Source organism: Hyperoodon ampullatus (genome assembly GCF_949752795.1).
Source record: "Hyperoodon ampullatus genome assembly, chromosome: 10".
NCBI classification, from domain to species: Eukaryota; Metazoa; Chordata; class Mammalia; order Artiodactyla; family Ziphiidae; genus Hyperoodon; species Hyperoodon ampullatus.
In genome coordinates, this window is record NC_136923.1 from 77,091,391 (window position 1) to 77,235,569 (window position 144,179).

The 144,179-nt window shown below is 39.7% G+C and overlaps 3 protein-coding genes across 7 annotated transcripts in view; 2 read left to right on the top strand and 1 right to left on the bottom strand.

Annotated features, from left to right (window-relative positions):
* Window positions 1-28,368: 28,368 nt before the first annotated feature.
* On the bottom strand, window positions 28,369-92,671 carry CYP39A1 (cytochrome P450 family 39 subfamily A member 1; the record flags this gene model as incomplete). Of its 3 annotated transcripts, none has more annotated exons than XM_079712543.1 (12): window positions 28,369-28,440; window positions 32,051-32,138; window positions 46,079-46,167; window positions 47,014-47,109; window positions 54,550-54,683; window positions 70,466-70,556; window positions 75,786-75,893; window positions 80,713-80,806; window positions 82,043-82,192; window positions 83,698-83,872; window positions 87,134-87,269; window positions 92,489-92,671. In XM_079712543.1, the coding sequence occupies 12 exons, from the start codon at window positions 92,663-92,665 to the stop codon at window positions 28,369-28,371; spliced, it is 1,410 nt and encodes a 469-aa protein (XP_079568669.1). The 3 variants fall into 3 exon arrangements, with proteins under 3 accessions (XP_079568669.1, XP_079568668.1, XP_079568667.1); XM_079712542.1 differs by having other exon boundaries at window positions 83,698-83,812; window positions 92,489-92,665; XM_079712541.1 differs by having other exon boundaries at window positions 75,786-75,896; window positions 92,489-92,665.
* Window positions 92,672-93,301: 630 nt separating this feature from the next.
* On the top strand, window positions 93,302-119,379 carry SLC25A27 (solute carrier family 25 member 27; the record flags this gene model as incomplete). 3 transcript variants are annotated; one of them, XM_079712271.1, is made up of 9 exons in its annotated part: window positions 93,302-93,407; window positions 96,130-96,321; window positions 98,095-98,179; window positions 101,663-101,785; window positions 104,015-104,127; window positions 108,085-108,169; window positions 112,547-112,639; window positions 113,518-113,620; window positions 119,293-119,379. In XM_079712271.1, the coding sequence occupies 9 exons, from the start codon at window positions 93,302-93,304 to the stop codon at window positions 119,377-119,379; spliced, it is 987 nt and encodes a 328-aa protein (XP_079568397.1). The 3 variants fall into 3 exon arrangements, with proteins under 3 accessions (XP_079568397.1, XP_079568398.1, XP_079568399.1); XM_079712272.1 differs by lacking the exon at window positions 119,293-119,379 and adding an exon at window positions 119,026-119,097; XM_079712273.1 differs by lacking the exon at window positions 119,293-119,379 and adding an exon at window positions 115,526-115,555.
* A 14,763-nt stretch (window positions 119,380-134,142) lies between these two features.
* TDRD6 (tudor domain containing 6) overlaps window positions 134,143-144,179 on the top strand; it is a gene marked incomplete at both ends in the record, with an annotated part of 12,324 nt that continues 2,287 nt past the window's right edge. Inside the window, 3 exons of the mRNA XM_079712120.1 lie at window positions 134,143-140,212; window positions 141,858-141,982; window positions 143,259-143,348. Of these exons, the coding sequence (XP_079568246.1) occupies window positions 134,143-140,212; window positions 141,858-141,982; window positions 143,259-143,348 (6,285 nt within the window). The remainder of the gene's footprint in view (window positions 140,213-141,857; window positions 141,983-143,258; window positions 143,349-144,179) is intronic.

A 144,179-nucleotide genomic window follows, 5' to 3' on the forward strand; every position in this document is an offset into this window, starting at 1 on the left:
CAGGCTCAGCGGCCATGGCTCACGGGCCCAGCCGCTCCGCGGCATGTGGGATCTTCCCAGACCGGGGCACGAACCCGTGTCCCCTGCATCGGCAGGCGGACTCTCAACCACTACGTCACCAGGGAAGCCCAAGTCTCAGCTATCTTATTAGTGAAACTGAGATCAAACTTGTTAGGATCGTTTGATGTCTAAGTCTCTGTCCTGTCTCTTATTGTAAAAGCACCCTCAATTTGTGGGGGAGAATCGCTCTTTCCAGAATGAACTTCGAGCATGTAACTGAGAGTGTATCCATGATCTGGCCAACAAGAGCATCAAATCCCCCTGGCAGCAATGATTGGATCTGGGATGACCACATGACCCATTCAGGGCCAATGAGATACTGTCTAAGATTTGGGCAGAGGGTTTCTTTCCCCCGCTAGACTGGGAGCTGTAAAGATGTAAGAATGGAGCTGCTGGAGGTCACAATGTAGAGAGAACCTGCCTGAGAGTAGCTAATGAAGAAAGAGTGCAGGACCAAGAAATTAAGAGACACAGGATGCCAAAGAGCTTGTTTGGACCCCTGGATACAGCCATGCCTGCACTCCACAAATTTTGGGCTTTTCACTGAGTAAACCAATGAATTACCTCTTTATTCTTAAAGCAGTTGGAATTGAATATTGTGGCAATTGCCACAAAGGGTCCTAACTGATATAACCATACATATTTTGTAGATTTGTAGTGAGGATTAGAAAGAGGATATATAAAATATCCACTTCAATACTTACAGAGTTCATCATCATTCTTTCGAATGCACAGAGACCTTATCTTCTATAAGAAACAACTCTATGTTAGACATTTTGAGTAAAAAAATAGATCTTAGAAATTATCTGGATTTGTAGGGCAAGGTTTGAATAGTGTTCCCTAAGGTAGCAAGAAAAATCATTATCTCCTGGGTGGGCTCGATTTGGAGGCTCAGATCTGAAATTGTGACCTGTCACCAGACCAAGATTAATATACTCATTGGAAGAATAGGCCCAAGGACTCTTCAGTTTCTAAACTGTCTGGGCAAGAGTGCTGAGGAGAGCACAGTATCTGCAGCAGCACCTCAGTGGTGTCATTGACAGTCGTGGACAACTTGAGAAAGGTGCCGCCAATGCTTCAAAACTTGCTTAAATCTCTCCTCTTTTCCAATTCACCAGATCATCATTCCATCCAACTTCTTCTCTCTCCTGCTCTCCTAGTTCACTTCCGAGGAGCTTCGATTACAGTATTGTTGCAGCCTATTTTTTTTAACATCTTTATTGGAGTATAATTGCTTTACAATGGTGTGTTAGTTTCTGCTTTATAACAAAGTGAATCAGTTATACATATACATATATCCCCATATCTCTTCCCTCTTGCGACTCCCTCCCTCCCACCCTCCCTACCCTGCTCCTCTAGGTGGTCACAAACCACCGAGCTGATATCCCTGTGCTATGCGGCTGCTTCCCACTAGCTATCTATTTTACATTTGGTAGTGTATATATGTCCATGCCACTCTCTCACTTCGTCCCAGCTTACCCTTCCCCCTCCCCGTGTCCTCAAGTCCATTCTCTAATAGGCCTGTCTTATGTTCCCAATAGGAATGGGAGCCTGAGGAGGGCAGGGCAGCACAGTGTTCTTCTTCATATCATTTTTTTTGTTCATTCACTCTTTCATTCAACCATTCATTCAAAACACATTTATTTAGAACCCATCACCTCCCAAGCACTACAATAGACAATGGAGCTACAAAGGGAAAAAGAATCAGAGGTCCTGAGTCCATTACCCAGTGGAGACAGCCAAGGTAAGGGAGTAAACTAAGAGTTTCGGTTGCATGACAGGGGCTTTGCCTCCAGAAACCATTTTGAGAATGGGATCAATTTGAATTGGAGCTCAGGTTCTGTTTCTAAAAGACTAAACTTCTGGTTTTATCCAGATACTCCTGTGGTGGTGTTCCCAAGGCAGCCAGACACTTGAGACCAGAGGAAAGACTCTCATTATCAAAGCGGATTCTGGAGCCACATGTGGAGGCAGGACATTTGGAAGCCAAGAGTCAGAAAGGGATTGATCTCTGAGGTCAAGTGTTCAGAAGAGAAGGGAAAGAAAACAATCATCCAGGGTCAAGGGCACGGATTGTGGCATCATTAAAATATGGGAGAGAGGGACTTATGTCTTGGAAATTGTCTTCACCCAAAATATGCAGTTTTCTGGGCATCCCTGGTGGTGCAGTGGTTAAGAATCCACCTGCCAATGCAGGGGGCACGGGTTCGAGCCCTGGTCCGGGAAGATCCTATATGCTGCAGAGCAACTAAGCCCGCGCGCCACAACTACTGAGCCTGCGCTCTAGAGCCCGCGCACCACAACTACTGAAGTCCACGTGCCACAACTGCTGAAGCCCGCTCGCCTAGAGCCTGTGCCCCGCAAGAGACGCCACCTCAACGAGAAGCCCGCGCACCGCAACGAAGAGTAGACCCCGCTCGCGGCAACTAGAGAAAGCCGGCAGTGCAGCAACGAAGACCCAAGGCAGCCAAAAATAAATAAATAAATATGCAGTTTTTACATGGCCAAAATATAAATTCATTCAATTTACAGATCAGAATTTAAGTAGCTGATTTCATCAACTTCTGACATTTTTATCATATTTTTGATTTATTTTTCAGTTGGAAATGAGAGTGTTGGATCTCTTGCACTTTACCTGCTCCCAGCCTCCCACCTCAGCTGAAAATTCCCCTTCGTCTGTACCCCGGGGTACAGAAAATGAGGGGAATTTCCACAGCTTCAGATTTCTGGGCAGTGGCTCGTGGGGACACTGCTGAGAAAAGTCTCAAGCATTTGGCACGAATATTAACCTGGGCTTCCCCTGCGTAGCTGAGCAGTCTACCCACAGTCCTTCATGTGTTCCAGCAAAGTGTGTCAGGCCCAGTAAGTTTATGCACTGACAATCGCTGACATCTGTCCTCTTCTTTGGCCATTTAGAGTGTTCTTTATTCTATTTTCCATGTGATTTCACTAAGTTTTTGGGCAGAGGGCATGGGGGGGAAGCATGCAACGGGCCTGTGCAAGCTCTTTTCCTCACGTCTCTCTCTGACATGCAGAGCTAGTCCAGGACCTCCCTACCTGCTGACTTCTCTTTCCATACGGGGATGTCCACAGCAAGCATGGAGGTCTGAGCCTTGGAAGATCATAAAAACAATAATAATAATTGATATTGATGATCATGGCGCTAACCCTTATTGAACACGTAGTCTGTGTTATGCCAGACCTTGTTCTGAGCACTTTCCATGTGGTCTTCTCTAGAGCTCTATGAGGGGGGGTACAATCAGGGGGAAACTGAGGCACCCAGAGGTCCATGACTTGTCTGGAGAATTGGTGAGGTGGCAGGATCAGACCCCATCCACTCTGTTAGCTCCCCAGCTGCCGCCCCCTCCTCCCCACCTGTCGTACGTCATCTGCACCTTGGTCTCCTCCCCCAGCAAACACCCCTTCAGAGCACTGCCTCCATGGGTGGGTGGCCATCCTCTCTCCCACCCAGAAAGGACATGCTTACACTGGGGCTGGCCTTAGACTCCCAAAGAGCTGGAAGAATGCACTTGCTTTTGTCAGATCATGGCTAAATTTGTAAAAGTGTTCGAAGCCCTAGTTCAAAATCTCCTTGTTCTTGGAATAAAGTCTAACTATTTCTTTTTCTATAAATAGCCATGAAACCAAAAATGAGGGAAAATAATTTAATACTTTATTTTATAAAGTTAAGTAATCAAATTCCTCCTAAGAGGAGACCATGGCTAGATTTCTAAATGTCCTCAATGCTATTTTTAGCACTTTAAAAGCTCTGTGCACAATCTCTTGTCATTTCCTAATTTTACTGTCTGAATATTTACAGTAGAAAATTACATTCTCTGGTGTTCATTCTCCTTATTGACTCATATGAAAGACATTTGATACTTGAAACTGCCAAATCTGCCCTGATTGGTTTATTTGTTTTTCAAATAAGACTAGAACATCTTAAAATGTTCATCTACATACTTAATTGCATAAAACAATGTTCACCATACTGTAAGTACAAAAAGCAAGTTTACAAAGTTCTCTTTAGTATGATACCCTTTTTTTGTAAAAAGAGTTAAAATATGTATAAATACGTACATACAAAGATACAGAGAGAAGCAAATCTTTTAAAAATGTATTCAGAATATTAACAGTGATTACATCTGAGAGCTTTATATCTGAGCACTGAGAGTGTGGAAGGTTTTTAATTCCTTATGTTTCCTTATAGCTACTTTGTAAAGTTTCTGTATTAAACTTTTACAATGAGAAAAAATACCCATACTATTCCTCTTAATAAGAACTAACATTTGAGTTCCAGGCACTATTCTAGGTGCTTTACATGTATTAACTATTCTAGGTGCTTTATATGTATTAATTTTTAAGTCTCACATCAACTTTTTGAAGTGAACCTTACTTGTGAGGAAACTGAGGCAGAGAGTGGCTCCATAGGGCCAAGCAGCTGGTTTTCAGACCTGTGCTCTGAACCACTTCAGTGTCTGGACTTACTGAAGCACTAAGTCTTCTACTGAACAGGGACTACTTTCTTGGCCCTACCTTAGGAATATGGCAACCCCTGTGCTCTCTGTTTCAGTTTTTCATTTAAAGTCCTTTGACCTGGAGCCAGCCTTGACCCAATGCTGGTCAGGCAGTCCACTCCGATCTCTTGAATACTTAGCTTGCGATACCTCTGAGAAGCTGAACACCCAGATTCAAAAAGACAACTAATATCACAGAGCAGCAGATATCAAGTTTCAAATGTGAGTGCTTCAGGGGTCAGAGGAGGGGGAGAGAGTTCAAAGAAAATAAAGGTCACCACAGCCTTACCTTTCAAAGATATCCACTGCCGATAGTTTTAGTATGTTTATTTTCAATTCTCTCTCTTAACCAGCCTTAACTTAATGTTGTTCAGGTAGTCCACTCATATATTTCAAATATTTAGCTTACAATTTCCTTGAAAAGGCAGAATTCATTAATCTCTCTCTAACACTCTCTCTCTTCTATCTATCTATCATCTATCTATCTATCTATCTATCTATCTATCTATCTATCTATCTTCTTTCTTTCCATCTGTGCATTATCTGTTTCATATCTATCTACCTACCAAACACATTTCTTTTTAATTTTGTTTGGAAATAATTTCAAACTTACAGAAAAGTCATAAGAACATGACACTCTCATAATGAAATCCTATATGTTAGGTTTTGTAATCTACTTATTTCATTTAATAATCTACAGACCTTTTTTCATATTCATGATTCTTGCTTTTTTTATGACTTAATCTGAATGTTAATGGCATGATGGCTTTTTATTATTTGGTTCTTAGGCTAATTTATTTTTCCAACCCCTTTCTCTTGGATATTTAGTTGCTTCTGATTTTTTTCTTTTTTTTGCTACTACAAACAATATTATAAAGAACTCTTTTGAGGATATTTCTTTTTATACTTCCATGATTTTGTTAAAATAATTCCCGGAAATTAAATTCTAGGATCTTGGATCATGAAGTAGAAACCATGAGCTGATAATGGTGGAGAATCGGTGGGGGGGATCCTCACCCTGGCACCCCAGAGTCACTGTGACTGCATATTCCTGGACTACTCTTATGGGAGAGACAAATGTATTTGTATACTACTTAAGAATTGTTTTGTAAAGTTAAAAATGATGCGTGGCCAAATCTCATTGTAACTAATATAGACATCTACCTGACCACCCCCCTCCAAATTCCCTTCTCTCTTAAAATTAGTCTGAGTGTGTTAATGTCACTTGCAACAAAAAAGTCCTCACTGAGTTAGATATATGCTGTATAATGTAGTATATAATTATGCACACTTATCTGTATGTGCACATGTAACATGTATCCATTCATTCACACTGTTCAGAATATAAGAGCATTTACACATATATGCAAATATGTGTGTGTGTGCATGTAAAATTTGACTTGGGGAAAGAAGTAAGAATATTCAAAGGAAGATATTTATTTCCAGTCTTGGGAGCAGGCTATGGGGTATTATAACCAAAGATATGTATAACAAAGTATATACTTTTGAGAATGCTGGAAAGATTTCGTAAGGGTTAGAATTTATAATCGTTTTAGAATCTGGGTCACAGTTTAGTTTTGGCCTTTAATGAAGGTCAAAGGAGCAGGTCCACTAGCCCATTCTGATGGTGGTTGTCATTTGTTGGGGCAATTTGTACCCATGTTCTTCACATTAAATCTCTTTCTCTTTAAAACAACCTTACAGGGTTGGTGTTTTCACTACATTCTCAGGAGTGGAAACCTCTCAGAGAGGTTAAAGAACTTTTCTAAGGTCTAACAACTAAGAAGGACAGACAAGAATAGGATTTCACTCTCTTCCCTAAGCACTCATTAATCAACAAACATTTCCTGAGTTCACATCTTCTTTGACTTACGATGGGGTTACATCCTGAGAAACCCATCCTTAGTTGAAAACATCATAAGTAGAAAATGCATTTAATACACCTAACCTACACAACATCATAGCTTAGACTAGACCACCTTAAACATGCCCAGAACAGTACAGTTGGGCAAAATCATCTAACACAAAACATATTTTATAATAAAGTTGAATATCTCAGGTAATTTATGGAATACTGTACTGAAAATGAAAAACAGAATGGTTGTCTGGGCACAGAATGGTTGTAAGTGTATCAGTTGTTTACCCTCGTGATCGCTTGGCTGACGGGCAGCTGTCACTACCCAGCATCGCAAGAGAGGATTGTACCACATATCGCTAGCCTGGGGAAAGATCACAATTCAAAATCTGAAGTACAGGGCTTCCCTGGTGGCGCAGTGGTTGAGAGTCCACCTGCCAATGCAGGGGACATGGGTTCAATCCCTGGTCTGGGAGGATCCCACATGCCACGGAGCAACTAGGCCCATACACCACAACTACTGAGCCGGCGCTCTAGAGCCTGCGAGCCACAACTATTGAGCCTGCATGTCACAACTACTGAAGCCCACAGTCCTAGAGCCCGTGCTCCACAACAAGAGAAGCCACCACAGTGAGAAGCCTGTGCACCGCAACGAAGAGTAGCCCCTGCTCACTGCAAGTATAGAAAGCCCACGTGCAGCAACGAAGACCCAACACAGCCAAAAATAAATTAATTAAAATAAATAAATTAAAAAAAAACAATTCGAAGTACAATTTCTATTGAATGCGTATTGCTTTGGCACCATCGTAAATTTGGAAAGTCATAAGCCAAACCATCGTAAGTCAGTCTGTACCTAATCTGTAATATGTGCCCGTTGTTGTGAAAAATACAAATGAAAGCTAAAACACAGCCTCTATCAACAAGGAGGCAGTAGGCTTAATGGAAATACAAAGTAAAGAACAGAAAATGTGGCCGTGCTATACCCACGAGGCTTACTCTCAGAGCCAGTGAGTTCCCGGTGGAGGCGAGAGGTGCAGGATGAATCACCAGGAGGGCTTCCCTGAGGAAGGTAGTTCTGAAAGGAAGAATAGGGTTGGAACAAGAGGGGATGGATATTCCAGGGGAAGCCTTATTGGTATAAAGATATGGAGGTGGGAACAAGATCAGTATGGGTGTGGGACAGTGAAGAAACACACGACAGAATCAAATGAGCAGGTCCACCAATACAAGGAAGTCAGGTAGGGCTGCAGGGTAAGGTCAGGTTTGCAGGGCTCTGAGAATCCAGCAGAGCCACATGGGTTTGAGGCAAAGAGCATAAGGTATCCAAAGATGTCTCCTTCATGTATAGTCAGGCAACCAAGGCATTATCATTTCATACTCTAAATAAAATGGACATTCCATGTTGACTCAGGTTGATGATAAACAAAAAAAGAAATTGACTGGCTTAGAGGTTTTAAAACATTCCAGAACTTGTTTATACGGGGAAGGATTTTTCAAAGGTCAGACTTCCACTGCTGTAATCACCTTTATATATCTATGTTCAGTATTACTCTAGTTCCATAAACAAGCTTAAAATAGAAGTTGCTAATACCATCTGATTTTAAAAGGGGAAGAGCTTCACATTTCTGCATATCTACGGCCAAATACATTTTTTTCAAGCAAGGTCAGTAGTTTTGAAGAAACTTTGCATTTTATGGAATGGGTTTAAGCAATTCACCAGGAATAGCTTCAATTTCTTTTTTTGTGTAGCATCAAGAATGAGGCTTAAGAGTACATGTAGTTGCATGAAAACTTGCTTACAAACATTAATGAAAAAATAGCATACCATTAAAAGAGGAAATTCCCACTTTTAGATTAAAACTATGTACATAATGCATAGGAAGTATATATAGAATATATAGCTATGGTTTTGTCTAGGGACAGAATTGCAGATGGTTTTAATTTTCCTTTTTGTTATCTGTAGTTTTTCATTTTCCACAATAAGTATTCCTTGTGAAATTTTTCTTCAAGTTACTGTCCAAGGACATAAAAACTTGGGTACACATGAGATGTTAACAAATGGTTATATTTGGGACAGGATCATAAAGGGACTTTATAGTTTTGGGAGAGGGATGGGAAAACTAATATCAACATTTTTCATTTAAAAAAGAACATTATAGTAACATTATAGCCTAACTGCTCTTATATATAAATGGTTGTGATGACCTTAGGTAAGTCACCTAAACTTCTGAGCCTTATTCTCCTGTATGTGAAATGAAGAGCTGGATCATCTTAAGTGTCCTTGAAAAAAATTACCATGACTGGCACCTTCTTCAACAACCTTGGGACATGATGAACTCACTGCTGCCATCTTTCCATCCTAATGCTAAAAGAATGTTCTGATCCTGACCTACATGCCCAGAAAAAAGCCACATTACCTAAGAGAGTTAACCTTAGTGAAGCAAGGGCAGCCAATAGAATCTTTTGTAATCTGGATGTTCCTTAGGCCCTAGGATAAACTCTACTATTGAAATTGCTAGTGAAAGATCAAGTTAATTACTGGATTTTCTAATTTCAGAGAGCATTGTACATTCTTGTGTGAATTCCCTTTCCCTTTTGTTTCAGGAAAGTTCCTCACCCTTGGATGTTTGCCAGTGGGCTGTGCTTTGTCCTTGGAGCCACAGTGTGGCAAGGTTAAGTTCATAAGATGAGAAGATAACAGGAAAACAGTGCCCCTACGCATCACCTTCCCATATATTTTTTCTTCATGACTTTCCTCAATTGTTGTTGTATCAGCCATTTCCATCCTAATTCTTCCTATTCCCCAAGGTTCTGCATTCATTTCTCCCATGAAGCATTGACCAAGTTATTTTGCCCACAAGACCCACTCCCATGTAGGAGCTTCTATGTGCCTATTTCCAATACCACACAAAGTAACACATGCTATATTTTTGTCTGAGTTTTCATCCACTTCTTTACACAAGCCTTTTCACTCTACCTTGATTAGAAAGACCTCAGTAATAGAGACAAAGTCCTTAAGGGTTCTTACTATTCCAGTAATTCCTGACATATTCTTCAGGTCACAGAAGGTGGTAAGACATACTTTTTGATTGATGAAAAAGTCACCAATAAACGATTTATTTTTGAATATTATTTGGAACCTAATATGGTACCTGCAACAGGTATAGAAAAAGACCAACACTTAGAACTACAGGTTCAACCTCATGATTTTTGTGATTCAGGAAAGGGGGTTCTATTCCACCATCACAATCAGTACCTAACTTCTCTCCTGATAATCCAGTAGGAGCCCTGTGGAGCCTGGGACAACTTGGGCTTCTAGGTAAAGATTTAATAGAAAGCAAACTGGTAAAGAAGTAGCATAACAGTAAGATACCTGAATGCCTTGAAAAATCAGGAAAGAGAGAAAAGGTTATGAATTTGGGGCCATGATGGAATCAGAAAACTGGAAGACATATTAGAAATAATCTATGAAATTATCATTTTACAGAAGAGGAAAGTAAAACTCAGAGAGTAAATTGCCTAAGGTAGTAAAGTAGTAGAATCAATACTGGACCCCAAGTCTCTGGCCTCTGACATTCAGGATTCTTTCTACTCTGATCATGATTTATTTTTCCTATAGTATTCTGATGCAACAGGATGTACTCAATAATTGTACCCATTTTCTATCAGGAGGCAATGCATCCTAGAAGAAGGAAGGATATACAGTGGAATGTTTCTACTCCCCTACTTCCCATGATATGCTGTTCCCTTTCTTCATGCCAGTAGTATGATTCCATTTTTTATATTACACAGCTCTGAAATCAACATTAAGATTAAAATTAAACAATCAAATCTAAAGAGCATACCACTAGTCCAGCTTTGGGTTAATATTAGGTATGACACAAGAGGAAATTTCTGAGAACTGAAAACATTGATATAAGGTGTGCTCTGTACTAGTGGGCTTTTAAAAAGTCCTTCATGGATGTTCCTTAAGCCCGAAAAATATGTTTCGCTAAGCTGTCTTCTAAAATGGTGTTCATAATCAGTTATTATCAAAGTTAAATTGTTGTTGCATTTGGTTGTGTGTGGCCCACTGGAAATAGTGCAGTCATGTAAGACTGAGGGTAACTGACTCTTCTCCAGGATGCTGTGGGGGGAAAACCAGTTGGAGACTATAGTCCATGGTTATTATTATACAGCTGACATAGTGAATTCAACAATGGCTTGTTGAGATTTTCTCCATTTTTAGAACATTTTAGGGAGCTAAGGAGAGAGTATTTCATTAGCCAGGGACTCCTGTAAGCTTGGTTTGGGTGTGTTGACCAAAAAAATGCATAAACTAAAAGTTGAGAATTATATTTTATTCAATGGACAAACTGAGGACTTAAGCCTGGGATACAGCCTCTCAGATAGCTCTGGGGGACTGCTCCGAAGAGGCGAGAGAGGAACCAGGATGTATAGGAGTTTTTGCAACAAAGACCAAGTAGTCAGAACATCAAAAGATTGCTGTTGATTAAAGAAAACCAGACAACTCAAGTCAAGGAATTGACTTTTCTATATATGGGAAGATGCAAGAGTCTGGGCTCACTGAAATCATTCCTTTGATATGCACCTCAGCTATCTGGGGCCAGTATCCTGTGTTTTCTCAACCTGAGTCTCTGGATGCACCACGGGGGAGGTTGCAGCTGCTGACTGCTTGATGGCAGGTATCCCGTTTCTATCCTGCGCTCCCTCAGGGCTCATCATCAGGGAGGCTGTAATGTGATGGCTCGATGGCTGCAACATCCTTTGTTTACTGATACGGGAGGCAACATTTTTTCATTGATAAGTGAAATACGATGGAAAGTGTCTAGGTAAGCTCTGGCTCAGAATGTGGCCTGTCATACATGATACTTGCTGAATAGCTCATTTCACACCCACAAAATCGAACACTAATTTTACTTCTTCACTAACTGAGTCAATAAATCAGCACTCTGTGAGTCTTCATTGTGGAAACCAACACAAACATTCTGTTTTCCCCATTGAATCTCCAGGGGGAGTTGAAAAGACTTTTAGGGGGAGAATACATCATTCTCAAGCAAATATTTCAGAAAGAAGCTAGCATGACATGGTCCTCCAGGCCCTTTACATCAGCTTGGCTCCTCCTCCAAACAGCGGGATATAGCGATTACTATCCCTATTTTCAGATGAGAAAAGTGAAGCTTTGAGAGTTTGAGTAAGTTGCCTAAAATCATCTCTAGTAAGCGATGGAGTGATGAAAATGGGTGCGGTGTCCACATGTAAAACATGAAGTTTCTGGCATATTCTACTGCTTGCCTTATAACTGAACCAGACCAAACCAAAGGCAGATCTGCTGGAATGTGGTTAACTCTCATGAAACAAAAAAAGAGGGAACCCCAACAGATCCCCCTTTCACATCAGAACTTAAAAAAAAAACCTCCAGTAGCTGAAAAACTAAACATAAGTAACTCCCTAATCACAGTTCAATAGGTTTTGTCAAAGTGGGTAATGTATGTAAGTATGATATCTAGAGTTTATTAAGTTTCTGTTAAGTCTGTGTAAATATCTCATTTTAGAATTGCAAGACTTATGGGCAAAGGATTATCTTCCTCCTTTTCCCTTTGTGCCAAAGCTTCATCTTTATAACAGTATTTCCCAAACTGTACTTTAATGTAAATAAGTGTACAGAAAGAGGGAAAAAATAAATTTAAACTAAAATTTAAATACAAGTTGAGAAAAAAACATCAGGATACATTTAACACATGTTAGTTACTCTGCTTTCCGATGTCTCTGAGACTTTAATATACCACCATTCATGAGCTGGTTCACAAACATATTTGACCACAGGACCTCTTTCTTGGAAGGTGCATCAATGACTGTCTTATGTCTGCTAGGACCTACTTTAGAAAACATTGCTCAATACAACAATTTCAAAGTTAGTTTCCTGGAGAGCCCAAAGCCTGAGGATTTCCAGGTTTTGCAAGATCTAGGAAGAAAGCTGCATCTGTGACTATAAACCTTGTTGACTAATAACTAAAGAAAATGCTTCCAGAATGAACTAAATAGAGCTCTATGAATTTAAGTCAAATAATGTAAAACAGTGATTGTTGAAGAAATATTCAACAACAAATCTAGATTGTCCCATCACTGGTTCTTCCTTATCACTCAGGACTTTTCCGATCATCTGATTGAAAGTTCTTTTTGCCTCCTTCACATTTACTGAGTCAATTTCTATCACACAGTTCTGTTTAATTTTTCTCATAGTACTTAATCATTATCTGAAATCATCTTGTTGGTTGGTCCAAACTTATAATCTGAGATTCGTGAAAGTTGGGTCTTGTTTATACATCCAGCAACCACTTCAGTGCCAAATATATATAGAATAAATGAAAGTTGTTTCATTCTTTCATGTATTTATTCATTCAACAAATATTTACTGCATACATATCACGTGCCCCAAACTATTCTGGTTCTGGATGTAAAAGTATGTAAAACAGACATCAGTTCACTCCTTGAATTGTTTGGACATTAAATTTTTATTTTTTTTACTGTACGCGGGGCCTCTCACTGTTGTGGCCTCTCCCGTTGCGGAGCACAGGCTCCGGACGCGAAGGCTCAGCGGCCATGGCTCACGGGTCCAGCCGCTCCGCGGCATGTGGGATCTTCCTGGACCGGGGTACGAACCCATGTCCCCTGCATTGGCAGGTGGACTCTCAATCACTGCGCCACCAGAGAAGCCCTGGACATTAAATTTTTCTGGAAATTGAATAAGACATTGCATTTCCTTTGGGGATGGAATATTTTAAACCATTGTAATTATTGGGTTAGCTAAAATATTTGGGTTTTTTCCATAACATCTTACAGAAGCCCAAACGAACTTTTTGGCCACCTCAATATTATTAAAAATGCAAATTATCAGTAACTAACTTACCTACTTCAGTAAACATGAATTTCCATGACTGTTTTTGTTCCAGTTTGTTGTTCCTTGTTTAAGGTAGAAGGGCCAAAACATTTACGTTTGTCAACTCATTTAATTCTGACAACCACCTTCTGGAATGGAGACTATTACCTCTATTTAACACATGAGGAAACTGAGGTTATAGAAATAGTTTACCCAAGACACTTAATTGATAAATAAGTAGTATCTGAGTATAAGCTCAGAAATCTGAAATCAAAGCCCATATCCTTTTCTACCACACCCACTGCCTTCTTGTTATATCAGTATAGCCCAACTGTTATTAATAGAGGAAAAAGCCAAAAGCACCCAAAATGACTAAGTCAATGGGACCCTTGTGTCCCATTTCATAATCACATAAATTCTCTCTGATTCCTTTGTACCTGTGCTCCCTTTCTGACATCTGGGTGTTGCATCTTTTTTCCTCCCAAAGACCCTGTCCGGGCCATCATTAGGTGCCTCACCACCTCAGAGTCAGTGTCTTCGGTATTTCTGACACTTACTCTCTTCCTGATGAATAAGACCAAGTGGTGTATTTCATCACATGGATACTGCAAAAGGAAGATAAAACCAGCTAAAGGAAATCAGAGGAAAGAAGAAGATAAGGAGAAAAAAAAAAAGGCAAGTTCACAGTGAACCAAATTTAGAAATGATTTGGAGTTGCACTGTTCAAGTAAAAAATTTGTCTTGTTTTCCAGCTGTCCAAGTTCTGCCAGTAATTTGATATGTGACCTTATCGGGTCTCTTTGCCCTTCTACGTGTCAGGTTGATGACGCTATGGGGTGTCAAGCCAGTCCTGGACTGCTGACCTCAGGCATCCTTAATGTGAGATCAAGAGCCTTTGTGTGTTTACATCGCTGTTCTGGAATTTTTCCATTATATGCAGCCAAACTGAAACCTAATTGAGACAATTGGTGTACAGTTTTAGTATTAAAAAAGTACATTTTGAAAGAACCTCTTGAGACTTGATTGAACACTCAAAGAATTGGAAAAGGTGTGATGTCAACAGTGATGAGGACAAGAATAATAAGAAAGAAGAAGAAAGAGGAAGAGGAAGAAAGAAGAGGAGGCAAGGAGAAGAGTGAGGATGAGGAAAGAAAAGGAGGAGAAGTAGAAAAGAAGAAGAAAAAGAAGAAGAAGGAAGAAGAAGAAGGAGAAGGAGAAGGAGGAGGAGAAGGAGGAAGAGGAGGAGGAGGAGAAGGAGGAGGGGGGAGGAGGGGGTTAGAAGAAGGAGGAGGAAGAGGGGTAAAAAGGAAGAAAGAAAGAAAGGAGGGGTGGAGGAAGGAAGGAAGAAACAACAACAGGAACAGCAACAGCAAAACCACAAACAACAAAACAGAAGGAAGAAGATTCAAATACAGATGGAAACTCTTCCACTGACATTCAGATAATATTTGCCAAACTCTGAGTAACTTTGGGGGTCCCCTTATTCACTAAATACAACTTTCTCCAACAATTTTGTTATTAGATTCTCCTGTCATTCCCACCAAACCCCAGAAAACCAAGGTTCAAAGTTCCTATTGTGTATTACAGACCAGTAACGCTTATCTTTTAAGTTAACTTGATCAATCACAAAACTCATTCATTAACTACATTTTATCCATTACACCTTACTAATCCTAGTATTCTGCCAAGGTTTATACTTTCCTCACTGAAGCCAAAATCTTCCTGAGATTTGTGTCTGGCTTCAATATTTCTCTCAAGCTTCAAACCAAAATCCCCTCCCTCTGGCTCTTTGACACTCCAGTGTGGAGTTGGTCCTCTCACTAGTCTACAGGTCCAATCCTGGCTACGGCAGATTAGTTAGAAGGAGCTCGTGGCAGGATAATGGCCGTTCCCTAAGAGGGGACTGCAGTGCTCACCACACTGATACTCAGCTGGGGTCTGTGATTTGCTCTGATCAATAAAATGGGAGAAAAATAAAACTTGACAAATAGAAAGGCTCTGTTCACACCAACCCCCAGTTAGAAAAAGATCCTCTGGCAGTGGGAAGAAAAGAGGAAGGGGAAATAAAAGAGAGGTCAGAGGGGAAAGGGGAAATGGTGGCAGGATGATCTCAAGGGGGCTGAAAGAGGAGAGAGATCAGCATTTGAAGAAGCCCAGCCTCTACTCCATCAACACCTTGCATTAGCCTCAGCCAGGGACCAAAGAGGAGCCAGCCTGGTGCCCTGGCTGTACATCTCCTATACTCAGGGGCCGCACTAGCTGTCCTTATGGCTGGCATAGGATGAAGACGTCCCTTAGCAGCACTCAGCACGATCACTGTTTATCAGTTAGCAGGTGAGATCTCATTTGAGCTCTGAGTCTTTTTTTCAGCCAAGTTTGACTTGCCTTGTGTGGAGAATCCCCTGCCCTGTTCTCTACCACCAGCATGTCTATGCTCACAGCACTCTTGAGCCCCAGGGGGCTCATCAAGCTCGCAGGATGGAGTTAACTGGTAAGGGAAAGTTTCAGACTTGGGACTTGGGTGGGCTCAACACACCCAGCCTGAGATTTTCCCTAAACTGGTGCCATGATCATACATACCTTTGTTAACCTTGAACTTACTTCATTGCTCAGTCTTTTGGTTTGGCAGCTGTCTTTGGGCTCGTGTGCCTACAAGTGTCTCTCCTGCAGTAACTGATCCTTGGCTTTGTTTGGAGGTTCCACTGACTGGAATGAGTATATGCAGTCATTTCTTTTCCTTCCATGCCCGTGGTCAGCCCAGTCCTGACTCTATCAGCCTTCTTTGCCTGCCAGGTGTTTCCCTTCTGCAAATGAGCTCTTTTTTTTCTAGAATAAGAATTGGAGAGGAGTTAATGAACCTCTGACCACTTAACAATCTCAACTTTGCACTTGTACTCTCTTCTTTACTAGATCAGAATCTCCTAGTAAAGAAGAAAAAAAATAGAAAAAAAATTGTTCTGGGGGTTCACAGGCAAAGCCTTTGGTTTTTCCAAATCAGAGGGAAATAATTCTAGTGCCCCTACTCCAACCTATCCTGTTTTCAGCTTTTGAAGCTAGTGCTTGTGTTATTATTAATTTGGACTAAGTGGATGCTTAGCAACAATCAAAAATACTGAATTAAATATAAAACTACTTTCTGAAGTAGGAGCTCGGAATTACAAAAACAAGCTCATTGGGACCCATATAAACAAGTTCTGGAAGACCCATATAAAAAGAACCTAAACATTTGAAAAATATATAGAGATATCTTGCCATCCCATTTGTTGATGGATGAAATACAGAAAATCAAATCAAATTAAATTTTAATCTGCTTTAAATTAATTTTGTTTCATTTCATTTTATGGTATTTGCACTCCAAACTCAGAAAACTTTGTTTAGTTTTCTTCATCTCATGGTAACAGAATAATTTTCAAGTGATGTTGAAGCTTACTTAGATCTGATTCAAAGGACACCACAGCATTTAAATTATATTACACAATTCTTATGTAAACATAAAGTGTTGGTTATCTGGCAGAACTAACAATTCCAACATTTTAGTGGTTTAACGTTGTAAAAGTTTATTATGTACAGTCTTTTTTTTAACATTTTTATTGGAGTATAATTGCCTTACAATGGTGTGTTAGTTTCTGCTTTATAACAAAGTGAATCAGTTATAGATATACATATGTCCCTATATCTCTTCCCTCTTGCATCTCCCTCCCTCCCAACCTCCCTATCCCACCCCTCTAGGTGGTCACAAAGCACCAAGCTGATCTCCCTGTGCTATGCGGCTGCTTCCCACTAGCTATCTACCTTACGTTTGGTAGTGTATATATGTCCATGCCACTCTCTCACTCTGTCACAGCTTACCCTTCCCCCTCCCCACATCCTCAAGTCCATGCTCTAGTAGGTCTGTGTCTTTATTCCCATCTTACCCCTAGGTTCTTCATGACCTTTTTATTTTTTTTTCTTTTCTTAGATTCCATATATATGTGTTAGCATACGGTATTTGCTTTTCTCTTTCTGACTTACTTCACTCTGTATGACAGACTCTAGGTCCATCCACCTCACTACAAATAACTCAATTTCATTTCTTTTTATGGTTGAGTAATATTATGTACTGTCTTTACATTTCAATGCACATTGGGCTTGGAGGAGGTCACCCTTCTCTGCACAGTCATTCAGTGACCCAGACATCTTCCATCCATGGCTCCACCATCCCTGAGGGACTCAGAGCCATTCACTGACACCCAGATGGAGGAAGAGAACAAAGTGGTGCATAGATGGTTTTTGATAGGCCTAGAAGTGATGTATCAATTTTGTCCACATTTCATTGGCCAGGACTTAGTCACATGGCCACACCCAGATGCAAGGAAGGCTGGGAAATGCAATGCTGCTCTGTTCCCAGGAGGAAAGGAACACAGTTTGGGGAAAAGTTTCTGAAGGTGTCAGTGGAGATTGGAAATGGCTCAGCAAAGGAAAACCAGAGATAACAGAAAGAGGCACTTGTATGAAGGGAAAAGACACAAAGCAAGGGCTCTGCAGTTTGTACTTTTGCCTTTCCAGCATGAAAGAAGATGTGGATCACAACATTTAAAAAGGCTGAGGGCAGCTTCAGATGATAGAACTTCCTTTGCGTTCTAGAAGACGTGGATCTGATGCCCATCACTGAGGGGTGACACGACTCTTCGGCCACTCTTGGATTTTGATAGCAGCAGTTATTTCAGCATCCACTGAGGTCAGTGATGGTCTATTATTTTCTATCATTTTCTGCTTTTAAATGTATTCATTTAATCTCATAATAAGGATGCATGCCCTATATTTCAGAAAGTCCCAGTAAGATGTGTTGTATCTGTGTGTGTATATGTGTGTATGTGTTGGTGGAGGTAATGGATGACTGTTTTTTTTAATTTTAAAAATATATTTTATTTAACCCAGTGTACCCAAAATATTATCATTTCAGCATGTAATCAGTATAAAAATTATCAATGAGATATTTTACATTCTTTTCTTAATTTAAAATAATTTATTTAAATCAATAATGGTAAGAATAGTATTGAATGCCTTTTCAATATCCATTGAGATGGTTCGTTTTTCCTCATATTTGATCTATCAAAGTGATGTTTTATTTCATTAGCTTGCCTAATATTAATCCATTCTTTTCTTCCTAGATAAAAATCTTCTCAATTATGGCAATGGATGACTGTTGAAAAGGGAAGCAGACAGTGAGCTGAAATATACTGGTAGGAAAAATATTTAATAGAAACTAGTTGCCTGGGAGAATAAGGTTGAATGTGCTTCCCCCCCACCCCCCAGCTACACTCTCAAGCCTTATACATGCTAGTCATTGCTGACTGGTAGCTGTTTTGTTGGAAATGTATCCAGATTTTGCAGCATTTACGGCACTTGCCATCTATCACACATTGAGTCGGGAGATTGATCCTGTGGGTCCATGGAATGTTGATGGAGTTCGGTAGATATTTTCAGCATGAAATCACAGAAGCATCTTGATAACAGGGCTAACAAGCTAGACAATGTGAATGCTTTTTATTACTGTTTAATTCTCCTTCCTCTGATTATGTTATTCCTCCCAGTGATGGCAGTGATAGGAAGTGTGAAAAGATTTAGGGAAAACAGAGTTTTCAAGTAAGAACTAAAAAGGCATGAAATCATCCTCTTGGTACACAACACGGCTTCATGAGATTTAAAAGGTCTCAGATATGTTTGGGCTTATAAAGAACTGGAGGAGATGACTGTCTACTTGATGTTTAGATAGAGGTGGGGGGATTTGAAAGCCTTCAACATAATATCTGAAAACTCTGCGTGACTCACTCCTTTGAGGAAAAGCACTGACAGTTGACTATGGAAGAGGAAGCTGAGACAGTTAATAGCACAGGTCCTGGAGCCAAAAATCCTGGGGTGAATCCTGGCTCCCCACCTCCTCCCTGTGTGACTTAGGAAATTACTCAACCCTTCTATGCCTCAGTTTCCTCTTTTGAAAAATGAAGATACTGTTAGTACGTACGTCATAGGATTATAATAGATACATCATATTAGAAGGGCTCTTGGGAGGGAGACAGTCTAACTCCTAATAAGGACATTCTTGAGGGCAGGGTGTGACTCTCCCTCTTTTTTTTTTGCCCAGTGCCTGGCACTCTCTTGGTTCATTTTTGGTGATGAATAAATGAGTGAACCTATGAATGAATGAATGGATGCATATCCTCAAAAGTAGTTTCTGGCTTTCCATGAAGTCATCTTGAATGACATATTAGGATATAGGAAAAGCTCAGCAAAATCTCAACATGTAGAGTCTTTCAAATTGGATTGTGGTTTGGGGGCTCATCTAGAAACATTTTTATGAAGTTTAGTCCATTTATGTTTCAGACCCTGACCTATGGAGGATAATGTCTTACTTTTTTCTTTTGGACCTGTTTCTCCTTTTGGACAGATGACAAATGAACACTACATGGGAAAAGAATGCTGGAAATGCAACTCAGAGGCTAGACCAGCTTTTTTTGTCTTGTATGTTGGGTTTTGGTCTTTACCTCCCCACAAAGAGCATTTTCGTGGAAAAGAAGGTTCCAGGATCTGCTGTGGCCTCTTCCACAAGAGAAAGAAGGGGAGATAGAAACCTTGAAAATTTAAGTTAGAAAAGAACTGAAGTTGTTCACAGCAAGCTGGCTGAGGAGAGTATGAAGTATGTGGGGCTCAGATATGAGCCTTGTTTGCCTGAAACTGTAAGGAAGGGTCAGGACAACCGTGATAGGAAAAGCAGAGGGCGGTGCTTACAGCTACTGGAGAAAAGCACAATTGAGTTTCCCCAGGATGACAGCTAGACATTTCCTAGGTCTAACAGTGCTGAGAGCTACAGTGAAAATTGAAGCATAGGGGTGGGGAAGTTGATCCAGACATGTCTTTATCATGGTTGAATCTCGTAACTGTATGATACTTGATAGGCAACAGAGTTCACAAAGTGAATCGTCCTAAACACTAGGGTAAGGCAGCTATTATCATTATCCCTGTTTTATAGGCTAGGAAACTGTGGCCAAGAGAGGTCAAGTAGTAAGAGAGCTCATAAACGCATGAGCCAGAACTGGGATGGAGAGGTTTGAGCCTAGAGTCAGGATTCTTCCCACTGCTCCAAGCTACTTTGCGCTTCATCCATTTTATGACAAAAGATTCAGAAAGGCCTATAGCTGGGGCTTATTTACTCCACAGTCTGCCTTTAATAGGCACCTACTAATGCAATGTTTATTGCACAACCGTGTGTGCAGAGCAATCAGAGGACGTGAGGTATGTGGAGGGTCTTGTGGCTTCTCTAGTCTAGGCCAGCCTTCTCTTGCTGCAGAGGAGAACAAAAAGCCTGGAAGGCATGACTCAGCTGTACAACTTGGACTCAGTTTAGAGCTTTTTCTTCTAAGCCCCACTATCCAGTCCAGGAAGGCCCTCCCTTCTTTATCCTGGGGTCTCTCAATGAGACAGTGGATGATCTCTGTCTAGTGTTGCAAAGAAAAACAATGCCTTGCAAGCTCTTTTTCTTAAGTGAAAACTCTGCTTCCATTTCTTTTGATGGGTAAGTGAACTGAAAAACAAAATGCTCTTGCCTATTTTCACCAGTGTAAGCAACTATACAGCAAGCATCCCTGGTGTCTTAGCCAACATCCTCAATAAAGTATTGTAAACAATTTCAGGATGCTTATTTTATGAATTAGTTTGCCACATTTCTTGGAACTGAGGACCAAAATCAATATTTCCTTACTGAGTGTCATTCTTATTTGTTCTCCTTGACAGAAGAAAGGTAAAGCATGGAAAGTGCTTACACCATGCCAAATGCAAAGACTCAATTAATGTATGTTTATTTTTTATTATTATTAGCATTAACTTATTATTATCTGTAACTCATGGTATCATTATATCAAGGTATATATAAACCTCCAGAATGCTCTAATATAGCAATTTAACTATTCTGTTTGTTCTTTTCTTTGCTGTACCAGAAAAATGGAATGTAACTCTTTCTCATCACTTCCTGGAAATTTTTTAAGTTTAAGCCATTTCTGTCCTTAAAATTTAGCTAGGTTGTGAGTTTTATGAGCCATCAAGGCCAATTCTTTAAGAACAAGTAGAATTGAGTTTCGGGGACACCACAGTGAAGCTTGGTCTCTAGGCTGGCGAGGGGTGAGATGGCTGAGCCCTGGAGACTGGAGTCTGATGGAGATCTGAGACCCAGGGAGTCCAGGCAGAAGGAAACACAGGCTCCAAAGTCCTAGCCATGCTGAGCGAGGCACAGAAAACACAGGAAGTTACGGAATTTCAGTGAACAACAGCATTGCTGACGAGGGGCACTTGCCCATTTTTCTAAACACCAGATATCACCCCTAATTCTACTCTGAAGCTTGGGAGGATAGAGGGCCTCAGAATTAATTATTCGTAGAGAATTTACAGCTGGCCCAAAAGAACAGGGCCTCAGAATCAAGAATTGTGATGCTTTACAGAGTATTTAAAAAGTTGCATGTTTGGCCTTGAGTTCTAAGAGTTTAACTTATCATACTGATTATTTTTCACAACAGCCTTTTTCCTTTTTTTTGGCTGCACCACACATCTTGCGGAATCTTAGTTCCCTGACCAGGGATTGAACCCAGGCACTCAGCAGTGAAAGCGTGGAGTCCTAACCACTGGACCACCAAGGAATTCCCCGTAATAGCCTTCCATTGCATGTGAAAATCCAGCTTTCCCACACATAGTCTTCTGAATTAAGAGTATGGTATGATGTTTAACTTGTAAAGAAACTGAAGCTCAAAGATCTGAACTGATTTGCTCATTATTAAATGAAACTGAAGGACAAAGCTAGAATTTGAACTTGTATCTTCCCACAGTACAACCATTATTCTTTCTATTATACAATAGTTTCCTACCTATCTCTTACTTCAGAGAGCTTCGGACATCAACTGGATTTTTTCCAGTATTGAATTGCTATTTTCTTTACTTTTAAAAGTGGAAGAAAATAATCTCTGTTAAACTAGTTAGTTCTGCTATGGTTAGACTCATGTGTTAATGAACAGATAAGGAATATTACATTAGGTGTGATGGAAAATATTTAATGCAACCCATGAATCAAATTAATTAAATACACAATGGCTGGTTAACAGATTGAAGGGGAAAGAATAAATCCCTGGTTGCTTTTAGACAAACATTTCATATTGAGGTGATTAAATGAAGGGAGAGAGCAATTTAAAATAATATTCCTGATTACCATTCAATCGAACAACATATTCTAATAGAACTAAATATTTTTCCTGTGCTTATACTTTTGCATAAGAAATTATTAGTGATCTAATAAGACTTTTTTTATAAAACAGAAAGAAAATTTATGTCTTGATGATAGAGTTGGTTAAAGTCACCCAATCAATAATATTATGTGACTTGGTTTGTACTTACCATGGCTCGACGTTGTATTAGAGTACTCATTCAAGCCATAGCAACCTTAAAGAGTGGGCCTTATTTGCTTCACTGTAGTCCCGAGGCTTAAGGAGAGGAGTAACTTGCAAAAAGCCTCACAATCAGAAAATAGTGGAGTTGGATTTTGAATTTGGGGTTTTTTTGTTTTTTTTTTTTTTGCGGTACACGGGCCTCTTACTGTTGTGGCCTCTCCCGTTGTGCAGCACAGGCTCCGGACGCGCAGGCTCAGCGGCCGTGGCTCACGGACCCAGCCGCTCTGCGGCATGTGGGATCTTCCCGGACCGGGGCACGAACCCGTGTCCCCTGCATCGGCAGGCGGACTCTCAACCACTGCGCCACCAGGGAAGCCCTGGAGTTGGATTTTGAATGCAAGTTATTGGATATCAAATTTTCTGTACTGAACCTCTACGCTCTATTCCCTATAATTACCTCATACACAGTAGGTGCTCAACATAAACTGGTTGTTATTAACGTTTCTTACATGAGTTAATAACCTATGTGACTCACTTAGAATTATTTTGTGTGGGAACCCTTTTCTATTTAATAAGCCAATTGATTGCTCAGAAAATAAAGGACAGCAGCCAAAATATAATTTTGACTGCAATGTTACGACCATAAAAAAATGTTACTGCATAGCATATCCGTGAAGTCAGTTTAGTAAAATCCACTGCCACTCTTGAGCTGGAATGCAGCACGCTGGAACTGTGTATTCCTCTGAAAGATATGAGATTAAAGAAGACTAAAGGCAAAAAAAAAAAAAAAGAACAGGAACTAGAGAATTCCATTTCTGAGATTGTTCGGATAGGCTAATTTATGCTGTGGTAGCAAACGTCAGTGTCTCTTGCTCATGCTGTACAGCCGTGCAGACAATGGGAAGGGCTCTTTCCTCCTCTCTGACACTCAGGGTCCTAGGCTGATGGAGGCTCTGCCTTCTTGTTGCTGCATGTCTCCTCCATCACAACATCAGGGAAGAGGGAAGTAAAGACAATATATATCCTGATGTCTTTCTTCAGCTTGGAATCGCCACTCATCATTCTACTTATATCCCATTGGCCCAAATTGGTCACATGACCCTGTGAAACTGTCAAGGCACTGCGAAATTTGGGGAAGCACCTAACACTCAAGGTTTATCTAGTTCAGTGTTTTTCAAAATGTGCTTCTTTGACCCCTAGGGCTCTGAGGAGGTGTGTAATGCATCCTGCAAACAATGAAGTATACTCAACTAAATGCTGAGTTGGATTTATCAGCTTTAATCTGCTTTTGTCCCGGAGATCTATAAACTAATGTGTTGTAGGAAGAAAAGTTTTGCTGCCAAAAGAAGTTGGAAATTTACTCATTTGTTCCATTTTTTTCTGTCTTCAAAGAATCATTCATTTAAACCATCTCACCCAGAGGGTTGTCTTCGCTAGTCATGGAACATCGAACAAGTGCACATACCATGACATTTCTCCCGCTTGGATTTCAGCTTCTTAAGCAGCAAAGCCAGGATGTTAGGCTGATCTCCCTCCTTCTGTATTATGATTCTAACATGTTCCCCTCCAGCAACGACAGCAATAAAAATCAAAGGGGAGTTTACAGGCATCTGAAGTAAACATCACTCCCCTTCCCTTAAGTGCTTTTCAAAATAATTGTTTAACATCTCTTACATGAGTTAATAACCTTCCCCAAAGGTTATTTCTTCTGCAAATTCCAAGTCACCTGAAGACAAAGCTTGAACTAAGACTGTTCAGATTTCATCTAGTTCCTGTCTCTGCCAGAAGAGAAAAATCCATATATATTCCTTACTCTATGGCCTACTGGGTCTCTAATGACCAGGGCTATTTTTGTGAAGGAACAAGGTAAAACACTGCTCAAAAAAAAAAAAAAAAAAAAAAGCTAATTGCTGTGAATAGACAGTGCATGCTAGAATATAGCATTAGAATTTATAACATTTGTTCAACATTTACATTTATATGCCCTCACTAAAAAGATGCATTTTTATCAGATATTTTTCTTCAAAGAGTGAATGGCCCCCTGTCACATCTGCTAGGTCTCATCCTAGGCTGGTCTATTGCATAATTCTCACAAGGAGGGGTGGTATTTGGGGGCTTCCAGAGAAGGAAGCTGAGGAGGAAGGAAACTGGCGTACAACAGGAGTCCTTTTCCTCTTCCATTTGTAATGTAGGTTATACAACAAATTAGCCACTTTTTCCCTAAGACTTAAGAGAGAACCCAGAGTGTAGATTATGATGACAACAAAGTCAATGGTGCTGTCTCTTGTGGGTAACAATTTTCTCTTTAAGAAGGATGTAGCACTATTTAGTGTTATGAGGACGTGTGTTGGGGCCAGGCTCCCTGGGTTCAAATCCTGCCTCTGCCACTTCCTAGCTGGGTGACCTGAAGTATGTCACCCAGTCTCTCCAAGCTCGATCTCTGTCATTTGTAAAACAGGGATCATAATAATAGAAACCACCGTGACACTGGATTATTGTGAGAATAAAAGTGGGTGAGTGAAATGGGCTTAGCAAAGTGCCTGACTCACAGTAATTGCTCAAGTGATAAAAGCTCACATTATTGGTTTCTGGAATGTAATAGGCATCTTATCAGGAAAATAAATAGCTTATAGAAGTTGTACCCTTGTCAGTAACCACCCATAGCCATTAATTAAAATACCAAAAAATAAGATTTAAAAACTAACAACAAAACTCTAATAAGTTCATTTTAATTACCCAAACCCAACATGAATGGAGAAATATGGAGACATTTATTCTAAAAACATTTTGAAAACAAAAGTGCTGATGAAAGTCATGTGTCATGGTCCACTCCTGTGTGGATGCTTACAGAGACAATCCCAGGCTCCTGGCTGCTTCATCAAGAGATGGGGGACCCCAAGAGCCGGATTCATCTGCATTTCCAAGTGCTGTTCAGGGTCCTCCTTTAGAGCAAAATATATAGCTAGACCTCTACTAGTCTACTTAGAAAGTTAAGCAACGGTGGAGGATTACTTCCTGCTATGGTCTGATTGTTTGTGCCTTCCCCAAGTTCACGTGTTGAATCCTCCCAAAGTTGATGGTTTAGGAGGCGGGGCCTTTTGGAGTCGATTAGGTCATGAGGGTGGAGCCCTCATGAATGGGATGGTTATTCTTATGAGACCCCTCACCCCTTCCACCGCGTGAGGACATAGAGAAATTACTGACTATACCAGGAAGAGGGTCTTAGTAGAACTCAACCATACTGGCACCTTGGTCTTGAGCTTCCCCACCTTCAGAACTGTGAGATATAAATTTCTGTGGTTTATAAGCCACCCAGTCTATGGTATTTTGTTACAGTAGCCTGAATAGATTAAGACACTTCCTTTTTTTTCCAAATTAAAATCTTGAAAGGACGTGCCTTTTAATGAGCACGAAACTCTAACTAGATGCTTACACTTAAGTTTCAGCAGTGACTTCCTAATTTAAGTTTTAATGGCCCCTCCTTCCCCATTTCCTGCTTTAATTACAAGTTTCCAAGGGCACCACCATTTAGTTCTGCAATTCTGTCAGTAAATACGTGAGCTCTTCCTTGTTTCAGGCTACCAAGTAAAAATGAAGTTATAATTTGTGCCCCTGCCTGTTGGGGGACAAGAGAAAAAAGAGGGTTACTATTAATAATTACACATGCCGTGATGGCTGCCTGCACAAGGATGTTCTGCATATAGGTGATCTCACATTTGTATGAAAACATGATCAAAACTACACTGAGAATTCCATGCACGTCACCTAACCAGCACTCCAGCCACCCCTCACGTGCCCACACTTGAACGTGGTCCCCCCACCCCTCATTGCTTGTCCTCTGAAATAGGGGCTAGGACATCTACCTTGATAACATAACTCAATTATGGTGTATTCTTTCCGATCCCTTATTTCTGCTGCCTGGGAGCACGTCTCAGGTAAACTATCTGCACTGCACACAAGTCTGTCTCAGACTCTGCTTTCTGGAAAACTCAAGTTAAAACATATAAATGTATACCAATGTATGTATTTTTACATATATATATGAATATACATTATATTCATATACATAATATAGAATCCCAGGCTAAGGAAATAAAAATAGGGACCTCCAAGTATATTCATCTCACCATGTATCATTTCAAAGGTCAGTAGACCTCCTGCATCTGCACTGTGTTTTTAAAGTGCATGAACTTGTCAGCTAAGGTTCATCCTTACCAAGCAATAATAAGGAAATAAACACTGCCCTGAGGGTGTGCAAATTCAGCTCAAGTGTCTATTACTTGCAAATACAGTGTATGGCTGTGGGCCTCAGCTGCTTGGGGGAGGACAAGCCTTCCCTGGGAACATACCTGCCATATTTAGAAGAACCCGCCAGGTAGTTGTCTGCCGTTCTCAGATCTCCTGTGGATTCTAAACTGCTTTCTTTAGCCCCTTCAGTCTCCAGACCTCCGAGCCTGCTAAGCTACGCTGTAAACTGCTAGCTAAGCTTCAAAATCACTATATTAGTCCCGGAGAGTTAATGCATTCCAAAGTACTTAATTTTCTCCTAGGGAGTCATCTGCTCGTTGGTAGGAAATAGTTGACTAAGCAATCGTTATCAACCCCACCAGATAATTCTCACACAGGGGAGCAAATAATCCAGAGGACAACATGCACTCCAAAACTTACTTATTGTGAAATCAAGGAGGTAGGCGGCATTTCATTGACTGTTAGAGGACAAATCATGACATCACCGATCATGCTGTTATTAGTATCATATATTTTCCCTGAACATGATAGGATTTCTTTTCCGGATTTCATAGTAAGCATTTCAGGCAAAAGTCTTAAGTAATAGATTGAAATGTTGTTATTTGCCTTGACACATCACTTCATTTGAGTTTCTATAAATTAGGAAAAATATTATCTCAAACTACAATTACAAACACCTTGAGTCAAAGGAGTGCTTTTATCTTAACTAAAATACACATCAGTACACCAATCGACATACATGTATTGAATATGTCCTATAGAGAAGGTGCTGTCCTAGGCATAGTTGAGTGTAGAAATGAGTGTCAGACATGATCCCTGACTTCATAGGTGTTAGAAAGCTATCATATTATTCATACTTTTAGTGTTAGACATGTTTAATAAAGAATTATATTAATAGCGGTTTAAGAATTTCAATTGCTAGAGCTAAGAATCATATTAAGAAAAATAGCAATTTTCCAGAAATCATTATTTAATACTTTTTAGAGTCTAAGACTTTTAGCCTTTTGCAAAATAGAAGTTTAAGTATGTTGTCTTCACAGTAAATTTAATATAGTAAAATTTTCATTCAAGTGACATTATTTCTATTTAAAGTTTTGATACAGTAATGCATGAAACCAAATTCCAACTTCTTAAGAAATGCCTCTTTTTGGATCATGGAAACATTTTCTATAAACCCTGTATTGGGGTCTCTATATCAATAGATATAGAGTGATGTCAGATTCTTGGTCTACTCTTGAGACACCAAACACACATCCCATCTGGACATTGTCTTGAACTAAATCCTTAAACAAAATTAAGTGATACGTTTTAGTCAAACTCAGGTCTAGGTGCTGCCAGGCTAGAGGATGGGGGGCAGTCACTCCTCCAGAAGGCCCTGGCCCTCCTTAGGCCCAGCAGACGTCATTTTCTTTGTTTAAATTGAATTCGGCATTGTCCTTCCGGCTGCTGGACACCCACCAAATGGAGAGAACTCTAAAAGCAGAAATGCAGAATATATAGAAGTTAAGGGACATAAGCCAACAGTTTGGACCTAAGGTTTATTCAATGTGATTGTTCCTGAAACGTACAGAGCTTAGGTTTGAAAGACTGGAAGGTTTTGCTTGATGAGTTCTCCATGGTAAGCATCAATTTTAGCCCTCCGTTCAAGGGACAGCAAAGGAGGCAATTCCCTTATTCTAACAGCAGCCTCTTCACAGTTTCACATACCCCAGGGCTATGGGCCTGCCACCCACCTTTCACTTTATAGCTGGATAAAGAGGGTGTCCTTTAATAAAAGCTCTTTCTACATTCCTGGCCCCCAGTCTGTGACACTTCATGTATAATCGCTGGGTGAGACCTCTATGCCACATGTTATAGATGTTCATAAGACAACATGGTGGGCTTCCCTGGTGGCGCAGTGGTTGAGAGTCCGCCTGCCGATGCAGGGGACACTGGTTCGTGCCCGGGTCCGGGAAGATCCCACATGCCGCGGAGCGGTTGGGCCCGTGAGCCATAGCCGCTGAGCCTGCGCGTCCGGAGCCTGTGCTCCGCAACGGGAGAGGCCACGGCAGTGAGAGGCCCGCGTACCGAAAACAAAACAAAACAGAAAAAACATGGTGTTGGCGGTGCGAACCACTATTACAGGGGACCTAAGATCACAATTTTCCATAAGGATCTTTTGTGGTTCCAGATGTTCTGATACGTTATGTTATGTCTTAGTTATGAACAAGGGGTGAACGTGTGGGGGGGTGAGGGGAGGTCGGTTCCTTGCAAAGAATATAGGGTTGACCAAAAAGTTTACTCGGGTTTTTCCGTAGGAAAAACCCGAACGATCTATTTGGCCAATCCAATACAAAGAGGTTGTTGAAGCTTAGGAGCTTGAATAAGAAAAGGAACCTGTTCTGTCAGCCCTGAGGGTTGGGGGAAGAGTGACGAAGGAGGAGGGCAATCCAATTTAGATCATCTGTTTATTTGTCATCAGTTTGAAAGAAAGGGCTCCTCCCCAAGGGGATTCTTAGGACAGTTGACAGAATGAGTTGCAGAACTTCCACGGACTCTCTGAAATTGCAGTCACAATTTTGTGTGTATGAAGAGGTGTGTACTTTTCTAGAAAGGGGATCCATAGGTTTTGTGAGATTTTCTAAGAATCCATGCCCCTACCCCCAAAGGTAAAGCAGAGCAAAACCAATCAACCAAATAAAACCCCACTGTGTTGGCAAAAAATGTGCTTGCTTTTGGGAGAGAAGTGAAGTGGGTCTTCTTATGAATGCTCAGAATGGAATAGTAGTCCCCATTGCCAGCAACTGGACATGGCTGACCAATCACGGATCCTGGAAAGTTTTGTAATGTTTCCTAATTGTTTGGTTCTTATTGGGAGAGAACTAAGATTAAATTGCTTTCTTCACACCGTTTGAGGTAAAATAAAACACTGTTACAAAAGTAAAATCACGGGGATGCTAGCCTTTGAGTTTTGCTCTTCTGGCAAGTATATTCCTTTGGGGGAGCTGGTTTCCAAGTCCTGTGATTTCCCTGCACTTGACAACAGAGTGTCTGGAACATGCCCTGGCAACCCATCCCCCTCCTACAAGAGCTTGGTAATTGGAAGGTCATTTCCTGTATTTTTTGATCACCTGCTTTCACAACTTGGTAACATAAGTAAGTCCAATAATTAAATAATTTTAATTGACCTTTCTAAAATAGAAACTGTGAAATGAAATGCCCTTTGAGATGAGAATTCTCTCAGACTTGTATTTTTTACAAACTGAGGTAACATTTCTTTGAAAAATGTTCTTAGTGGGGTCAAAACAGAAATAGGATGTATGTTTTTTAAAAAAAGTATAGGGGCTTCCCTGGTGGTGCAGTGGTTCAGAATCTGCCTGCCAATGCAGGGGACACGGGTTCGAGCCCTGGTCCGGGAAGATCCCACATGCCGTGGAGCAACTAGGCCCGTGAGCCACAACTACTGAGCCTGCGCATCTGGAGCCTGTGCTCCGCAACAAGAGAGGCAGCGATAGTGAGAGGCCCGCGCACCGCGATGAAGAGTGGCCCCCACTTGCCACAACTAGAGAAAGCCCTCGCACAGAAACGAAGACCCAACACAGCCAAAAATAAAAATAAAAATAAATAAATAAATAAATAAAGCCCTAAAGAAGAAATACATGGTGAATATCTTCAAAAATATTTTTTAAAATTAAAAAAATTAAAATTAAAATTTAAAAAAGTATAATAAATACAACTAATAGAATTCCTAGCTGGGAAAAATCCTGCCTAAGGATTTGGTCAAAATGACTGATCTCCAGAGTTAGGTGTCACATGGTTTTGACAAATGACATCCTTCTAATGTGAAAAGGCATTCCTGTGTCTTCTTGCTGGTGGGAAAATGGTTAGATGCTGAGTCAGTCGTGAGCAAAATTGTGACATCTATCTCGGAGGATCAGAAACTAGTATTTGGTGCCTGTAAATCCTGGCTTCAGTCTTCATTTTGCCAACAAAACTGTACTCAGCGGAAAACCTTTGTGAAGGGTGTTTTGATTTCCCCTTCATCGTCAGATTTTGAGAGCTCTTTATCACTGTTGCTTGTACTCAAAATAGAAGTGCAAAAGAAATCAAGGCAAAGTGCTGAAATGTGCATATTTGTGAGTAATATAATATTTTCTGTGTCATTTATACACTTACAGAATTTCTACTGAAATGTCACCCAAGAGTTTTATGTATCCCTCCATATATTAGCCCTTAATAATCAAGAGTAAATCATAGCACAAAGTGCTATGTGAATAGCCCTGAGATTGCAATGATTAATTTCTCAGCTTCACCCTCAGTTTAAATAACACCTTTTTATCCAGAGTTTTCAAAGGGACTTCCAAACATTTGGAATTAAATGGAACTTTCCCTTGTTTCCTAGCACAGTGGTCCTCAAAGTGAGGCATCAACAGCACCCAGAACTTGTCAGAAATAGAAATTCTCAAGCCCCTCCCCAGATATACTCATCAAGAACTCTAGGGCTAGGGCCCAGGATTCCATGTTCTAACAAGCACCCCGTCCCAGGTAATTCTGATGCTCACACCAGTTTGAGGGCCATTGGTCTAAGATAACAGAACTATAGCAACACAGAGGAGTTAAATGATTGAGATATCCAATGGTCAGAGGTCAGAAAAGGTCATGGCCTTTTCATTTATGTTCACTGTTTCTACTGTGGGTTCATTTCCTTTGTGCCATTGCTTTCCAAATGGACTAAGGGTTCTGACTTGCCTCCAAAACTCATGGTTCACTTTTGGACCCAGAGACATGCCTTTCTAGGGAAACAAGCCCAACATCAAGGCCATGTCTATTTTTCCCTGGGAAAAGGGTTAAAATTGGTAAATTCATTGAGGAGTTCCTAACACTAAGTGGTGGAAATGCTACTATTAGGTCCTGGTCTTGTGATAATGGGGCACATAGAATTGACCTGGAATTAAGGGAGTATCTTCTCAGTCTGCAGAGATCATCTGTTAAGATGAGTCTAAGTGAGGAAGTCAGTCAGCTCATCCCCAGTAATGAAAACCAAAGAGTTAGAGTTTATATCAGATTTGAAAGTCATGCTATTCAAAATTCTGAAAACACTTACCTGTCTTGGCAATGGGTCTAGAAGACTACAGTCATAATAATACAATATTAAAATAATAAATATTTGAATCTCCAACAGAGCCAGCCACCTGAAAGAAAAAGAAAATAAAATTGGTGCTTGGTTGTAAAAGATGCATAAATATCTACCAATAAAGAATATCTATAAATTACACATATTTCACAGCAAATGTGCTCTTCTTTGCAATATAAACTTGTATTATTAAAAGGATAGAGTAAAGAAGGGTAGTTGGGATGATCACATTGCTTTAAAATGTATGTAAAATGCTTAGCCAGTGGAAGCACTTAATGAATGAGATCCCAGGTCTCTCTCCTAAGTTTTATATCTGTCCTGTCTAATATGGTAACTGGTAGCTACATGTGGCTGTTATTTAAATAAATTTAAATTTATCAAAATAAAAAATTTCAGTTCCTCAGTTTCACTAACCACATTTTAAGCACTCAATGGCCATAAGTGGTTACCGGCCACCATACTGAACAGTACATATTTAGAACTTTTCTATGATCACAGGAAGCTCCATTGGACAGTCCTGTCTGATCTAGACCCTTATTGCCCACTGGAAGTTACTGCCTAAATGTCTGTAGGCACCTAAAATTCCCCATAACTACCAAATTTTTTCCTTTTGTAATCCTGCACTCAGTCTCCAAGTTTTTTGATCATACACCTCTCATAATAAAATGTTTGAGCATACTCTACAATATATTGATAATCATTTATTTACAGATTGTATAGCATACAACCATATTAGTTTATTGTTGACTTTGTAGACACATATACATAGAAATTTAAAAACTGAGAAAAGTGTAAATGGAATTCTGCTACATCTCCTGGCATCCCAGTGGGTTGTTCTGAGCTCTCCTTAGGGAAGGCAAACCATTTTAGGGGGAGTGGCCCCTAATAAGTATGATTAGTCCAACATCAGAAAACTGTTCATCATCACAGACCCAATCCTCTCCATTCCCCTTCCTGTCCACTTAGGCACCGAGGTGTTTTATCTTCCAAATGTTTCCCCAGTCCCTCTCCTTATCCCCTATCTCCAGTCCCTCCACTGCTCCCCAGTGTAGGTCTTCATCATCTATTTATGTCCTGGATTCCTGAATCACCTGGGCTTCCAGATTGGTTGCTTTATTTCCGGTGTCACTTCTCTCCACTCTATCCTTCACTCTCCCACTAGAGTAAACTCTCTAAAACAGAAATCTATCACTGTTTCCTCATTTTACACACATGCATATATACACACACATACCACCTGTCAATGCTTCTCATTTCCTTCCAAATGCCACAGGGAACACCGCCAGCCCTTGAAGATCTGCTCTCTCCCTATTTCTCCAGACTCCTCTCCCCCATAGCTCCTCCTTGAAACCCGTGCTCTTGCCACACTGCATACTTGAGTTCCCTGAATGCCGATGTTCTCTGTTGCAAGCCCTTCCCCTGCCTGAGGCTCAGTTTCCACTGGAGGCATTCCCTGGTCTCTTGCTTCTGGGCTGAGGTGTCCTTCCTCTCCATTCCATGGTTCCCAGTGCACATTTCAGCCTTTGTATCTATTGCACTGAGCTGTGATGGCTTATTGGCCATCCCTCTCCTGGGGTTATATTGTTGGGCCTTAACACAGTGCAGAGGGCTCTGCTGGTGCCTACTAATGTTGGCTGAATAGATGAATAGATGATGGAAGGTGATGCCTCCATAAAGCAGATTCAATTTCCTTAACCTTTCCATCCTTTTCTATGTTTCTGTGGCACTTTTAACATCCCTCAACTAACATACTTATCCTACAAGCCCACTCTATTACAGTTAATTGTTTTCATGTCTTTCTCCCCTTATAGACTACCATCTTCACAAAAGCAGGAACCATGTCTTATTTATCATTGAATCCTCAGTGTTTGCTGATTGCATGAATGAATGAATGAATATGAATGATCTGCTATTCATATCAGATAATTAGATTTATTTCCGGCTGGTATTCTTGAAACATCTTGCCTATATTTTATTTCAAATGAAATCTGGACCACTCCAGGTGTTGTTAGGACCTACTTGGATACCAGATCAATTCTTCACGAATATTTGTGATGCAAATTTAATCCTACCTACTTAGAAATGCTAAAGATAATTCATTCCAGCTGAGTGTCAATGTCTATGAAATACAACATCCCAATCTTTATTGATTCAGATCAAAGTTAGCAGCGATTCTAATAAAAAGCAATTTTGCTAATTTGCAGGTTCAGAATCTCTCACAACTAAGTTTCTGTCAAACTTCTAACAAATTAGGATGTCCACTTCTGGCCATGATGGTTGTCCTTGGGACTTGATCTTTCCAAAGCAGCCCGTGATGGGCACACCATGTCCAATTTCCTTAAGATATATCCAAATGTTTATTCTTCAGATTCTCTACAGAATGACTGACTATCACCTTAACCTTATGGGCACATTAAAGACTTCATTTTGTTCTGTGAGACAAGCCATTAGACAATTTTAAACAAATCTGACTTAAGTTTTAAAAGGATCATTTGGCTGCTACATTGAGAATAAACTATAATGTGCTGCTAGAAGACTGATTAGGAAGCCATTATAATCTTCCAGGCAATGGAAAGTGGTGACTTGGACCAGGATGATGGAAGAGTCATGGTTAGCATCTGTATATAGTTTGTAGGATGGTTGATGGTTTGCATGACAAATGTGGAGAACATAAAGAGTCAAGGACGACTCCAAGTTTTTGGCCTGAGGAAACGCAAGGATATAGCAGTGGGGAAGGCCAAAGGAAGAGCACTTGTGGAGCTCACTTTTGGACCTGTTCAGTGCAGCCTGCTATAGACCAGTGCCTTGGAGACATCCAGTGGAGATGTTGAGTGGAGGTTGGGGATGAGCCTGGTGGTTGGGTGGGGATTCAGTCAGGGCTGGAGGTACAAGAGATATAAATACAGAGTCATCACTATTCAGACAATTATTTAAAGCCAAGGGATAGGATGAAGTCACCTAGGGAACAAGTTTAATAGAAAAAAATAAGAAATCTGAGGAGAGAGCCCTGGGGCAGTCCAAAATTTGGAGGTTAGAAATGTGAGGAAGATGACCAAAGGAGCCTGAGAAGAAGTAGCCAAAGGGGTAGGACAATGAAAAGAGAGTGATTATCTCCAAAGCCCTGTGAAGAAAGCGTTTCATGGAGGCCGCGAATTCCGTATCTAACGGGAAAGGTGGCAACGAGTACCCACGTGTAGAATGATACATTAACATTCCCGCTTGCATAAAACAGCCAACCCTTCTCAGGCCTTAGCACCCTTCCTAGAAGTAAATTAGATGAGCTCACTAAACTGATATTTTGTGTTTGGTAGAATAAGCAGTGACTTCCCGACATTCAGTGGTTACCTGGCAGCACTAGAAAAATGCTTGCTAATTTTGCATGTGGAAATTATAAAACAGTTTTTGGATAAAGGTTCTCCTTTATCCAAACAAATCCTGTTTTCTTAGAACTCTGTTTTCAGCCCTTCTCTAACTTTAGCTTGCCATGACGGGAGCGCTTCTCTGAACTCAGCCCCCTGGGGAAAGGGTGCCTGGCATCCTTCCTCTCCAGTCCCTGGAGGAGAGGCACTGCGGCAATAAGTACAAGGGTCCATTTGGCAGGGTAGGTGGGGCCGTTCCAGGGAAGAAGTCCCTCCAGTCAGAGGGTAACCAAGGCACAGACTTGGAAGGGGCCCTGGAATGCCTAGGGGCCTGCAAGTGGTCTACTCCCTGTAGAAGGTGAGGCGATGAGAAATGGAGTGGACCGAGCAGGAAGAAACGAGGAACTGGCTCACCCAGGGGCTTGAATGTGTCATGTGACAGTGTTGAGACTTTGACCCTGAAAATACAACAGACCTTGTGAATAAATTGTACTGAAAAATTATACTTATATGTGAAAATGAAGGTTCTTTAAACATTATTATACATAAGAGGCCCTCAATGAATATTTCCTCTATCACGCAAATAAGTCATGTAAACAAGAAATAGTTCCTAAGCTATTTAAGAGCACAAGTTGAACTATTTTAGAAACATTATGCATGTTTTGATTAGAAATAGAGCTAATGTTTATCAGTTCACTAAAATAGTTTTCCACTAGAACCTGTAAGCATTTCCTTAACTAACTTTAGTCCCTGTGATGTTCTTAAAAATCATAAAACTGAATTTCCTTTAAGGTAAAACTATAGTTCAGGCTTTTGACCAACTAATACTGTGTGCATTGTGAGGCTTTAGTATTTTTCTTCTTTTTTTTTTGAGGGTTAAGTTAGTTCAGTTAGTAAATTAGTATTAGTTATTGAAATTGTATAAAAATTAATATTACATTTACTATCATTTCTAAACATTTTGATATTCTGGTTAAAAAAAAGTAAGATGAGTTAATAATACAGATAATAAAGTAATATGTGCTAAAACTCTTATTTTCTCCAAATCCAAATATTTGGATATTCTAGCAGAATTACCTAAATTATCCACTAAATAAAGTTAATTTTTTTGCAATGGCAAAAAATAAATTGTGCTTTCAAGTCTTCACCATGTTACTGAATTTTGTTCGATGTCTAAAACATCAGGGACTAACACATACATACCTGTGACATTAAAAGCTCCATTACTCCAAAGAAAATGAGCCTCATAAATCCGTATTTTTACAAAAGCTCCTCAGAAGCAAGCTGAGCTATGTTCATGCTAGGAATGTTTTCTTAGTACTTCTAATGTCAAAACAGTGAAAATAATGAGGCATATTATTTATAATATGTATTTTTTACACTTACAAGAACATTACACATCTACAAATAAAGCTCATTAAAATATAAACATGTTGAAAATTCCTTAAATACTGAGTACTTGTGTGTTTTCCCCCTTTGTAAATAAATGTTCAAGCTACACAGAACACAAGGTCCTACAAAACCTGGACTCTACCCTCACATTGCTAGTAATGCACATGGAGAGATGAGAAAGGTAACAATGTAAGATAAATGTGGAAACAGAAGGGCTATGGAGATTTGGGGTCTGGAGCAAGCACTGTAATCCAGAGTTGACCAACTCTATGTGGAGGTGACACCTGAGCTAGACCTGGATGGAAGGACAGGCTTCAATAAGTAGACATGTTGAGTGGGGGCATTCCAGACCCAGTATAGAGTGAGTGTGAGGGGAGGAATGGGCATGGTAGTCAGGGGACAACTGGTAGACCCTCTGGTGTGGGCGTTCCCAGATGTTCAGAAAGATATATTTGTGTCAGATTTTTGGAGAGTCTGGAGTTCTAGGCTGAGGAGTTTGGCTGGCAGGCAGTGGTGCCAGAGTCTTCACAAGAAAGTGACAATTCGAGCTAATTATTTAAGGAAAATTCATGGGTATGTAGTGAGTAAGATGGATTGAAAGAAGAGATAATACAGTTGGGGGAAGGGTAAGAAAATGATGACATCACCTGGGGCAGGACGACCTGGTTTAGGAGGTGGGAGTAGACATGGCAGGCCGAGAAGAGGGAGGAGCAAAGGGGGCTCCAGAAGCCCAGGCCTAGGAGATCAGTGAGACATGGAAGAGAAACCGAGAGTACAGGAGGAATGCTAGGGTTAGCGGTAAGGAAGGATTTTCGTTTTAGATGTCTGGATTTTGAGACTGAATCCCTCTTCCCCTTTTTAAAAGAAAATCTCTCTCTTTCTTTCCTACTAGACGTCATCGAGGGCAGTGCCAGCATGGGCTGGAAAACTGCCACTGTTACCAGGAGCAGGGGCTCTGAAGTATATTCCTAGTTGCTACCAGCTGCAGCTTATGAAAATAGAATGGTCTTGCCCTGGAATTCAGAGAAGGCAGCATACAGACATACTTTCACAGGCATCCTTCATTGAAGCATGGCTATTCAAGTTAAAGGGGAAGTACTTTTCCCACAACCTCACCCCCTTTAAGAAATCTTATAGGAAAATAAAAACCTATAAGACAGGAGGCAAAATAATCTCGACCAGTGTTTCTCACACTTTAGCATGCATCAGAATCACATGGAAAAGCTTGTTCAAACGCAAGTTGCTTGGCCGACCCCCAGAGTTTCTGACTTAGTAGTTCTGGGGAAGGTCAGCCCCATTTGCATTTTTTACAAGTTTCCATGTAATGTTATCACTGGTGGTCTGGGGATCATACTTAAGGATCACTGATCTAGAGGCACTTGACAAGCAGAAAGGGAAAAAATATGTTAAAAGATGTAGTTTATCAAACCTTTTAGTTTTAGCACACAAAATTAAAATTAGCGAGAATACCTCAGCTACACAGGAAACATTATGGCCGGGGCACCAAACGTTTGATTGGGAATGATGGTGTGGGCAAAATCTGGAAGAGTGAGCAGAGAGATGATGGTCCTAAATATGGGGAAGCAAATCCAGAATAAAATGAGAACAGGATTAGGGTAAACTGGAAGAGCAGGAAAAGAAGAAAAGATGTGAGAAAGAGAAGAGAAGGGAATGGGACATATTTAGAAGGAGGAAAAGTTGGAGAGAAAGCAGTTGAGGAAGCAAAGAGGAAAGGTCTGGAGGACCTCAGGGCTTCTTGACTTGAGATGCAGTTTTCTGTTTCACTGGGGAGACGAGAATCATGTCCTAGTGGGAGTACTGTCTCTGAGGTCACTGCTTTTCAGGGTGGCAGGCAGGATTATTTTAACGGTGATCCTACTAGAAGAAAAACTCCCCTATGTATGAACTATGAGCTAGACACTGGATACCTCTTTCTAAAGCTTCTTATTCAAGAAAAGGGCAAAGGAACATTACTGCCTTCATTAAGATGAATTACCCACTAAATAGAATGGATCTTGTGCTATATCTTAAATTCCAGACCCTCCAGGAGGAAAAATTTAAGAAGTGACATTTGTTTTTGTTTACTTTGGTGATATACCCAGAGTAAATGAAACTCCCCCCCCCCCTTACAAAGCCCAAGCTATTTAGAAAGCTATTAACTGATGTGGTTAGTATATGTTAATACAATATTTCATGGAGTTCAACATCTTGAAAGAAAGCTTTTGCATTTAAGGAAATTATATATTACTTAGGACGCTTTTGGTTGCAAGTGACAGAAAACCCCATTAGACTGGTTTCGGTATTGAAGGGACTGTATCGATTTATGTACCTGAAAAACCTAGAGCTGGTGCTGGCCTCAGGCAGAGATCACTCCAACGGCTCAACGATGTTACCATGAAGCCAGTTCGCCTCTGCTGCTCTGCTCTATGGTACCAACTTCATCCTACTTTTATAGTCTCAAAATAGCTGCCGACAGTTTCTGGGGCCAAGTGTTTCATTATTCACATCCTACAGGGAATGATTATTTCTGACCCAGAAGTCTCAACAGAAACTTTCACTTGGTAGTTAATTGTACTGCTTAAAACACAAGGCAAGACTAAAATCAATCACTATGGGAAGGGAGGGAGGGCACAGGGATGGGATGTGAGAATTGACTTAGGGAACAGTGCCTCACTCCTACAGAGCTGGGGGCAGAATCAGCACCTCAGCATCCCACGAATCTCCAAATGAAAATTAGGGCAATTAGCAAGGAAGAAGAAGACAGTAACAATGGAGAGATAATAACCCATGGGCAATTGTGATATAGCACAGTTTTAATGCCAGTCCTCTTTTCCTAGGAGCTGAAACTTCTTTCTGAAAAACAAAGAGACCAAACTTATCAAAGAGCAGTAACTCAGTCTGATGAGGGGAGAAAGCCCATGAAAAACAAACAAAAAAAAGTGGTGGGGAGATACTTAGCCCAAAGTGCCCTTTTTTTCTCTCCAACGGCTACAAATCCTGTGCAGGTGTCCTGTGCACGACTGAGAGGCTAGTGATCTATTTGGTAAATAAAGGAAAAGAGGGTCCTTCCTGGCATTTTTGGAGCAGAAATGAACATGTTTTATTTTACAAGCACTTTGGCCTAAGTATCAAAAATCACTCTGGTTTGCAAGGCAGATGTAGAGAACAAACGTTATGGACACCAAAGGGGGAAAGTAGGGGTGGGGGGGTGATGGTGGTCGGATGAATTGGGAGACTGGGATTGACATATATACACGAATATGCATAAAACAGATAACTAACAAGAACCTGCTGTATAAAAAATAAATTAAAAATAATCACTCTGGAATTTGCTGCTTCTGTTCTTGACAGACTTAAATCTTAGCCTCATCATGAAGTGTCAGAATGAGATGGCTGGGAAAGTAATGACTGCGGTTTCACCAATGGTTTCTGGGCTCCTTTGAGTGAGTCACTGCCCCTCAGTAAAGCAGAAAGGAGAGAGAAGCGTGGCTAGAAGTTAATAAAAGGATCTGGCAGCCTCGCCCAGTCTTGGAGTGAACTACATCCGCTCTTCCCACTCTCGACCCTTTTCACATCCCCTCCAGGACATGTGCATGGCCATAGTGAAAATGTTAGGGCAATATTATATTAGTAAATCCAGTTCATTCTGTTCCATTTACCGACTGGAGTTGAGGGGATGCATTTGTTTATGTAACAAATTCCTCAGAATGAACTGAATTTGCAACTTCTCGTGAAATCCAGAGGGACTGGTGTTGCTCACTGCTCAAGAGCAATCAGCTACCTCTAAGTATAGTGCTTCTCAAATACAAGATTGTGCAAAGATATTGTACTGAATAAGGCACAATTATTAAAATTACATTATCATTAATATAATAAACATATAGAAACTACTGTACTCAGAGCTTCACAAACCCTAAATATAGAGTTGCCTTGCTACCACTAACATATAGTAGGTACATTACATTCCTGTGAGCACTTAATTTTTTTTCTACCCTCAACGTTTGATACCACTGCCTTTCAGGAAGGTATGCTTTCTTTTGTGCTGTTTACTAATTATTTTCATCTAGTCCATAAAGCCTTTTCCAGTGCCCTTTCCTCTGAGTTCCTATGGCAATTATGATATAGATGAGTCCTCTGGCATTTCTCAAGTGCCATCTCATGCTATTAAGTAGAGCCTGTCTTTCATGTTGCTATGTCTCATCTCTCCAACTGCATTATAAGCAATTCAGGAATGTTATGTGTCTTTGAATCTCCCTAGTGTTTAATAAGGTGTTTTGAGTTAAATTATAAGCTCCTTGAGGGAAGGGGCTTCATCCATTATTTTGTTTTCCAAGGTAACTCCTAGAGCTCTACCCTGACATATAGCATACAATTGATAAATATTTATTGAATGAAGGAAATCATATTAATACTAGCTGCTCAAGAGATATTTGGTGGGTTGAATAATAGTCCTACTAACCTACTATCAGCTGGACCTATGTTTGAATTAATTTTCCAACAGCAATGTGATTTTCATTAGTAATTCAAGATAAGTCCATGACTTTATGACCTTGTATTGCCCTAGGATACATGAAGAACCCAAACACACAAAAAAGTAGAAATCACAGTTTTCATCCCCGAGGAATCCATGCTTCATTTCCATGTCTCAAGTACAGCAGCCTTCCTCTTATCACACCCTTTTCTTATCCAAGCATGCCTTTGTAAGGGCGTTATCTTGCCGAAGACTAGGGCTATTGTTTTACACTGGAATTTAACCCATATCAGTTAGCACAATGATACAGCCAACTGGGATCCTCTTGCAGGGATGGGAACCAAGGAAAATCAGGGCTATTGGCTTTGGTGTGCATTCCAGGGGGTGGGGATGGCAAGCACATCCCTTTCTGCTAAGATCATCAACTCTCAGAGACACCCACTGGAAATCCCCTGTCCTATTCCTCCATCTACATTCACAGTTAAGAGGAAAATGTCCACTCTTCATTTCGCATACTACCATGGCTGGTAAAGTCTAGTAGTTCATGTGCTTTCTCCTGTTTGTTTTTCTGCAAAATCACTAGACTTCTCCAGCAGTAGATTTACTGGGAAGGGGTCCCTTCCACTACAGGGAAGTGCCTAGCAAGGGATTCACCCTCCATATATATTTTCTGAACTCCTATCATTCTGAGGAGGAACACTAGTTCTTCCATTCTGCTTTTTGGTTGGGAGCTGATGGCAGCACTGAGTTCTTATTTAGTGTTCACTTGGGAGAGGGGCTCTCAGACTGCCTCAGTGGCCTGAACACCAAGGCGCGACAGCTGCAAGGCCACAAGACTGTTTTCTTGACAAACTTTGATTGTCATCTACTTCCCGGGCAACTTTCTCTGACTCACTGAGTATTTGGTACATGAGAAAATAAATTGGCTCGAGGTACACAAACTAAGAATGGGTGCAATTTTCTAGGGATTATACTAAGGGTTTGTGGGATTAACTTTCTAGTGCAAAGATCTATCTTGGCATATGTTGTCCAAATGAAGTCATTTACCTTCTTGAACAATTTTCTGTTTTGTCTGTTTTTTAAAAAAAAAATGTTTCATGAGTTGGCTGTTTAAAATAAGTAACAGGAAAATTATGGACTATTAAAAATAGAAGCTTAATAGAAAACTAGATTAAGTAGGTTTTTAAAAATTAAGTCATATTTATTCAACATTCATATTTAACCTGTAGATTTTGGTTATATGATATATGTTTTGTTGCACTTCACACTCAAAAGTTTTCAAAGGAAAACTTAATCACTTCACACTCAAAAGTTTTCAAAGGAAAACTTAATATCTTGTCCCCAAAATTGCTCCTGTTCCTAATTTCTCTATTTCTACCATCTCTTCCAGCCACCTAGATTCAAAGCTACAGCATTCCTCAAATCCTCCCTCTCACCTGGTCACTGTTTCTAATCATCTTCCAAATCTGGTAGATTGCACCACTTCATGTCTCTCACATGGAATGTCAGCATGCCCCACTCTAGTCTGCTCTACCCAAAACTTTTTTATACTTCTTTAGTGCTTTGTGAGCTGTGTACCTAGGTATTAAAGGGCCTTCCCGGTTGGGCCAATGTCCCTTTTCAGTCTGTCTTCTTGCTACTACTTGTAGTCTGGTCTCAATAACAGTAAAACCATAACCCCTAACATACATATCCCTGTACTAAATGACCCCTCGATCACTGTTCCCTCAGTCTGGAAGTTCATCCAACCCTTCAAAAGCCACTCTCTCAAGAAAATCATCTAAGATCACCCTGACCAGATACACCCTCTCTCTTGAATCCCCACAGTGTGATGCTTGGCCAGCTCTCACCCCGCGTTCCTTGCAGTTATTTATGAACTCGATATGGTATCCTCCTCGCCTTCTCCCAGACATCATCTCCTGAGGGCTGAGAACATGTCTTACTCTTGCCCAAAGCTTCTGCAGTACCCAGGACACTGCCTTACATATAGTATAAGCTTGGTACATTGAAAAATGTATAGTTTCTGTATAAATAATATACTATTGATTGAGGTGAAATATCATGGTCCCCTCTTTTGTACCCATTACTGTCAAACTCAAGCAAATGTCTGTCAGCCTCAAAAGATATCACAGTAATGTCATAACAGCCCCTCTTAGAAACCATAGTCATCAGTTAATCCTTGACCATTGGCCCATACTACATGCTTCATTGCAAAGCATTTCAGTTCTTGGTCTAAAATACTTCTAGCTCAGTTTCAAAGATGCTTATAGTAAACTCTTTAGTTACAACTGGGAATATATATAAAGGGACCTGAAAAAAAGTAATATCTAACATTTTTAGAAGACCTACTCTTACAACATTGATATTGGTGACAAAAATAATAAATGTATTATTGGTTTAAGAACTGCTTTTATGGGCTTCCCTGGTGGCACAGTGGTTAGGAATCTGCCTGCCAATGAGGGACACGTGTTCCATCCCTGCCCGGGAAGATGCCACATGCTGCGGAGCAACTAAGCCCATGTGCCACAACTACTGAGCCTGCACTCTGGAGCCCGGGAGCCACAACTACTGAGGCCCGTGAGCCTAGAGCCCGTGTTCCGCAACAAGAGAAGCCACCGCAATGAGAGGCCCACACACCGCAAGGAGGAGTGGCCTCCGCTCGCCGCAGCTAAAGAAAGCCCGCGGGCAGCGACGAAGACCCAATGCAGCCAAAAACAAAAACAAATAAATTAATTAATTTAAAAAAAAAGAACTGCTTTTCTAAAGTAAAAATAATATGAGAAAGGGTGAGCATGATGGGTTTTTGTAGTTATTGTTTGGTTTTGTTGGTTATACTATTCCCTTAAAATATCTGACACTCAATTATAATGTTAACTTTGGAGTTTTTTGGTGGGTATGTCAGCATGCTTTCAGATCTCACCAATGAAACCTCCAACTCAGGAGTAAATTGGGAGATTGGGATTAACATATACACACTATTATATGTAAAACAGATAACTAATAAGGACCTACTGTATAGCACAAGGAATTCTACTCAGTACTCTGTGATGGCCTGTATGGAAGAGAATCTGAAAGAGTGGATATACATATATGTATAACTGATTCACTTTGCTGTACACCTGAAACTAACACAACATTGTAAATCAACTATAGTCCAATAAAAATTAAAAAAAAAAAGACTAGAACTTCTGCTACTAAAATATGCATCTTGGCGTTTAAAACCCTTGAGATTCAAGAGCATTAAAGTATGAAAGCTTATGTGAACTCCTAGACTCTATTAATCATTTTATTTTTCCCTCAAATATGCTCATTTTGGCATTTAAAAAATAACTGATACATATTCTAAATCAACTATACTTCAATAAAAAAAAAGAAACCTCCAACTCAAGCTGCCTTAAAAATAAGTGAACATTTATTACATATATATGTAATATATATTATTAATAAAAAGCATTTATTATCTAACATAACAGGAAGTAGAGTAGCTCCTCAAAACTGATGATTCATGACATCTCATGGACCAAGCTCTTCACATATCTCTACTCTGTGTCCACAGACTCCAAACCATCCTAAAGCTTATTCCTCTTGAACTTGCTCTTAGCAACAACTGGAGCTAGCTACCTGCTTGCTTGTTCACTTCCAGTGGGAGAGGACAGTATATACTTTCCTAAACGTGAAAGAAGAAAGTCTCCCCTTTCAGTCTGATTGGCCAGTTTAAGTCAAGGACCTACCCCAGGACAAATAGTTGTCTCCAGGGAAACACCAGGCACAAATCTGCTTACCCCTCAGCTTCTAGAATAACTTCTAAGAAGGAAGATAGAATTTCCATGGTTGGCTAAGGCTAATTGAAACCATTTTGGGGGAGGTGTCAATTATGAAAAGCAAGTTGGTATTATAAAACAGAAAACAAAGGAGGAGTTGAACGGATGCTATTGAGTAAGTCACAACTGCAAATATGGATTGGTAATTATGTTCAAACAACAAAGACAATTGCCTTAAGAAACTACAATACTGCGAATATAGAATTTTTAAAGTATTTGTATGTTCACTGAGTGAGATTTTGTCACAAATAGGTACCAAGATTTCTCCAACAGAACCATCACAACAAGGAAATGGGATTTATTTAATGTAGGCTGCCCATCTTCCTCAGTGCTCTATCCCTAAGGCCTAGCAGAGGGCCTGGCACAGGTGAGATGTTCAGAAAGGTTTCTTTTTGAATAAATAAACAGTAAATAATCTGCACTAGAACAGGGCATCCCACTGAAGAGGAGGCCTGGGTGCCACGTTAATTTAACTCAAAAAGATATCAAAGGCAACTTTTTATAGAACCAAACTAATTCAATAAAGAAAAACCACCCAGTAAGCTGCGGTCATGCTCGAAGTTAAAGATGTTCTGTAATCTCAGCAAATGTCTGTGCTAATGTTGTTGTTCAAGAAATATTCTTCTTCTATCTATATCTTTAAAACAGGTAGAACTCAAACCACTTCAAATTATCCTTATAGGAAAGCTGAGCATTTGAAACACAAACCCAGCTTTCATCTGGCAGCTGCAACTATAATATTTTATTCTCACAAGGTCTCCTATCAGAAGCCACTGCAGACATTCCCATGAAGACATCGCACAATACGAGGGCCAATCAAACAGAATGTGGTCTCCTAGATTTCCCTGTAGTTTTGATAATAGAGAAAAGAGGGATTAAACTGAAGCTCTCCCCCTCCAAGCCCTCGTCTTTCTGCAGACTTTCTGGATAAATGTGCCCCAGCTGTCGCACTGACCTTCCAGGACACTGGTACTTCCCACTCCCAAATGCCATGAAGCAGTCCAAGAAAGCATGCTTCTCTAAATTTGCCTTTTTCCAACGTTCCTGTGGGAAGAAAGCATTTTTTTTTCTAAATCAGTCTTATATAAATAAGCTTAACTTTATTTCTCTAGGCTAAAAATGATCTTGTACAGCTAATCCTTGCATATAAAGTTGCAGGGTTGTTGGTAATTTTTTCCAACCTGTTATTAATATCAGCCACAATTATGTTTTTGGAATGGGAACTAATAAATAAAAAGGTTTAAAAAGAACTTTGTTAAGTGGTAAATGTAAATGATAATGTAAATCAACCACAGAATTGACCTCAGAAGAGAAAGAATATTTATAATAAGGCCTCAGGCTCCATCATAAAATTGCCCTTGGTAATAAATTTAGTAATGAGACACTGACAGCCCTCCCTGTTGGAGAAAGCTTGGTCTGCAGAATTAATTCATCTGGATGCCATTTTTGACAGTTTTACCTAAAGGCAGAAAATGGACTAAATGACCTCTTAAGATTTTGTTTAGCCCTGTAACTCCCCAGTTCTAGGAAATAGCAGAACACAGTTTTAATTTGCTTCATTTTTATTTTTGTACTCCTTGGAAACCAATAACAGAAGCAATTGCCTGAAGAACGTGAAATATGGCTTCTATCAGAACCAAGCATATTTACTTTTAACATGTCCTGCTGGTTTCAGACAAAAATTTATTTTAAAGTTGGTGAAGCTTATTCCAAAAACTTTTCTATCTGATTTGTAAATGTTATGACATCTATATTACAAATCTAGTCTGTGATTTGTAGCCTTAGTTACCAGAGAAATATGGCTGCTTAATGATATAGCCCTAGTTAATTTATGAATTCATACTCCTGGCGGAAATCCAAGGACAATGTATACTGAAAGAGACAACTTACAGGCTTGAACAGGTCAGGTTCAGGAAAATACTTTGGATTTCTATGTAGCCAAAATGGAGACAACATCAACAAGTCACCAGAAGGAACGGTATAATTCTATAAGAGAAAAATGGTTCCAAGTCATGTTTTGAGATCTGCTTTAATGAGAGCTTGGGTCATTAAAAATAATCCTACAACCATATTACCATATTAGAGAGAAGACATATACATCGTATAATCAATGGTGAGAGAATCTCTTTCCTAGATGGATCATTTCTATTTCCAATGTAGGCAATTACTGATTTCTAATTCTGATGATCAGTTATACATACATATATCTTTGGTTACATGGAGGAAGATAGAGATACATGTGAAAATTTTAGAAACTGGTCTAAGTCCACTGTAATGCAGCTTTTGATTTTTTTTTACATCTTTATTGGAGTATAATTGCTTTACAATGGTGTGTTAGTTTCTGCTTTATAACAAAGTGAATCAGTTATACGTATACATATGTTCCCATATCTCTTCCCTCTTGCATCTCCCTCCCTAACCCACCCCTCTAGGTGGTCACAAAGCACCGAGCTGATCTCCCTGTGCTATGAGGCTGCTTCCCACTAGCTATCTAAGCTTCTGATGTTTGATATTGGAGTTTGCAGCAAGTGGTCTTGATGATGGAAACCACAGTGGATTCCCAGGTTCTAGAACAGAAAAAACTAACTCTGAGACAGGACACTGGCCATACTGGCACTGAGAACAGGGGTAGTGGATGTTCTGTCCTTGGGGATGCTGACGACAGTGTCAGGGCAGGGGCAGTGGATTCTGTTTGTTTGTTTCACTCTAGCAGCAGCTGTTAGGGCAGAAAGAAGTTGAAGACAACTGCTTAGGAAGACATCCGACAAAGCAAGTGTTGTGGGCTTATTGGGTTGGTTTCACATTTGAGGTCTCAGTGGTTGTGAAACTGATGATAAACAGTATGTCTCCTCAAGCAGCAGAGTCTGCATGATCCTTCTCCATTCACATTACAATAGATTTTCATGATATATAAACTATACCAAGAACTAAAAACTATTTCACAAAATCATCTTTTCATCACCTTGTTCAGGAACCAGAGGACAAAGAGCACCCCCAAGGTGTGATATCACTAGAGAGCTACCGTCTCTACTGAGCTGAAGACGTTTTATTAGTAACTCCCTTTGCCAAGCATCAGAAGCCACATCTGTTTAATCCTGTGTAATTTTGAAGTGTCCTCAAGATATCTGCAAAACACTTACTTTAAGTTTACGTATCTAGAACAGTAGCATGGTACAATTGAAAACATGTCTTTTCATGTGAGCAGGGAGTGGAGTATGGGGAGGGGCCATCCTTTTTTAACCCAAGAGAATCTCTGTTGACTCCGATGGTTGCTGAGTATTACTTGAGTTTGGTCATTTCAGTGCCAGGATTGCTGGAGAGCGTCAGGTCAAGATAGGAAGAGAGGGAGACTTTAGCTCATGCCCTCTTACCATTTTTAACATGGAAAAGACCTGTGAGATCCCAGTCTTGTGTGTTTGTTCTACCTCTGCTGGAACTGAGGCTAGAGGGGTCATGATTGGCTCTGAAATCAGCTGGGGAGGGCCCTGATATGGTTGGGGGCAGCCCTGGGCCAGGCATCCAGTCGGGGGAGCCGCTGCCCTTCCCCTCCCCCCACCCTCCCCCCAGCCCTCTTCAGTGGCTGCTGACCTAGGATCGTGATGTGGAGATGCTGACTGCTGCAGCCTACAGAGCAGGGTAGTAGAGGAAGACTTCAAAGGCGGCCTCGGGAACAGCATTCACGCTAGCAACAGGGAGGAGACCAGACAGAAGTTCCTGTTGCAGCAGCAAATGCCAGGCGGATGAGTGGCAGCAAAGGGTGTGAGAGCTGGTTGTATCAAAGGAATCCTCTGAGCAAACGGACATCGTTATGCCTGGGCCAAACAGTCCTGTCCTTGTTAACATGGCACATGAAGAGAAAGATCAAGAGGGAGACAAAACAGTCAGAGGACCAGGGCATAGATCACTAGGAAGTGGAAGTCACAGCTTCTCTGTGTTGGCAATAATGACACCTGTCAGGTAGACAGAAGTGAACTTGGCTAGCCCACCCCACAGGGATGCTGTGAGGCCAGATGAACTTCATCTGCTAGTCCGGAGACTGGCTTTTTTTGAAGAGGGAAGAGCAGAAGGATTCTCTGTTGTAACTCAAGAAGGATGCTAAGACCAAAGTGGGTGCAAGGAATGCAGACTCTTACTTCAAGAAAAGAGGAGTCCTGTAAAGGCAAAGCATCCATCAGAGGAGTCCCAAAGCACATTCTTTCTCTCTAGCTCTTGGTCAGGAGCTTGGTTGGTGTTAGTTGTTTAAAATATATATATATATATATATATATATATATATATATATATATATATTACTTTAAAAATTAAAAGTATATTCTTTTGTGTAATAAAAACTGCTTTCTAGAAATTTTGGAAAATTCAGAAAAATAGAAAAAACTAGAAAAGAAAACAACAAGAGAGCTGGCAACAAAAGACAGTTATCAATTGGCTAGACTTCCCTCCAGTACTTTTACCTAATAACAGTAGTTTAGCTTTGTGGGTTTTTTTATTGTTGTTTTTAAATATAGTTTGTTGTTTATATATACTGATAAATATTGTTTACATACATAAATACCTAGTATATAAATATTGTTTTTATCCTACTGAATAATTTTTGACTTATATTGTTCACTTGATATTATAGCATAAGTATTATTTTATATTGTATACTCATTTAAATTAATTTTCTCTCCAGTGGCTTCTTAATCAATCGTTCTCTACTGTTTTTGCTATAATAAGTAATGCCATCACAAACATCTTCTTCCACAAAGCATTGTTCATAAAATCTTTTAATATATATGTTCAGAAAACATAGGAATATACATGTCCTATGTCTTTGGAACATCTAAGGTTATTAATACATGTTGCTCAACTGTTTCCTCAAATTTTGTAGCAAGACATGTTTCTAACTAAATATATGAGAGTATCAATTTCATTGCCCTCTCATCTGCTAATCTGACATTTAAAATAGTTTTTTTTTTGATTGCTGTTTAAAAGTTTATGTCTTTGCTGAGTATTTTCCATGTTGTTATTTTCTTCTATAAAACTTCTGTGCTCATGTCCTATCCTCATTTATCTATATATATATTAGTCCTTTACTTATTGATCTGTGAATTCATTAAATATTAAAATTATTAACCCTTGAATTGTACTTATACTGACATTTATTCTTAATTTTTGGCTGACATTTAATTTAGGTTATACTTTAAAAAATAGGACATGTTAAATTTTGATATGGTACAGTCTGTTCATCTGCTTTGTGGTTCCATTGATTAATCCTAAACATAAGAAGCCCTCTTCTCTCCACAACAGTGGCTTTCAAAGGTGGCTTAGGGTCTTCTGGGCATCCCAAGACATTTTCAGAGAATCTGCCAGATCAAAAACCATTCCTGGGTAAAAGACTCATTCAAAGTATGGGATAGACCAATGGATTTTAATGTAACTGAGTACAAAAAATTCATTAATATATTTTCAGATTGCAACAAACTTTTAAGAAAGTACCTCTGTTGAGTTTTAGTGTAGTATCAAAGAATAGCCACAGAAATATCTGAAAAGGCTAATAAAATACTCCTTCCTGTTTTGGTTACATGTCTGTGTGAGGCTGAATCTTCTTCATTTCCATTAATAGGAGACAATATATCACAACAACTGATTGCAGACACCTATATGGGAATTCAGATTTCTTCTATTAGCAAAAGGCATCAGAGAGATTTTCAAACACTTAAAATGATGCTGTTCTTCTATATTTTTTGTGTTTTGAAAAATATAGTTATGTTTCATAAAACCACACCATCTGGGGACTTTCCTGGTGGTCCAGTGGTTAAGACTTTGTCTTCCAATGAAGGGCATGTGGGTTCAATCCCTGGTCGGGGAGTTAAGGTCCCACATGCCTTGCTCCAAAAAACCAAAACATAAAACAGAAGCAATATTGTAACAAATTCAATAAAGACTTTAAAAATGGTCCACATCAAAAAAAAAATCTTAAAAAACCCCCCCACACAATTATTTTAATAAGTATTAGGTTTCTTATTATTTTAAAAATGAATTATTAAATAAATATTTTAACAATTTCTCAGCTTTAGTTTCTAATACAGTAAATACTGATAGTAAATACTGATAATACTGACAATAAAGAGAAGGAAGGAATACAGTAAACCAAAGAAACCAGAGTTTGTCCATTCTCACTTATTCCAAAAAAATATATAGAAAGGAATGATTACAGGAGCAAAAATAAATATTCTGTTCAGACTGTAATAAATATCCTGTTCAGATTCCATTAGGAAAGAGCAGTGGAGAATACTTCAAGCATTCATAGCAAGGAATCTTGACCTGTTGTCCAACTGGTCAAAACATAGATGATCCCATCTGAAATGATTTTTATGATCCAAATTCCTGGGAACATATTAATATGTTCAGCAAAGACATTCCACCTGTTTTAGAAAATACTTGAAGCTTAAAAGAACTAAGTCATAAATTTATACTAAGGAAATAATCAGTAATGTGCACAAATATTTAGCTATAGGAATGTTAATCTTTGCACTATTTATAATAGTGAAAGAATGGAAGCCACATACATATTCAAGAACATTGAACTGATTTTAAAATTTATTTGATGTCCATATATTAGATTATGCTGTAATTCAAAATGATGTGGATGTCTTTTATTGATACAGAAAACTATTTGGGATCTATTATTAAATAAAGTAAAAGCAGGTTGTGAGAAAATTAGCTTTGTGTGACCCCAATTTATTTTTTTAATGCACATACTACAGGAAAAAATTCTGAAATTATAATAATACCAAATGTTCATAGTGGTTATCTCTAACTTGCAAGATTCTAAGCAATTTTTAATTTCTTCCTTTAGCTTCTTTTTATGGTCTTTTCCCCCCCTAATTACCATACTTTGCTTGTGTAATAAGAAAAAAAAACTGTTCCATTTATTATTTTTAAAGTCTCAACTCTGTAGGGTGAACTTCACAGTGATTAGTTTGGGCCTCCTAAGAGGAAAGGCAGTGTTTATTTTGTGTACAGAGGAAATAGCAGGTACAGGAAACGCTGCACCTTTTACAAATATGAAAAAGAGATGTGAAAAATAATGAAAGGAAATGCTGGAACATTCTGGAATGATAGCAGCCCGAGTATGTGTTTGTGGGGTTGCTCTACCACTAAGAGAGGCATAACTGCAGCTGTGAGGGCTTGAAAGGCACCTTGGATGCATCTGAGCCTCATGTCCTCTAGGAAGAACATGTGGGTGTGAGGAAGTAGAAGTAAGAGACTATGAATTTTTAAAATAATTTATCAAATTCTTTTGGATATCTATCATTTTTAATTAAAATTTTTTATTGGGAATCCATAGGTGTTGGACCTATAAAATACTCCAGTTTTGTGAAAGGATTTTAGGCAGTGAATCATAAATGTGTTCATACCCTTGGACCAGTAATCCACTACGAAAACATAATTCAATGATAATCCTTAAAAAAGAAAATGTACTAGCCACAAAGATACAAATAATTACCATATTAAAAAAAAACTACCTAAACTCTCAAGAGTCAGGAAATAATTAAATATTTAAGCTATCAACTCAATGTACTATTAATGTGGCCTTGAAATAAATATGAAAACTCCATAGATGCATGAAATGTGAAGAATAATGTATAAAAATTTTTTAATGACAGATTTACACTGTAATGAAACTTAGGTTTCTATATTGATGTCACAACATTGCAGATACAAGGTCAACACACAAAAATCAACTATATTCCTACAGACAAGTAATGTACAGTGGAGAATCAAAGTTTTAAAAAATGCCATTTACAGGGCTTTCCTGGTAGGGCAGTGGTTGGGAATTCGCCTGCCAATGCAGGGGACACGGGTTCAAACCCTGGTCCGGGAGGATCCCACATGCCGCAGAGCAACCAAGCCTGTGTGCCACAACTACTGAGCCTGCACTCTAGAGCCCACGAGCCACAACTACTGAGCCCGCGTGCCGCAACTACTGAAGCCTGTGCGCCTAGAGCCCGTGCTCTGCAAAAAGAGAAGCCACCGCAATGAGAAGCCTGCGCACCGCAACGGAGAGTAGCCCCCACTCGCCACAGCTAGAGAAAGCCCACGCACAGCAACAAAGACCCAAACGCAGCCAAATAGAAAATAAATAAATAAAAAGAAAAGAAAAGCCCACTTTATTAAAATAAATAAATAAAAGAATAAAAATACCATTTCCAAAAGCTCCAGAATAATGGAAATACTTAGGTATTAATCTAACAAAACTTGTATAGGATCTATATGCTTAAAATAACAATCAAAATACCCGCTTATTTGTCAAATAACTATTCTGCATTTCAGCTAATTTACTACTACCCAGAATATAAATAAGGCTTACTAAAAGTTCAATAACAATTATAGTAATATTCAAAGTAATAAACACATTGCTCTACTTAATTGCACCAAGTTGTTTGACTATTTCCTCTCAATACAGAATATATATATTCTTTTACTACATATATAAATTTATATATATTTAAATTTATAAATATTTAAATATATATATTCTCTTATAGTCATAGTTTTAACATAATTGATAATTTGATTATTTAAAAGCAAGAACTGTTAAAATCCCTCTGAAACTGAATGCTACAATCTACATAAGATCAGTTAAATAAACTATGTTTGTTTTTGGATTTAGCAAGTTGCAACTTGTATCAAATTTGGATTTTTTTGTCTCTTTTGAATCCTATTACTACAAAATTTTCTTGATTTTAATCCAAGCCCTCTTAAGCCGTGGGAAAAAAAGCTAACAAGAGCGGAGGGCTAACTAATTATAATCTATCTGGATAATTTAGGTCCCAAATCATTCCTTTAAAAAATATTTTTTTTTGTTCTGCCTGAATGATTCACCAGATATTGAACTGAACGTTTGCCACATGCACATACCTTTCATGGTGCACTTGAGAATATTCTCCTACTTTGCCCATAGAGAGGACCTCACTCAGTCACTAATTCCTAATATCAGTTTCTATTATCCATGGCATTCCTGCTATCTGTTCCTGTATCTGTGATCTGTGGTCTGAACTGTCTGTCTTCCAGTTATCCTAAAGGACTTCCCTCACACACTCAATTCCTCAACCTATTCCATCTCAGTAATACTCATTGGTTGGTTCAGCAGAGGAAACACTATCCGACCCTCCTGCCTGATTGAAATAGGATTATACTAATTCTGATATAGAATCACATAGCCAAAATGATTATGAAAGGCTTATGTTTTAGCTAAAATAGTTGCCAATAGATAGATACCTATATTAACAAACTGGTGCTGCACAACTCTTATTAGTAACCTATTTAGGGTCACATAGTACTTCATGGAACTTAAGAAATTATCTAATAATAAATGGGCAAAATATCGACTTTTTTTCCACAGAAGGTTCATTATTTTAAAACAAAACCAATGCTCACCAAAATTTTAACTGGCTTCAGCACTTTTCTAGTAATGACTCCAGGGGCTCTTAAACGAATGGTTTCCAAAATACACCATTTAATTAGAGGGAGTTTCTTCAAGTCATCCTCAGACACTTTAATCTTATCTTTACCTGGAAAGAGAATTAAAAAAAAAAAAAGATGGACTTAAAGAGGCCAGAAAATGATTTTATGTAAGCTATATAAGTTAAATACTGTCTCTGATATCAGGTGTTAATATTATTATTACTTTTGCATACCAAGTTTAGTAAGTTATTGACTCTTTTTATCATTTTCTTCTTACCAAGTTAAAATGTATGGCATATAAAACTAAACCAATGTTGATTACTGTAATGTAATGGATTGGTATTCAACCTTGGTTCTCACAGTCCTATGGCTATCAGATGACTAAGATAGTCCCTGTCAGAAAGATGTTCAATTTTTACTCATTTCATTGTTTCTTGTCCAAATTCTCATTCCACTTAAGGAAAGAGCAATAAAAGATTGGCATCAAAAGTACGAAGTAAGAGATCTGAGAAGCCACCTGACTTACTACTTCTATCTCTTCCCTGCTGATTTGTTTTTGTTTTTGCTTTTGCTTTTTAATCATACATTTCAGAAAGCCCCAAAAGAATATTAGGAAAGGGGTGATGGGACACATGTATTTCATCTGGAATGATGAGCTCTCTAAACACAGGTACATCAAACATTCCTACTGTAAGTTGCATACCTTAGCTAATATTTAGATTGTAGTCACGTGGAAAAGGATTGCGGTTGCTCTTTCTATGGACCAACATATGGTCAGGGACTTCAGTCAAATGAGACAGTTTAATTAACGATATTTCAAGTAAAATGTTTACATTTTGAAAATTAAACAACTCAGCTTTCAATTTTGACAGTACTTGCTTAATAAAAGTGAACAACATGGTCAGTTTAAGTCAACTTTCACATTTTCCTCCCAACTGTACTGGGCATGAGTGGATGAGAGTGGAATGTGGGTCTCCAGCCACATTTCTCTTTCACTCTGGATGAGGCTTCTCCTAAAGCCAGCCCATCCTGCAGAAGAGGGTTGGGTGGGTGCTGCCTGGGAAACCTTCTCGGTCAGTACAGGTGGAATTCCTGAGGAGTCAGAAGCAAATGTTTCTGGTTAGTGGAGTCTGGGAACTAGGGTTTTTGAGCTCTGGTTCTATTAATTCCCATAGGGGCATCTATACACTCCATTAAACTTGACAGATTTTTGAGCACTGGGCAAGAGCCAGGAGTTGAGTCAGCCTCCACCAGGGTTACAACAATGAAGGCATTCTTGCAATACACTCAGTCTAGGAGGTAAGAAATGAACACACAGTTAACAGGTACACCATGCAGGCAAGGAAACCGTTCTATGAGATATAAAATATTTGAAGATAGTTAAAAGCAGGGAAGGTATTGAAATTCAGGATAATAAATTTTAGAAGACAACTTTAAAATGTATGAGGGGATCTGAGTTTCTTTTAGAGTGTACTTGAGTGAAAAAAAAAAAAGAAAAAGAAGACCATTGTCCACATGGCAGGTGACTGACAACCTATTAGAAAACTAAGGAAAACTCTCCAAGGGAGAAATGGCAGATGGGACTTTTAAGAAGAGAAAATTCAACTTTATGTCATATACTCAATTTTTAAGTTGTTTCTGGCTACTGTGTAATTTTCCCTTTCCTTGTCCTATATTTTTAATATTTTAATAAATTCAGCTAACACATACCTTAAGTTAACACTTGGGGAAATAAAGATCTGGGTATGTCCAGGAAGCAATGCAATATGGAAAAGAGGCAGAACTGCAGAAGGGAAAAGAGCAGAAGTGGAGAAATCAGGAAATGTGAGACTGGAAGTCAAGAGAAACTCCGAGAGGCACAGGCCTCCACTTCTGGCCGCCTCCATCACTTCTCCCTCCAAAGATCCCTAGAACTCTGGGAGGGAGTTCAGACCAATTTCACCTTTATCTTGGAAACCAAGGTGACCCCAGCAAATGAGGGCCCTTGCCGAATGGACACTACAAAGAAATTAGCAGTAACCTACACTTCAGATTCTAAATCTTACTTTAAAAAAGGTTTTTCTCTTTAAAAATCTATTTAGAGCATCTACATTAGACAAATTCACCAAACAATCCCTCTACTTATTTTTTGTATTTTACTTTACTGAAGCTACAAGATACAGAAAATAAATACTTCTCTAATTGATCAAGGATAAATGACTACCACGGGTCAGATTAAGTGTTTGAAATCAGATCTGTGTGACTCCATAGTGACCAACCTATTACGAGACAGGCATAATTCTGGCCTTGAAAAAGTTTGTACTCTGGTAATAGTGAAGTTTCTGACCTTATTTTGGAGAAAAGGTTTTTTAATCAATTATTCTTAGGAGACTAATTGAATTATAAAGTGCAAAAAATGTTTTGTATTATACAATAAAGAAACTAAAGCTTGTTCTGAGTTTAAAACAAAATCTATTATGACCTACAAATGTAGAAGAGATGTAGACTACACTTGGAAAATAAATGTTTTGAAAAAATATTTTTAGTTTCTCAAGTCCCAGTGTGATGTAGGAAAATTAAGGTAGTATTCTCAGACTAGACAAAGAAAAAGAAAAAGATGCTGTTTTCAAAGAACATCTTTAGGTTAAAGACCTTTCTTATTATAACTCTTAGAAATGGCTCTGTACCCATACTGTACATATTTCAATGCACATCTGTGGTTTGTTCTTCCAGTGTTTTGACTCTAAAATTAGAAGGCTCCACTTGGAAGAATGCCAAGGTAATCATCAAAAGGGCTAGGGCCTAATGGAGATGGGGACCAGTACAAAAGGCAGCCAGGGAAGAAACTATGGGGTAAAATTCAGAAGCCATCTGTTTAATTCTTGGCACAAATGCAATAAAAGTCAAACCAGGGGCTTCCCTGGTGGCACAGTGGTTGAGAGTCCGCCTGCCGATGCAGGGGACATGGGTTCGTGCCCCGGTCCGGGAACATCCCACATGCCGTGGAGCGGCTAGTCCCGTGAGCCATGGCTGCTGAGCCTGAGCGTCCGGAGCCTGTGCTCCGCAACGGGAGAGGCCACAACAGTGAGAGGCCCGCGTATCAAAAAAAAAAAAAAAAAAAGTCAAACCAAATCATCATAGGATATTTGAAACCAAGTAAAAGAAAGGATGAGTCTTGAGTTCAGAAATAGCGAAGAATGTTTCTAAAATGTTCTGTATAGTTTTGGGTTTCCGCAGGCATGATGACAAGCATGTTAGAACACAGTAACTGTAACTTATATTTGTTAAGGATATATAATAGATTAAAATTCTACTACTTCAACCATTTATTCACTCAATATATATTTGCTTCATATCTGTTACATGTTAGCCCAAGCATAGGTGCTGTAAGAAATAGGAAGAGAATAACACTAATTTATTGACCATCTAATGTCACCAATATGTTGGACCACTTCATTTATTCCTCATCACAATCTGCCAACTATCAAGTTATCATGTGTCCAAGGAGAAGCTTGAAAGTGTCAGAGCAGCCTTCAAACCTATGTCTGTCTACACTAAAAGCCCTTACCCTTGCTGCCTGGGTCCCAGCACCTCCCCTGAGAGGAGAAACGAATAAGAAAGACACAGTCACTGTTTTAAAGGAGCTTGGCCATAAGGACACAAAATAATATCTGGATACAAATAACTATAATATAAGTTTCATAAGAGAGGATTTGAGTCTCAGTGGCATTCATCCCCTCTTGCCTAGGGCTGGCGTTTCAGCTAAGCCTGGAAGGATGAGTAGCATTCACCCAGGCAGAGAGAAAAGTAACTTAAATTCCAAAATTAATTATAAAAATATGATTTCTTGGACCTAAAAAAAAAGGAACATGAATCAAACAGGATCACTAAAGCAGGTCCTTTGTTGAGAGATGACTCCTCTGTCTTCTTCATATTTCAAGCTCCCTCCCCATCACACACACACACACACACACACACACACACACACACACACACACATTTATTCAATAAATAAATACATAAAATACAAAAATTCTGTTCCTATAGTCCTGAAGTAACATTATATCAAGATTTAACTAATCATTTTGGGAAAATAACCCATGTTTTGCGAAAAAAAGGAGAATGACAGGCATTTGCCGAGTCATTCATACCTCTGGAGACATAATTCTGAGGAGATTGAATCAGAAGGTGGGGATGAATACTGAGGAGGCCCTGTGCTTCCCCACAAATGAGAGACAGGTGTATGTCTACCAAGGGACACACAGAGAAGTGAAGCAAAGAATATACTCCACTGAAATCTAAAGAGTACATCCCGACACATTCTACCACCTCTTTATTTACTTTTGAAAGCAGGGATTCTCAGTTCTGTTTGCTGTTCTATACTGTGAGGTTGTCTTCCTTCACAGACATTGTCTTTCATATTCACAGAACAGCTTATTTAAAATGTTTAAAATTAAGGTGTGTGCAAAAGGCATAGTACACATGAAGGACAGTGAATTGGGATAAAAAATGCATGAGATAAAGGCTGAAAAATAAAGAATCTGATGTAATAACCTTAAGCAATGATTCCTACCAAAATTTGGTCATGAAATTTGCTTCCCAAATTTTATAATTTTGCTAAAAAGCAATATCAAATAACAGAAGTTGGTGTTTATACTGTTATTTGGAGAAATGATGTAACAGCTTTGAAAAAATCCAGCATTTCTATGATTTCTCTTAAAAATCAAGGAAGCAGAGACATCAATTGCTGACAGAGAATAATAGGAAACGAGTTTTCTGGCATATTTTCTCAAGCAGAGATCTCAAGATAAGCTCCTGAAAAAAAAAGTCAGTTTTTAAAGAACAGAGACAAAGCTAAAGAGAAATAGTAAATAAAATTTACAGTATTCCAGAGGAATATAAAATAAGTATCTTACATCCTTTCCTTCATTTCAGGAATAAAAAAATTTTTGAATATGATAAGTAATGTTCAAATATTCAATTAAAATATTATATCTCTATTCCAGGGATATTTTCATATATTTACAAAACTGCTGTTTTCTTCTAAGAAGAAAGCTACATTCACATCTCAGAAAGAGTAAGAAAGGATAAAATGTCCTGAAGTAGATATCATTTACAATACATTTTATATGTCCAATGATCCTATAACAGTTATTTACAGGCAATGAGAATGTACTGGTTACAAATTTCTGGAAATTTTTAGTGAGATGAAAATTAGTTTGGTGACTTGTCTCCCAAAAGGAGACAGCAATAAACCCCTTTCTGCAATATTCTTTCAAATGTGAAAAGAAATATTGTGAAACTTTTAAGATTCTCTCTTTGTCTTTAACTTTTGACATTTTAATTATAATGTGTCTTGGTGTGGGTGTCTTTGGTTCATCTTGTTTGGAACTCTCTCTGCTTCCTGGACTTGTCTGTCTGTTCCCTTCACCAGGTTAGGGAAGTTTTCAGCCATTATTTCTTCAAACAGGTTTTCTGTCCCTTTCTCTCTCTCTTCTCCTCTGTGACCCCTATAATGTAAATGTTAGTATGCTTGTAGTTGTCCCAGAGATCTCTTAAACTATCCTCATTGTTTTTTTGTTTTTTTGTTTTTTTTAAGATGTTGCTGTGTTGGGTCTTCATTTCTGTGCGAGGGCTTTCTCTAGTTGTGGCAAGCGGGGACCACTCTTCATTTCGGTGCATGGGCCTCTCACTATCGTGGCCTCTCTTGTTGCGGAGCACAGGCTCCAGACGCACAGGCTCAGTAGTTGTGGCTCACGGGCCTAGTTGCTCCGCGGCATGTGGGATCCTCCCAGCTAATGCAGGGCTAGAACCCATGTCCCCTGCATTAGCAGGCAGATTCTCAACCACTGCGCCACCAAGGAAGCCCTCCTCATTGGTTTTTATTCTTTTTTACTTTTTGCTGTTCTGATTGGGTGATTTCCACTACCCTGTCTTCCAGATTACTGATCCATTCTTCTGCATCCTCTAATCTGCTGCTGATTCCCTCTAGTTTATGTTCTATTTCAGTTATTGTATTCTTCAGTTCTGATTGGGTCTTTTTTCATATCTTCTATTTGCCTTTTCAAGTTTTCACTGAGTTCATCCATTCTTCTCCCAACTTCGGTGAACATTTTTATGACTATAATTTTGAACTCTTTATCTGGTAAATTGCTATCTTTGTTTCATTTAGTTCTTTTTCTGAGGTTTTTCTTTTGTTTGGAAGATATTCCTTTATCTTTTCATTTGCCTAACCCTCTGTGTCTATTTCTATGCATTAAGTAGATCAACTATATCTCCTGTTCTTGAAACAGCAGGCTTATGTATAAGGTGTCCTGTGGGGCACAGGGGTGCAATCCCTCTTGGCCACTAGAGCCAGGTGTTCCTGGGATGTCCCATATGTGTGCTGTGTGCATCCTCCTGTGTGGTTGGATTGCAACTGTGCCCTGGCTGGCTGTGTGGCTCTGCTGTGACTGCTGTGGGTTCATGGCATGCAGGGTGTCCCCCCACCCCCCAGAGGTGGAGCCACTTTGTACAGTTGCCGGGGCCAGCTGAGGCCACCTGCCAGGTGGGGTAGGGGCCGCTTTGAAGGGGCTGGCTGGGGAGGGTGGGATGGGCAGGGTGGGTCCTCAGGAGAACGCTGGCGTGGGGCACATGGTGTTAGCTAGTTGATGGAGAGTGACAGAAATGTTGCCTGCCAGTACTGGGCCAGATTGTGGAAGGAGAGTTAAAAAAAAAAAAATGGCATTGGCCAGTGCCTTCAACCCTGGAGAAGATTCCACCAGATCCCTACCCCTCCAGCACTCACCCCCAAATTGTTCTCCTGCAGCGTATGACCCAGGTACCCCTCACATTCTCCTGCCTCTGTGCTGGTACTCAGAGTAAGTGAGTTGTGTGTGCACCCTTTAAGAGCAGAGTCTTGGTTTCCCATAGCCCTCCAGCTCTCCCAAATGTAAACCCCACTGGTCTTCAAAGCCAGATGTTATGGGAGCTCATCTTCCCTGTGCAGGTCCCCGAGCTGAGGATCCCCACATGGGCTTGGAACCCCTCACTGTGAAGCGGGCACCTCCGCAGTTGTGCTATCCCTCCCACATGTGGATCACCACACTGGGGGTATGGGTTCTGTCTAGACTGCATCTTTGACCCTCCTACCTATCTTGACATGGCATTCTGTTTACATTCTTAGTTGTAGAAAATCTGTTCTGCTAGTCTTCAGGTCATTCTCAGAGATAATCATTCTACTTGTAGTTGTGGTTTTGGTGTGTCCATGGGAGGAAGTGAGCTCAGGATCTTCCTACTCTGCCATATTAATCTGGAACCCCTAAATGTTTCTTTGATAGAGAAAAAAGGTGTACACTTTGGGTTTTATTCCTTATAAAATACTAACTTCCTTTATTACTATGCATGTCCATTACTGTACACGTCCACTACTGAACATGTTCTCTGAGACAAAATTCTGTAAGAAAGATATTAAGTTAAATTTATTTTTAAAAAATCAGGAGAGGGCTTCCCTGGTGGCGCAGTGGTTGAGAGTCCGCCTGCCGATGTAGGGGACACGGGTTCGTGCTCCAGTCCGGGAAGATCCCACATGCCGCGGAGCGGCTGAGCCCGTGAGCCATGGCCGCTAGCCTGCGCGTCCGGAGCCTGTGCTCCGCAACGGGAGAGGCCACAACAGTGAGAGGCCCGCATACCGCAAAAAAAAAAAAAAAAAAAAAAAATCAAGAGAAAGAAGATGAGAGTAGATGAAAGATTATGAAGTATATGCTAGGCTGTGGAGTTATATGCTTTTTAGTTCACTGCTGTTCCCTATAAAATGACTATAAATATAGTCTCCCAAATGACTGCAGGCTTCTGGAATATTAACTTATTGCAAATGTTGACAATTTAGAAACTTTTGTCTCAAGAATATGAAACAAAATAGAAAAGTAACTTTTTTCCTGTAATTTTTTTTTTTTACCTTTGAAGGAAAAGATTCTGAATTTGCTTTTTTTGGCAAAAGGGAAGCAAATAAGGGCCATGATGATCAATTATTTGTCCTATGCCAGTCGTGTACTCTTTTGTTATAGCAACTTATATAATAAGTTTTACTATCTGGTAGGGTAAATATGGCCTTACCAATTTACACTTCGATTAATCTTAATTTCTAATCACACTTATTCTTCAAAAAAATATTTAAGTCATTTCGTTAATTTCCTCCCCACCAAAATCATTGGAATTCTCCTTATAATTAATTAAATATATATTAATTTGAAAATGGTTGGCATTTTCATGATATTAGGCCTTCCCGTATAGGAACATGATATGGGTTTTTCTTTATTTAGATTGTTTTTTTAAAATATGTACATTTTTAAATGCTATAGTTTCCTCCCTCTAGGTCCTGTCCTCAACCTGTCCTCAATGTCTTTATGTAAGAGAAATACCAGTTAAATAAACAGGAAGGACAGATGGAAAGTGGAAGGGAAGACTTACAAACAGCTTAAGGTATTTGTGGTGGATACAGACTGGGAAAAGCAGAGAATAAGCCTAGAGACTGTCCATGGACAGTGAATATGGGCATTAGGGCTTTAGGGACTGTAGCTGGAGTCTGGCAGGTCGCAGCTCCTTCAATTCTCCCTCTCTAGTCACCAGCTTCTTCCAAACACCTCAGTCATTTCTGAACTTCCAGCTCTGGTTCTTCAGACTTTTCCAGGGGTGGATATGACTTTTTGGCATCTGAAGGATTTAGGATGAATTTTGATTATCAGACATATATTCCTATTGTTGGGAAAAGCGGGTCTCATGCTCAGTCTTTCAGACCCAACTCAGCTGTGGAAGGGTGGGCCTTGGGCCTGGAACACTTCCTCACCAAGAGACAAAGGGCCCACACAGCCTCTACACAGCCTGTGCCAGGTGCATCACCTTGTGTGGGAATATCTTTCCTTGTTTCAGGGGCAGAGAGTACTCTTCTGTCTCTGCTTAAAGTATGTGCAGAATACGGCACCTGTCCAACCCCACTGTTACATCTGCCCTCCGAGGAAAAGGGACAGGGTTCCTTCCACTGCGGTGTGAGAGGGGTGTGCAGTGGCCAATTTCCCTGCGTCGCCCACAGGGAGAGAGACATCCTGGTGATGGGGGACTGACACCCATTCCTGAAGCTGATCTTGCTCTCTTTCTTCTCTATGTGAGTTTAGCTTTTTTTTTTTTTTTTGCGCTACACGGGCCTCTCACTGTTGTGGCCTCTCCCGCTGAGGACCACAGGCTCTGGACACACAGGCTCAGCAGCCATGGCTCACGGGCCCAGCCGCTCTGCGGCATGTGGGATCTTCCCGGACTGGGGCACGAACCCGTGTCCCCTGCATCGGCAGGCAGACTCTCAACCACTGCGCCACCAGGGAAGCCCGAGTTTAGCATTGTTGCATCCAGTGCCTGACAGCATTGTGTTTTCCTTGGCAACTTTGATACCAAGATGCAGTGAGCAGAAGTGTTTAGAGTCCTCCCCTGGGATCGATAACCAGTGCCTGGCACTCTGCTTGACACCTATTGAAAATTATAAGCAATAACCTTTCGGGGGTAGACTCTGATCAGCAGCCTCAGTGTGACGTTCATAACTACAGACCAAGAATGAAAAGAGGCAGCTATAACAGTGAATTGAGAAAGATACCAAGGACTAAAATAGTGCTCAGAACAGGTTATTAAGATGGATGGAAGACAGAGTCAAGAATCAAAAGACTGACCCTCCCCACCCTTTCTTCCATCTGTCAACGCACATATAAAAATATACCAAATCTCATTCAATCATTTAGAGAAAAGATTAATGCCATGAAACCAACACAACCAAATAAGATTCTCCTCTAAAAAAATAGTACCCTATGTTATTTGCAGAAATATTTCTTTCATATATTAAAAAGAGATTATCAGTTCCTCTTCTACTAGAATATAAAATGAAGCCTGCTTCATAATTATGATAGTTTTTTCAAGGAATAAAGAACATAGTCCAATTTATAATAAATAAAAGGTAGAGATATTGATGAAAAAAGACAACAATGGGTAAACAGTAACAGGTAAAATCAATTTAGATCTAGAAATACCCTTTCTTTATAAACTCTGCATAATAATTCTAAATTTTTGGATTGTGTTCTCTGGAGAGATGTCAACCTGACTTGAATACCTTTATCTCATTATTTTCTAAAGAGGGAAAAAGATTATCTAAATGCCTGAATAATTCTCCAACGGAACACTCAGGGAAAAGAACTGTGTCTGAATCAAAAATGTAGAGAATAGACAAAGCAGATTAACTGTGCTACACTGGGGTGAGATAGTGAAAGGCTTAATAAAATGAGAACTGCCAGAGTAGGACTGATCTCTAAGCTTGTAAATAATCTACAGCTATCAGGGGTATCTCTTTCCACCTGCTGAAGCTAGGCAATAAATGAAGACAGAATGACTTCACACAAAATCTCCTGGGTTACGGTGTCACAAGACACACTTCAGGTATTATATAGGCAGAAAATAATGGAAGGAATGTAGCCTCCTGGGAATCCTCTCACGGGCCAGATATCAACCACGCAAGTTTCACCCTTGTCTTTGTGCCTGGATTAGCGGATTGGAAAGTAACCAGTTGTGAGCTCCAAAATGACACCATCTTGGTCATTAAGGCCAAGGGGAAAAGAAGACAAGAAAATTATATACTTGGAGTGTGTTTCCAATGGAATCTCCTGCATTTATAAACACTTTCTTAGGTAATCTACATATATTCTGCAAGGTCAATGGATGAGAAGTAGTTTGTGAAAAGCTCTGGCATAATTTAATGTTTTCTGAGTTTATTCCAGGATTTTTAAAATCTGGGCTAACAGAGGAAAATGAGGCTATGTAAGAAATTTCCAGTATCATACGCCAGAGCCTCCAAAATCTCCAAATTAGGTTCATATTGTCCAGCTAGGAATGGGAATGGAGAGAATTTTTTAAAATAAAATAACTTTTCTCCATTCATAACTCCATTGTAGTGGCCTTGGCTCTGCTACTGATCTCTTTCTTCAATAGTTTGGTCGATATGTGGTATAAGGGCCAAGACTCTATCATAGACACAACTTTGGCTATCAGCCATTGAGCCCTGGCAGGCTGCAGAGGGGTAACAAGAGTGAGCTTCTTCAGTTAGCTGGAGGGACTCAGGTCTTTAATATGCCATGATGGAATCCTCCAAGGATGTTGCTATGGGTTATCTAGATGGTACTGGGACACATCCAAGTGGATAAAAGTTGAATACGTTATAACATGGGTAAGAGGTGACTACAGAGACGATTTCAAGAATAAATGAAAATGTTTAAATGCAATGAAGTAAAACTGATGAACTAATTAAAATAATGCAAACAACATGGAATTTGCCTAGAACATCATCATAGGATCTGAGCCTCATTTATCACTCTGCTGGTTTTTATGCTTGTTTATAATTATGAGCAGAGATGAAATCTTTCCTCACCAGTGCATGGTGAGTGTAGCCATTAAGTTAGTGTCACCAGGTAATAGCATCTGGTCACTTGACAGTGTTGGTCTGTCCCAAGGCAGGATTGCTGCTAAATCAGAACACAGTGGTGTCAAGAAACGTTATTGGTTGGCTCTGAGTAAATTTTCTCTTTTATCCAAAATCACACAATTAGTGAGTGACAGGATTGAAAGCCATGAATCAAATTTCTGACTTTTATCCAATGAAAATTTTGTAGTGTGTTTTTATGATCCACAAATCGTGATTTTATGTAAGACAGGAATTGTTTCTATGCAGGTGCATTTCTGTTAACTAACCTGATTCCTTGTAAATTAACAGAAAAAACTTTACTAATTTTTCCCTTAAATAAATGTGCAATAAAACTGAATGGCCACTAAAAAACAAAAACAATACACACATGCAAAAAAAAAACAACACAAAAACAAACAAGAGTGCTGTATATGCTACCATAAATTTACACAAGAAGGTGAAAAGGGCCAAATGCAACCAGTTTAAAATTTTAAATGCATTTTTATTTGTTTTTGTTTGTTTTTAAGTTTGAACGACCTTCTGCTGGTGGGCAGATACTCACAGTGGGAATCCTAAATTAGAAAAGAAAATTGCTTGAAAACACAGTCTAAATAGGACCCAAATGTTAATGCCTGTGAGAATTCTGTGAGAACACAGTGAGGCCACACCTGCAGTCTCTAACTCAAACCAGCTCTTCCTCTAGATACGTGTTTTCTAACGCCTAACCATCTTCAAGTCCTTGCTCAATATCACCTTTCCAGGAAGGCCAACTCTGATCCAACTATTTAAAGCTACCACTTTCCTCCTATTTCTGGCACCCTTGATCCTCCCTAATCTGCTCTGTTTTCTTTTTCACATAGCATTTATCAACATCAAATATTTTTGGAATTTATGTATGTAAACCAACAAACAAGCAAGAATAACAAGCAGCAATAATAAGAAACCCTGAGCAGAGAGGAGAATCTCATTTCCAGAATTACCACATTACATTATTTTAAATGTCCAGCTTTAAATTGGACAAAATTTAAAAATTGTAAGACACATGACAAAAAATATGAAATATGACATGCAACAAGAACATATAGACCACACAGGGAAAAAGCACTCAATAGAAACTATCCCTGAAGAAACTCAGGTATTGGATTTACTAAAGAAACACTTATAAATCAGATATTTTAAATATATGCAAATAATTAATCATGTCTAAAGACCGAAATAGAGAATATTGATAAGGAGATAGAAATTATAAATAATAAAGATTAGAACAGAAATAAATGAAATAGAGAACAGAAAATCAATAGAAAAAATAAGATCAAACAAATCAATAAAATCAAGTTAGTTCTTTGAAAACAAAATTGATAACCCGTTAGCTACACTGACCAAGAGAAAAAGAAAGAGGACATAAATTACTAAAATTAAGAATGAGGGAGAGGTTTTCCTAGTGAGCTTACAGAAATAAAGAAGATTATGGGGAAAACTAGGAACAGTTGTATGCCAACAAGTTAAATAACCTACATGAAATGGATAAACTCCTAAAAAGACACAAACTCCAAAACTGACTCAAGAAAAAATATATAGTTCTCACTTCAGCAGCACACATGCTAAAATTGCAAAGATACGGGGAAGATTAACATGGCCCCTGTGCAAGGATGACACTAAAATATGTGAAGCATTCCATATTTTTCTGGTGATGTAATGTACAGCATTGTGACTATAGTTAATAATACTGTATGATATATTTGAAAGTTGGTGAGATAGTAGATCTTAAAAGTTCTCATCACAAGAAAAAAAATTGTAACTATGTGTGGTGATGGATGTTAACTAAATTTATTGTGGTAACCATTTCACAATATATACATACATCAAATCATTATGTTGTACATCCAAAACTAATAGGATATTGTATGTCAATTATATCTCAATTTTAAAAAAGAAGAAATAGATAATCTGGGCAGACCTGTAACAAGTGGAGAGATTGAATTAATCAAAAACTTCTCAAAAAAGAAAATTTCTGGACCAGATCACTTCACTGGTGAATTCTACCATATGGTTACAGAAGAATTAACATCAATCCTTCACAAACTCTTCCAAAAAATAAAAGAGGAGAGAAATACTTCTGAAGTCATACTATAAAGTCAAAATTATTCTGATACCAAAACCAGACAAAGATATCACAAGAAAGAAAACTATAAATCAATGTCTTATTAATATAGATGCAAAATTCCTCAACAAAGTACTAACAAACTGAACCCAGCAACATATATAAAGTCATATGTTTTATATGAATTATACACCATAACTAATAATTTATCTCAGGAACACAAGGGGGTTCAACATCTGAAAATCAACTAACTTAAAACATCAACATACAAAATATAATATTAGACTAAGTGAAAGAAGCCAGATACAAAAGACCAAGTATTCAACAGCAGCTTTTACCCTCACACTTATTTTATAAGGAAGTTGGGCAAAGTGTCCGAGATGGGCTCTAGTGGTGAGTACTGAGGCTAGAGAGATGCTGAGTTAGAAGTTCACTAAGAACATCTTCAGAGAAGGAAAAGGTAATCTTGTAATAGAAAAGAGCATAAGAGGGACTTCCCTGGTGGTCCAGTTGTTAAGACTCCGTGCTCCCAATGCAGAGGGCCCAGGTTCAATCCCTGGTCAGGGAACTAGATCCTGCATGCTGGAACTAAGACCTGGTGCAGCCAAATAAATTAACTTTTTAAAAAAAAAAAGAAAAGAAAAGAGCAAAAGAATGGGAGAAATGCCATACTCAGTCTGATTCTTATTTCATGCACTTTAATGTCCTTCCTTTGACAGGATTCTTTGTATGGGCATATGGATATCTCCCTTGATAGCAACCTCCAAAGATCTGTGGCATTCACTCACAATATCTAAATTCTTGAGCTGCTACATCTTATGCTTGAATTGATCTGAACTGCTTCTGTATAAGCATGGCAAAAACGTTTGATCTTTTATAAACTGAAAGCACTGATATAGTATAGCTAGTACCCCAGTACTACTACTTGAAGGAGAATTTTTCTGTCAGAGGAGAACAATAGGTTCTAAAAATAAACAAGAATATAGAAAAAGGGGGAAAGTTTTGTCTTTCTCCACTAGAACTGTGTTCAAGAGTTCAACATTCAAGCACAGTAGAAATTTCAATGAATGTAAGGCTTCTGTTGTGGCCTTTGGGTCAGATAGGCTCCCCATATTATCCCAACCATCCCCATCACTACCTTTTTATTTCTTAAAGACCAGGAATTTGGAGAACCCTATGTCAGGAGCAGACTCTGGTAAGATAGAGCATGTGATGATCAAGAACATATTCCTTTTGTCATTTGTAGACACGCAGGCAGGCACATTTCCATTAGCTTTGTAGTTGTAAGCTCCATAAAGGCAAGTCATCTTCTCTTACATCCACCAGTGTATCTCCAGAATCTAACTTGTTAGCACTGTTGGTACTCAATGATTCTAATGCTCACCATTTCTGTGAAATATGACCTAGTGTCTGGGGATTCACACTCAAGGCTCAGAGACGGTATGGCTTCAATATCCATGTTGACCAAGCCAATTTGATTTTTGGTTTAACTCAATAAGAAGCAATCAAAATAAATTTAAAAATCCAATAAAATATGTTCAGCAATCACGAAGGAGAGGAGGGATAATTGTTAATTGGCATCACAGTCTTTTGTCTTACTATTATATTGTGTTCTTCCAAGAAAACCAAGTCATTTATTATTTTTTTACATCAGAATATATAATTTGACATATTAAAGGGTTTTTTTTAAAAAAAATCTACTCCCAAACAGGTCAATTTATGCTGAATAAACTAGTGGAAACTTCTCCATTCAAGCTTATTTCTGCTTTTTAAAACTGACGATAATTGATGAGTGCAAATCTGGACCAAAAAGGGCAAGGTAGCAATCTCTACCTGCAGTTCTAACCCACTAAACCTCTAAAAACTGTGACTTTGAAAATATTCCTTTGGTGGTGTAGCCTTACCTGACATCCATATCCCATTAATACTGTTAAGCAATACATGGAATATGCACCATATTACTTTTATAAAATCTGGAAAACCCTGAATTCCAAAACTATGACTTGTAGTTCAATTGAGGCAAGGGGCTAAGAGACTAGAAGAAAAACCCTGTGCATTATACACTTATGTTTAAATAGGGAATTTAAGCAAGTCACGATCTCTGTTTCATCATTTGGAAAATAAGGGAGTTGGTCCAGGTGACTTCTAAAATCCTTGACAGTAATTAAATTCTAGGATCCTACCTGATCAATTTATATCCTGAAGCATATAACAAATTATGTTCAATTTGGACTACTTTGAAATTCTATTAAATTATGGGCATTTAACTTTGCCCATAATGTGTGACAAGCGCACATTATTAGATATCTCTTCAATTATGCAATTTAATTCAGTTTTAGTACCTGCTGTGCCAAACACAGATGATATGCCTTCCATAATGGTCCTGTGGATATTGGGATGAGAGAGGACAAATGCAAATGTCCAAAATGCAACCTTAAAAAGAAAAACATATGTCAAAACATACAACCTTCTTTGAACATGAACAAAAGCATACATAGTATTAGCCACAAACATTTAAAAGAAACAAGGAGATATTTAAACTAAAGTTAAAAGCATGTTAGTAAAGAGTATCTTTGAAAACAACTAGATTTTATGAACAAAAGAGATGTTACGTATCTCTAAGGGGTCAAATTTATGATTTTATTCTGCCACTATAGTTTCACAATATTGTTTATATAGAGTAAACTATTTTCACTAAAAAAAATGGGAAAAGCAGGGTGTTTTATTGTACTAATATACAACATAAAATATTATATAGGCACATATTAGAAATTTAGGAGCAACAAATTATGACACTTAAGAATGTTAGTCCAAAACAAAGGCATTTTTCAAGATTTAATTCCTTGAAATACAAATAAATTAGCAAATCATATATTCTGCAAATGAAACATGGTAATTTTAAATAAGCCCCAGAAACTGTACCTAAAATCTTATCAACTAAATTATGAGAGCACTTATATCAAAACTAGGGTCCTTTCATACCCTATTGAAAAAGGGTGCTTCCAAGTTCATAGGGTATTACTTAACATAGTATGTTTGCAAGTTCTCACTCTAGACCAAACAAAATTATTTCACATCTTTCCTCATTGTGGTATTATAAGATAAAATTACACTGCTAAACATCAAAGACATACAGATGGCTAACAGGCACATGAAGAGATGCTCAATATCTCTAATTACTTGAGAAATGCAAATCAAAACCACAATGAAGTATCACCTCACACCTGTCAGAATGGCTATCATCAAAAAGTCTACAGATTACAAATGTTGGTGAGGATGTGGAGAAAACGGAACTCTTGTACACTGTTGCTGGGAATGTAAATTGGTGCAGCCACTATGGAAAACATTATGGAGGTTCCTTAAAAAACTAAAAATAGAACTACCATATGGTCCAGAAATTTTATTCCTGGGTATATATCCAGAAAAAATGAAAATACTAATTCAAAAAAAATACATGTACCCCAGTGTTCACAGCAGCACTACTTATAGTAGCCAAGACATGGAAGCAACCCAAGTGTCCATCAACAGATGATTGGCTTAAGAAGATGTGGTACATATATACAATGGAATATTACTCAGCCATAAAAAAGAATGAAATACTGCCATTTGCAGCAATGTGGATGGACCCAGAGAATAGTACGCTTAGTGAAATAAGTCAGACAGAAAAAGGCAAATATTGTATACCACTTACATGTGGAATCTAAAAAATAATACAAATGAATGTACAAGCAAAACAGACTCACAGATATAGAAAACAAAATTGTGGTTAACAAAGGGAGAGAGAAGGGGGGAAGGATAAATTAGGAGTATGGGATTAACAGATACAAACTACTATGTATAAGATAGATAAGCAACAAGGATGTACTGTACAGCACAGGAAATTATACTCATTATCTTGTAATAACCTATAATGAAGTATAAGCTGAAAAAATACTGAATCACTATGCTGTACACCTGAAACTAACACAATAGAGTAAATAAACTATACTTCAATTTAAAAAAATTAATTTTCCATTAATTCAGGTAGATATTTTTGCTTCTATTTTTAGGTTACACATTAAAGGAAACTTGTATCAAATCATTAAAAGAAGATTGGGTTCCCTTTCATCTGCTTTCTGTAAACACATATTGTGAAAGAAATTTCATCTTAGGAAAACCAATCCTGAAAAGACTCAGACAACACTTTGTGTTACTCAAGTCTTTCTGTCTCTTGTGAGGGACTGTTAAACACCTTTAAATGATCCCAATACTCCCCCCTGTGGTCAAAAAAGGAAGAGCAACGGTCTGAAAGGAAGTGCTTGGACTAAGCCAAATTCAATACTACTCATTGTTTTCCCCTTTGTGACAGTAAACTGATACTGTGGGCATAAACATGGTGCTGTTTACATAAACAAAGTGAATGGGAGAACTGAGGCCTCTATCCCAAGATCCACTTTCTGTGGCATTTTCCAGATTAGGAAAGTCTTACCCTAGAGATCAACTAGTTCATTTTTACAGAGGAAACATGCTCAGAAAGCTCTCTTCAACATGTCTCCCCACGTGGGTCCCTTCTATACTCTCTATAGATGGAAGTGCTGAATTATTGGATTTAATTAATAACCACTCCATACTCAATCCATCATTTTTTAAACTTACTTTATTGAAGCTTAGTTGATTTATAACATGTTAATTTCTGCTCTACAGCAAAGTGATTTAGTTATATATATATATATATATATATATATTCTTTAACATATTCTTTTCCATTATGGTTTATTACAGGACATTGAATATAGTTCCCTGTGGTATACAGTAGGACCTTGTTATTTAAAGACTCAAGAGTTCACGTTGGGGAAAAATATATCTTAGTGATAGTACATAGATTTTTCAGTTACACAAAAGAGGGGTTTAGAGTTTTACGTGGTTAATTAGAGTTTTAGAGATTCACTAAAATTCGGTAATACCTTATTTTAAAGCAAACTCAAGGAATTCAGTTAAACTATAAATGGTTGTGCAACGGTGTTAGTTACTATGTTTGACGCCTCTTAACAGATTTCTCTTCTAAAATTGTATATTATATTCTAGTTAAAATTTTTTAATTAAAAAATTACTCTTTTAAAAAGAAAAGAAAGGCATATAAAAGAGTAACCAATAAATGCTGTGGAAATTGAGAGTGAGGTGGGGAAGTCACTACTGAAAGTGTTTAGAAAGAGCTTCAGAGAAGCAGATTATAAAGGTAAAAAGTCAGGGGCTTCCCTGGTGGCGCAGTGGTTGAGAGTCTGCCTGCCGATGCAGGGGCCACGGGTTCGTGCCCCGGCCCGGGAAGATCCCACATGCCGCGGAGCGGCTGGGCCCGTGGGCCATGGCTGCTGGGCCTGCGCATCCGGAGCCTGTGCTCCGCAACGGGAGGGGCCACAACAGTGAGAGGCCCGCGTACCGCAAAAAAAAAAAAAGGACGTTTGGCAGCCAGGAATTTCTTGGGACTTGGAAATGGTTTTCCCATAGAATGGTTAATATCTGGGGCCAGTCCACCAAAGTTCACCCAGACTTTGGTCTCATAACAGAGCCTCCTGGTGTCCTGTACCAAGCCTGTCTGAAGCCTGAGGTCTGAGTTCCGTGGTCCTAGAGACAGAGCACAGAGTAGAAGAGAAGAGAATGATCTAGGCACCAGGAAAGCACAGGCCCCTGGCAGGGCTTCTGGCAGCTCTCCTGGATGCCTTGGGAGATCACAGAAGCCAGGACAGCAGTGGCCACTCCCACCCTTGGGCATTTGAGAGGTCAAGTTTTAGAAGCCAAGGCAGTTCATTATTAGTGGACCATTGAAAGAAATGACTGATTGAAACCATGGTGTTACTTTTTATAAGAAAACAAAGCTAACATTTATTGAGCCAGGGACTGTTAGCCACTTTCCACTTCTTAAAAATATAATGCTCATAGCATCCTATGAGGTAGATAACATTCATGCTATTTTCTAGATAAGGACACTGAGGCTCCCAGTTAAACACTTGGCCCATTGTCACCCAGCCGTGGGATCTGCCTTTGGACCTGACTCTAAAGCCAGTCCAGGGTCTCTTCCCACACACCAGCTGCCTCTTAGAAGTGCCAACAAGAGCCAGCAAGATGGAACTTCTGATGATCATCAGACACTTGCTTTCTGCAATTGATTTAAATTCTTTCACACCAGTGCCAGGAACAAATTCCAAAAAACTGACTCCCCCTGAGTCAGATCAATGGGGCTTTGTGTCCCTTTCTTCTTGGGGGGGGGCTTTCTAATGAGATGTTGAAAATTAATCCTGTGACAGGAGTGGCTGTTTTTTTGCTGCTTTGGAAGTTGTTTTGATATTTGCCTTTTAATTTTGCTCTAGCTTAATCAGTTTCCAAGAAAATTGTATAAGGAAAAATCAGAGAATAATATTAGAGATACCTAAAGAAGAGGAAAGGGTTAGACTACTTTTATTTGCCCATGCCAGATGAAATACGTATTTTAGTGGCTGACACACATTTGAGCAGAGAAGCCAGAATTTCCGTTTCTGCTCTGTACCCAGTTCGTTTATAATGGGTTAAAGACAACTAGAATATCAGTACTTAGAAAGCCCTCCACAACCTTTATAAGAGGAAGGAGAAACAAATAATACTTAACACATCTTATTTCTATTTGTTAGAAGAAAAAAGAAAAAATGAATACCTTTATCTTTATAGATAGGTTGAAAGTTCTTATTTAGTAGAAAACAAATACATAAAAAGTTTACCCTTTAATCTCTCAAATAATTTAAGTGCAGCTTAAGCTGATATGAAATCCTCCTGATGCAGGAAACTGCTGTGCATTGAACATGAAGTGCCAGACAAATCTCATGGCTGTATTCTAGTTCATAACAGCTTTAAAAAAAAAACAGTTCAAAAATCTCTGCTCTCTTTAGAAGTATCGTGAGTTCCAGTGTCACCAGCTCCATTCATGGGGAAGCTTACAGGACCACGATGCCAAGCAATGCAAACAGGAATGGTGCATAGAAGGAGAATGGGTTCAGGGGTCGACAAAGAACTCATGATCACTGGGTGGCAGCTGGGCTTATCTCGCTGAATCCTCACAACAATCTTGCAGAGAAATGAGCGTTACCGTTTATTAAGTACCCAAGTCTAGGACCAAACTAAGAGTTTTATTATCCCTTTTTTACCAATAAGGAAATGGAGGCTCAGAGTGTTTGTCACCTCCATGAGATTCTATGGCTATGGCTGGGATATCTGGATTCAAGTCCAATTCTAACTGCACTATCCGTTTACCTACTCTCTCCCCAGTAAATGTCTGGGGTCAAGACTTACTCATCTTTGCAGCACCAATACTAAGCATGTTGCCTGACATGGAAAGTACAGAAAGTGCTGCATACACAGGTGTTGTCACAACTGACCCCAAAGTGCAAATGTTTCCCTTCACCTGTTACATGCTGCCTTTCAAAGGGCAGAATTCACTTCAGATCTCTGCTTTGCCTCCTTTGTGATCTTGTCAGATTTCCTGAGGCATTCAGTTTTGTTTTTCTATCTCACGACCAAATCCATTACAGTCTTTTTCTTCCCCATGATAAGAAGTGAAAAGAATTAAAAAAAAAAAAAAAAAAGAAAGAAAAATGAAGGGAAAAACTGAAAGTACAGTAGACAGAAATGCAACTCTTCCTTTACGAATATACTTACAGGGACAGCATTGGACAGAGAAGCCCAAAGTAGTAAGAGCCCATAATTGGGACTCTTTTCTTCATTTGTTTCCATCTCTAGGAGATCCAGCAGAGCCTGCATTACTGTCTGCTTAAAAGAAATAAATATTGTCAAACCAGAGCTATGTGACAAAGACTGATGTTAATAAACAAAGATCATGCATTTTTCTTTAATCTGAAAGATGCTATTTTTGCCATTCTTAGGTTTGTGATTTCAGGCATGCTAAGGGATTTACATACTTACTGGTAGTATAGTAATTGGGAGTAGGGACTCTGGGGTTCAACGCTCTTACTACATTGGTTCAAATCCTGGCTTAATTTTTTTTTTTTTTTTTTTTGGCGGGACGCGGGCCTCTCACTGTTGTGGCCTCTCCTGTTGCGGAGCACAGGCTCTGGACGCGCAGGCTCAGTGGCCATGGCTCACAGGCCCAGCCTCTTGGCGGCACGTGGGATCTTCCCGGACCGGGGCACGAACCCGTGTCCCCTTCATCGGCAGGCGGACTCTCAACCACTGCACCACCAGGGAAGCCCTGGCTTAATTTTTTTAACACTTTATTTTTTAGAGCAGTTTTAGGTTTACAAGAAAATTGAGAGGAAAGTACAGAGATTTCCCATATAACCCTTACCCCCACCCAAGCATAGCCTTCCTCATTATCAACATCACTCTCCAGAATGGGACATTTTTGACCAAGGAAGAAATGACTTTGATACATCATAGCCATCTAAAGTGCATAGTTTACCTTAGGATTCACTCTTGGTGTATGGGTTTGGACAAATGCATAATGATATCTATTATCATTATAATATCATACAGAGTATTTTCGTAGCCCTAAAAAATCCTCTATGCTCTGCCTATTCATCTCTCCCCACCCCCTAACAACCACTGATCTTTTTACTTTCTTCATAGTTTTGCCTTTTCCAAAATTTCACATAGTTGGAATCATACAGTATGTAGCCTTCTCATATTGGTTTCTTTCACTTAGTAATAGGCATTTATGGTTCCTCCATGTCTTTTCATGGCTTGATAGCTCATTTCTTTTTAGCGCTAATACTCTATTCTTTGGATGTACCATAGCTTATTTACCCATTTACCTACTGAAGGGCATCTTGGTTGCATCCAAGTTTTGGCAATTATGAATAAAGCTGTTATAAACATCCATATGTAAGTTTTCGTGTGGGTGTAAATTTTCAAACCATTTGGGCAAATACAAGGAGCACAATTGCTGGACTGTATGGTAAGAGTATGTTTCATTTTGTGAGAAACCTCCAAAAAGTCTATACCATTTTGCATTCCCACCAGCAATGAATGAGAGTTCCTGTTGTTCTACAAACTTGTCAGCATTTGGTATTGTCTGTGTTCCAGATTCTGGCCATTCTAATAGGTGAGTAGTGGTATCTCATTGTTTTAACTTGCATTTCCCTGATGACATGTGATGCAGAGCATCTTCTCATATGCTTATTTGCCATCCATATATCTTCTTGGGTGAGGTGTCTCTTAAGGTCTACTTTTGGTCTGTTTTTCCATTGGGTTGTTTGTTTTCCTATTGTTGAGTTTTAAGTGTTCTTTGTATATTTTGGATAATAGTCCTTTATTTTGCCAATACTCTCAGTTTGTGACTTGTCTTCTAATTCTCTTGATATTGTCTTTTCACAGAGCAGTTTAGTTTTAATGAAATCCAGCTTAACAGTTTCTTTTATGAATTGTGTCTTTAGTGTTGTATCTAAGTAGGCATCACCACACCCAAGATCAACTAAGTGTTTTGCATGTGAATGTCCAGTTGTTTCTGCACTATTTGTTGAAAAGTCTATCTTTGTTTCATTATATTGCCTTTGTTCCTTTGTCAAAGATCAGTTGACTATATTTAATGGGGTGTCTTTCTGGGCTCTCTATTCTGTTCCATTAATTTATTTGTCTATTCTTTTTCCAGAACCACATTATCTTGATTACTGAAGCTTTACAGTAAATATTGAAGTTGGATAGCATCACTTCTTTGAAGAATTTTGTTCTTTTCCTTCAACATTGTGTTGGTGATTCTGGGTCTTCTGCCTCTCCATATAAATTTTAGAATCCATAAAATGTTATAACTTGCTGGGGGTTTTTACTGGGGATTGCACTGAATCTATACATCAGGTTGGGAAGAACTGACATCTTGACAATATTGTCTTCCTATCCATGAACATGGAATATATCCCCATTTATTTAGTTCTTTGACTTTGTTCCTCAGAGTTTTGTAGTTGTGCAGTTTTCCTCATATAGATCTTGTTTTGTTTTATATATATGTAAGTATTTCATTTTGGGGAATGCTAATGTAAAGGGTATTGTGTTTTTAATTTCACATTCCACTTATTCATTGTTGGCATGTAGGAAAGCAATTAACTTCTGTGTATTAACTTGGTATCCTACAACCTTGCTAAAATCACTCATTAGTTCCAGTAGTTTTTTGGTTGATTCTTTTGGATTTTCTCTACATATGTTCACATCATCTGCAAGCAAAGACAGTTTTATGTCTTCCCTTTCAATCTGTATAATTTTTATTTCCTTTTCTTGCCTTATTGCATTAGCAAGGACTTCCAGTACTATGTTGAAAAAGGGTGGTGGGAGGGGACATCCTTGCTAAACGGGTTCTGGTACCAATTTCCAATGTGTGTGAGGGGGGTTCTACACACCACAAGCAATGCTTGGTTCATCATCTGGGTGTCTTATAAGTCAGCTCAATTATAACACTATTAACCCAAAGATAGCATCATGTTCCACAGGCTAAGGGTTTAGTCCCACAAGACTGTGCCCTGCTCTTCAGATGTCAGTTGCAAGCCCAGGTTATTGCCTGTGCTTCTGACTAACTGGCTAAGGATTGGAAGTTACACAGACCCCCTCCTTGGATTTCAGATGCCAGTTGCAAGTCCAAGTTGTTACCTGTACTTCTAACTGACTGGCTATATAAATCAGAGGTTCCCATGAACCCCCTCCTCAGATTTGATTAATTTGCTAGAACTGCTCACAGAACTGAGAGAAACACTTTACTCATTAGATTACTGGTTTATTATATAAGGATGCGATAAAGCCTACAGACGAACATGCAGCTGGAAGAGATGTGTAGGGCAAGGTAGGGGTAAAGGCCAAGGAACTTTTGTGCTTGCTTGAAGCATGCCACTCTCCCCAAATCTCCAAGTGTTCATCAACATAGAAGCTCTCTGAACCCCGTCCTTCTGGGTTTTTATGAAAGCTTCATACATAGGCATGACTGATTAAATCATTGGCCACTAGTGATTGCATCAACCTCCAGCTATAAATTTCCTTCTAAGCGTTGCTTTCACTACCTCCCACAATTTTGATAGGTTGTTTTTTCATTTTAGTTTGTTTCAAAATATTTTAATTTCTCATGAGAGTTCTTCTTTGATCCATGTGTTATTTAGAAATGTGTTGTTTAATCTCCATGTATTTTGGGATTTTCCAGTTATCTTTCTGTTATTGATTTCTAGTTTAATTCCACTGTGGTCTGAGAAGAGACATTATATGATTTTTTTAAAAAATGAAGTCACGCAGCTCATGAGTGTTCAAACTGAATTCTATCCTGGTCATAAACATTGAATTAGCGTCAGCAGAGGTCAAAATTTGTCTTTATTCAAAGCAGGAGTTCGAGTACCTATGATTAAAGTGCCTCATTTCTTCAGAGTAAGAAAAATAAATGCTATTCTAGAAGTATTGTCAGCGGGGAGTTTTAACTGGGGCATTAAAACCCCTGTTTTCTAGGCTCATAGATTACAGATCTATTTGGGTACAGCTTTTATACACACATGGCTTTACCTCTAAATCCTGGAAAATAATGCAAACAAAAATGTGTTTGTCTGGATCCATTTATAAAATAGATTCTTTAGCTGAAACATAGTTTGTCAGCGAAGGGCATTCCAGTCTAGCTTTCTATTCCCTTTATTCCGGAGGGACATCCCCAAACATTCACACATTCTTTTTTTTCTAAGGTGATCTTCCTCTCCAGTGTTAAGCAGAGTTGTTTGTGATAACACTTGCTATCATAACTAAATGCAAACAAAAATGTTTGATATCATCTTTCAATGCTAAAAGATATGAAATGATTTCTTCCATGATAACAATGATAAACTCTTACATGGTCTTTACTATGTTTCAAGTGCTTTACAAATATTAACTCACTGAATGACAAAACTGAGGCCAAGAGGTTAGGTACCATGCCCAAGGTCACAAAACTGAGGCCAAGAGGTTAGCAAGGTTACACAATGGTGACTGGATTTGAGCCCAGGCAGTCCAGGCCAAAAGGAATCTCCAGAGGGTGAGTCTGGAGAATCAGGTAGTTTTCAAAAGCTTTCAGAGATTCTAATGAGCAGCCACGGCTGAGAACCATTCACTAGCAAGCATCAGAACCATCTGGAAGGTGTATAAAACCCCAGATGGCTGGGCTCCCAGCGTTTCACCCTGAGTGGTTTCCCCAGCAACATTGGTACCATTGGTCTAGGGATCACGTCTAGAGAACCACAGATCTAGGACACTTAGGACAGTGACTCCCACTGCGTTGCTTTTTAAATTATACCACACTACCTGGTTGCATTTGAAGAAAGAAACAATTAGCCGTGGTGGCCTCAAGAAAAAAGTCAACTTTGTCGAGCTTTCTTATCTTTGCCTAATTTGCCATAACTCCCACCTGTGACTGTTGACACAACTCACTGTATAATCGATAAATCATTAAAAAAACCCTCAGACTGTTGTGTTATTTTGTTGTCTGTAGCCTCAGTTTTTTCTTATGTAAAATAGGGCACAAAAATGGTATCTATGTAACACATCTCATGATTTTTAGCAAAAATATTTTTTTAACAATCGTAGTTTATGACTGTTTTCATCTCAGGTATTTCAGCAAAAAAAGCTAAGGAATACTTACCGGGGAATTATCTTTTGCAGATTTGCATGTTTTTATATCTGGAATGTTTTTCTCAAAAAGTGCTAGAAGCCACTTTTTGGATTTTGACCAGTTTCTAGGTGAGAAAAAATATGTGGATAAATTAATTTGAAAGCACTCTAGGAGTAACAGGTCACAGTAGAAAAGGGACTATGTCTATGGAATTTTAATTATTTCTCCAAATGTCTTCTTCAGTTTCAGCTGGAACTTCATGAAAAGTCTACCTTCAGACTTATTAGTCCACAAGGAAAATTGAGGGGGCAAGGCAGTCACATTTTAGTATCTTTTGCAAAAAAAAATTTGCATTCCTAAAGGGCCAGCATTGAATAAGAAAACACGGCTCGGGGACTTCCCTCGTGGCGCAGCAGTTAAGGATCCGCCTGTCAATGCAGGGGACACGGGTTTGAGCCCTGGTCCGGGAAGATCCCACATGCCTCGGAGCAACTAAGCCCGTGTGCCACAACTACTGAGCCCACGTGCCACAACTACTGAAGCCCACGTGCCTACAGCCCATGCTCCACAACAAGAGAATCCACTGCAGTGAGAAGCCCATGCACCCCAACAAAGAGTAGCCCCTGCTCACCGCAACCAGAGAAAGCCCATGCACAGCAACGACGACCCAACACAGCCAAAGATAAATAAATAAATTTATTAAGAAAAAAAAAAGAGAGAGAGAAAACAGGGCTCATGATTTGCTTGGTCTAAGTTTGCTCTGGCTGTTGTCAGTCACAGCAGGATCAAAGTCTAGCACAGGGACCCGTTGCTGGGTTAAGTGAGGTAAAGCAAACTGACTAAAAGCTTTTTAATCTTTTCTGACCAGTCATCATTTCAGACCAACTGCCAAGAAACTAAAAAATCATGTGTTACTTTGCAGTCAAACCATTTTATAAACTTTTATCTGAGCCAATTGTGAGAAATACATTTGACCACACCTACTTCTGCCTCAGGGAGAATAAGGACGTTGGATTCTGACACAGGTCACACTTGATGATGTAGCAATGGCTGTGATAATAACAAGTTGTAAATGGCATAAAAGGCCTCAAAATAGATTCTTCATTTCATTCTCATATTCTCCCCTCTCCTTCTTGTTTTTGTTCCTCAAAATGAGAATAAAAGGAAATAATCCATCTCTCTTCTTCAGTTCCTCCCTCAATTCACACACACACACACAGCCAAACTGGTCATAAGAAATAGCTTCTGTCTCTTCCACTTAAACTGCTGTTATAGCTACTTAGAGCAAAGAAAGGAGAGAAATGTATCAATAGCTGAGAAGAGCTCGATCAGGGAATTAACATAGGAAACAACTCTCTACCTGAGGAGACATTCTGGCAACTGGGACCCATATTCGAAACCTTCATCATAAGCTTGAAAGTGCTGATGGAACTCCCTGATTTTCCTCTCATTTGTGGGAAACAGACCTTTTTTAAAGAGCACGTTCACCGTGACCGGGTAAAGGAGATGCCTACAAAGATAGAAACACATAAAACGTCAGAGCCAATGACCACAGAAGAAAGGCATAGGTTACAAAAGAAGGCATTATTGAATAGCTATATATTAGGGGTAGACAATCATATGTGATATATTTTTTTGGGGGGGGAAGTCATTCTTAAGAGATTTTAATATTTGTTTCCTGTGCTCAAGATAACTTGGGGTAACTGAAATTGTGGTCTTATTTATCTGAAGATTTTCAAATGCTTTCTAAGCAAGTATTGTTAGATCCTGACAAATGTGAGATGACACACAGAAAGAGATCAATTCAATATGATTTCAACAAGCATTTATTTAGCAAATAATAACAATAACTGAGATACAGTTCGTACCTTTAGACAGCAGCCAAAAATAACCAAACAAAGAACCAAGGGCAGTATTAGTCACCAAATTCCTAGTATCTCCCAGGATCCTATAACTTTGAACTATACCGAAAGACTGAAATATAGTATCTATCATCAGCAAGTTTTCCCTCAGGTGAATAAAATGATTTCTGCGGGGCCCTTAAATAAAGGAATATCAGAGATTGTTAATATGCCCCAGGTTAGTAACACTAAGTTCTGTTTATTCCATTTTTATTCACCATCCTTTCCTCACAGAAATTTCTCAGGATCTCCTTTCCCTCAAAGTTTCAAAGTCATTCAAGAATTTCCTTTGTTTTGTTGTAGATATTGGGCATGTTAAAAGTTTGGGTGATTGGTTGCTTGTTTTTGTTTTTACTTTTCCTCCCTCTCTTTCTGGAACCCTAACAAACTATTCGATGTTGCTGTGTTTTTGAGTCTGGATGGTTGGTCATGCCTCCAGCATCCCACTGAGATGGAAAAGTGCCTCATGGGTAACTTCGATTTACCAAATCGCCCTGCGCGTGCGGGGAATTCTTCTCACAGCTCCCTGCTTAAGCCCTTACGTTTGCCAGAAAGCTCCAGAACATGGCTGAGTGCTACGTGGTTCCCCCCACTGTCCTCTCCTGTCTCGCTTCCCTCTCAGTACCTCCCCTCTCAGAGGACCTGGGCTCAGTCCCGAGGCTCAGGGTGGCTTTCCCTCAGCCACCTTGTCAGGTCTCACAGACATCTCCTGCACCCTTGTCATCTACTTTCTGATTCCATCCTCTTCCCTCTCCTCTCAATGTCCTCTTCTTCTAATGAGCACAAATTGCACTGAATGTTTTATCAAAATTCTGATGGATGCATGACAATTATATGAGGAAAATCCATGTAGCGCATACAAAATTGTAAGGAATGACTAGGGAGAAATTATTATAAACGTGTTAAAATGATTCTATTGGCCTATTTGCTTACCTTCAAATTGAAGTACTAACTGCCCATTAATCAGAATTTAAAAGATTAATAGCATCTTTTAATCACCTAGCTAGACTTCATTAATCCACCAGAAAATTTGTGAAGTCCAATGTATAGGCTTCAAATTTTTTTTATTCCAAAAAAATAAAAAACAAAATTAAATAATAAGGCATCTATTTACCTCACTAAGTTGTTCAGGTCCATGGTCCCATGAGGGCCTAAATTCTCCAGCTGTTCGTGTAATTCTTCAGTCAGTTGTCCAGTGAATCGATATAGGTTGAAAGTCCCCATTTTCCCTTTCACCACGACATAAAGTTTCTCATGCAGTTTTAAAAAGATATTCTTTGGGATTGATGCTATAAACAGAGAAAACGCTTTTCAAAAGAAGCAACCACTTCTTTTTTTTTTTTAACATCTTTATTGGAGTATAATTGCTTTACAGTGTTGTGTTAGTTTCTGCTGTATAATAAAGTGAATCAGCTATACGTATACATATATATCCATACCCCATCCCTCTTGAGTCTCCCTCCCACCCTCCCTATCCCACCCCTCTAGGTGGTCACAAAGCACCAAGCTGATCTCCCTGTGTTATGCAGCTGCTTCCCACTAGCTATCTATTTTACATTTGGTAGTGTATATATGTCCATGCCACTCTCTCTTTGTCCCAGTTTACCCTTCCCCCCCCATGTCCTCAAGTCCATTCCCTACATCTGCGTCTTTATTCCTATCCTGCCCCTAGGTTCTTCAGAACCATTTTTTAAAAATATAGATTCCATATATATGTGTTAGCATACGCTATTTGTTTCTCTCTTTCTGACTTACTTTGCTCTGTACGACAGACTCTAGGTCCATCCACCCCACTACAAATAACTCAATTTCATTTCTTTTTATGGCTGAGTAATATTCCATTGTATATATGTGCCACATCTTCTTTATCCATTCATCTGTCGATGGACACTTAGGTTGCTTCCATGCCCTGGCTATTGTAAATAGAGCTGCAATGAACATTGTGGTACATGACTCTGTGAATTATGCAACCACTTCTTGAAGCAACAGTCAATAGACCTCCCTCTCTATTCCTTGATCAGCAGAGACTAGAGCCAAAGTTCACCTAGTACATAGAATCACCTCCTGCAAATAAAAGTAGGTGAAGACCCAACGCAGACTGTGAGATAGTGAAAGTCCGCAGGGTAATTCACTTTAAGGGATGATTTGTAGGGGGGTGATTAAGGAAACCTCTGGGAAACACAAATCTAGTGATTTTATTTCCATGTTTAAAACTTTTCATTGGCTTCCTATCCTTAACAAAGTTTACAAGGCGTTCTACCCTCTTTCCAGCTCTAAAATGACATTGCTAGCCCTTTCTCCCTCCAAACATATATCCCAGGTATATTGAAAACACACACTCTTTTATACATCTCAGCATTTTCTTTCTTTCTTTCTATGAGTTCTTCTATCTGCTCAGAATGTTCTCTACTTGACCGATCTCACCCTCCCACCCCTATCCCCCCCCACACCTACAAGGCATACATTTCTTTTGCTAACTTCTTCTCTCCTTCAAGTGTCTTCTTGAATATCACCTCCACCAGCAGGGCTTTCCTAACTCCAATAGCTTTAGCCCCACTGTTTCCTTTATCTTAGTGTTAATGCTCCTTTCATGATACTCACACCTGGTCTGGTTGGGTGCTAAGAGTATGAATTTTTAAACTCATTACACTATTTCTTTATATTTTTCTTTAATCCTTTTTTATTGTCTTCAAAGTAAGTTTTCCAAAAAATAATTTTTAATTTTATATTTCATCATCCTATTACATGTAGGATACATTTTGCATAAGTTAATGAAAAATAATTTGTGGATTTCCTGAGCATGCATTGTCTCCATGGTAGGGGAATAATTGAAAGGAATGGGAAGCTGGCTCAAGAGTAAATATTAAGATATTTCATCTGTTAAATAGAAATATTTAAGCATGCAAGTCCCCAGGGGAGGCAGAGGTGAAAAAATGTGATCACTTCAATACACCTATGATAGGTGAGTAAGTTGGTATATGTTTCTCAAGGAATATGTGAATTTACAGATCAAGAGTCTTCAAAATATTTGTATTTCTTTGATCTGGAATTCCATAGTCTAAATATCAAGAAGCATTAAAGAGTCAAAAAAATTTAACCATCATGTTGTGATTTTTCATGCAAGCAACAAGAAACAATAATCATGCTATTGATCAACTGACAGCCGTGAAAACAAACTTTTTTGTCTTAATGGCAAGAAATGCATAAGAAGAAGCTACATGAAAATGAACCTAAGAAAGATGCAAAAAGGGAAGCAAGGAGAAAAAAGATGGTAGAAGCAAGCACAGACACTGTGAAAGCAGAGAAAAGAACCAGGCACAAAATGAACCAGCTCTGCATTCTTGGGAGGACAAATGGCCTCAGCATGCATGTCTGCAGCCTGGGAAGAAATAAAGGCAGACATGGGCTTCCCTGGTGCCTTCCCTGGTGGCACAGTGGTTGAGTTTGCTTGCCAATGCAGGGGACACAGGTTCAAGCCCTGGTCCAGGAAGATCCCACATGCCACAGAGCAGCTAAGCCCATGCGCCACAACTACTGGGCCTGAGCTCTAGAGCCCGTGAGCCACAACTACTGAGCCCGTGTGCCTAGAGCCAGTGCTCTGCAACAAGAGAAGCCACCACAATGAGAAGCCCGCGCACCGCAACGAAGAGTAGCCCCTGCTCACCGCGGCTAGAGAAAACCCCACACACAGCAACGAAGACCCAACGCAGCCAAAAATAAAACAAATTAAATAAATAAATTTATTTTTAAAAAAAAGAAAAGAAAGAAAGAAAGGCAGACAGTCACACTGGAAGCGTGCTGACAAATTCTCTCTCTCAGCAGTCTCTGAGGATGGAGAAAGAAACGGCACCAATTATATGAGGCTAAGCCCCACTTACCTCAATAACCCTGTGGACTATGTCAGGAAATGCCATAGTAAAGGGCTTACTAAGCAGTGCAGTTCTACTTTCAAGGAGCAGAGTAGCAACATGAGATCAAGCCAAGAGCTATAGCCTGTAGAACATTGTACACACAGCGGCAGAGCAGAGTTAGTGACAGTTTGGGAGCTGCAACAGGCTGCAGATGCCAATATTTTCCCAAGTAAACATCAGTGAGGTGACCTCATCTCTTACACATATCTAATGGAGATCCAAATGTTTTAGGTTGCCAATAATTTGTTTTACAAGGGCCAAATTCATCACATACTCTTTTCTACCCCTACTCTAAAGAACAAAATAATGGGCCTGCCTCATTCTTTTTTTTTTTTTTTTTTTTTTTGCAGTACACGGGCCTCTCACTGCCGTGGCCTGTCCCATCGCGGAGCACAGGCTCCGGATGCACAGGCCCAGTAGCCATGGCCCACGGGCCCAGCCGCTCCGCGGCATGCAGGATACCCCCAGACCGGGCACGAACCCGCGTCCCCCGCATTGGCAGGCAGACTCCCAACCACTGTGCCACCAGGGAAGCCCCTGCCTCATTCTTGATAGAGGAGTGAAGATGTGATTGTTACCTAAAACTGCTCTTGGATTACATGTTGTATTTCAAATGAACTATCTGAAAATACTGTTTACCTGTACGATAGACGGGGTTTTGCACTGCTAGTTCAAAATTTACTTCTTTGGATTTTAGAAACACATTAATTCCCTCTTCTTCAGTAACAAAGGTCATTCGGGTGCCCACGGCAACGACTGTAAATATCGGTCCATACTGAAAGAAAACACATAAATACAGATCATATTAGTAAACATTTCTGATAAACAAGTTACTGGACCATGGGTTATGCTTAAGACAGTGTTCCTCAAGAACCCCAATGCTGAATTCACAGTCAAGATAAAAACTATTATGATTATATATAATAATTATAAATTTTGACTGAGCAAAATCTAAATTATAAAAATCTTAATTTATTCTGTTGTAATATTTAACCTTCCTTCTGATAGTGCTATTATTTGCTTATACCTTCCTTTCTGGTAGTAGAAGTAATAATTAGAAATAATGATTGGAGGGCTTCCCTGGTGGCGCAGTGGTTGAGAGTCCGCCTGCCGATGCGGGGGACACGGGTTCGTGCCCTGGTCCGGGAGGATCCCACATGCCGTGGAGCGGCTGGGCCCATGAGCCATGCCGCTGAGCCTGCGCGTCCGGAGCCTGTGCTCCACAATGGGAGAGGCCACAACGGTGAGAGGCCCGCATACCGCAAAAAAAAAAAAAAAAAAAGAAATAATGATTGGAAATTATATCAAACACCGTGCTATTTGAGCACTGTTTTCAAGATATCAGGAGGGTTATAAACAACCTATGGTTGAACTTTGTTCAAGAAAAAGATAAACTGCTGACTGATGTCACCCTCAGTCTGTAGTCACTCAACAATGTCCTGCAATCCCCAAATTTCTGTAATGTGCTCACTTTCTCACTTTCCAAAATGACTCACCTGTTCACCTAGCCCAACCCTCTCCACTCTGAGAGGGTGTTCCTGCTTTGTAACTCACTGGGAAAATGAGCACTCTCAGCTTCTCACCAACAGAGCTTGCAGACAATTGTACCCATTTGTACCCATTCTCCATGCCTCCCCTTGAGTTAACACAGATGGAGGGTCCTACCCCTGGGAAATGCCCACCCTCCTTCACTTGTGTTATGGGTTCCACACTCTCTCTTTGTTCTATGTGTACGCCTTCTCTCTTGTACACCATCAGTTTTGCCTTTTCTATCAGATCGCTCCTAGGAACCTACAGTCATCCTCCAGTGCAGAGATTGGTTTGGTTTTAGGGAGTCCATGACTTTATTTGGAGAAAAATATATCATTATTTTCACTGGCCTCTGATTATAATGTAACATTTTCTTCAATTGTGAATGGAGGCAATACACCACAATCTTCCCCACGACTCTATCCTCAAAAGAACCTACTGTTCCAATTGTACTTTCTTAGATTTGGTGTCTATTTGGCATCTATCTATCATGGGGCCAGTTATATTAGCTATATTTTCTTATTCTTGATGCTCAGCTTTGGTGGCCTCACTACTGGGTAGAGACAGCTCTCCCAGGGCTAGCCAGTTTTTAGAGACAGCAAAGGACTCAGCCAACCAGGACCATGCCTTTCATATGGAAACCAACCCATCTTGAGTCTGTGTCCCCAACCACCTCCTGATCTAACTCTCACACGCCAAGCCAATATTATCCTTGCCCTAAATCATCCCAGGGAGAGGCACTAGGTACCCGGAGACCAACCTTATAGCCCAAAGTCCTCAGAAATTATTCAAACTAGTCAATCCTAAATTGTTTACCCTGCCTTGCCTTGCCTTTCCTGAGCAAACCCCAATAAAGGCTCTGGGTAGGGCTTTCTCTTGCTCCCATCTTCTGCCTGCTGACAGGGTGCTTTCCCCTGTGGCCCTGCATGGCATGCAGTGACCCCCGCCTTGGACCTGTGAGTATAATAACCTTCCTCCTTCCAAGTCTCATTCTCATTTCCTCCTATGGCTGTACTGACTTTCCCAGACCATATCCAACATGTACATTTTTGGAAAAACCACCCGTACTTTTATATCCCATTACAGTTATTATAAATATCTCGAAATATCATTTAGGCTCATCAGTACTTCAATATTACAGTCATTTCCAGATCTGCATGAAATGGCACGTGATAGTTCCTGTGACACAGTATTGGATGCCATCAGGCAACTGTGGGCCCAATAATCATTGATCCCCCAAATAGTGAAGTCTCATTTTCTTCCATTAGTGATCCAGACATCTACACTGCTTCCCAATATTCCCTACCTAGTATTGTTTATTAATCAATACTTAGAAGAAGATGAGTCATTTTCATCGTTGAAGGCTTGTTCAAATGAGAATTCTTAACTTTCCATTAGGAAAGTGGCTTTTGGTAATACATATAGGCACTCGGGCCACATTGTAGGCAATCTTGATCATCTCACTTGATAGTGAGTCCATGTTCTAGTTTCTCAAGTCTAACTTCTTGGAGCCACCTTTGCCCCTTTTCATTCTTTCACACACCACATTCCATCCACCAGTAAATCCTGCTGCTTCCACCTTCAAAAGAGATCCAGCCACTTCTCAAACTTCCACTGCTATCACCATGGTACAAGCCACCAAGGTCTCAAGATTGAATTCTTGCCAAAACCTTCGAATTATCTTTTTTCTTTTAGTTTTATGTTCCTGTTTTTAACAGAGTGCACAAAATGACCCTTTAAAATTTAAATCACATCACATCACTCCTCTGCTCAAAACACTCACAAAGTTTCCCATTTCCCTCTAAGTTACAAATGTATTCTCAATAATCTATAATAACCTACATGGGAAAAGAATCTGAAAAAGAATGGATATATGCATATGTATAACTGAATCACTTTGCTGTACACCTGAAACTAATACAACATTGTAAATTAACTATACTCTAATATAAAATAAAAATTAAATTAAAAAATACATTTACACTTTGAATCTGATCATTTACTCCACAGATATACTTGCACACATAGAAATGACATTTGTTGCTACATTATTTACAATAGTTAAATATGGAAAACAAACCATGTCAATCATTAAGTGACTGTTTAAGTGAAATATGATTCAGGGAATATTTTGCAGCTTTTAAAACATGCAGATGCTTCTGTTTCTGTGTAGGGTGAGAGAAAAGAGGGATAGATTACAAAGACCGTATTTTTAAAAGCATCAGAGAGTTGGGGAAACGATAAGAACTAAATGGACTAAAACTCCACAGAGAAGTGTGTAGAAGTGAACAGACAATAGGTCATGATTTATTTCCCTGGTGGCATCTGTGAATTCTGAGTATCGATCAAGGTCAGGACTGAAATAGGAACCTGTGAAAAAATCTACAGATAATAAGAAATTTAATGGTGAAACATTGAACACTTTTCCCCGAATATTAGGAAAAAGACAAGCTTGTCTATGCACACCACTTTATTCAACAATATATTAGAAGTCCCTCTTTATTTATGCAAGAAAAAAGAAATAAAAGGCATAAAGATCAGAAAACAGGAGATAAATTTATCTGTTTGTAGGACATATTGTGTATGTATAAAAATCCTAAGAAATCTACAAAGTAACTACTGTAACTAATAAGTGAACTTGGCAAGGTCACAGGATACAAAGTTAATATACAAAAACAATTGTGTCTTTTATGTGCCAGAGGGATACCACTGGAAAACAAAAGTGAAAACAATTGTATCTACAATAGCCTCAAGAATATAAAATATTTCAGAAAATAATTAACAATCACAGGCAAGACCCCATCACTGAAAACTACAGAATATTTCTAAAAGAAATTATATAGCTAAATAAATGGGAGAGGTATACAGCATTTGTAGATTAGAAGGCATAATATCATTAAAAAGTCAATTCTCCCTCAATTTTTCCATAGACTTAAGAAACTTCCAAACATTCTTCCAACAGTCTTTATTACAGATATTGGCAAGCCAACTCTAAAATTTATATTAAAATGCAAATAATCTTGAATGCCACATCAATGACAAAAAAACATGACCTGATTTAAAGATTTACTACAAAGCTATAGTATTTAAGACTGTGCAGTATTAACAAAGAATAACAATGGAATAGGATAGAAAGGCTAGACGTAGATCTACACATATATGGTCAGTTAATCTTTGAAAAGCTGCAAAGGCAACTCAATAAGGAAAGGAAAGTCCTTCAAGAAATTATACTAGAACAATTGGACATCCAGAGGTCCAATTGAAACTCAACCCTTATGTAGACCTTACAAAAAAACTAACGCTAAGTGGATCGTAGACCTAAATGTAAAATGCAAAACTATAAACGTTTTAGAAGAAAACAGAATAATCTTTGTGACCTTGCTTGACCTTCTGAGACAAGCTTTTAGAAACATTCCTTAAGACTTATCAAAATCATATACCTAAGGAAGGCTATGGGAGACAAAGAAGTATTTCTTTAAAAGATAATATTTTTTCCCTAAGATCTTCAAAAATACAATCTTGAGTATAAATTGTGTGAGTATTGAAAAATAAAGAATGGTTAGAGCTTCTAAAAAAAAGATATTATTTTTCATCTATCAGACTAGCAAGAATTATGGTACTTAGTGTGGTCCAGGATATGAAGAGCGAGGCAATCCCCTACACTCAAAGGAAAAGAAAAAGGAAAAGAAAAGGAAAAAGGATTCGTACATCCTTATGCAAGAGTAACACAATAATATAAACAATTTAATGTCCTTTGGGCAATTTCACTTTTAGGAAGTTATTGTGATGAAACAATCAGGTAAGTGCAAAAAGTACAAACACACACAGGAGCATACACACAAGAATGTCCATTGAAATAAAGAAAAAAAAAATAGCAGTAACCTATGTACTATTTTTGAAAGATATATTTAAAAGCTATTTAAAGACAAAAATATGTACTGCAACAACAATTACTAATATCCTTAGTGGGCAGTGAAAATGTTATCACCAAATAACACCACCAGCTGAAAATATAGTGCCCACTATATTTGTAAAGACCGAATTTGCAAGCAGTTTTTACAATAGCCTGGTGTTAACTCTTGATTTGGATACGAATTTATTAAGCAAATTGAAATTACTTGTTTTACGCTTCTGTCTTCCCAATTATTGCAAGCATTTAGTTAATATGTATACACTTAGGATTTTTTAGCTACGATGAAGTAACTAGCACTTTTAATCTCTACTTCCAAAAAGGCAGTTACAAGCTGCCTTGTACTTCATAACTGATGAAAATCTATTTCTTTCGAAAAATCTTGCATAAGACACAGTTGTTGACTGCTGAGGAATTTATAAGTGGCTAGATCGTTTAACTGTGGTCAGCAGGTAGGTTCCCCATGTTCTAACATTGCACTTGAAATACAATGAAAGAAAATAAAAAAGAAAACATTACCTCTTCCGGAAACCCCACCTGCTAAGGTCACATACCTTGATTCTTGCTTTCTCTATAAATTCTAGAGGGGTTTTTCCAAACTCAAATCCAGCTCCAATCCAAGGAATCCAGCCCCCTATGCACGGGGGTCCACGCAAGTTCTTCCACTGAAGAAATAATAAAAGAGCAACACAACCTAAGATTATAACCACTGTTGGGGAAATGAATTCCATGTTTTTGTCTAGCACCTTCCTGAATCAGAGAAGGGAAAAGTCTTGCTGCTGTGGTACTTGCTCCTTCCCCCGGAACAGGGCACCCTCCCGACCTCCCAACTTTCCGCTATTCCTTTTGCAGCTTGTTCGCCTTCCTAACTGTAGCCTCCTTTCCCCGCCCCAATTTTTGGGTAACTTTTGCATCATCACTCCCTCCTACGTCCATTTTTCTTTTAAGTTCTGGCCACGCAGGACGGAAGGAAGGGGCTGGATCCTGCTGGTGTGGGTGCAGGGGGTGGAGGAGGAGAAGTGGTGCTGTTGCCATGGAGACCGGGGCTGGTGGCGCGGCGGGCGGCTCGTCCGCGACCAATCAGAGAGCTCGGTCCAGGAGGGGCGGAGCCACGCGGACTACATTTCCCAGAAGCCTCGCGGGCGTCGCGTTGTTTTCCGATTTCACCCCACTGGGCTGCTCAAGCCCTAGGCTGCTAGGGAGAGGGTGCAGGTTCGGTGGGCCCATCTGGCGGAGCCGAGCAAGGGAAATGGTCCCCGCCCCGCCGCTCGCCGGTTGAGGAGGAGCCGCCCTGGCCAGGTGTCAGGCCAGCCGCGGCGCGGGGCGCGGGCCAGAAGGGGCGTATCGTCCTCCCGTGCTGCTGCTGAATGTCGACTCCGGAGGATGAGGAGAGGCTCTCGCCGCTCGCCCAGAGATGGCCCCGCGCGAGCAAGTTCCTCCTGTCGGGCTGCGCGGCCACCGTGGCCGAGCTAGGTACCCGGCCGTCCAGCCTGGGCCTCCCCCGCGAGTCGTCGAGGGGTCGCGCGGGGGTGGGGGGCCGGGCGGGTGGCTTCGTTTCTGGGTGGATGCAGCCCTCTTGGTCCACACCTGTCCTGCAGGTGTGGCAGGGTGGGGGCAAGGCCAACCTTGTAAGGAGGAGGGATTGGAGGTCACGAAGGTCTCTTCCTTCCAATTTCGTCTCCCTCGGGTGTGCTATTGCGCCTGAATGTGTCCTTTTAGAAGCTTCCTGAGCTGTCATTCCTCTATAGGGATCATTTTCTCTTTCGTGAGGATGCCCTTTTTAAAACCCAGTCCACTTTTCATCTTTATTGAGGTCATCTCTGTTATTTATATTCTTACGCAGCCTCACTATATCGTTGTGTTTTGGGTCCAAGTTGTGAACCCAACCTGTGGGACTTAAGTTCGTTACCCATCACTTACTGAGCATTCACTCCGCATCTTCCAGTTGACCTCTTTGAGTGGAACTCATCTATACTGTGTTTACCTTGCAGGACTCTGAGAAGTTAATAATATATAAACAAACCCAAGGCAAGGCACCCGCTAATTGCAACGTTATTATGACAATGCTGGAGACTGTACAGATATAGTTCAAAAGACCCAGCCCTGACCTTCTTACAGGCTGGTGGGGAGACATGCAGAGACAGACAATTACATTATTGCTACTTATTATAATGAAGATGTTATTAAGTATCATAAGAGCAGAGAGGATGAACAGTTACATCTGCATAAGCAAGTCAGAGAAAACTTAAGGGGCTACCTAGAGCAGAACTATGATGCCCTTGCAAGAACAGGTGGTGTTTCTTCCAAGAATTCTGTGACTACATTGCCTGTGTTTTCCCTGCCTTCACTGTGCATTTTAAGATTACCCTTTCGGGCTTCCCTGGTGGCGCAGTGGTTGAGAGTCCGCCTGCCGATGCAGGGGACACGGGTTCATGCCCCGGTCTGGGAAGATCCCACATGCCGCGGAGCGGTTGGGCCCGTGAGCCATGGCCGTTGAGCCTGGCGTCCGGAGCCTGTGCTCCGCAATGGGAGAGGCCACAACAGTGAGAGGCCCACGTACAGCAAAAAAAAAAAAAAAAAAAAAAGATTACCCTTTCATTTTCTTGCCCATTAAAAAAAAAAAAAAGGAATAGCTTGGATGTGTAAATATTAGTTTGTCCTGTTCTAAAATGAGTTTACTTTGTATTTCCAGCAAAGCCAGAACATGATCTGTTGTTTGCCCTTAGCGCTCCTCCACTCTTGCCCTTTGGACCCTCTGTTTGTTTTCTTTCTCTTCTCCCAAAGCTGATGGCGAATTTTTATTATTCATTGTTTTTACTAAAATACAATTCATTAACTTAAAAAAAATTTTAAAGCAGATTGCTAAATGATTAGGTATGTTTCCAGTTTTGTCTTGTTTTGTTTTGTTTTAACCTGATGTTCCCCCTGTGACCAATGGCTTTTGTAAAGGAACATTCCTCCTGTTAAAATTTCATGGAGAATTGTATGGGGGAAGGGGAATCAAAATATGAGATGGTTTTGAGTACAAAATGATTTAGGATCAGAACCTGAAGCATTATTTAAGTAACCAGCAAGAAAACCAAAATTATTTTAAGAGGCATAACCTATGCTAATATAGAGGTGCCTATATCTTAAGACTTTTCAGGTTTCATATGTCAACAGAGGATTGTTTAAATTCTCTATGTGCACACAACTTGTGTTTTAGAAAAACTAACAGCAAGATAATTAACTTTTCCAAAGACCAGTGGTTCAGACCGAATATTCTCTTCCCCCGTCTCTGTGTTCTCTTGGAAAAGGCATAGCTATGGTTTTGCATCAGGTGGTGGTCACTGAAAAGACTTATGTAATGTCACTAATGTTAATGAACTTATCTGAATCATTGTGTGTATAAAGTTATGAGCTTGATCTTCCTTATGTGAGCCAGTTAGCTTCACTCTGTTTCAGGTGAAAGGTCTATCTCTAATTCAAGATGTAATCGTTAGGAAAAAAATTTTCAAGTACAGGTCGTATTTGTAAGAATGCATAAAACTCATCAGTGCTGGAAAACCAACTCAACATATTCCTTAATTGAAAGAATATTGAGCCTGCCACCCTTTGATATAAAAGACATGATAAACCCTATGTTGCATCTTCTCTTTCTCAGACATCAGGTCAGTGATTCATCTGTGTGCAAACATCACCCACAAAATGACAGAATTCAGCTTCATCTGGCATTTATTAAGAACCTGTCATAAGTAGTACAGTATTCTAAAAGTCACATTGGCTCTTAATCATGGTTGCAGTCCAGGACACATCACAGGCAATGGATACTGGAAATTATTCACATTGGAAGGCAAACATTAAAGTAGGTTTTGGACTGAAATTTCTGACTGGAAAAGAACCCAAGGGCTTGTCACTTTTTGTTTTCTTTCTGGTGCTCTGGGGCTGCTCTGGGACAGTGATTCTCAAATTTGGGAGTGTATAAGAATCAACTGATGTCTAAACCCCATCAACCTACTGAGACTCCATAGGCATGGGGCTAGGAAATGTGTAATTTTTAACAACCTCCCTGGCTGATTCTGATGTATTCTGAAATTTGAGAATCACTCATCTTGTGCTGACTAAAATATGGGTCCTGTGATTTTTTTAAAAATTCTGTTTGTTTCTCTGAATGTTATGGGTTTCCCCCTCGTTTTGTTTTTGTTGTTGTTGTTAGCAACCTTTCCCCTCGATCTCACAAAAACTCGACTCCAAATACAAGGAGAAGCTGCCCTTGCTCGGTTGGGAGACGGTGCAAGAGAGTCTGCTCCCTACAGGGGCATGGTGCGCACGGCCCTGGGGATTGTCCAAGAGGAAGGCTTTCTAAAGCTGTGGCAAGGAGTGACACCTGCCATTTACAGACACATAGGTATTTATCTTGATTCTAGCTGGTGAGTTTGTCACGAGTTCTGTGTTTGTCTCCTCTGCTTTCCTGTTGAGCTGTGCTCAAAAGCCAGCTAGTTTTCTTCTGCTAATATGATAAATGAATATAAGGTTAGTAAGGAATTATAGCCTGAGGGTTTTAGAAATGCATACAGAAGTATTTAGGGATGAACTGTCATGATATCATGATGTCTCTAATATAATTTAAAATAATTAAGCAAAAAAAAAGAAGCAAATATGGTGAAAATGTTAGCAATTGATAAATCTCCATGATAGATATATAGGGAATTGTATTATTTTTCTCTACTCTTCTGTATGCTTGAAAATTTTCCTAATAAAAATGTTTTTGATTTAAGAAAGAAAAAGATGAATAGTTGATTTTTTTTCCACTTGAGGAACTTTAAACACAAAATTTAAAATATTTTTTTTACATTCTTGGAAAATTAAACTATATTTGAGTGCAGTGCCTCACCAGTCTCTGTCCCATGTGTCAGAGGCCAGGTTAATCTGAAAGAGAACAGGGATGACTGTCTAATCCAACCTTGGCAATAGAGTAAATGCAACACAGGTGATTTTTTCCTCAGTTCCCAGGCTACCTATGTGGGTCCTTAGTCACTCTGAAAGGAAAGTAGTTGAAATTACACTGCTGCCAATGAGAACACTTTTCTGCTCTGCTTCCAAAGGGGCACTCACATAGATAGGAGTTGCTGAGTTTGCAGCTTGTGGACAGGAGAATAAACTTGCCTTCAAAAGGAGATAGGACGGGTATGGCATTTTTCTTCTCTAATCATAATCATTCCTCAAATATGTAGGCCCTTGATCAGAAAAGTGCCCAGTATTAATGTTTACCAGCTTTGTGTTTTTAAAGCTTCAGTTCTCCAGATGAGCAGGTTAGAGTGTATTCACCAAGAACTGTCCAGAAGTGTGATTAGACTGTTACTGTTTTGGTGCTTTGTATGTTTTTGAATATCTTAAAATACTTCATTAAACTTCTTCAAATATCAAGAAAAGCTCTCTATATGAGTACCATGTACTGATTTTCACAATTTTTTTTTAGTCTTTTTTTTTAATAGTTTCTCTGCTTCCCATTATCGTCTTGAGTTTTGCTTCTTTTCATTTGTATTTTGTTGACCACCATCTGTGGTTTTACAGTTAAGATTCATTTCATATGTTTGACACTTGACTGAAAAATTACCTTAACATAATAAATTATCCAGTGAAGTTGTGCATGTTTATTGAGTGAAAATGCCTGCTGTGTACCAAGCTCTGTACTAGGGCATATAGTGTAATGAAAAGACACAAAACCCGCCTTGAAAGGCTCATGGTCTGATGGAAAGATGAACAAGAAAATCAAGTTAATTTCTAATCAAGATGATAAATGCCGTATTAGACACATGCCTAGATAGTTCTGGGGGATCAGAGAAGCATGGCAGGTGCAATGACAGCCTAGAACACTGGAGGCCAGGTCAGAGGGCACTTTTTGGAAAACATGTTCTTTGAGTTGAGTATTGAAAGAATAGGAGGAGTTAGCAAGTCAGGAAAGGGAGAATCCATTCAAGAAAGATCAGATAACACAGGAGAAGGCCTGAGGTTTTAAAAGGCATACCCATTTGGAGAACCATCAAGACCAGGTGTCCGAAGCCTAGGGTGTGTGAGAGAAAGACACAGCTAGAGAGGTTGACTAGGCCATGTCAAAGCACCCTCTTATTTTATTAAACACAGGGCCAGATTCACCCTTTCAATGCTCTGTCTTGCACAGTGTACTCTGGAGGTCGAATGGTCACTTACGAACATCTCCGTGAAGTTGTGTTTGGCAAAAGTGAAGATAAGCATTATCCCCTTTGGTAAGTTTTGTTTTGAAAATAATATACTGTATTGTACAACAGAGGGAATATAGCCAATATTTTATAATAACTATAAATGGAGCCTAACCTTTAAAAATTATGAATCACTATATTGTACACCTGTAAATTATTTAATGTTGTACATCAACTATACTTCAATTAGAAAAGGAAAAGAAAATATACTAGTGCCCGGAAGGTTTTACTGTTTATCCATTAGATTTGTATAAAATTGTGCATTTGTTCCAAAATTGCCTCAAGTTACAGGCTTAAAATAATAAATAATTACAATATAAATCCAAATAACTGAACATTTACTGCATATTGTATACAAAATACATGTATATACCTATATAAAAATTATGTATATATTATTTAATATTTTAATATTAAAAGAATTCTTATGGAGCACCTTCTTTATTCCTCTTTCTACTGAGAAACCCTGAGCTTTAGAGTCAAACAGACATGGGCTCACATTCCTGCTCTATTTCCATGTAGCCTGGGCAAACTACTTCACCTTTTTTATCTTCAGTTTTCTCTGCTGTGGAAGTTAATACCTACGACCAGAATTTTGTTTTTGTAAGATTAGATGAGATGATGAATGTAAGTGCATATCACTGATAACATTTATAATAGAAACAGAGAAAAATAGGTTAATACAAGTAAAATACACAGAACTCCAGTAGATCAATAAAAAATACATAAAGAACATAAAAGGAAAAATCAAGAAAGGATATCAACAGGCAACTCACAGAAGAAGGAATGTAAGTGTTCATTAAACATGTAAAAACGTTCAACCTCACCAGTAATCAGGGAAATTAATTATAAGCACTTTTAGCCATTAAACTGTTCATGGGAATGTAAGTTACTATAACCTTTTTGGAGCATGAAGTTTACCTGTTAAAATTTTTAAATGTGTAATCCTTTGACCTAGCAACAACTCCTTTATGATTAGAATCATTCAGAAATATTTGTACCTATGCATAGAGTCTCTCTCACACACACATGCACACAAAGATATGGACTGTAGGGCTTCCCTGGTGGTGCAGTGGTTGAGAGTCTGCCTGCTGATGCAGTACAAATGCAGAATGCCAGGTTGTATACTGTTCTGCTCTTAAAGGTTATCTGTCAATTCATATAGAGCTGCCTCATTTAAAAAACAGTTTCATAGCATTCCATTTTATGACCACTCCATAATTTATATAAGCAGCTAACTCTTCACTAAGAAATTTGAACATTTATATGACATTTGATAGATCCTGCCAAGTTCCTTTTCACAGTACTTGTATCAATTCACACTCCCACCAATAACCTATGAGCATGACTGTTTCTCCTCACAGCGATGGGTGCAGTATGTTACCACTGGTTTTTCTCTTTTCGAATCCCATAACCACACCTCCTGTGTGATTGTTACATGATTCTACTTGTTTAGGCATCTGTGTCTATTACCGTGAGTCTAGTCAGGGACTATGTCGGGGGACCATGCCTTTTTCATCACTATATCCTCGGTACTAAGTATAGGACTGACACAGCATAATCACTCAGTAAAGACCCAGTGACTGAGTGAATTGTTCTGACTGGGTCAGAGGACACGGAGGCAATCCACCCTGACAGCTGGCTTCAGTGACATGTTTCCTTTGAACTCCTTACCTAACCCTTTCACATCTGGAAGAAATTACAGAATGCAAGAACTATTAATCTACTCCTTCTCCAACTCTGGGAAAGCAACTAGTATAGCTTAGAACATTACAATTCTTCAAAAACAGCACCAAGAGATTTTGCCTGGAAGATGAAATTCTACTTATTGCCCTTTTCTTATAGTTGTGACTTGGATTTTTTTTTCAGCCCAAAAACGATGTTGTAGGCATCTTTATATATTCTTCATATAAAACCCATTCTTCAAATAGCTGTGTTATGTCTCCCTGTATAAATGTCTCATAACTTATTTGATTACTTCCAAATTGCTAGCTATTTAAATTAAAAAGTTTTGCTACTATCAACACTGCTACAGTCCATATCTTTTTTTTTTTTTTTTCTTTTTTTTTGCGGTACACGGGCCTCTCACTGTTGTGGCCTCTCCAGTTGCAGAGCACAGGCTCCGGACGCGCAGGCTCAGTGGCCATGGCTCACAGGCCCAGCCGCTCCGCGGCATGTGGGATCTTCCCGGACCGGGGCACGAACCTGCGTCCCCTGCATCGGCAGATGGACTCTCAACCACTGCGCCACCAGGGAAGCCCCATTTGTACTTTTTAAAAAGATACTTTATACATACGCGCACGTGTGCACAAACCGTCAGTTGTAACTTAGTGGTTAAGACTGTGGACTCTGCACTCAGACTGCCTGGGGTTACATCTTGGCTCTACTACTCACTGTGTGAGCTGTCATTTAACTGCGTTGTGCCTCAGTCTCCTCATCCGTAAAGAGGAAATAACAGTGGTACTAATGTCATAGAGTCTATATGAGAATTAAATGATATTTTTAAAAGTGCTTAAAACGTAGCCTGATGTAATGCATTCAGTAAACGCATTGTTATTATCTCTAGAAAAGTATAAGAGAAACTAGTCATTGCGATCACTTCACAAGAGGGGAACTGGGGATCTCTGTACTCATTTGTACCTCTTCAAATATTGTTTTAGAGTACAAAGAAAGAAACTACCTCTCTCCCCCCAAGAGGCCACTGCCATAATCTCAGTAGAAGATGACTGGGGCTTGTCCCGAGACAGGAGCAGCTGGAGTGGGGAGAAGAGGAAGGATTCAGGGCATGTTTAAGTACAATAGCCTAGACTTGTTCCCTGTTGGCTCCAGGAGGTGAGGACGAGGAAGAGTCCAGGGAAAGAGTTTCTTCAAAGAGAGGAACGTTGTCAAAACCCCTTCCCCTTGGAAAACTACTAAAATAGTAATCCATGAAATTTGACTTACCCGGGCTTCCCTGGTGGTGTAGTGGTTGAGAGTCCGCCTGCCGATGCAGGGGACACGGGTTCATGCCCCGGTCCGGGAAGATCCCACATGCCATGGAGCGGCTGGGCCCATGAGCCATGGCCGCTGAGCCTGCGCGTCCGGAGCCTGTGCTCTGCAACGGGAGAGGCCACAACAGTGAGAGGCCCACGTACTGCAAACAAACAAACAAACAAACAAACAAACAAAAATTTGACTTACCGGCCTTTGTCTGTTAAACTGATTACATCAATGCTGTTTTATTCTCCTGTGGTCAGAATTAAACTATGTCTTTGAAGCAACTGCCCTTCCTTTGACTTTCAGGCCATGAAAGGCCCCTGGCCCTTCAGATTTGAATTTCGACACCTCTGGGTCCTTGAACCCTCCCATCAGTAAACAGACAAACCTCTGTGGTTTGTCTGGGTCTATTCTTTGCTTCACTGTGTCTTAAATCTCTTACACGCAGGGGCTGTACCAGCATGTTATTGTTCCCTACAGAATCTGTGAAATTGATAGCAACCTTTAAAAAAATGTATCCCCTTTTATAATTAGGAAATCAGTGATTGGAGGGATGATGGCTGGTGTTGTTGGCCAATTTTTAGCCAACCCAACTGACCTAGTGAAGGTTCAGATGCAAATGGAAGGAAAAAGGAAACTTGAAGGAAAACCATTGCGGTAAGTTCTCCAACCAATGGGTAACTTTCCTTTCCCCCTTGAACATTCCCTAATGACTTATGCATTTTTGTAAGCCAACATTCAGTAAAGACATGAATTCTGACTCTTAATTTGGAAGTGGTATTCACTAAGGGGAGAGGTGAGACGGACTTTTCCTTTGCCTGATAGGTATACATGTTCTCTACCAGACAAATTGTACATATGCATCGCTCTTTGCTGCTTTCCCAGACAAGGCAGCTAGATTTGTCCCCTGCTGCAGCTTGATATAAAGAGTCTGATCATTAACAGTTGCCCTGGTGTGAATTCTGATTCTGCCACTGTGGCTTGGCATTGTGGGAGTCATTTAACATTTCTAGTCTGTTTCTTCATCTTTAAAAGGCACTGTCTCAGATGGTTTCCATGACAGAGTGCCTGGCTCATCAGGTGCCAGAAAGCTTGCTCGCTTTCCCTTTCTCTCTGAAGGAAGGGAAATAGCCAAGCTGAACCTTGCAAATTGTTCCTACTTCCCTAATTTCGCTCCTCCTCTTTTCCCAAGTTTAAGGACATTTTTATTATTATTATTATTAAGCTGTTGTGATATAAAATCCTCCTATTGCACTACCCTATATTGTCCAGGTCTGCCTTTCTTCAAAGGGCCTCTTGTTCAACCATTTATTAAAATACCACTTAGGCAGTTTCCCCGGGAAAGGGGCAAGTCTTGCAGATAGATAGACCTCTCCCAGGAAAGAGGAAACGCGCAGGATGCGCGGAGCTGAGTATGAAGGGCTCTGATCCTCTGAACATTGCACGTGTGCCACTGAGCCAGAGGCCACGGGGGGTTGGGGCCTCCTTTGGAGGTTCACGACGATCACTGCCCTCCGCTCTGCTGCTCCTCCAGCTGACTCAGTGGACAGTGGGGTTGGGCTGTGGCTGTCCAGGCCCCCTTCCCAACAGGGAGATAAGTAACATGTACAGCAGAGGAGAAAAGGGTACCACACGGACTTAACCAAGTAGTTTACAGAATCCCAGGACCCGCTTTGTCATCCTGTAACAACTTCTGATTACTACGTAGCAGGGTGAAGTTATGTTGCCTTGGTTTGATACATGGAGAGAAGGAACCGTTGGGGTCCAGCAATGTCTGAGTTTTAACTGATCACCTCAATATTTTTCCTTCTCTGTCTCTAATGTTGGACATTTTGGGTTTGATATAGTAGGAAAAAATATTTAATGTTGTGAAGAGCATGAACCTTGGGATCAGACAATCTGGGATTCAAATCCAGCCTTTGCCACATTTTAGCTCTGTTACCCTAGTCAGGTTCCTTAACCTCCCTAAGCCTCAGTTTCTTCAGATGAAAATTTGCATAATAATACATACTTTATAGAGTTTTCAGGAATAAATTGTATCTTATGTATATTAAAAAGTCTGGTGCTTAGTAAGTGCACAATAAATGTGCACTTGTTAATGTGACCTCATTCGTGAGCATATTTCTTATATAGCATAATAGCAATTATGCATGTCCTTCTTCTTGGTAAGACTCAGAGAGTTTAATGCCTGAGTAAAAGCCACACAGCTAGTAAGTAGTAAGATGGCATTTGACACCAGGTATGTCTGACCATATAAAACCCAGGCTTTTATTTTATATCATAGGTTTCCACATTCGATTCATGGTTCAGCACCATTTTTCATCTGTGTATAGAAAAATGTGCAAAATAAAGGCAAGATAATAAATTTTCATAAAGCCCAAAGTATTCAGTTTTAAGCACTCTTATGAAATTGTCCTTCCTACTTTTTGGTCTAAAAATATCACTTCTTTTATGAGATGATATGAGAATTGATTTTTTTAATGTTATTTGGTAAAATTACAAAATTTGAAGGTCTCCCACAATACTAGTAAAATGAACTCAGAGCTCTGATAACCACTATTCCTGCCTATAGTTAATATGGGCACAGATGATGTAAAGTATCAAGGACGGAGTTTAAATCTGTTTAATAATCTGAGAAGAGGATGTCACAGTTTATAAAGATCTCCATAAAAAGTGTTTAAATCAAAAGTTGGCCTTTTTTTCTAAAGAACTAATAAGTTTATCTGGAAATTAGACTTAACGTGGATTGCTTTAATTTCTAACAATTCTAGATAGTTAAGATGTTACTCCACTCTAAGTCATAACAGCTATAGGCAAAGCTTATACAATTGCATTCCAAACACAGGAATGCATAGAGTTTTCACATTTATTATTATTTTCCTTTAGATTTCGTGGTGTGCATCATGCATTTGCAAAAATCTTAGCTGAAGGAGGAATACGTGGGCTTTGGGCAGGCTGGGTACCCAATATACAAAGAGCAGCGCTGGTGAATATGGGAGGTAATGGAAACTTCATTGAATTCTGCGAAGTCCTAATCGCCTTCATCATTTTAATTATAAGCACTCCATCGGGGAAAATGAGAATATGTATTTTATTATTTTTGATAGTATGTACTGGCAACAGTCTTCCCTTATGTTATAATGTCATAATTGAATATTTTCCCTAGAACATTTTCACTTTATTCTATGATGATGTATGAAAAGGATTTCCTAAAACTAGCAAATTGTGACGATAAGGAGATAATATCAAACCATTTCTAAGGGCTCCGCTCCACACCATACCTTCCTCTCAGATTCAAACTGGTATATGTACCGTATGTGATGGTCCTTAAATGCAGACTACAAATCTTTCCCCCCAGTAATCCTGCTCCTCTTGCTGTATAATCCATTCTGTACAGCTGGGCACCTCAGGCTGGAAATCTGAATGTTTCCTTAACTCATCCCCATCTCTCACTTCCCATATGCAGTCATTAATTTCTCCTACCTTCTAAATATTTCTTAAATGCCCCCCCCAGTATTATGCTAAGTGAAATAAGTCAGACAGAGAGAGACAAATACCATGTGATCTCAGTGTGGAATCTAAAAAACAAAACAAAATGAAAACAGACTCATAGATGCAGAGAACAGGAGGTTGCCAGAGGAGAGGAGGGTAGGAGGCCAAAATAGGTGAAGGGGATTAAGAGGTACAAACCTCCAGTTATAAAATAAATACGCCACAGGGATGAAATATACAGTATAAGGAACTATTACAATAATATTGTAATAACTTTGTATGGGGACCAATGGTTACTAGACTTATTGTGGTGACCTTTTTATAATGTATGCACATGTCAGATCACTATGTAGTACACCTGGAATAACCATAATATTATACATTAACTATATTTCAATTAAAAGAAAGTTTCCCCCCTCAATGTCTACTACCTTAGTATCCTTAAAATGACTGTTTTTACAGTAGTAACCATCAAAACACAACTAGACCACTGCCACAGCCATCTAACTGGTCTCTTCCTCTGCCCTCAAATTTGTACCCAGTATCCATCGAGTTTTATCTAAGATACAGATCTGAACACGTTATTGGTATCCTTAAAACCCTTCCCTGGCTTCTTATCACTCAGAGAATAAAGTGGAAATTTCATAACATAACACAGCAGGCCTGGATAATCCAACCTGTGTCTTCTGGGGTTGAGCAATTCATTGACTCTGGAGCAGAGAGGGAAGCAGAGTCAAGAGCTAAAATGTTCCACTGCCCGCACACACCAGACTCTTCCTCACCTCTAGTACAGAGGTACCTCTGTCCTCATCCCTCTTCTTCTGTTTAGTTTTCTTCTGCAGATCGTTTCATACGTAGCTGAGGTGTCTTCTCCGCCCATGTACTTTACCCAGACCTCCTGCAGCCGCCCCTCCTAGGTCATGGTGTGTCAGATGCCCCTTTATGTGTTTCCATAGTTCCCCGTGCTTATCTCTGTTACTGGTTTCACCTCATTCATTGCTTTCTACTATATGTCTATCTCCTCCTCTAGATTTTGAGCCCCCTGAAGGCAAGGACTATGTTTCATTTTTCTTTATTTCCCCAGTCCCTCGTACATAATCAACAAACATTTAATGAATGAATCAATGGATGAAAGACTCCTAAGACCAAAATTATATGATTCTAAGAAACGGATAAACAGCATTTTTGAGAGGTATAGTAACATATCACCCAAACATCAAAGGGAGTAAATCTATTTTATATACTGCTATTTCAGTCCGTTGATGTCTGCTGCATCATATTGGTGGATATTTTGGTTTTCAGAAAACCTTTCAGATTGTCATTCTCAATTCATTGCTTCAAAATCTACTGCAGCCCAGATTTCTCTTCCAAGTTCCAGCTTATCTTAAATATATCACTTTGAATGTATCCAAACCAAGCTCATTTACTAAATCACTTCCTTCTCTGTTCTTCCCAATCTCAAAATATGATATCATCATCTTTTTAGTTGAACAACCCAGAAACCTGGGCCTGATTTTGATCTCTTTGCTTTCACTTGCTCCTTACAGCCAACCAGTCACCAAATCCAGCCAGTTCTGTCTTGCATACATATCTCAAGTTCATCCACTTCCCTTCATCCCTGGAGCCACTGCTTTGTCCAAGTAGTATTGATCTCCTCCTACTGGACCACTACAAATGTCTCCTAACTAGTCTCCCCACATATACCCCACAGCCATTTTGTCCCACTATGCATCTGAAATTTTTCTAATCAGGATCACTGGTGCCTATCATCTTACTTTAAAACATTTAAGTTAGTCCATTCTCATTTTCCCATCTCCATAAATGGCAGCTGTGTCCTTCAAATTGTTCAAGCTCAAAACCTTGCCGTCATTTTTGCTTCCTTTCCTTCCCTCCATATTCAATCTGCTGGCTGATCCCTGTTGATCCTGTTGATTCTGTCTTCAAAACACCCGAACTCTGACCAGCACTCCACAATGCCTTTATCCAAGGCGCCATCATTTCTTATCCAAGGCACCATCATTTCTTAGCCAAGGCGCCATCATTTCTTAGCCAAGGCGCCATCATTTCTTATCCAAGGCACCATCATTTCTTATCCAAGGCGCCATCATTTCTTATCCAAGCTGCCATCATTTCTTATCCAAGGCACCATCATTTCTTATCCAAGCCGCCATCATTTCTTATCCAAGGCGCCGTCATTTCTTATCCAAGCCGCCGTCATTTCTTATCCAAGCCGCCGTCATTTCTTATCCAAGGTGCCGTCATTTCTTATCCAAGGCGCCGTCATTTCTTATCCAAGGCGCCATCATTTCTTATCCAAGCTGCCATCATTTCTTATCCAAGCCGCCATCATTTCTTATCCAAGCCGCCATCATTTCTTATCCAAGCCGCCATCATTTCTTACCAGAAGAACCGCAACAGCCTCATATCTAATCTGCCTTGTCTCCCAATAGTCTACTCTTAACAGAATAGCCAGAGTGATCTTGTAAATAGTGGCCCCGGTCAATCACTCCTTTTCTCAAACCATCCCCTTCTCCAACTCTTGCTGCCTCTGCTCCTGTTAAACTAGTGTTCTTGCTGTTCTTCTAACATACAAAGCTGACTTCGCCTCAGGGCTATAACACATACTGTGGCTCTGCCCGGGACGCTTTGTCATAGATATCTACAAAGTGTACTTTCTCAAGCTTCCTTAAGGTATCTGCTCAAATATTATGGTGAGGTCTTCCCTGATCGCCCTATTTAAATTCACATACACCAACCTTCCCCACCCTCACACGCTCGCTGTCCCCTCTCCTTGCCTTGTCTTCAGAGCAGTCACTACCATCCGAAATGCCATGTGTTTACTTACTTGTTTATTGTTTCAGCCTCCAACAAAGAATGGGGATTTTGTTCATTTTATCCACGGCTCTTTCCCCAGAGCCTAGAATAACGCCTACCACATAGCAGGTGCTCAGATACCTGGTGAATGATCAAATGCATCTACCCATTCTTACCTCTTTCCAATTCCCTTCTCTGTACTTTGGTGTATGTAATCTTTACAGAACTCCAGTATTGTGATCTATCCCTCCTCTGTTTAAAACCCTTCAACAGCTCTTCATTGTCATTAGGAAAAAAGGATAAAAAACTTAATGTAGAATAATGACCAGGACCTTTTGTTTAAAGTGACAGAATCTCAACTCAACCTAACTTAGGCTAAAAAAAGGAATTCATCAGCTCCAACACTGAAGAGTGCAGGGGTTGAACTGACTTTAAGCAGAGCTGGATTCAGATGTTCAGATGATATAAGTGGGTATCTGTCTCTCTTCCTCTTTTCCTCCCCCTCCATCTGCTTTCCTCTGCTTGAGAACAAGAATGGGATCTTTCATCCTCCTACACATTCCTGCCCCATTCTTAGCACATTCTTGACACAAAAGACATTCATTGTTGAATGAATGATATTTAAGCTTTCTTTTTCTATGTATTGCCAGATTTAACCACTTACGATACAGTGAAACACTACTTGGTTTTGAATACACCACTGGAAGACAATATCCTGACTCATGGCTTATCAAGGTAAGACTGTTTTAGTTTGTCTCTTTCTATTTTTTCCTTTCTCACCCTTTCTTCCATATTTGGCATAAATTCTAACTTTTGTCTCTTTCGATTGAGAACCTACTGATATCACCCTTAAAGAAAGGCAACAGTACATTTATAAAGAGCAATTTTCTTAAAAGTTTGTTGCAGTTAAAATGGGGAAGGGAGGGGCAGAGTTGCAGGATGTTTCAGGTTAAACCTCCCCAAATATTTGCACCTTGATGGGGCCATCCCAGAGTCAGATTCTGATAACTGATTCTCCAACTCAATTCAACGGGTATATCTGAGCATCTTTTAGGTTAAAGGCACTGTGCAAGGCCCTGCAGTGGATACAAAAGGTAAACCACACTCCTTCCCAGGGAGTGTACCAAGGGGAAAAACAAGGCTAGTGTAAAAAGACTGTACAGTAAGTGCTAAAAGAAAGGAACTAGTTACTGTAGAGTTGGGGTGGGAGGTGCAGAGAGAAAAAATAACCGCTCAGAAGGGCCTACAAAGGAGACAGAATTAGATAAGTGTTTTGAAGGGCTGTGGCTTGTGACGGACAGAGACACGATAAAGAAGAGCATCCTAGGAAAGAGAAACAGCTTAAATTCTTTGCTACACAAGTTCAAATTATCCATTAGAGTGAGTTAACTTTATAGATGTCGAGTGTCCTTATGATTCTATTTAGCTTCTGATCTTGTTTCCAAATTCTAGACCCCTTTATGCTATTTAGACAACCCCAAAAGTATGTGAGTAGTTCCAAATTAATGATATTTGGAGATATACAAATAGACATAGATATAAACGATTCCAAATTTCAGGTTCACCTTAATATTCCTAGAGTAGTTTTTCTTCATTCTTCCTCTTTTAAAAGAAGTGTTATCTTTAGTGCTGCTAGGGCAATCTTTCTGTCTTTGCTCAGCTTTCTTTCACATTCCGAACTTTCCTCCAGGTGTGTTCACAAGCAACACCATATTTTCTGTAGCCAATAGTCCAGCCACCTCTTTCACAGAGAAGACTGAGGATTTTAGGCCTCTGTCCTATAAACATCTGTATGATATCTTACATTCTTCCCTTCACTATCTTCGTCCATGCTGTTCGCTCTGCTTGTGAGACTCTTCCCCAGTTTCTACCCAGTCAATCATTCTATCCATATCATCTTGAGAGATATTCTTGTCTTTCAAGAGGCTTGTCTGTTCAGTGTTATGATCTATTCTCGGAGCAGGATATTCAGTTCTAATAGTCCCACAGTGATGTTACCTCTTGTTTCTTTTTCATTGTCTTTCTACCCAAATGGTCTTCAAAATGCCACACTTCTAACTTAAGATTCAAGAATTTCCCAGCAGGTGTAAATCTGCCTAACAGACCCGACTCCACCTAATGGATCTGTCTTTTTTGGAAAGACATAGGATTTCCCATCACTATGTTCCAGCCCTAATCTGAAATAACTTCATCTTACTGTTCTCTAAGTCAGGTTTTAAGAAAATGGGGTGACTGGTACTTCGTTCATTCTTGAGCTCCACGCACTGGATCAGGTTTTTAACTGGGTTGGTAGGAGTCTGTGAGTACGTGAGGCAGCTTGAAAGTCGCTAACCACAAACTCACAGCTAAGTAGGTAGACAGTGCTGTGCGATCTGGAAGTTCTGCAGGCTGTGTCACAGGGTAAAATGAGCGATCATGGAGGTTTGAAGGGGATTGCAGCTGTGCAATCGAGAGATTTATACGAGCCATCGGTATCTGAGGGAGAGGAATCTGGTATGAAGAAGAAGAGTAAAAATGGCGCAAGCACTGAACCATGTGCTTAGAAATGGCTAAAATGGTAAATTGTATGTTATGTATATTTTACCACAATTAAAAACAATAGTGTAAGTAAAATGAAGCTCTTGGGCAAGGGAGGAGCAGCAGAAGACTGTGGCTAGGATTTTAGGGAGGTGGGGAGGCAGGTGGCAAAGTACGTTACTACGGGATGCAGCAGAAAGGTGGGGGTGTTGAATTAATTCAGGAAATTATACAGAACAGAAAAACCAGAAAAATTCCCTCTTCCCTCTTTTTAAATCACGAGGCTATTGAGAGGTAAAACTGTGCAAAAGGTTAGCTTACACTGTGTGAAGATCACAGATGAGCATGATTATTTAGTTGATCCTGAAGAGGATTGCTGATTCTGACAGTGCTGATGGACTGTTACAAACTAGCCTTGCAGATGGCCATCTGGTCTCCTACAGAGAACAGAAGACTTACCCAATCACTCTCGGTCCGTTATCACTTTAGCCATGTCCTGGGCCTCACTTTGGGGTGTTACTAGCAAGGAGTGATAAAGGTCAATAGCAAAAAGCAGCAATGTTCATGCCAAGTAGCTTGATGAAACTGACGTTCCTTCTACTCCTCTCTCTTCTCACTTTGACCATCTTACCTGAGGCCTCCTTAATATACTGTTTGCTCTCTTTTAATATTTATTTTTTAAAGGAGCCTAGCCAGATCACACTACCTCCTCAAAACAATTTGATAAGAAGAGGATGAGGCAGGCCACTGGCAGCTGCCCCTAAGGTCTCTGTGTGCCAAATGGGGCAACAGTTGCCAAAGGGCGTTCTTGATGTGGTTATTATACAGGTAAAAATAAATCCTTTAATAGTAAATTAATTAGTTAATGACTACTAATTAATGAGGGCTACCTACATTTTAAAAATAGAATTTATTAATAATATTAACACTCTGGTAGAAGTCATTTCTACTCTTGGCACTTATGTGTGAAGCAGAGCTGGCACCCAGCCTCTCTGAAGCAAATGGACAAGTAAAAATGTAGTGTTTCCCTCCAATCTTTTGAGCCAAGAGGGGGAAATTGTGTACCTTTTTCTATCCTATTTTTTTGTTCTTCCTTACCTCTTGATTGGTCTTGTATGCTGTTTCTAGTAGACCTAAGTTTTAGAACTTAGGTGAATTTTGTGTTAGTTGAAATATTTGTAAAAACATGAAGGTATATTAAAATAAATGATATTAAACTTGGACTTGCAAAGTATCTGAACAAATAGGAAAGAATGTTAAAAGAGCAGCAGTCTACACCTCCTGGGATATATATGGTGCAACAGTAAGTTCTTTCCACCTAGGCAATGCCTGTCATGTGGACAAAGACCCAAGAAAAGTTACATGCACAGTCGGGTCATGTGCTGGAAAATGTAACTAGGTCATATGGGCTCCTTCTCTTGAATTCAAGAATTCCTAAAGTGAGTTTCTACTTTGAACAATCAATCCTGACCTGAAAGAGTCATAAAGAGCTTGGGGACTTCCTGCTGCAGCAGTTTAGAGTAATAGAGTGTGAAGATTCCTAAGGCAACTTCAGCCTCCCTACCACAGAGCCTTCAGAAACGTCAAAGGCCTTGCTTGGCATGGAGCTCAGGGATCCGTATCTCTGGGAGGTACTTGATGTTCCAGAAGGACATAAAAGTTTTCCACAGTTTTTCTTTCTCGCTTTCCATTAGCCCAGTCTGACCCCCCTGATCCCAGTCTGTGGACTTAGCTGCTACCTCCTGGGTCCTGGGCCTTCCATTTCCTGTGATTCAGGGTAGCCACCCCTCTTCTCATCGTCTGTGTTTCTCCTGGGAAAGTTTACAGCAGTGAATGGGTTCTTGGGTTATGGAATGTTGATAATGTTCCTGTATTGCCTCGCTCATGCCCACATTCATAATGAACTGATGGTGGTCTCTGAACTGTTTAGTCACTCATTTACAGAATCTTGATTTACTCTGTAGTGGGTTGGCCACATCCATTTTGTCTGTCTTGAGTAACTGACCAGAAGCCTTTCTCAAGAGGGGGTAATTATGAACCAAATTATGTGATTCCCCCACTTACGAACCTTTCAATGACTTCCCTTCGCATCGAGAATAAATCAAACTCCTTAAATTAGCCTTCTCTGCCTGCTTCTTTAGTCTCTCATCTAGCTGGTGAGAAGGAAGCATCTATGTTGAGACCTGCCATCACCCACGAGCCTTTCCATGACTGCCTGTCACCCAGTTACTTCCTATCACATGATCTCATTTTATTTTCTTCATAGCACTAACCACATCTGAAATTATTCATTTCTCCTCTGCCTCTCCCAAGTAAGTGCCTTGAGGACAGGATCTTATCTGTCCTGTTTACTGCCCACAAGAGTGCCTGCCTACAGCAGATGTTCAATGTATATTTGTTGACTGGAGATTCTTTTTTTTTCTACCTCTTTAATGAATTAATTTATCGTTGATTTTAAGCTAAAACAGCATTATTATGAAGAATATTATAGTACTAGATTTAGTATTCCATTCTTTCTAAATATCAAATCCCCTTTCCTTAAAATTTAGAAACTGCTACATATTATCTTTCTATTTCATTTATTTGTATCTATAGTTTATGTTCTGGACTGGTAGCTTCTATTCTGGGAACACCCGCTGATGTCATCAAAAGCCGAATAATGAATCAACCGCGAGATAAACAAGGAAGGTAGACAGAAAGTCTTCAGTATCCATGGATCTGAATGTCTGTAATAATATTGTCCTTTAAAGACCCTTCCCTGTATTTATTCTTGATGGAAATGTATTTTTGTGTTTACATGTGTTCAACCAGGAAATTGTTTTTATGCAGTTACCTGCTTTGTGTCTGATGGAAAAGTACTGTGCCTTTGGGGAAATAAGCTAATTTACCCATCGTATTATTTAGACACAAGGTGTTTATTATGACTTTGTTGTTTTCAAAGAGTTTTTGAAAATATACTCTGTTGGGCTTCCCTGGTGGCGCAGTGGTTGAGAGTCTGCCTGCCGATGTAGGGGACATGGGTTCGTGCCCCAGTCCGGGAAGATCCCGCATGCTACAGAGCGGCTGGGCCTGTGAGCCATGGCCGCTGGGCCTGCGCGTCCGGAGACTGTGCTCCACAACGGGAGAGGCCACAACAGTGAGAGGCCCATGTACTGCAAAAAAAAAAAAAATATATATATATATATATATATATATATATATATATATATATATATGTATATATATACAATCTGTTGAGAATTTCCAGAGCACTTCCTTCAGACACTTATGACTTAGAGGTAACATGGGTAATTTGACCTGATATAAAACAGTATGTTCTCTCTGGAAGAGATCAGGTGGAGTGAATTCTAAGTTATCAGACCAAGGATGGGGTGAATCAGGAAACTCAACCTTGAAAATATCTTTAAACTCAAAAGAGGTGCTCTCTATATAAAGAACCACAAATATTATTTTTTATAAGCTAGCAGAAAATAGTTAAGTAAGTTTTCTTAGACCATTTAAACATTCTATTTATACATCTATTTACACATAAGAAATTTAACAAAATTGTCTTCTTTCCTTTTTAGGGGACTTCTGTATAAATCATCAACTGACTGCTTGATTCAGGCTGTTCAAGGAGAAGGATTCATGAGTCTCTATAAAGGCTTTTTACCCTCTTGGCTGCGAATGGTAAAGTTAGGTTTTTCCTGCCTTTGTTTTTGTTTTCTTTATATTGATTCTTAAATCACTTTTCCTCTCTAAATACTTTCCTTTTCTCTTCTGGCTTTTGGCATGGTTCTGCCCCCAAACATGGTTCTTTCTTTCTTTTCTACATCTCTTTTCATTTTCTTTTACCTCCAAGTCCCTTGGTAGATTAAGGTAAAATAATTCAGTTACATCAGAAATGAATAGGTTGATATTATGTTGTTAGAAAGCCAGTGGATAGATTGTTCTGAAATGTAAAGCCTTTTGCTTTTTAGCCAAAATATTATACTTTGAGACAGGTATACAGATTTCATACTAGAGACCATTCCTATCAAAATGTTACTGTTTCAAACAAAATTAGTTACTTTGATGATAAATGTTGCATTACCCATTAATACTTATCACCACAAAGCTCTGCTTAGGAAGAAAACATTATATAATTTTTATTTGTTCTGGATGCTATTTTTTACTGAAGTGAACTAAGATGTAGAATTAAATAGACTTATGGAAGTAACATAACAAATATAATAAAAACAAGGTACTCAAGTATTTGGTAAGTTTGAACATATTTGAAAGAATGAATGAGTTATGGGTTTAGAAATTCAAACCATCAATACTTTACACAATATGATATAATAATATTAACTGAGCACCTACTCCATGCAAAGCCCTGTACTCAATGCCTGGCTTTGGGATGAACCTAAGAGTCTCAGCCCCTGCTCCAGTGCTGGAGCTTCCAGTCTAGGTCAGGAGCTTCCAGTCTAGGTCAGGACAAACACTGAGTAAGAAACCAGCAGCAATGAGTGGAAGAGTCGGGGGCATGGGGTGGGGATCCCTGGTGCTATCAGAATCTATATAGCAAGTAAGGACAGCCTAGCCTGGGAGATTAAGAAAACCTCCTTGGAGAATGGACTTCTGAATTGAGGTTTGAAGAATGAGTAGGAGTTTGCCAGGTCAAAAGGGCAGAAAAGAACATTCTAGGTGGAGGAACTAGATGGAATAGACAAAGAATATGATGCGTTCAAAGAACTGAAGAAAACCCAGCTGTCCAAGGCACGGAGATGTGGAGGAGAGCAGCACAGGATGAGGCCAGAGAGAGGCAGGGACCGGATCAGGAAGGACCACAGGACCCATGAGAGTGAGGGGCATTGGCTTGATGACGTGTGCACTTTTAGCAAGACCATTCTGGCTGCCGTGTGGGTTGAGGAAAGACCAGGAGTAGTGATAGATGACAGATAATGATAACTTGGACTGGAATATAGCAGTGGGGAGAGAAGAAGATAGAATTTTAAAATATTTAGGAGATAGAAAGGAGATAAAAAAGAACATGACTGGATGGGGATATGGTTGGAGAAGGCAAGGAAAAGTCGGGCTTCTTTCCCAGATTCCTGCCCTGAGCAAACAATGATATAATTTCCTAAAATGGGGACCATTTTCAGGGAAGACGATTTTGTGGTAGAATAACAAGTTTAGTTTGGATATGGTAAGTTTTGGATACTCATAGGTCATCTAAGAAGAGATGTCTAGATGACTAGCTTAATATATTGGCCTGGATCTTAGAATCATGAGGATGGAGATTGAGATTTGAGCACTGTCTACACACAGATAATAACTGAAGCTTTGGGGATAAATGACATCACCAAGGGTAGTAGGTATCTATCTATTAACATGAAATTAATAGCCAAAGCCCTTGGCAATATCTGATACAAAAGCATACCTAAGTTGTAAAATAGAATTTTGATTGTCTTGATTGTACCTTGAAGTTATCTCAAATCTGTGGATATTTAATGGAAAGGAAGATATTGACTTGGCCTGCATGAACCAGGCACTATTATAAGTGCTGGTAACACCAAGAAATAAGTTGTTTATTTTTTTTTTTTTTTGCGCTAGAGGAGCGTACAATGTGATGGGAGAAGATAGACACGTAAGTAGTTAAAATTACAGAAATTATGAAGCTTATATTACTAAATCACTTGGTATATGGCCAGTGCTATGCTAATCATGCTCTCAGATTAACTCATTGAATTCTCCCAACTATCTATTTAGTAGGTTACTATCATCTCTGTCTTCTATAGAGGAGGAAACAATAGCGTAAAGTGTCTGAATAACTTGACTGGTCTGGGTGGTTAGTAACTGTGGAGCCAGGGACTCAAACCTAGGCAGTCTGACTCCAGAGGATGTAGTCTTACTAAAGAGGCTACCAGTGCTGTGAACAAAACAGGAGTACACAGATAGTGGAGTAAAATGGCTTGAACTCTTTGGGAAGTCCCAGAAGCCTTCCCAGAGGTGATATTTGATCTGAGCTTTGAAGGATCAGTAGGTGTTTTCTTGATCAGTAGGTCAAGAAAAGCATGAGGGAGCAACATGAGCAGGGGCACCAAGTCATGTATGGCCCCGATATGTCTGGTGAACTGCAGAAAATTCCGTGCGGCTGGACAGTAGGTCCTCAGCGGGCAGGTGGTGGGAGAGAACACTAGAGAAGCACTTAGGGACCAGGCTGAGAAAGATCTTGGGGGGGGGCAAGTTCAATAGTTTAGGTGAAACTCTGCAGGTAGCAAGCATCTGTTTGAACATGGAAGCCATGTGCTAAGATTTGCTTGGGGACAAGACTACTGTGGCAGCAATGTCAAAGCTACACTGAAAGCTAGAACAAGAAAGAGCGTTTTGGCAGTGGTCTAGCCAGGAGATGACTGTAGAAATGGAGAGAAGATGGATTCCAGGAACATTTGTGCTTGACTCCACAAGACTTAGTAAACGATCAGATGGAGAAAGGGAAGGAGGGAGAGAAGGAAATGGGACTTTGAGGTTTCTAGTGTGAGAGACTATAAGGACGGGTGAGACCACTGATGAAAAACAAAATCGGTCAGGAGAAGTGAGGGGCAGGGAGAATATCACGTACAAAGGAGCGCTGAGACCGCTTGATCTGACCCATTCTCTTTATACGTGAGACTTAGGAAGTATAAATGACCCCAAAAATGAGTGCTTAATATATGACAAGCTCTGTGCTAAGCTCTTTACACACATTAATTATTTTTTTAAGTCTTACAAGGACCTAGTAGAATAGGTGGGGTTATCCTCCTTTTTCAGATTAGAAAAACATGGCTCAGAGTATATAAGAAACTCACTCAAGTTCATGTAGCTAGTATATGGCTGAGCTGGGAATTAACTGCAAGTTTGTTCAACTCTAACTAAACCCATGCTCCTAACTAAGACAGTATACTGAATTTCTCAAGATCCTACAGCTCATTATAGAAGTTTTAAAAGAAAAGAGACAGGTCGTGGTGATGGAGAAATATTACCAGAGACAGGCTGGATTACCACCAAAGATGACCAGGGTGGCACTGCCTCGTTGATCTATCACAGTGCAGAACCCTGAGCTTAGACGCCTAACTCCTGAGCACCTCCAAGTAAACTGGCCTTACACATACAGATACCCTTCAGCCAAACTCATTGAAACCGATGACTGGACCACAACATTGGCTCAGCCACACTGAGAAATACACTTGGCCAGTGATCCAGATGCTGAAGTCCTCTGGACAGCTAACTTCAAGCTATATGGGAGCCAAGTTATAATCAGAAGGTTGCTTGCTGAACACAGAACCATAATAGGAAGAGCTTATTTGTGAACTTAATATTGAAAAAGATAAACCCAAGAGCACTTATGTGTTGAGCCCCACAGTAATAGGAATGGAGAAAAACTTTTTTATTCCAGCAGTTATGACAACATGGGTTCACATACACTTGGATTATTTTCAGTGGTACAACTATGCCAGTGAGGAAAAAACAAGTAAAAGCATGTACCGGCCACGTGCGCGTCTACGAAGAGTCTCAGTATATCCCGTTTATATACTATGCATGCTATTTGGCTATGTGATCTTCCTCTTTAACTCTTCTTCAAAACCCAGCTAAACCCAATCCTAGTTCCTTCTACTAGTTAGAGAAAATATGACCTTGCTTTGCTCAATCCCTGATTAATATTTATTTCATTTGCATATAGTTTGGGTGCTATGAAGAAGAAGTCTGATTACCAGAGCAATTAGGAATGATTGCCTAGTCCATTCTTAACTAAGACCTCCGCTTCTAGATCCAATTGCAGTCATATCCTTGGCTCATTTCATTTTTACTGTCACAAGACTGTGGTTTCGTCACAATTTTTGTATTTTGCCTATGTCTTCGTACATTTCACTAAGATGTCTTCTCCTAAATCCACTATTATATTCTCAGTCTACCAGTATAACTTGCACAATATTTCCAAACACGGGGCTTCCCTGGTGGCGCAGTGGTTGAGAGTCCACCTGCCGATGCAGGGGACACGGGTTTGTGTCCCAGTCCAGGAAGATCCCACATGCCGCGGAGCGGCTGGGCCCGTGAGCCATGGCTGCTGAGCCTGCGCGTCCGGAGCCTGTGCTCCACAACAGGAGAGGCCACGACAGTGAGAGGCCTGCGTACCGCAAAAAAAAAAAAAAAAATATATATATATATATATATATATATATATATATATATATATATATATATATTTCCAAACACGAATGACATAAATATTGCTTTACAAACTTTCTAACCAAATACATTTTACATTCTAATTGCTTAAGCTTATTTCTCCACTCTAATGTGATCAGAGTTCCTCTCTGATCAGTATTACCCATAACCTATCAACCAAACCAGATAAGAACTGGATCCCAGACACACTTTCTCTGATGGCTACTTCAGTTTTTCCTCTTTGATTTCCCTCTGTGTCTTTAGCGTTTTTATCTTCTGTTATTGGATAATCCTCATTCCCTTATAATTCCTTTTGGCACAGTTACACCTTCATAGTCAGTTCTTTCTGAGTTAAAAGCCCTTTTCTCCATTTAATGTGAATTTTTATATTCATTAGGTGATACACCAGGTGTTGGTTTTATGACCTAACTCTCAAAGGATAATCTTTCATCTTCACTTTCAAGTTCTTAAGTGCCTCCTTGTCATGCTCCATATGTAAACAACATGTAGAGGCAAGGAGCCCAGCCTAGAATTCAGGCATGCTGAGCCCTAGCCTTTTATCCAGTAACAGTCAGTAAAAGGAACCCTGGAAAGCCAGAAGCCCATGGTCTAGCTCCACAACATGCTAACAGGCATCTCATTGCTAAGTCTTAGTGTCCTCTTCTGTAAAATAGGGATATCAGTACCTTTCCTTTCCATTGTAAATTGTTCAGAGAAATCTATGAGAAATAAGACATGAAAATGCTTTGTAAATTATAAGGTGCTCTACAAAGGTGAAATACCAAAATACTTGTTTTCAGCCTAAGTGGATTCAAAATGAGTTCACCATTCAAAGATGTATATGCATATATGTAGAAGATTTATAATTGCTTTGAAATATGCACTAACTTCTTTGGTTAATCTTTCAGACCCCTTGGTCACTGGTGTTCTGGCTTACTTATGAAAAAATCAGAGAGATGAGTGGAGTCAGTCCATTTTAAGCCCTTAAAGATGCAGCCCTTAAAGATACAGTGTTCATTATCATTGAAATGCGGGCATCTGCAACATACACCCCCTATTATTTCTACCTCTTTAGGAAGACACCTTACTCCACAGAGACTGTGATTTATAGGGGGCAGCACTTTATTTTTATCTGGAAACCCAAGGTCTCTTTGACTCCTCTTTTTGTTCAAAAGCAATCTGATTGGATCACACAAGGCCTTCCAATGAGACCCAGCCCAGTGTTTTCTAAGGAAGAGTCAAATCCTGAGCACTTACCTTGAGCAAGAAGATTCGACCTTCGAGCTGCTATTCTATGCTGAAGAGCTTGCTTAGAGGAGGAAATGCCAGAGGGAGACAGCATCTTAGACCTGAAGCAGACAATAGGAATGTGGAAAAATACATACGTACATAATGACCACGGAACATATTTAACCTGTCGTGTCAGTATTTACGACTGAAATTTGATAATTCACTTTTCTGTTGCCATTAAAGTGTGCATACTTTACATTAAAGGGAGGTGAATGAATAAACATTTTGAGACTTCCCTAGTGTTGAAGGAAGTTGATGTACCTTTTCTTGCCAGGAGGATGAAAAAAAATCAAGTTGAGATGATGTTTGGATCTCAAGGGAAGAAGCCGTTTTCCGTCAGTGCCCTGTCGTTAGTTGATCTGTGTTCACTGGTTAGCTCTCCAGCACACAGGCTAAGGACTTCCTGACAGCCACCAACCGCATCTTGATGAAAACAGAAAAGAGTGCTTTGTGACATATCCCATTCCAGCTTGAATTTGTCACTAGCTCTCAAGAATCTCAATATATGAAAAACGCAGTTTATTTGATTAAAGCTCGGGTGGACAGGTCCTTTTAATAAAGAAACATCTGTTATCATCAGCCTCTCAGTAGCACATTAAAAGCAAAGCTAAGATGAAGTCAGCCGACATAAATCTTTTCTTAATCTCCCCTTCCCTAATGCTTAGGGTCCTAGAGAGAGAGAACTCAGAAATCACACTAAAGCTGTCTCTAGCCTGAACCTTATTCAATTTGACAAAGCCTCCTGCCTAAAAAGTGATAAGTATAAACTGTCTATGGTATTCAGTTATGTCTCCAATCACTAAATCACACCCCTTTTCTTAGAAAGGTGAGAGATTTCTTCAGATTCACCTCTATACCACCTGTTCCCTCCAACCTCAGACAGTGGGCATTTCTGGATGGATGGTTACAGTTATGGGTAGAGGCTGTAACTGTCAAAATAGGAAAACCCCAAAAGCTCAGACCCAAGAAAGACCATGGAGCTGACCAAACAGGATTTATCATGGGCATGAATGATGTGGAACAGAAAAAAGTTTACAAGTAACCTGTGGTTGCACTAATGTATAATCACTGCCATTTAAGAGGGGAAGTATGCTTTAAAATACATTTTAATGTGATATACTAATATGCAGTGGTTTATTGTTTTTGTAGAATTTACAGAATGTGAAGTTTAATCTCTTAAAATCTTTCGGTGGTCTACTTTTCCATTGCATTTGTCAATCTGTATGAATTGAGTTGTTAAGTATATTTAAAATAATATTATGTACTTAGGTTCTCAAGTGTTCTGTATTAGAACCACTTTAGGAAACTGTTTTTTGTGTGTATTTTATCATTTTTAAATCAAGTAAATATTGGATCAAAATAATTATATGCAAACTGGACCATGAAAAAATTTATTTAGCTTTATTCTTTGAGGGGCTTGAGGTAGAAACATTGCTTACATAGTGAGACTATTCCTTGGTGTCTGGATTCAACACGAATAATTGGATTTTTTTAAACTGGAAATGACTCCTTAGGATGGTCTGGTTTAATTCTTTCATTGTCTAAGTTAGGAAACTGAGGCCTAGAGAAGTAGAGTTGTTCATGCTTATAACTTACTTAGTAGCAGAGCCAGGATAAAGATACAGATCTCTTAATTATCATTACAACTGACAGTTATTGTACACTGATTAGGTACCAAGTAAATGCCTTATGTTATCTTCACAACATCCCAGTCCAGTGCTATTGAATCTTCCAAAAACAGATTTTTTCTTTATGGCATTTCTTGTCTTGGACATTTTAAATGAATTTGAATTGCCTTTAGCATACATTTTAGAATGCAGTCACCATACTTTAGCTAAAACATAAAGACCCTCCAGGACCAAATCCTGTAGATCTAACACATATATCCTATCACAGTTGTACTTTTCCAGTGAAATCATTTTCATTAATGTATCTTGGAACTTTGCTTTATTTTACCAACGTGAAATCATCTTGTTCCTCTCCAAAGTAACCCACAGTAAATAAAAAGAAATAAAATTTCAGTAATTTTGTGTCCATACTGGAAGGCAGCCATTTCAGTCTCGCTTTCTTATAATACAACTGTTGGTGGTATTTATCTTCAGCTCAGTATTGATAATACTTAACCTCTGAGATTCCTTTGCTTAGCTTCCCCATTTTTTCTCTTCGCAAATGATTTTTTTTCTCACTGAAAAATATACATGTTCTTATTTTTAATTATATACAGTCCTTTGTTTTTCATATGTATAAAGTGAATTAGCATATCTATCTAAATAAAGAGATAACATTTCTTAAATTCACTTTTAGTGAGAAATAATGTGTCTTTATCAAGTGCTCCAAATCCTATTTAATTATAAGCCACTAGTGGTAGGACTATGTCTTGTTTTTATATAAATCTCTACTCTCATTAGTAGCATTTCTTTGCTATTAGGTACTCAACCAAAGTTACATATGATGTGAATCAATTAATTTTGGCTTCATTAAGATCTGTACCTATCATAAGACTAGTCTGAAATTTCTTTCACTTTGCCAAGAAAAAAAGGAAGGAAACAAATTCAGGGAGGTTTTAAGTGTAAAAAAAAAAATTACTTTTCTGTCGTCTTCAAATTTTTAAGTATAACCATTTATGTACAATTGAAATAGTTATACATGTTCTTTTCTGTGAATGAAAACAGATTCCCTCAGGACCTCCATTGGAAAAATGTTTAATTTTAATACTTGGTGGTTAAAAACACTGAAGGTGAAAATATTTGATTCTCTTCTCCCCAATTAAATCAGACCTCTTTAAAAATGATTACCAAACAAATATTATTGAATGCCAGGTAATGTGGAGGAAAGGCTGAACATGGATTCTCAAGACCTTTATCCTATTTTGGGTTCTCCTCCTGACAAAGTAGTATAACTATGATCAAGTCCCTTCACTTCTCTTCTCTTGATGTCCATTTCTTTATAAGATGAAGTGACTGAACTCTAGAATCATAACTTGCATGTACTTGAAGAGAGCCATTATATGAATGTCATGTGAAAAAAAATATAGGATTGAAAAAAATTATTGGGATTTGTTTTTTCCTGGATTTAATGAATTTCTCGTGTTTTAGGATGAGGAAAGTTTTATTCAGGCCTTACAGCAGAATACAAACTTTTTCTGTGGCTGGAAATCCTTCTTTCACCTAGTAGCAGAGTTCTCTTCCTTCAGGCAACCCTGGACATGTCACCCTGCCTTTCACCTTCAATTACTCCTTCACACACACAAGAAAAATTAAAATTTTTGACACTGTATACAAGACCCTTTCAACCTGGCTTCAACCCATTTTTCTAAGCTTTGCATATTACTCAGTACCCACACCTCACCACCTTGCAAATTCATTGCCCCACTTATTTCTCTGGAGATGCTCTTTACATGGATGCTTCCCAGGCAGTGTTCATTCTGTGCTCTCCGCCGAGCTTTCCTCCCGTCACTACCATCCATTCATCTTCACCTTCACTGGGGAAGTCCTACTTTAACATCTAGAATGATCTCTGAAGACTTGAACATCTCCAACACCTCCATGCTCCCATTGCTTCTTCTCCTGTGGATGTCTGTCTGTCTGCATGGATGTGTGTCTGCCTCCCTATACAAATGAACTCTCGCAAGCAAGGGTCATGCAATACATCTCTGCTTCTCTTTGAAACTTCACACAGAAGTCAATTAGAAGGTATTTGTTGAATTCAGAGATTTTTAGGGGTGGAAAGAAAAAGAAACATTTATGTACCCATGATTAAGCCATATGTTGTTTTCCTCTTAACTTCAGAATAATTATGTCGGGTCAGTAACACTCAATTTCAAGAGATTCTTTACCATGTGCAGTGCTTAACTGCATTTTCAAAAGACCTGTGTCTTTAAACATATGTAATTATTATAATTTTAAAGAAGTATTCATCAGTTTAATAGCTATTCTACAAAAATCTAGAATTTGATAGTTGTAAATAATACAAAATATTTGGTTAGTCAATTAACAGTTAATAAATATGTGATGAGTTTATATTATTCATTTTAGAGTGTGTATGAAAATTATATCACTATTTGTATGTACATTTTACCCACTCGAGTGTTTTATTATTTATGAATCCTGAGGAATACGTGATTATTTTTCTCTCCCCATACTTTACCCCCAACAGGCTGCTGTGATTGTCAACAGCAGCAGGATCCACTTTGAAGGTTTGATAAAAGCAGATGAAGATGCTTAAAGATGTCTGTTTGCTGAAAATAACTGGTAACAAACAGGAGTATATGTGAGTAAATATAGTGCATCATTCTGATTTTTAAAATAAATGTTTTAAAATGCCTAATGAGTTGTCAAGGGTTTTGTTTGGTCCTAGTGTGGTTTTGTCCTGGTGTGTTTTTGAGTTAAAATGATAATAACAAATTTAGAGATGATTTGTAAATCTTAATCTTTACTTTTCAGAATTGAAATAGAAAGTACCTTAATTTAGAATGTCAGACTTGAAATACTTACATTAGCAAAAAGAACACCTATACCTTGTCGCTATAAATTTTATTTTATGGGTACTCCCTATTAATCCAGTTCTTATTAATCCAGTTTTGCTCTCACTAAAAGGGATGCGTAACTAATAGTTACAGTGATGGACATGCTCACTGGCTACAGGTAAAAGACGAAAATAAAATTGAAATTAGTTAAACGTTGGAAAATTAGTCCCTTCTTTTCTGACATCATATTCTACTTTGATTACCGTGATACCACTCCCTCCTGTCACTTATATTTTTGTTTCTCCTTATCAGTCTCTATTGGCTGTTTCTTTGGTGCCAAGTCCTTAAATTTTGGTTCTTCAAGGTTCTGTTCTTGGCCCTCTTCTCAAAGTTCACTCTTTCTCTGGGAGGAGCCACACATTTCTGTGACTTTAGCTACTACACTTGGGCTGGTAATTCCCAAACACATAATAGGCAGTCAGTAGATGGTAGATGTTACCATTATCTGTGTTTCTGGTCCTTACTAACTTATCCAGCTTTGCTCATGTTTTCTCAATTGCCAACTTCATCTCTCCACCAGGATGGCCCACAGTCCTTGTGAGCTCAAAATTCACAATATTAAATCAGTAGTTTTTGTTCCAATCCTTTCTCACCACCCTTTACAATGTATTCTTCTTCCAGGAGTCTCTCTTGTGCTGCACACCTCATACTGCAGCCAGGAAATCTCAGGACATCCTTGACTTCTCATTTGTTTACTTACAGTCCAAAATACTTAAACCCATTTATAAAAAAGAAAACTACAGACCAATACCTCTTAGGAATATAGATGCAAAAAAAAATCAGTGAGCACCACTTTATACCCATTAGGATGGCTATTATTAAAAACACAAAAAACACCAAGTGTTGGTGAAGATGTGGGGAAACTGGAACACTTGTGCATTGCTGGTGAAAAAATAAAATGACACAACTGCTATACAAGATGGTATGTGGTTTCCTCAAAAAATTAAACATAGAATTATCATATGATCCAACAGTTCCATGTCTAGATATAACCAAAAAAATTGAGAGCAGGGACTTGAACAGATATTTGTACACCAATGTTCATAGCAGCATTTTCACATAAACAAAAGGTGGAAACAATCTAAATGTCCACTGACAGATGAATATATGAATGGATAAACAAAAGGTTGTATATACATACAATGGGATATTATTCATCCTTAAAATAGGAAGGAAATTCTGAGACACGCTATGACATGGATAAATCTTGAAAACGTTATGCTGAGTGAAATAAGCCAGACACAAATTAGCATGTATTATATGATTCTACTTATATGAGATACCTAGAATAATCAAATTCATAGAAACAGAGAGCAGAATAGTGGCTACCAGGGCTGGAATAAGGGAGAATGAGAAGTTAGTACAGTGTTTCAGTCTGGGATGACAAAAAGCTCTGGAGATGGATAGTGGTGACCATTGCACAACAATGTGAATGTAATTAATGTCACTGAACTGACACTTAAAAATGGTTAAAATGGTAAGTTTTATGTTATGTGTATTTTACTATGATAGAAAAAAATCTGAAAAAAGTAAAAAACCCATGAATACAGATGTGAAAAAATATTAGCAAATTGAATTCAGCATTATAAAAAGGATAATACATCATAACTAAGTGGGGTTTTTCCCAGGAATACAAGGTTGGTTCAACATTCAAAAATCTATCAATATAATTCAACTTATTAACAAACAAAATTTATCTCATAGAATGGGAAATGGTATATGATAAAACTCAATATCCGTTCATGATAAGAGCTCTCAACAAACTAGGAGCAGAATGGAACTTCCTCAACCTGATGAAAGGGATCTAAGTGAAACCTACAGCTAACATAATGCTAGTGAAAAACAGAAGGCTTTCTCCCTAAATCAGGAAGAAGAATATCAATTCTCACCATTTCTAGTCAAAACTGTACTGGAGTTATAATGAGGCAAGAAGAAGAATATAATATAATGAGGCAAGAAAGAGAAATAACGGGTATTTATATTGGAAAGGAAGACATAAAACTGCCCTTATTCATAGATGATATAACTGTGTAGAATTGTGCAGATTCCCAAGGAGTCTATAAAAAAACCTACTAGAATTAAGTGAGTCTTAGAAAATCACAAGATACAAGGTTGATATACAAAAATATAAATATACTGCTATACACTAGCAGTGAAAATTGGAAACTAAAATTTTTAAAAATCAGTTATCATTTACAATAACATCAAAAAACATGCAAAACTTAGGGATTAATCTAACAAACTATATGCAAGACTTGTTCACTGAAAACTATAAAGCAGTGCTGAGAGAAACTAAAGAAGACTTCAATTAACGGAGAGATAAACCATGTCAATGGATTGGAAAACTCAATATTGCTCAGCAGTCAATTCTCAAATTGATCTCTATCTACAATGCAATCCTAATAAAAATCTCAACAGGATATTTTTTCAGAAACTGACACGTGTATTCTTTTTTTTGGGCTGCGATGGGTCTTTGTTGCTGCGTGGGCTTTCTCTAGTTCTGGCAAGTGGTGGCTACTCTTTTGCGGTGCGTGGGCTTCTCATTGCAGTGGCTTCTCTTCTTGTGGAGCATGGGCTCTAGGCATGCAGGCTTCAGGAGTTGCAGCATGTGGGCTCAGTAGTTGCAGTGCTTGGGCTCTAGAGCATGCGGGCTTCAGTAGTTGCAGCATGTGGGCTCAGAGTTGTGGCTCGCAGGCTCTAGAGCACAGGCTCAGTAGTTGTGGTGCATGGGCTTAGTTGCTCCACAGCATGTGGGACCTTCCTGGACCAGGGATCGCACCCGTTTCCCCTGCACTGACAGGCGGATCCTTAACCACTGCGCCACCAGAGAAGTCCCCTGACAAGTGTATTCTAAAATAAATATGGAAAAGCAAAGACCTTGAATAGCCAAAACAATTTTGAGGAAAAAGAATAAAGTTGAAGGATTAGCACTACCTAATTTCCAATTTGACTTTTAAGCAGTTTGGATAATAATCAAGGCAGTGTGATACTGACATAAAAGACAGATACAGAATAGAGAGTCAAGGAATAGACCCACTCACATATGGTCAATATTTGGCAAAAGTGCCAAGGTAATTTAATCAGGAAAGTATACTTTGCTACAAATGGCGCTAGAAAAATTAGATATCCATATGCAAAAGTAAAACAAAACCCTTAATCCTTCTCTCACAGCATAGTCAAAATTAAATCAACATAGATCATATACCTAAAAACAAAAGCTAAAATTTTAAAACTCCTAGAAGAAAGCTTGTAGGTGTTTTTTTGTTTTTGTTTTCTTAACCTTTGGGCAAAGATTTCTTGGGACTCAAAAACTACCACCTAGAAAAGAGTATGTAAATAACTTGACTTCATCAAAATTACAAACTTTTTTTCTTCAAAAGACACTATTAAGAAAATTACAAGCCAGAGGGGATTGGTTCAAGATGGCGGAGTAGAAGGATGTGCTCTCACTCCCTCTTGCGAGAGCACCACAATCACAACTAAAAAAAAAAGACACACGCACCCCGATGTTCATTGCAGCACTATTTACAATAGCCAGGTCATGGAAGCAACCTAAATGCCCATTGACAGATGAATGGATAAAGAAGATGTGGTACATATATACAATGGAATATTACTCAGCCATAAAAAGGAATGAAATTGGGTCATTTGTAGAGACGTGGATGAATCTAGAGACTGTCGTACAGAGTGAAGTATGTCCAAAAGAAGAAAACAAATATCGTATATTAACGCATATATGTGGAACCTAGAAAAATGGTACAGATGAACCGGTTTGCAGGGCAGAAATTGAGACACAGATGTAGAGAGCAAATGTATGGACACTAAGGGGGGAAAGTGGTGGGGGGGGAGTGTGACGAACTGGGAGATTGGGATTGACATGTATACACTGATATGTATAAGATGGATAACTAATAAAAATAAAAAAGAAAATTACAAGCCATACACTGAGAGAAAATATACACAGAACACATATCTGATAACAAAACGTGTATCCGGAATATATAAGAACTGTTACAACTCAAAAATAAGGTGACAATACCTTTAAAAATGGGCAAAGGAGTTGATCAGATACTTTACCAAGGAAGACAGATGATGGCAGAGACACACATGAAGAATATTCAACATCATTAAAAATTACAAATTAAAACCACAATAAGATACCACTACAGACAACAAGAATGGCTAAAATGAAAAAGCCTGACAAGATCCACTGCTGATGAGGATGCAGAACACTTTATATGTTGTTGGTGGGAATGCAGAATGATGGTATTTTGGAAAATAATTTGACAGTTTCTTTTTTTTTTTTTTTTTTTTGCGGTACGCGGGCCTCTCACTGTTGTTGCCTCTCCCGTTGCGGAGCACAGGCTCCAGACGCACAGGCTCAGCGGCCATGGCTCACGGGCCCAGCCGCTCCGCGGCATGTGGGATCTTCCCGGACCGGGGCACAAACCCGTGTTCCCTGCATCGGCAGGCGGACTCTCAACCACTGCGCCACCAGGGAAGCCTGACAGTTTCTTATAAGGTTAACATACATTTACTGTATGACCCAGCAATCCTACTCCTAGTATTTACCCAAGAGAAATGAAAATTTACGTCAACACAAAAACATGTACATGAATGTTCACACAGTTATATGGATAATCACCCCAAATTAGAAATAACCTGAAAGTCCATTATCTAGCGAATAAATGTATGTCTATACAGTGAAAAACTATTCAATCATAAAAATAAACTATTGACACATACAACATGGATGAATTTAAAGGCATTATGCTAAATGATGGAGGTAGACACAAGAGGCTACAAACTGTATGGTTCCATTTATATGAATTTGGGAAAAGGCAAAATGATAGGGACAGTTGTTACCAGGGACAGAGGTTGCCAGGGACTGTGGTTGCTAGGAACTGAGCCCATGATGGAGGGAGGGGATAATCTGCAAAGAAGCATTAGGAAACTATTTGGATAATACAAATGTTTTATATTTTATCTGTGGTGGTATACCTTTACAACTGTATATATTTGTACATTTGTGGTGATGTGCATTTATTATTGTATACAAATGCACACTGTATACTCTATACAAATATGTAATTGTGTACATTTGTCAAAACATCAAACTACACAATTTAAAAAATGAGTTTTACTGTATGTAAATTATGCCTCAGTAAACCTAATTTTTAAAAAATCTAATTTAAGATTTTTTAACCTTTAACTTAGTAGAACTAAGAAAGTATTTAAATTTTTATTTTATTTAATTACTAATAACTCTAGTTTGTTATATGCCTGCTGTGGTGGGACCTTTATCTATATTGTGTCATTTAATCTTCATAATAAAGTTAGGTATAATTCCATTTTTATAGATGAGAAAACTAACTTAGAAAACTACATTGTCCATGTCATCCTGCGATGAGAACCAGAGACTTTTTATGGGTTTTTTTTTTGCATCTCAAGTATTTATTCAATGCACACATGTTAACTGTACTTAAATCATGCTTCAGAACTTTCGTATAAGGTCTGTGTCTTAAATCCATTTTCAGATGTGGAAACAAGAGGACAGATAAATAACTTTCCTTGGTTTGCTCCTTCTACTCTAATTGACCCCGTATAATGGCACAGTCTTGAATTATTTGTGTGTGTCTGTGTATTCTAATAAAACTTTAGCTATGGACACTGAAATCTGAATTTCATAGAATTTTTTTAAAATTTCATTTTGAAATCATTTTAGATTCACATAAAGTTGCAAAAACTGTCCCAGGAAGTCCCATGCACCTTTCACCCAGTCCTCCCCAATCTTCAAATCTTGAGTAACTGTAGTATACAATCAAAACCAGCAAAATGACATTGGTATAACCCACAGATTCAGATTTTACCAGTTTTACAAGTGTGTGTGGGTGTCTGGTTCTATGCAATTTTATTACCTTCTTAAATTCATATAAACCACCAGCATATTCAAGACACAGAACAGTGCCCTCTTGCTACCCCTTTATAGCCACTCATCCCCTCTCCCCTCATCCCTAACTCCTGGCAACCACTAATTTGTCCTCTATCTCTGTACTTTTGTTAATTCAAGAATAGTATATAAATTGATTCATGCAGTATGTGATCTTTGGGGATTTTTTTTTTCTCACTCATCATAATTCCCTTGAGAACCTTCCAAGTTGATCCATGTGTCAAGAGTTCATTACTCTTCCTTGTTATTGTTGAGTCATATCTCATGGCATGGATGTACTATAGTTTGTTTAACCATTTACCCAGTGCACAACCGGGTTGTTTCCAGTTTGGTGCTATTAGGAATATAGCTGCTATAAACATTTATGTATAGGTTTTTGCATGGACATAGTTTTCATTTTTCTGGGATAAATGCCCAAGAGTGCAATTGCTAGGTCATATGGCAAGTACATATTTAGTTTTTAAAAAGTGGCCTACCGGGCTTCCCTGGTGGCGCCGTGGTTGAGAGTCCGCCTGCCTGCCGATGCAGAGGACACGGGTTCATGCCCCGGTCCGGGAAGATCCCACATGCCGCGGAGCAGCTGGGCCCGTGAGCCATGGCCGCTGAGCCTGCGCGTCCGGAGCCTGTGCTCCGCAATGGGAGAGGCCAAAGCAGTGAGAGGCCCGCGTACCGCAGAAAAAAAAAAAGTGGCCTACCAATTTACATTCCCACCAGCAATCAGAATGATCCAGTTTCTCCACATTCTGGTCGGTGTTGGTATTTATCACTGTTGCTTTAGTTTAGTCATTATCCTAGGTTGTCATGATATATGCTTGTGGTTTTAATGTTTTTCCCTAATGGCTAATGATGTTGAACATCTGTTCATATTGCTCTTGCCGTCTATATATCCTCTTCAGTGAAATGTCTCTTCATATCTTTTGCCCATTTTCAATTTTGTTTTACTGTTAAGTTTTGAGAGTACTTTATATACTGCAGATACAAGTCCTTTGTCAAACATATGGTTTGCAAGTATTTTTTCCCTGTCTTTCCTTTTAGCTTGTCCTTTCATTCTCTTAACAGGGTATTTCTCACTTGAATAATTTTTTAAAAATATTTATTAAACAGTAATTTTCTAAGTAAGCATCTTTAAACAGGGCTAATTAGTGGTTAGAAACTACAGAGTCTAAAGTGTACATGTTTCTGCTTAGAGTTCTCCATATACAGATATGATAGCACAGAATAAATGATTCATATGTTTTGCCCAATTTCTCTGCATTTTTTTCCATAAAAAATGCTGAAATAACTCACAATATAGTGTCCAAATATCTCTCAGAAACATCCTATCCCTCACCTTATCCTTTTCTCTTTTAACCCTTAAATATTTGTAAAAGGATCAGATTACTCCCTCTCACTTTTTCTGAGGCCAAGGCCCTCTAAGCCTAAGAGGAGGGAAGTTTTGTGCTTTCATGTTAGGAAATCATCATTAATTTATTAAGCTTCACTGAGGTTGTAAATAAAAGTCATATACAACAGTTGATACCACTTCTTCAGACCACTGGTGTCTTATTAAGGAATTTTTTTTTAATTAAAAAAAATTTTTCGCCGCACCACATGGCTTGTGGGATGTTAGTTCCCCAGCCAGGGATCAAACCTGTGCCCTCGGCAGTGAAAGTGCGGAGTCCTAACCACTGGACCGCCAGGGAATTCCCTAATTAAAAAAAAAGAAGAAGACGGAAGTTTTTTTTATTTTTTATGGAACTCAAGATATTTTGCTTAATAAAGTATGGGAAATATAGAGCAGGAGTTTAATCTTCACAGTGCCATGGTCTGATTTTTTAAAGATCCCTGTCCAGCAGCAGAGCAAGACAGAGCAAAGTAAAGCTACCTATCCCAGTTGCAGCAGAGGCAGGACACTGGAAATATCTGGGAGGATATGAGGAACGGCTCCGATCAGCCCATCAGCTACACGATACACCTTGACATTGAGGATTAGAGGCTCTGAGTTACAGAAAAAGGGTGGGGGGCAAGTTAAACAGGAAACAGAAGTCATTTGCTTAGATTGTTGTCTACAACGCTGCAGTCTCTGTAAGAGCTGGGTTATACAGCTTGAACTGAAATAGAAGATTAGTTGAAATCATGATTCCATGTTGGATCAAACAATCCCAAATGACAGTAAGACCATTTTATAATGAACTCCTTCCTTCCATCATCAGGGATATAGTGCCAGATTATCTACTTTTTTTTTTGTTGTTAAACATTTATTGTGTGCTAACCAAAAGTCCAGCACTGTGCGGGGCATTGAGAATACAAAAATAAATGAGAAAAGTTCCTGCTTTCAAGAAGTTCACACTCTGGTAGAACAGAGCAAAAGGAAACAATTGCAAGATGTGATAGATAATATAATAGAGGCATGTAAAAGGGGGGAATAATCAATTCTGCCTGGGAATAGTAAAGTCATGAGGAAGAGACATTTGAGCTAGAACTTGCTAGAGGCGTTTAAACCAAATGTTTACGGCTTCCCTGGTGGCGCAGTGGTTGAGAGTCTGCCTGCGGATGCAGGGGACACGGGTTTGTGCCGCGGAGCGGCTGGGCCCGTGAGCCATGGCCGCTGAGCCTGCGCGGTCGGAGCCTGTGCTCCGCAACGGGAGAGGCCACAGCAGTGAGAGGCCCCTGTACCGCAAAAAAAAAACAAACAACCAAATGTTTATTTTTCTTCCATTATTAATGTAAAACATTAGAGAAAATTTAGAAAATTGAACTGAGTTTTCTAGGATGAGTTTATCAGGGAGAAGTCTAACATTTTAGAGAAATCAAAATCATTCTTTCATATATTCATTCAGCGAGTATTTATTGCCTCAGCCCCCTGCTCGATTCCAGGAATGCAACAAACAGTTCTTGCCACAAGGCGCTTTCAAGCTGGTGGGATGACAGTGATCAAAGACAACTGCCACACAATGTGAAACTGCATAGCAAGCACGGGAGGCTTTGGAAGCACCTGGCAACCTCTAATCTGGATAGGCTGAAGACACTGAGATTTACACTGTCAGGCCAGGGTTATATTAAGCACTGTCTTGATTTCATCTCTTATTAAATTTGATGACATTTCAAAATGTGAAAAAGTGAAGTGGAAAAGTATGAGAAACCCCTAGGACTGTGCCTAACTTCGCCAATGAACAAACATTTCAGCACAAATGTAGTAACTCTGGGAGTTACGCCTAGTTTGCCCGCACTTTTCCATTCCCCTTCCCGTTGACAAACAGAGTCTCCCTAAGGGTTACCTTGGTAAGATTTAGGTGGGAAAAAGAACGTCAGTCCAGCCAAGAGGCCCTCTGCCATAGCAGATGCAGCAAGCGTTGGAAGTCATGTTTCTTCCAAAACTCTTGACCTCCTTCTCTGAGCCCAGTTCTGTGCTAGCTCCGTGCGTAAATGAAGACTAAACGCCTGCAAAGTGGGAAAACGAAACAGCAAAGAAACTCACACCGGGTAATCGTGGGGAAAGAAACATTTAACAGTCTTCATATACTCTCATACTTTAATTTAACTCTTATCACAACTGGATCCATCCAGGCGATCAAACAGGTTCATAGAAGAGACGGGCAGCGACCTGCTCGAGGCCACAACGCTGAGAGCACACAGCCAACGCCCTGCCCCGGGGGCGCAAGCGCCACGGCGCGGCCCGCAGCGGGAGAGCCCCGGGCCTCCGAGAATTCCGGCCCAACACCCAGAACGTGCGGTGGGCGCCTCCCTTTCTCCTCCCCGGTTCTGCAATGACTGGCACCGCGCCGGGCTCGCCGGGCTTCGTCGGTCTCAGCCGGACGGCCGAAAAGGAGGTACCTGCGTGGTCTGGGCCTCGCCGCCGCCCCAGGCCCGGCCGACTCCCTGCGTGCTCCAGAGTCGAAGACGCTCTGAGAAGAGGTAGGTGGCGTCCGGATCCCGCCACGTCTCGGACCTCGAAGCCCCTCCTGCGCCCCCCAGCACCAGTCCTCGCCACCGCCCCGGGGCCCGGCTCCGCCCCACCGCCCACGCAGGCCCGCCCGCCGCCCGCGGCCGGAAGCCGGGCAGCCTCGCGCTACAAATGCCTGAGTGGCTGCGCAACTGTGGGCAGTTGGTTGGGCCGCAGGGTCTTACCAGTCAGCGTGAGTGCGGGAGGCCCGGAGGGGGCATTGCGGCGGGGTCGCCCGGCTTGGTGTCCTTCCCAGTCCGTGTGTCCTGCGAGCCCGAGTCTGCGGCGCTCTCCTTCCAGCGGCGCGGGGGCTTCGTGGGCCGGGCGGCGCGGCAGAGATGTGCTCGACGCCGGGGCTGCCGATGCCGGGGGCCTCGCTGGTGCTGCGGGTGTCCTTCGTGGACGTGCAGCCCGAGGTGATCCCCGTGCAGTTCTGGGGGCTGGTGGGCGAGCGGCGGGACGAGTACGTGAGGCTGAGCCGGGAGATCCAGGAAGCGGCGGCGGCCGCGCACGGCCCGTGGGCGCTGGGCGGCACCTCAGCCTCGCCAGGCGAGCTGTGCCTGGTGCAGGCGGGTCTGCTGTGGCACCGTGGCCGTGTGGTCAGCCGGCAGGCACAGGAGAGCCGCGTCTTCCTGCTGGACGAGGGTCGCACCATCACGGTCGGCGCAGGCTCGCTGGCGCCTGGGCGCAGCGAGTTCTTCCACCTGCCGTCGGAGGTGCTGGGCTGCGTGCTGGCTGGCCTGGTGCCTGCGGGCGGTGGCGGCGTGGGCGGGGGCGACCCCCAGCACTGGGCTGCCAGCGCCGTGGACTTCCTTAGCAACCTGCAGGGCAAGGAGATGCACGGACGGGTCCTGGACGTGATGCTGCTCCACCGCCTGGTCCTCCTGGAGGTGCCCGAGCTGTACCAGCAGATGCAGGAGCTTGGCCTGGCCCGGCAAGTGCCCGACGGCCTTTTCCGCTCCCTGCTCAAGCACTACCTCTCGGCCACCGCGGCTGTCCTGGGCCCCGGGGCCCCGGTCGTCCCCCGAATCCCGCCCAAGCAGGAGCAACCTGGCCTGGATTACTTCTACCCCCAGCTGCAGCTGGGCGTGACGGAGCCCATGGTGGTCACCCAGGTATGCCATCCCCACCGCATTCACTGCCAGCTCCGCAGCCTCTCACAGGAGATCCACCGCCTCTCTGAGAGCATGGCTCAGATATATGGGGGTTCCCCCGGGACAGGGGATGAGAACTATACCAGTGCCACCTGGGAGGAGAGGGAGGAGAGCCCAGACAAGCCGGGCTCTCCGTGCGCATCCTGCGGGTTGGATGGACATTGGTACAGAGCGCTCTTGCTTGAGATTTTCCGGCCCCAGCGCTGTGCCCAGGTACTTCATGTGGACTATGGAAGGAAGGAGTTAGTGAGTTGTAGTAGCCTTCGCTACTTGCTGCCCAAATATTTTCGAATACCAGTGGTGACATACCCTTGCGCTTTGTACGGACTCTGGGATGGTGGCAGAGGCTGGTCTCAGTCACAGGTCAGTGACCTGAAGGCACTGTTTCTGGGCCAGGCAGTGAACGCAAAGATTGAATTTTACTCTTCCTTTGAGCATGTGTATTACGTCACCCTGTATGGAGAAGATGGGATTAATCTTAACTGTGTGTTCGGAGTACAGTCCTGTTGCTTGGCTGACCGATTCCTTCAGAGCCAGGGAATAGAGGAGGAGGAGGGGGGCGGGGAGGAGGAACCGGAAACAGCTTTTCAGTCTCAGTCTCCTGCTGAAGAAGTGGATGAAGAGATTTCACTCCCAGCCTTGAGATCTGTCAGGTTAAAGATGAACGCCTTCTATGATGCCCAGGTGGAGTTTGTGAAAAATCCTTCTGAGTTTTGGATTAGGTTGAGGAAACACAACGGCACCTTCAGCAAATTGACGAGGAGAATGTGCAATTTCTATGCCTCTGCCAGTAAGCTGGATGGTGTTGTTTTGAAACCTGAAGCCAATGACCTTTGCTGTGTGAAATGGAAAGAAAGTGGCTATTATCGGGCTATGGTCACCCGATTAGACGACAAGAGTGTGGATGTATTCTTCGTTGACCGGGGCAATTCAGAAAATATGGACCGGTATGATGTGAGAATGCTGCTCTCTCAGTTTAGGCGGCTACCAATACTGGCCCTGAGGTGCACCCTGGCTGATATTTGGCCTTTGGGAAAAAATTGGAGCCAGGAGGCAATTTCCTTTTTTAAAAAGACTGTGCTCCACAAAGAATTAGTTATCCATGTCCTTGATAAGCAGGATAGTCAGTATGTTGTTGAGATTCTTGATGAATCAAGAACAGGGGAAGAAAACATTAGTAAGGTAATTGCTCAGGCTGGATTTGCAGAGTATCAGGAATTTGAAACAAAGGAAAATATTTGCATAAGTGCCCACTCTCCAGGGCGTGTTTCAAACCATTTTACTGCAGACAATAACAAAATATCTTCTGCCAAGAAGAAAGTAGAACACAGAGTCAAGAGAGAGGGTGAAACTACAGCTGTTCCAGAAACTGTGAATGACACAACAGTTGTGACAAACTTTTCAACTGGACTAGTTGTACAGGACAAAGAGAAAAGAGTGTCTGTTTATTCTGCTCTTGTACAGAATTTCTTGGACACTAAGCCAGGCTCTTTTTGTAAAGAGGAGCTAGAAGTTGGAAGTACAGTAGAAGTCAAAGTGTCTCATGTTGAAAACCCTGGCTATTTCTGGTGCCAGCTGACCAGGAACATAGAAGGATTTAAAGTGCTAATGTGTAGTATTCAGGACCATTGCAAGAATACAGCCACTCCCTACCAGGGAACCACCCCTGCTTGTTTGGCAAAACGAATAGCAAATGGAAAATGGTCCAGAGCTCTGATTACTGGGGCACAATCTTCAGAGCATGTCAACGTCATATTTGTAGATTATGGAGAGGAAGAAACGGTATCTGTGAAGAATATTTATTCAATTAGTGAAGAGTTTCTCAAGGTTAAGGTTCAAGCTTTTAGGTGCAGCCTTTATAATTTAATTCAACCAACGGGTCACAATCCTTTTGTTTGGGATGAAAAGGCAATCCAAGCTTTTAGTGAATTTGTGCATAAGGCATGGGAAGACAATGTAGAATTAAAATGCACAATATTTGCTTTGGCTTCCATTCACGTTGAAGAACTGTTTAATGTCGTGGATTTGCTAACACCTTCCCAGAGTGCATGCCATTTTTTGGTAGAACAGAGACTTGCAAGACCAGTAAAACTTCAGAAGCCTCTGGAGTCCTCTGTTCAGCTCCATTCTTACTACTATTCTACACATGATATGAAAATTGGAAGTGAAGAATCAGTGTATATAACACATGTCAATGACCCTTGGACATTTTATTGCCAGCTGGGAAGAAATGCAAATATTTTAGAACAGTTGTTATATCATATTACACAATTAAGTAAAGTTTTGCTGAATTTAAAAACATCTCCCTTGGTCCCCAGCACATTGTGCCTTGCCAGGTATACTGACGGAAACTGGTATAGGGGGATAATCATAGAAAAAGAACCAAATAAAGTCTTTTTTGTTGATTTTGGGAATATTTATGTGGCAACAAATGATGATCTGCTTCCAATACCTAGCGATGCATATGACGTCTTACTTTTGCCCATGCAAGCCATTAAGTGTTCATTATCTGATATTCCTGATCATATACCAGAAGAAGTTACAACGTGGTTTCAGGAGACTATTTCAGATAAGTCATTGAAGGCTTTGGTTGTAGCAAGAGATCCAGATGGAAGACTGATTATAGAACTATATGATGACAGTATTCAAATTAATGCTAATATTAATGAGAAGTTAGGACTCCTGGGTTCCAAAGGTGGAACAAGAAAAAAAGAAAGTGAATCCCTCCTCTTTACAACTGAAACTCTTGAAGCAAAAAAGGAAGCTGTGAAGTTGTCACCTACAGAGTATTTAAGTAAATCAATAGAGAACAAATCAGACAGTTTGGTGATCTTAGGAGAATCATACAAACCTAAGATCAGCTCATCATGTAAGGAAATCAAATTTTTATGCAGTTCAATGAAGACAAACTTAGTCACTCAATATCAGGACTCTGTGGCAAATAAAAATAACCAAGTGTCTCCATTACCAGTAGAAAAGAAATTAGTAAGTTCGGCTGAGCCCCCTTTGAAAGCCACAAAACTAGAAGCCACTCTTCCAGAGAGAAAAATAGGAGATTCATGTAACAAAGGTTCGCCTCTAAAATTTTCTGAGTTCCCTCAGAAGACTATAATGCCTGGCTTTAAAACAACTGTGTATGTTTCTCATATAAATGACTTTTCAGACTTTTATGTTCAACTAACAGAAGATGAGGCTACAATTAATAGTCTTTCAAAGAGGTTAAACACTGTTAGAACAAGTCCTGAATATTATGCAGGTCCACCTTTGCAAAGAGGAGATATAATATGTGCTGTTTTCCCAGAAGACAATTTATGGTATCGTGCTGTGGTCAAGGAACAACAACCCAATGACCTTCTCTCTGTGCAGTTTATAGATTATGGCAATGTTTCTGTGGTTCACACCACCACAGTAGGCAAACTTGACCTTATTAATGCACTATTACCCAGACTGTGCATTCACTGTTCCTTAAGGGGACTTGGGGATCCTAAGATTTTAAACCATAAGGAAATGATGCGTTACTTTTCCCAAAGGACAGAGGAGGCTCAACTAAGATGCGAATTTGTTCAATTTCAAGACAAATGGGAAGTTATTCTTGCTGATGAACGTGGGGTCATAGCGGAAGATGTGATGAGCAGATATGCTTTCAGTGAAAAATCTCAAATCGGACTTTCTACCCAAATAATTAAAGGTGCCTGTTCAAAGTCTGTCAACAAAACAGACGTAGACACTTCTGTATTTCTTAACTGGTATAATCCAAAGATGAAGATGATACGAGCTTATGCCACGGTGATCGATGGACCTGAATATTTTTGGTGTCAGTTTGCGGACACAGAGAAACTTCAGTATTTAGAAGTGGAAGTACAAACTGCTGGAGAGCAGGTGACAGCTTGGAGAAGCTGCATCCCCTGCCCTCATATTGGAGATCCTTGCATAGTGAGATACAGAGAAGATGGGCATTATTACAGGGCACTTGTCACCAATATTCGTGAAGATTCTCTTGTGTCTGTCAGGCTTGTGGACTTTGGAAACGTTGAAGATTGTGTGGACCCCAAAGCCCTCTGGACCATCCCTTCTGAACTGTTGGCAGTTCCCATGCAAGCCTTTCCATGTTGCCTCTCGGGATTTAATATTTCAGAAGGTGCATGCCCTCAAGAGGGAAATGACTACTTTTATGAAATAGTAACAGAAGATATATTGGAGATAACAATATTAGAAATCAAAAGGGATGTTTGTGATATCCTTTTAGCCATTGTTGACTTGAAAAGCAAAGGCAAAAGTATTAGTGAGAAAATGAAGAAATATTCTAAGATTGGTGTGAGTGACAGTGACCTGCCCTATGAAGAAAATGACCCAGACATAAAGGGAGCTCTTGGGTCCCCCAGTCCCGACGTTGGACTTCAGAAACCAAGTAGCAAAGCTGGACAAGGGAAAGCACTCTATGTTGAATCACAGACAGGTAAACTCTTGGAAAGAATTGGCACAGACTTAAACATCATTGAAACCAAACCAGGTAAATTCTTTGACCCTGAAACTGATAACATTTTTGAAATTTTTGAAAACCCAGGCAAAGATGAAATTGGCACTGAGACGCTGGAAGGTAAAGTCGGGTGCCATCTGGGTGACAAAGCAAAGTTTGATGATAAGTACCTAATTACAGGATTTAGCACATTGTTACCACATGCCACCGAAACAAAGGAGGCACTGGAACTGAATTCCTTTGAGGTAGAACTTTCTCCTGATGATGAGTCCAAAGAATTGCTGGAGCTGGAATTCATTGAATTGCAGCATTCCTTAGTTGCAGATGAGGGGAAAGAAGAGCTGGGCCTGGTGCCTCTGTCTGTACCTCTTCCCCAAGTCTGTGACCCAGCGGCCAACCTGCCACCATTGCCAGGGCTACTACCCTTCAACTGTGAAGCCAAGAAACAGCCTGAACTAGAATTACCTACAGCCCAGCTGTGTCTAGAGGGCAAAATAAACCCTTTGTCTTTAAGAGTTAGTCAGAAAGCCCAAGAATCCCTGTGTGCTGAAGATACAAGAAGGTCCAGTTGTGCGGAATGCTTTGATGAGGACCATAGGCTGTGCCAGCACGGAAAGACCTGCTATGCCAATACGCAGATTGAAATGAATATCTATAAAGAAGAATTTACAGAATATACATCTCTGTTTAGAGATGCTGTTTCATCATTGAACTCTGTGTTTTCTGAAGAAGAACCTAGAAGGAAACACAATCACGCTTTACCAGATCATGTCTCGGGTATGTGCAGTTTTTGTTGTTGTTTTTTCCCATTTGCTTTTACTTAACTAAGTGAAAAGTACTTATTTGTTTTAAAGAAAACAGAATAAGTCTTACTTGAATTTCTAAAATATTAATTTGGGGGAGGGAAGATTAAAACCTGAGAAGAGAATCAGATTTGGATTTTACGAAGGGTGTTTTAAACGTGGGTAATTAAGTAGTAAAATCAACGTAAAATAATTCTTTATATGCTGGGTGAAATGCTGAATTATTAATTTTGCTTTTAAAAATAGAATGCTTCAAGTCTGTGTCTCCAAAATATAATCACATTTAAAATATAAACAAATCATCTCTAAAATCAAGAGGTTATGTTTTTTGGTAAGTTTTGAAAAATATAGTGTTCCTTTACCAAGCATAACGTAGGCATGAATTTACAGTAGGGATCATTTCAGCACAGTTTTAAGAATTAACTGTTTTGCTTCATCATATACCTTGCCATTCGTTTAGAAGCCCTTAAAAAAACGGAGTTAGGGAGCCTGTATTAAGGAAGTTTACAGCCATGAGTAAATATTGGAGAACATTTATTGTCATTAACTTTTTTATAAATTATTTTTGCTGCTATTTTCTTGGCTACTTAATGAGATTTGAAAGTTACACAAAATAGCTATCTTTTAGGGTTTTTTAAAATAATCAGACTTTTTAAGTGTCAATTTTTATATTATTAGATTTGAGCCATTGTACAAAATAGAGAAAACAATAGACTAAGGAGAATGAAATCATCATAATCCCACCACCAAGAAATGGCCACCGTGAATGCTATGATGGTGTATATACTTCCTTCCTGACGTTTCTCACCCTTTCTGTGTGTGTCTACTTACATACAGTTTAAAAAACTAACTAGAGGTCATACTGTCATACAGTCTTCAATTCTGCATTTTAATCCCTTAAATATGCTTTCAAAAATATTTTAGGGCTTCCCTGGTGGCGCAGTGGTTGAGAGTCCGCCTGCCGATGTAGGGGCCATGGGTTCGTGCCCCGGTCCGAGAGGATCCCACATGCCACGGAGCGGCTGGGCCCGTGAGCCTTGGCCGCTGAGCCTGCGCATCCGGAGCCTGTGCTCCACAACGGGAGAGGCCACAACAGAGAGAGGCCCGCATACCGCAAAAAAAAAAAAAAAAATTTTTAGTTTTGTAGTATGCCATCCTGTGGATGTATGGTAATTTATTTAAATACCATCCTGGATTTTTAGTCCTCATTGTCACATTTTAATAATAAGTAACAGCTTTGTGATAAAAATGTCTGCTCACTTGTATGTACCATGCTGCTTTGCTGTAGAAATGGCTGTTGTAACCACAGACCACATTACATGTGGCAGTAATAGCCAGCTTTAAGTAGTAACTCTCAATGTTAGAAGTCAGATTCACATCCTTAAAAAAACAGCACATCATGGTCTTGTTTTTTGAGGAGAGCGGTAAGGAATTGTACGGGGAAGAGCCACTGGAAAAATTTAAAAATAAAATCGAGGGAGGGAGACTTAGAACATGTTGTACCATATGTGATATTGATGATACGAGAATAGTAAATGCATGTTAGGGAAAAGCTTTGCTTGCATATCTTTAAGGAATTAAGAGGTATGCATTGAGTCTTGCTCTATTCAATTTGGCAGCTCAACCAGAGAACACCTACACTCTGAAAGGATTTACTGTCGGATCCAAATGTGTTGTGTGGTCAAGTCTAAGAAACACGTGGTCTAAATGTGAGATTTTGGAATTAGCTGAAGAAGGCACAAGGGTATGTAAAACTGAAGTAATTTGTCTCAAAATGTACTTGCAGATGGTTAAGGAAATTTTACCAAACTTTATCAGACTAGAAAATCCAATTGAATAGATTATTTACCTGCTCATTCCCCCTGATAATTTGATGCAGTGCAAAAATCATTCAAAAAGTTCATATTATAAGCATCCAAGGCTCTTTCATCTCCCTTACTCCCGAAATCCTATCTATCAGTCACTGAGCTCTGCACTTTCCACTTCTTATCTCTTAGTTAAAACTTTTTATACCTAATGCCACTGTCTTGATTAAGTCTCTCATTTCACAGCTAGATGCCTCTAATAACCTTCTATTGGTTTACTTCTAGTCTTTATTCAGTTGATTCTCCACACTGCCAGTGTGAAGTTTGTCAAATGCAAATCTGACTCCATCATTCGCTTGTGGAAAACCTCTTGGAAACCTCCAGTAGATTGTGTTTTTCCTGTGGTCTGAAAACCACCTTAATCAGAATCACCTGGCACATTTCTTAAATGCATTGATAGATTCCTGGACCTTGCCCTGGCTGGCTGATTGAGAACTTCCAGGGGAAGGGCCAGTAACGTATACTCTTGCACCAGGAAAATTTGAGATCCTCAAGTCTAGAAAAGTCATTAACATGCCACAGGAGGTTCCCTGGGGTTGGGCATCCATGTACCTCTCCAGCCTTAGGTCTTACTCCTTTGGGTTTTGTGTCTTATATTAGATGAACACCATACTGCTTGATTTCTCTTATATATACTCTTGTGTTTGGCTTCTTTGATATAGTTAATACTGCAGTTCTATTTGCCTGTATTCTGTCCCCTTCCCAAACAGGATAATTTCCACTTATCTTTAAAAGATTAGCCATTGCCTCTTCCAGGAAGCATTCACTAGCATTATTTTCTAAATCTCTCCATCTCTTCACTCCTCTCTGTCCCCCGCCAACAAAAGCTTTATACCTGTATTGTATTACTATACCTCCTATTGCAGGAGTCTGTACTTCCTACACTGTATTGTAATTGTCTGCTTAGTGGTCTGTTTCTCCACCAAATTTTGAACTTCTTGAGATCTAAATTTTATGCCTTTGATCTCTAGGCATAGATACTCAATGTACATTTTTTGAACTGAAGTGCCATTGAGTTGAAATGTAATATTGATGTTTAATAAAATCATTTAATTACCTTTTAAAGTATTTCCTTTTAAAAACGGTTGCTGTGGTACATAAATCAGTTACAGCTTTTGGAATGATCAGTTTTTACTATTTTTTTTTCTCCTGTAGGTTTTGAACCTTTCAAATGGTATGGAAGAGGTAGTGAACCCTGAGAATGTCTGGAATGGTATACCCAAATTGGATAAGAGTCCATGTGAGGTATGGGTTTATGTAAATAGTAATTAATGAGAGTGTTCTCTTTCATTTTGAAAGGTGACTGGAACTATTGCCAAAGCCCTTGTGTTTAGGAATAATAGAGGAAAAAATACTACTATTGTAATAATAACAGTAGAAAATAGCAATAATACAATGTTTCTGGATTTTATGCCCAGTATCTCTTATTAATGTTTTACTGATTGATTTTCATTTGGGGATTTAAAAAAAGGAAAATAGGCATTTGTGACCTTTATGAAATACGTTTGATGCAGAAAATCTGGGAATATGGCAAAGTTAAAAAGAGGAAGTATCAATCACCTGTAATACATCCTTCCAAAGGCAAATGGACTGATCAGTTTGGTTTTCTTTAATAATCTTTCTGTTTATATGGAATATAAATATATCATCTACATATTTTGAACATGGTTGATTTCATTGTACATTCAGTTTTATATTCTGTGTTCTTCATTTAAGATTATACGGTAGGCAATCTCCCATGCTGTTATGATATGTCTAGACATTTGAGTTTATCCTGTTTGCAGTTTGTTGAACTTCTTGCTACAAAATCTGTATCTGGTAGTTCCAGTATCTCGTCATGGCAGGGTTTTCATCTACTGATTGTCTTAAGAAATGATTAACTTTTCCTCGTTCGTTGTATGTTGAGTAATTTCGGATTATATTCTGAATGTTTTGAGTATGATGTTGTAAGACTTCGGAGGCTGTTAAAATCTTCTGGAAAATGTTAAAGTTTTTGTATTAGCAGGTGGTCAACCTGATTAGGTTCATACCACAAGTTCTCTCTCTCTCTCTCTGTGTTTGGTGGTTCCAGTGTCA